At 29.7% G+C, this 144,179-nt stretch overlaps 8 protein-coding genes across 11 annotated transcripts; 2 read left to right on the plus strand and 6 right to left on the minus strand.

Annotated features, from left to right (window-relative positions):
• The first annotated feature begins 8,110 nt into the window (after positions 1–8,110).
• LOC123293476 (spectrin beta chain) lies at positions 8,111–36,545 on the plus strand. Of its 3 annotated transcripts, XM_044874319.1 has the most exons (18): positions 8,111–8,292; positions 13,066–13,217; positions 13,283–13,456; positions 13,660–13,948; positions 14,368–16,760; positions 17,076–17,315; positions 17,622–19,445; positions 19,505–19,879; positions 20,637–20,881; positions 21,067–21,290; positions 21,605–21,801; positions 25,689–25,869; positions 31,729–31,836; positions 34,051–34,182; positions 34,933–35,026; positions 35,096–35,275; positions 35,431–35,613; positions 36,130–36,544. In XM_044874319.1, the coding sequence occupies exons 1-18, from the start codon at positions 8,163–8,165 to the stop codon at positions 36,131–36,133; spliced, it is 7,125 nt and encodes a 2,374-aa protein (XP_044730254.1). In that variant the 5' UTR covers positions 8,111–8,162; the 3' UTR covers positions 36,134–36,544. The 3 variants fall into 3 exon arrangements, with proteins under 3 accessions (XP_044730254.1, XP_044730255.1, XP_044730256.1); XM_044874320.1 differs by lacking the exons at positions 31,729–31,836; positions 34,051–34,182 and adding an exon at positions 28,166–28,213 and having other exon boundaries at positions 36,130–36,545; XM_044874321.1 differs by lacking the exons at positions 31,729–31,836; positions 34,051–34,182.
• A 7,504-nt stretch (positions 36,546–44,049) lies between these two features.
• On the plus strand, positions 44,050–48,553 carry LOC123292409 (transmembrane channel-like protein 7). Its single transcript, XM_044873056.1, has 6 exons — positions 44,050–44,232; positions 44,315–44,502; positions 44,575–44,715; positions 45,502–45,602; positions 46,356–46,812; positions 46,924–48,553. Exons 2-6 carry the CDS (start codon positions 44,328–44,330, stop codon positions 48,402–48,404), a joined length of 2,355 nt encoding a protein of 784 aa, XP_044728991.1. The 5' UTR covers positions 44,050–44,232; positions 44,315–44,327; the 3' UTR covers positions 48,405–48,553.
• A 10,605-nt stretch (positions 48,554–59,158) lies between these two features.
• LOC123292884 (fatty acyl-CoA reductase wat-like) lies at positions 59,159–67,630 on the minus strand. Its single transcript, XM_044873598.1, has 9 exons — positions 67,474–67,630; positions 64,701–64,949; positions 64,394–64,542; positions 63,060–63,169; positions 62,675–62,888; positions 61,481–61,708; positions 60,874–61,012; positions 60,461–60,594; positions 59,159–59,255 (listed from the first exon to the last, which is right to left on the minus strand). The coding sequence occupies exons 1-9, from the start codon at positions 67,597–67,599 to the stop codon at positions 59,159–59,161; spliced, it is 1,446 nt and encodes a 481-aa protein (XP_044729533.1). The 5' UTR covers positions 67,600–67,630.
• Positions 67,631–72,464: 4,834 nt separating this feature from the next.
• On the minus strand, positions 72,465–84,548 carry LOC123292307 (fatty acyl-CoA reductase 1-like). 2 transcript variants are annotated; one of them, XM_044872906.1, is made up of 9 exons: positions 84,310–84,548; positions 83,593–83,841; positions 79,613–79,758; positions 78,121–78,230; positions 77,837–78,050; positions 74,605–74,832; positions 74,381–74,519; positions 72,908–73,035; positions 72,465–72,838 (listed from the first exon to the last, which is right to left on the minus strand). In XM_044872906.1, the coding sequence occupies exons 1-9, from the start codon at positions 84,538–84,540 to the stop codon at positions 72,745–72,747; spliced, it is 1,539 nt and encodes a 512-aa protein (XP_044728841.1). In that variant the 5' UTR covers positions 84,541–84,548; the 3' UTR covers positions 72,465–72,744. The 2 variants fall into 2 exon arrangements, with proteins under 2 accessions (XP_044728841.1, XP_044728842.1); XM_044872907.1 differs by lacking the exon at positions 72,908–73,035.
• An 8,636-nt stretch (positions 84,549–93,184) lies between these two features.
• On the minus strand, positions 93,185–103,240 carry LOC123292885 (fatty acyl-CoA reductase 1-like). Its single transcript, XM_044873599.1, has 10 exons — positions 102,926–103,240; positions 102,181–102,429; positions 101,498–101,643; positions 101,049–101,158; positions 100,086–100,299; positions 98,779–99,006; positions 98,575–98,713; positions 97,575–97,702; positions 97,420–97,508; positions 93,185–93,312 (listed from the first exon to the last, which is right to left on the minus strand). The coding sequence occupies exons 1-10, from the start codon at positions 103,238–103,240 to the stop codon at positions 93,185–93,187; spliced, it is 1,746 nt and encodes a 581-aa protein (XP_044729534.1).
• A 3,674-nt stretch (positions 103,241–106,914) lies between these two features.
• On the minus strand, positions 106,915–111,881 carry LOC123292886 (fatty acyl-CoA reductase wat-like). The gene is made up of 9 exons (XM_044873600.1): positions 111,567–111,881; positions 110,876–111,124; positions 110,643–110,788; positions 109,626–109,735; positions 109,302–109,509; positions 108,830–109,057; positions 107,457–107,595; positions 106,999–107,126; positions 106,915–106,939 (listed from the first exon to the last, which is right to left on the minus strand). Exons 1-9 carry the CDS (start codon positions 111,879–111,881, stop codon positions 106,915–106,917), a joined length of 1,548 nt encoding a protein of 515 aa, XP_044729535.1.
• A 5,358-nt stretch (positions 111,882–117,239) lies between these two features.
• LOC123292887 (fatty acyl-CoA reductase 1-like) lies at positions 117,240–127,986 on the minus strand. Its single transcript, XM_044873601.1, has 9 exons — positions 127,542–127,986; positions 124,707–124,955; positions 123,338–123,483; positions 123,162–123,271; positions 121,307–121,520; positions 120,052–120,279; positions 119,181–119,319; positions 118,852–118,979; positions 117,240–117,351 (listed from the first exon to the last, which is right to left on the minus strand). Exons 1-9 carry the CDS (start codon positions 127,857–127,859, stop codon positions 117,240–117,242), a joined length of 1,644 nt encoding a protein of 547 aa, XP_044729536.1. The 5' UTR covers positions 127,860–127,986.
• A 4,724-nt stretch (positions 127,987–132,710) lies between these two features.
• Positions 132,711–139,134, minus strand: LOC123292888 (fatty acyl-CoA reductase 1-like). The gene is made up of 10 exons (XM_044873602.1): positions 138,879–139,134; positions 138,020–138,268; positions 136,980–137,125; positions 136,727–136,836; positions 136,446–136,659; positions 135,384–135,611; positions 134,363–134,501; positions 134,095–134,222; positions 132,802–132,914; positions 132,711–132,748 (listed from the first exon to the last, which is right to left on the minus strand). Exons 1-10 carry the CDS (start codon positions 139,002–139,004, stop codon positions 132,711–132,713), a joined length of 1,491 nt encoding a protein of 496 aa, XP_044729537.1. The 5' UTR covers positions 139,005–139,134.
• Positions 139,135–144,179: the final 5,045 nt, after the last annotated feature.

A 144,179-nucleotide genomic window follows, 5' to 3' on the forward strand; every position in this document is an offset into this window, starting at 1 on the left:
ATTTCTATGTCGAACACATTTTGTCGAAGAGTCTATTTATTTATAAACGGTAAAAAAAGAATGGCGTTTACTGCAAGGTTCACTTAATTTTAATAAATTTATGTAAATTCTTTGAAAAGGCATTTTGTATGAGCCTGACACCCATACTGCATTGACTCGTTCGCTTTGATAATAAATCAATTTTCAAAGATTCAGGGGAGGGATCATCGGTGTTTTTAATTAAATATTCAATGTTAAAGTTCGAGATTTAATGCATTGCTCTTACGAAGAAATCTCAAAAAACGACAAATTTTGAATGTTTTTGGTAATTTTCACTTCGGATAAAAAAGACGAATAAAAACAACTTTTTAATAGAAAGTAAACATATTAGCAATGACAGAAAAAAAACCAAGTGTCACCTACCATATAAGAGATGTACGAACAGAGTAGATTTAGCGTTAAAATTATTTTTAACTTTGATGATGAATTTGGTTATAACTTTTTAAATCTAGACGAAAAATAAGAATAAAATTTTTCGATATCTGCCTTGGTAAATCTCCCTTAAACAACTCTAATTTTTTTTTTTTTTGCTAGAACAACAACCAATCCTAATCAGGTTTGAGAATAACTTGAGGTTGTTTCGCCCCAAGTATTTTCAATCTTCTGCTTTAACAGATAAAGTTCTTTGTAAATGTCAAGAATTTAATTTTCAATGTCAATAATTTAAGCAGGGGTTTATTTGTCGGTCATTCGTAGTAATTTTTATTTAAGAACAGTACGTACTTGCTAAAAGCATTTTTCTCTTCACAAAGTCTAATAAAACCGGAAATTATTACTAGTCTTAGAATAGCCAGAAGAAATGCAAGAAATACCATCAAACCATTTTGATCGTTTCCCTTGCTATTTGTTACTCTCCATGTATTAATATAAAAATTGTCATGGATAAGTTCTTAACTTTTATGGTTGTTCGAAAAAAACTGTTTATTAACCGACTTCAAACAAAAAAGGAGGAGGTTATCAATTCGACTGTTTTTTTTTTTATGTATGTTACCTCAAAACTTTTGACTGGGTGAACCGATTTTGATGATCATTATCTATTTAAAAGCTGGTGCTACCCATGTGGTCCCATTTCAATTTGGTCCAGTTCTGACTACGGCATCCATGAGAAAACCATAAAAGTCTTAAATATGCATTAAGGATGCACGATAAGAGGACGAATAACTCAATATCACAACAACCGATTTCGATGATTCTTTTTTAGTGAAATTAGTTAGTGTACTTCAGGTTCATTAGAATCAAAAAATAAAAAACACTTTTAACAAAAAAAAACCGACTTCAAAAACTTTTCCAAAACAAATTAATATACACTAAAAAATAAAAAAATAACGAAAATATAATGTAGTTAAAATTATTGTTATTTTTGGAGTCGGTGTCAGCCAAGGTAATGTAGCAAACTGTTCTGTCAGAGTTGTTTCCTTAGCTGACACCGACTCCAAAAATAACAATAATTTTAACTACATTATATTATCGTTCTTTTTTACTTTTTAGTGCATATTAATTTGTTTTCGAAAAATTTTCCTTTTGAAGTCGGTTATCTTTTTGTTAAAAGTTTTTATTTATTTATGAATTTCAAGAGTTGGATAGACTTTGCTTTCAACCAAACTATTTGCATATTACATGATTAATTCTTATTGAAATCAGACAATAATAGCAATGTAACAATAGATGCTGAATGCTGACCACAGTAAGTTGTATGACATAATAGGCACTCATTTATATTCTTCATTGTCTGTCTATTATTTAGTTAAATAATAATTATTTGAAATAATTAGAAGTATTCATGTCAATGCATTTTTAATTGATTACATCATTATGTAGAACATAACATTATTTAGCTAAACAGCCGACGCGACACGACGTTACTCGATCTTTAACGCAAGGTCAATAAAAAATCTTCACAAAAATTTTAATTCTTCTTTTTGGTAGACTTGAAATGAGTATAGCTTGTTTCCAAAACAAGTTGAATTTTCAGCTTAGGGAGACACAAGCGTTAAAGATAGCGAATGTTGAGTCTCAATGGGATAGTTTGCTTTAAATATAGAGTTAGGTTAATACGAAAGAATATCTATCATGTCTAGTCCATATGTGATTGAGGCAATTTCATGAAGATTTTTGTTACCAGTTAACAGAGAGTTTGAAATAAAAATATTGATCATTTTTATAAGATTTACTATATTGTTTGACATTTATGTTACAAACATCGATAACGCAGTTGGTTAAGCTGTAGACTTAGACATATGTCGCTTATTCAAATCCGACTTGAAGGAATCTTTTTTTTAAATAAACGTATTAGCGGTTATAACCCTTTTTTTTTACCTGCTCGTGTAATTGTGACAATCACATCAGTATTTTGTTATAATATTAATATTATTCAAAATTTGAAAATTAAATTTTTTTTTTAAATTCGAGTGCCTAAAGAACCCTTTTTATTTTACCAGGGCTGAGTACATTTACCCCACTATTTTTATCTTCTTACACCACTCAAATTTACTAGCTGTTTAAATTTGATAAACAAGTTTTACTTATTAAACAATATGAATATAGTTTCAAATAAAATTCTCTACAATTATGAATTATCATAAAAATGTATGTTTTAAAATAGATTTTAAAGGATGAAACTAAAAGTGGTATGTTGAACAAACAATAAACATTATAATTTATGTAGTGTTATGTATGACGGTTCGATGATCATATATTATTAATCATACAGAATGAGTGGGATATAATTAACCAAACTATATCAAATGACTAAAATCCATTAAAATGCAAATAAGTTCGTAATGGGTATATTCATGGACTATTTTGTTTTCGAAACCCAGTAATACAAACCAGATCTATTATCTATTAACCCATGTCCAGAAATAAAACATTCTCTGCCAAGAAGTAACCTAGTAATTTTAAAAGTCGAAACAGTTTTTTCGATAAATGAAATAATACAAAAAGTTAAATTTGTGTTGTTTTACTGTATTAGTCAGAAGGCATATGTACTACAAAAAAAAACCACCACATATCAAAATTTAAGCTTAATACAATTGATCAATCATCATATTCACTATATTTTGGCTTGGCCAGCCCTCAAAATTCGTTGAAGGAATTATATTTCATTTTCTTTTACAGCAACTTGAGGTATTTCAATCGGAGTGAGGAAGAACTCGATATCTTGGAAAAAGAGAAAAAATACAGTTCTCTAAATAGTAGTTGTATTAGCGTAGTAAAATTGTCAGCGCAATTCACACAGACATAGGTAAATTGAATATCGTTGCCACTTGTATGATTCACTTTTGGATTGGACTAAATTTTCCTCAAAAATTAATTTTTTTTAAATTATTTTTTCGTAAACTAAACAGTCAAATTACATCCTTTATTGGGCTGAAATCATCCCTAATTTGTTTATTTATATATGTATTTTGGTTACAAAGTTACTTTCTATAAATAACGCGAGCTAAAAATGTTCGAAAATGCATGCTAAATAGAATGGATTCCTATCTTTGACGTGTTAAATAACGAAAATTATGAAAATTTATAGCAGCTAACAGCTTTTTTGTACTTTTTTTTTTTCAAAGCACTACATTCGTGTATATCGTACGAGCGTTTAAAGAAAAAAAAATTGATTTGTATTTCGCGGTAAGAGAAAAAAATAGATCCGAAAAAAATAGACTAAAAATTTTATAGACTCCTAGTATTGTTGTAATTACAGAGATTGAGTTGGTTGGGTTGAGTTTGTCGGCTATAGAGCAGTTGGCTGGATTCTGAAGGTTTAGCCCTTGCGATCAAAAATGAGACACTATTATAAAAGTTTTTCCCGGGTCTAATTTTTTCGGTCTATTTTTTCCTAAATCCATATTTCGCAACAGACGCATTGCTTAATTACGTCTCATATCCATATGTCATTTTCTAAAACTTATTTGTCCTCATATTTCCAAATATTATATTCTCGAAAATATTGAAAATATATTTCCCTTTCACTCTGTAACTTATTACAAAAATAACAGTTTAGTTTATAGATAATTCTCTTTCCTCACAGTCAGCTGAATGCATACAGAATTACAAAATAATAGCAAAAACACATATGTAACGCATTCTATCATTTTTATTATAATCATTATAATTTTATTTGTTTTGTTTATAATTATTATGTAAAAATTGTTGTTTATGTATTATTTTCCCCCATGTTTGTAAATAATTATGATCACGATAAACTGATGGCTACCATCGAAACAAAATTATTTTTATATTCTATCTATAAAATTAGTAAATTAACTATAAAAAGTGAAAACAAACAATTGACTGAGTTAATTGTTGAAATACCATTTGTAGACAGGGTTGATGACTTTATCATATTACACATATACCTATACATGTCACACATAAATAACTGATAATCCCATATTAATACATGCTATAAAATTTGCATCTAATGTGTGCCCTCGTCAGTAAACAGTGATGTTTACAAAAAAAAGTTTCAAACAAAAGTTGTTTATTTTTGATAAGGAACATTTTTTACATTTAAACTTTTGTTTTATCTCTACCGATTTAGAAGATGGGTGCTACGGACCCAAGACGCAAATGACCTATGTTGCTCATTTACGAACTCGATAGGCCAATTGGGTCTTGGGTCCGTAGGACCCATCTTGTATACCGTTAGAGATAGAACTAAAGTTTAAATGTAATAAATATTCCTTATAAAAAAATAACCAACTTTTGTTTAAAAATTTTTTTCGTAAACATCACTGTTTACTCGTGAGGGCGCGAATTAGGCGTAAATTGTATAGTATGTATTATATGGGAATATTAGTTATGTATGTGTGACATGTATGTATGTGTAATGTGATAGAGTAATTAATCAACACTGTCTTTGCATGGTATTTCAACAATTTACTCAGTCAATTGTTTGTTTTCGCTAAAATTTTCTCGTAATGAAACATCCCCGACCTTCTGGTTATAGAATTTAATAAAAAAAATACGAAGGTGTTCTCTATCTGTACAAGCCAAAGATAAAAGTAGGCTTTTGTGCTGTTGTCGATTTAAGTGTATCTTTCATTAAAATTTGAAAATGTGCGAGAATCAAAATTAAAATCGATTGATGAACATAAAAGATATAAGCAATTAAATAATTTGTTCTATCTTTTTCTTGCAAAACCAAAAAATCTATCAAAAAAAATTTTTGATAATTAGTTTCTATGGTAATTGTAGGCTATGACGTCACCAAGTGTTTTTTTCCTTTCTTTCTATTTGTACATTTAAATCCTTCATATTTTCGTAGTTATTGATGTTATCAAAAAATTGATTTCACACGATATTTTGGCTCAAACACGAACTTCTTTTAAAGCAATAAAAATATTTTTGGACAAAGCCCCTTTCAGCTTTGGTTTTGATAATAATCATACAAAAGTTGCTGTTTGAATTTTCTCTTGTTTTCATAAGACTATTTAAAATATTTTATCTGATTATTTGATAAACATTGACGTTAATATGTTTAAATGAAAGTTTTTTAAAATTGAAAAAAGATGTGTTAAATTGCATTTCCAAATGAAATGCATATCTGGAATGGGAAATGTTGCTATATTATCTTTTTTGATTTATATCATTGTATTGTCCGAATGCATTAATTATTGGACACCCTTTATAAAGAAAAACATTTTATTCAAAAAAAAAAATAAATTATTAAAATAATGTTTGCTTAAATATCCGGTTATAAAGGAAGTGTTATATACCTGGTGTAATTATATTTCTAATATAGACAATAAAAAAATATTAATCCATCCTTGTCGAATAGATTAACTTCCGATTAGATAAAACGACATATGATTCATAAATAATTTACGGCTCTAAGCTACTTATAGATTTCTTTCAAAATCTTAAAATTTGATAATTCAAAATTTATTTTGAATTTGTATCTACACCTGATATTTCACATTATAAGTATTTTGCAAAGATTGGTTTTAGTCAATATCTGTAGTATATTACAGTAACTTTATGTATTACAGTCTGCATAAAATCCGATAGTTCTGATTTTTCTGACTTGTTTATGATGTTATTCCAATGAATAATCCAAGTTTGTGACCTCGAGCGTTGAATGCAACCTTGTCAAAAATCGAAAAATCCGCGAAAATTTCGGAATTTGGCAATTATAACCCTAAAGGACTAGTTTTTTGATAAAACCTTTTCAGAACGTTTTTAAAGTGAAAGAAAAAAACGTGAAAATTTCTTTTTTTTCAGATTTTGGCGATTATAACCCTAAAGTGGTAGATTTGAAGTACCTTTTCAAAATGTTTTTAAGTAGTCTAAATTTGCTACAATATGAGACTAGAATCGTCACTGAAGAACCAATAGTCTCCGTGAAAAGGTTGTTCAAAATTCATTATTTTTTTAACTTCGCAATTATTTGCAATATTTCAGACGGCACTCGAACTACTCTAGCGGGATTTAGTTCCACTTAACTCCGACGTAGTGTGCTAGTGTTTTTCAGGGTCAAAATTCATTCAAAAATATTGCTAAAAATTGCGAAGTAAAAAATATGATAAACTTTGAAAGGATTTATTTATCTCGGAATCTATTGGGTCTACAGAGACGATTCTAGTCTCATATTGTAGCAAATTTAGTATACTTTAAAAACATCTTAAAAAGGTGCTTCAAAAATTACCCGTCTAGGGTTATAATAGCCAAAATCAGCCAAAAAAAAATGTTCACGGGATTTTTTGATTCTTGGCAAAGTTGCGTTCTACGCTCGAGGTCACAAACTTGGTTCATTCATTGGGACAACATCATAAACAAGTCTGCTAAAAGTCAAAACTACTGGATTTGATGCAGACTATCCCATACTTTCAAACGACAAGGTTACTGTATTAGTAATAAGTTCATCGGATATGCAAGAGCTGTGATTATAAAGTAATTAAACATTTCATTTGAAGTTTTATTGAATATTTCCCATAGAGTATTAAGGACGTTCATGTGCCACCAATAGTATAGTATAAGAAAACAGTATATAAATGTTTAATGAATAGAAATTGGAAAATAATTTGGAAATTCAGAAAAATCAGATAATAATTATTAACTGGTAAAAGTTTCAAGGATACTTACTTATTGATATTATTTTTGAGATATATAGATTTATATTGTCCCATGTTTAGTCCCCTGCAAAGAGTATAAGATATAGAAGAAGGCTCTCATTACCGACAATATTAAAAAAGAGTATACGAGTTTCAACGCCTCTAGAAATTGGGTCCAGTCATAAACGATATTTACCTCCATAATTTAAAAAAAAAATTCTGTAAGCAGAGCGTAGTTTCGATCTAAGGTCCTATGAGGTATGAGCCCCGCTGCTCTATGTAATAATATCGTAATAACATGTACTGATTCCGTTGTAAATGCAGTAGTATTTTTACAGGACCCAAATACTAGATGGTATTCGTGCCTGTATACGCAACCTTCTCTTCATTGGTCGCATTAGTGGATCTTATACTCATTGGTCGCATGTATAACTTTGCTTTTCGTCACTTTTAAAACTTAAAATTCAACGAAATGAATTCGATAATCATATATTTTTCCTTTCTTAAATTATTTAATCATCATTACAAGAGCAAAAGCAATAAGTATTTTCCTTTAAAGCAGTTGTACTTATCTTTACTATTTATCATTTTTATCAAAATATTCAACAAAATTCGATTTATGGAGACTTTCGACCTTAGAGATTTCTATTTTTAATCCACGAACCAAAAAAAGGGTTTTATAAGTTTGACCGCTATGTGTGCATGCCTGACTGTGGCATCGTAGCGCCTAAACGGATAAACCTATTTGAATTTTTTTATTTCGTTATTTAATAGAGAAAGGTTATTTAATGGAGAGTTTCTATTTCGTATTTTAAATGTCTATGATGTTTAATACATAGTTTTATGTGTATTAAACTTTCGAACAACGTTATTAAAATATCGTAACGTAACGTTAAAAACCGTTTTCAATAAGGAAATGATACAATCAACGTTTAATTTCCTCGGTCTTTATTGACGCACACGTGATTTATCAAAAATAAAAACACATTTGTCTTGATTTTCAAATTCAATGTTAATAAGTTGTATTCTTTTTTTTACAGATAGCTAGTGCCAGCCTTGAGCTGGACTGCAGTAATGACTACGGATATATCCCTCGTCCGATGGGACCCTACACAACAGCAAGAGATTATTGAAGACTATGAATACGATGGCGGAAATTCATCATCGCGACTTTTCGAACGATCCAGAATTAAAGCATTAGCTGGTAAGCATTTTTTTTAAACTTAATTCAATCTAGCATAAGAAAATTTCTCCAATGATGAAAATTGCTGAATTGATTTAAAATGATTTTTATCGATTAGTCTTTCTGAAGCCATTTTAAATTGAATATGAAGTGAAATATTTGTGAAATTGAATTTTCTATATTTTGAATTTTCCTATCAACTTTTGACTGTTAAATAATAGTATAGTTTGCAACAACGACCCCCAACGGTGTCAGCGTGTTCCACTTTTTCTTTTTTTCTCTTTTAGTCTTCGTAAATCTACCTGATGCTCTCGCCTAGGCGAACTTTACACGAGGCCTGTATCATTTCCTACTCTTGCCACATGACTTATCCGCCACTAACTGCAGAGTGTAATTGTCAATTCGCACACTCACTTTTCTTTCTCAAATGCGGGTTTCGCTCTATCTTTCTGCACGATTTTCCGTATAATAAGCTATTTGTCGCATGGAAACAGTCAAAAATAAGTGTAATTATTCTACACGAGTAAAGAAAAACTAATATTGGATTTATTACAATTTAATATCGTGTTTTATTTAATTAAACCATGTAGATAAAGAAATTAATTACCATGTTTAGGATTCCGTAGAGACACAAAACATTAGGCTACCGAATAGAGGCTGCGTTAAATTGTTTATTTAATATATTGTTTATTTTATTACTTTTTTGATGAAATACCATACTTCATTAAGAACCGAAATATTTAAAACTCAACTGTCTTAAAATCGACTTTTTCATGACGTTTCGAGCTCTTATACCAATTGTAAATAATACAATTTTATCTAAAAAGAATATTTATTTTGAAATTAAATTTAAATTATCAAACAAACACGATTTTTATCTCTTGATAAATAATCAATTTAGGTAGTATATTTAAAAATTTTATCTTTATTACAATTTTAACTACTAAGCCTCAAGGTCTCTCTAAGGCACAAACATTCTTACGTACAAAAATTTTGACCATTAAAAAATTACATTTTATCTAAACGGACACCCAGAGTTTTTATGTATGAATCATTCTAAAATATATAAAATATAAAAAGTAAACTAAAACGTTGTAGGTAGGTAGTTAATTTGATTGGGATTTGCATAAAAATAATTTACCTAAAACAGGCCTATGCGCAGGAATTATCCACGAGAGGAGTTCAAACTTTGTTCATCATGTTCATAAAGTCAATAAAAACAACAAACTTTTTTTCGAGTAAGATAACCTTTTATTATCAAAAACTCTGTCCACATTGACCTCTACATCGCCATGTATATTGAGCGAGGCTTAATTAGCCGATCTACAGACATTGTCGATGTAAATGTGTCAAAAAAAAAAAAAACGCATGCCCTTACACAAAGTATATATTCTATAGGGTGCGTTTTTTATGGCGCAGAGATAAGTTTTGAGATGACGTAAAGTTGAAGAGAATTATTCATTTGTCGCTTTTGTCACAAGCAAAACTGCCAGAATCCGGATATCACGGGAATCATCGTGCAAAATTGAATAGTTTAATTCCAAAATTTGAGCGCAAGAGTCTTCATCAAAATTTTTCATTTTGTTGAGAAAGAGCATTGAGTCTGTTATGAAGCGAACCTTGGCTTCCGTAATTCTATGTCGTATTCACCGCAGATATGGCTCACGATTTTGAAATTTTTTCTGAATTCTTTCTCCAGCGTTTTCTCTTCTTTCAATCAAAGTCTGTTACGTATCATTAACCAGTTCGATAATTTCGCCAAGATCCAGGTTTTCTGTTTGAAGTACTCGATCCAAAGACAAAGTCAAAGATTGTACCGAGCTCAAAATATGCATAGATATATATACTATATTGCTAATTTCAAATTTTTGTGGAGAGATTCTTAATGGGAGGGGTTAAAATCCCCCAAACCCCTGCCGTGCGCACGACCCTGCCTAAAGTCATTAAAAAAAATCATCCATCGCATTCAAAAAACGCTCAATCAAAAGCGGATTATCTCTCTTCCCCTCCGAATTCATCGAACTCCATTGTAATGCATGCATGTCGAAAAATTGCAAAAATCGCTTTTCGTTATATACTCAGTTTTTTGGAAAGACAAAAATATATTTTTTGTTTCAATCCTATTTCAATTCTATTGTCCGGAGAGCTATGTTTCGCAAACCGGAATAGCTCAAAACCGGATGGGTGGCATCTGTAGAAACATGTTTCCATAAACGGTATCAATGGCAGCCTGACCACATGAATCATTAGCTAACCTCCTTTTCAAAGAAAGTGAGCAATTTTTCTTCATTGATAATGAAATTTTACAAAAATTTCTTCGCACATTTCGAACATCCTATTAAGTAGATGTCGAAAATGACATTAGTTAAAATTTATTTTTATGGTCGTCCAAATAAAGAAAAACCATAGAAACTAAAGTTTGAAATAATTTGTCAATACTTTTAATTATTGAAAACATTTTTTTGATTGTTTTATACTAAAAACTATTTATTCTATTTTATTGCAAATATAATTTTAATTTTTAATAATAAAAATGTATGACTAACCACAAACAAACTTCCTGATGCCCTTATCAATATCTGATACCCTTCTTTTAGCTAAAGTTTGCTTGAATTAAACGAAACTGTTCTAGTTTCTATTTAAAGTTTGTCAATGTTATTTGTGTGTAATAATTGTGTAAAATGGGTGTTACCGATGGACTTGAAGGGCTTGAATTGTGGTATGATCGAATTGTCGTAGATCTTCGAGGTATAATTTAATCCAAACTTAATATAATTTTCTGTATTTGTGTTTGATATGTGATAAATTTGTTGAAAAAGCAAGTGAATTTCAATAATTAAAATGGATACCATGTTGGTAAATTTTTCAATAGTAATAAAATAATGTGAATACAAAAAATTCAAATGCCATAAATTGAACAAAAGTGGACTCTATTTCTGAGCTCTACTCAATCTCTTCTTTGTCTAACTGTAAATTCCCTAAAAGGTTTTTTTTCATAAAAACTTCCAAATTTAGGGAATTTAGGGAAAAAACAATTTCCCTTTATTTTTAAACAAACGAAATTAAAATTTGTATTTGTGCAACTTTAAGTTTTACCATATTCATATTTGTCTCATCTTTTCTTTGTCATTGAATGTGTTTGATCGATTCAGGTGTTCGGTAAATAAATTCGACGATCTGCAGGCAACCAGATGTTGTAATGCCGGTTTTCCACTAAACGGACAAACAAAAACAAAAGAGAAACTCGTGTCGAAAAAAACAAAACTACAACTTTTTACAAACTTTTTGAAGACTTTCAATTTAATAGCCATTACAGTTTCAATTTTGTTTTCCAACAAAAACTCAACTGCTCGTTTAGTGGAAAACAAGCATGAAGAGTGCTATTTGTATGAAAATCGTTTCTTTTGTTTACTAAGCACTCGATCGACCAAAAGGCAGCTATTTACCATTCCATTATTAAAGTTTCGAAGTTTTGTAGAGTTTGAATTGCTTAAGTAGCTACATTATTTAAAATTTCCAAAAAAGTACATTTCTATATGATCATCTTGAAAGATTTACCCAACCTGCAGTGATATGCTCCATAATAACCCCCTCTCTTCCCCATTTTTTGGTTAAAAAGAATTTTTGGACGAATGACACTGAGGGATGAAATGTTTAATTTTTTTTTTGAAGGATATCGTTAAATAAGTTTTATAAAAATCGTACATCAAATGAATATTTTGCCGGATGTAAGATCCCACAGGATTGTATTATTTAGTACTTTTGCACTATTATTGCACCTCTGATTATTGAATAATCAGGAATATGCTGAATCTCCAAAAATATTTGTTTAACGCAGTTTTATCCTTCTCAATTTTATATATTCATCTGATAAGTTATTTGAATAAATTATGCTGCGACCAGACTCGAACGCGGGCAATAAAAATAGGCAAAGATAAATGGTCAAATAAAATCTCATAATGAATTAATTATTTTCACTTTTTGATGTTATGTACTGCTTGATTTTTGCCTATTTTCGGTGTTGTTTGTTATTCGCACCGTATCTGGCCGTAACTTTCTTTAGATACAACAATTTTTATTTTGTTTTGTAATATTACAGACTTTTTATTAGAAATATTTTATAATATTAATTTAGATTTGTTTACATTAAATCCCATTAAAATTATTTATTACAAACATAACTTAAAATATTTATAATCGTAGACAGACGACCTATTTTTTTAAGTACAAAAAAAAGCTTAGGCATAATCCGAGATTTATTTTAATAGCGTTCTTGTTTTTTTCATTTTTCTATCCATTTTATTAGTTTAAAAAACTTCAAAATACTTTGGAATTCGATATAATAATCTAATAGATAGTAATTAAACTTTGGGTTTACTATCAAAAATTTATATAAATTTTAAACATATTAGTCAGTTAATGCTTGGAATAAGCATTTCAAAGAAATATTGAATTTATTTTGACTTAAATATGGCAATTGCTGGATTAAATACTACCCTTAACAATTATTCACTAAAATAAACACAGGAGGTAATTTATAAACAAGAAACTAACTTCTCACAAAATGAGTGTCGCAACTAAGTTTCTATCCTTTAAGTGAAATAAGTAAAATAGTACTTTTTTCTGTCAACTGAAATGAATTTTCCAATAATACTATCGTATTGTTAAAATAGTATTTAATTATCTAGAAATTCGAGCATCACAAACAATCACTTCAATTTGATTTATCTTAGTAAATTATTTATAAATGAAATTATTTAAAAAAATACCTATGAATAATTTGTTTTATTTCAGACGAACGAGAGAGCGTACAGAAAAAAACCTTCCAAAAATGGGTTAATTCACATTTAGTAAGAGTAAATACTCGAATCGGAGATTTATATGTCGATTTGCGTGATGGAAAAAATCTTATTAAATTATTAGAAGTTCTCTCAGGAGAACGATTAGTAAGTTAAAAAAAAAAATTTTATTATGTTTACAAAATTATTATTTGTTTGTTTATTAATTACAGCCACGTCCAACCAAAGGAAAAATGCGTATTCACTGCCTAGAAAATGTCGATAAAGCATTACAGTTTCTTCGAGAACAACGTGTACATTTAGAAAATATGGGTTCCCATGATATAGTTGATGGAAACCCACGATTATCATTAGGTCTTATTTGGACAATTATTTTACGGTTTCAAGTAAGTTTAAATTTTTTTTTTTTTAGAATGTTCCATTTTTAATTTTTATATTTTACATTATTTTGATTTCAAAATTTCCAAGTTATGTATAAACATAAAGCTAATCTGACATAAAATGAGTGTCGCAACTTTTTAAAACTCTCCAAAATCTAGAAAAACAAAATTGTAACAAGCAGGATTAATTTTCTTGTTTTTCTTTATAGATTCAAGATATTACAATTGAAGAAACTGTTAATCAAGAAACAAAATCAGCCAAAGATGCATTGCTTCTTTGGTGTCAAATGAAAACAGCTGGCTATCATAATGTAAATGTTCGTAATTTCACAACATCATGGCGAGATGGTCTTGCATTCAATGCAATCATACATAAACATCGACCTGATCTCATACAATTTGAAAAACTGTCCAAATCAAATGCCATCTATAATTTAAATAATGCATTTAATGTAGCAGAAGATAAATTAGGTTTAACTAAATTATTAGACGCAGAAGGTAAGCAATTGTTTTTATATACAATTTATCGATTACTACGTTTTTGGCTTAATACACATTTACTAAAAAACCTATTTTGAAAATAATTTCACAGTTTGAATGTTATCATGAAGCCCGAAACATGTCACAAAGTAAAGACAACTTTCTAGTTTATACGTAACTTTCTAGTTTATAGAAATTACATTATTCGCAGTGGTCCCGGATTCCAATTGAGACCAGACTACCCATAAAAGTTTAACCCTCTCGATGAAAATCTAATTTGACTAATTGAATTTTTGACCCAAGATATTCCCATAAAACTGAAAAATTCGAAATATCTCAACACTTTGGGACACTCTTTTCAAGAAATAAACTAAACGTAGTTTTTGATCTGGTTTTGGTTAATTAGTATACTAATTCCAATAATTTTTAAATTTTAGATATTTTTGTCGAACATCCAGACGAAAAATCAATAATCACATATGTAGTCACATATTATCATTACTTTAGTAAAATGAAACAAGAAACAGTCCAAGGAAAACGTATTGGAAAAGTGGTTGGAATTGCAATGGAAAATGATCGTATGATTCACGAATACGAAAGTCTTACCAGTGATTTATTACAATGGATTGAGGCAACCATCACTGCATTAGGTGATCGACGATTTGCTAACTCATTAGTCGGTGTCCAACAACAACTTGCACAATTTAGTAATTATCGAACAGTTGAAAAACCACCAAAATTCGTCGAAAAAGGAAACTTAGAAGTTTTACTCTTTACATTACAATCGAAAATGCGAGCAAACAATCAAAAACCATACACACCAAAAGAGGGTAAAATGATCTCTGATATTAATAAAGCATGGGATCGTTTGGAGAAAGCAGAACATGAACGTGAATTAGCTTTACGCGAAGAACTTATACGTCAAGAGAAATTAGAACAACTTGCAGCACGATTCAATCGTAAAGCAAGCATGCGAGAAACATGGTTATCAGAAAATCAAAGACTTGTATCACAAGATAACTTTGGATTTGATTTGGCTGCTGTTGAAGCAGCTGCTAAGAAACATGAAGCTATCGAAACAGACATTTTCGCTTATGAAGAGCGTGTCCAAGCTGTTGTAGCTGTTTCACAAGAATTAGAAGCTGAAAATTACCATGATATTGATCGAATAAATGCTCGTAAAGATAATGTTCTTCGCTTATGGCATTATTTATTAGAATTATTACGCGCAAGACGTATGCGATTAGAGCTTTCGCTAAATTTACAACAAAACTTCCAAGAAATGATCTATATATTAGATTCCATGGAGGAAATTAAACAACGATTGCTTACCGATGATTATGGCAAACATTTGATGGGTGTTGAAGATCTTTTACAAAAACACTCACTTGTTGAAGCTGATATTAACGTACTCGGGGAACGTGTTAAAGGCGTTGTTTCCCAATCACAACGTTTTCTCGAAGATGAATCAGTGGAAGGTTATCGTCCATGTGATCCTGCAATTATAATTGAACGTGTTCAACAACTAGAAGACGCATATGCAGAACTTGTACGATTGGCTGTCGAACGGCGAGGACGACTTGAGGAGAGCCGAAAATTATGGCAATTCTATTGGGATATGGCTGACGAAGAAAACTGGATTAAGGAAAAAGAGCAAATTGTTACAGCTGGTGATATTGGCCACGATTTAACAACAATCAATCTATTGTTATCAAAACATAAAGCTTTGGAGAATGAAATCAATAGTCATGAACCACAACTAATGGCAATTGCAGCTGATGGTGACGAATTAATTCGCCAACAACATTTTGGTTCAGATCGTATTCAAGAACGTTTACAAGAAATTTTGGATATGTGGAACCATTTGTTAGATTTATCTGCATTCCGTAGAAAAAGGCTAGAAGAAGCTGTAGATTATCATCAATTATTTGCCGATGCGGATGATATTGATATTTGGATGTTAGATACATTACGACTTGTTTCGAGTGAAGACGTTGGTCGTGATGAAGCTAATGTTCAATCATTACTTAAAAAACATAAGGATGTCACAGATGAACTTAAAAATTATGGTTCTACAATTGAAGCATTACATCAACAAGCATCCCAACTTGGTCCACAAGATACCAAATCACCTGAAGTTGTTGAACGATTGGCATCAATTGATAACAGATATAAGGAGTTGTTGGAATTAGCTAAACTTCGTAAACAACGTCTTCTCGACGCATTATCACTCTACAAACTATTCTCTGAAAGCGATGGCGTTGAACAATGGATTGGCGAAAAAGATCGTATGTTACAGACAATGGTACCAGCCAAGGATATTGAGGATGTTGAAATAATGAAACATCGTTACGATGGTTTCGAAAAGGAAATGAATTCAAATGCTTCACGTGTAGCGGTTGTCAACCAATTAGCCAGACAATTATTGCATGTTGAGCATCCAAATTCAGAACAAATTGTACAACGACAAAATCAATTGAATCAAAAATGGGCTGAATTACGTGAAAAAGCTGAAGCTAAACGTGATGAACTTAATTCTGCACATGGCGTACAAACCTTCCATATTGAATGTCGTGAAACAGTTTCATGGATTGAAGATAAGAAACGTATCTTACAATCTACAGATAGTTTGGAAATGGATTTAACTGGTATTATGACATTACAAAGAAGATTATCAGGAATGGAACGCGATCTTGCAGCTATTCAAGCTAAACTTGATGCACTTGAACAAGAAGCTGATAAAATTGAAAAGGATCATCCAGATGAAGCTGCAGTTATCCGTGAAAGAATCACACAAATTCAGATCATTTGGGAACAATTGACACAAATGGTAAGCTTTAATTTTTCATATTGTTTGGGCTCCGTAATTTTTCAATTTGGCCTAACCATTTAATAGCCAGACACAGACCCTCTTCCTTTGATTAAACATGTGGCGCACCAAGCCTTATGTTGATGGTCAAATTTAAACTCGTAGAGGTGCTTTGTAATCTTGCAGAGGAACTTCCCTCTTAAACTATAAAGCATTTAGTTATTACCGATAAATGAGACAATCTGGACCAATTCAATTTTTGAGAATTACGAAACTAAAACTTTTATTGATTCAATTGAGGAAATAAGTTAATAGTTATTTTTCCTTAAATTTCAGCTTAAAGAACGTGATTCTAAATTGGAAGAAGCTGGTGATTTACACAGATTCTTACGTGATTTGGATCATTTCCAAGCTTGGTTAACAAAAACACAAACAGATGTTGCATCAGAAGATACACCTGCTTCTTTGGCTGAAGCCGAAAAATTATTATCACAACATCAAACTATTCGAGAAGAAATTGATAATTATACTGATGATTATTCAAAGATGATGGAATACGGAGAACGTTTAACAGAGGTAAGAAACATTATTCCATGACCACTTCTTATCTAACTTGAATTTATTAAATACTCAATGATGAAATTTGCAAATTATTGATTTAAAATGATTTTTTGATTAGTCTTTCTGAGGGTATTTAATTTCAAAAATTCTAAAAATCATTAGATATCTAGTGAAATGCTAAGTGTTTTAAATTTTTTCCAAATACACAATTTTCTTCAAACTCGAAAGGTGAAATTCAAGTATTCTAAAAATAAATAAAAATTTGCACACAAACATTGCCATTATTAAATTAAAGATTAATAATTTTTTTTGAAATTTTAGGAACCTCCAACACAAGACGATCCACAATACATGTTCTTACGCGAACGTCTTAAGGCTTTAAAAGACGGATGGGCTGAATTACATCAAATGTGGGAAAATCGACAACAATTATTATCACAATCACTTAGCTTGCAAATGTTAGGTCGTGATGCACGACAAGCTGAAGTATTATTGTCCCAACAAGAACACGTCCTTAGCAAAGATGAAACTCCATCCAATCTTGAACAAGCTGAGAACTTAATCAAACGTCATGAAGCATTCTTAACCACAATGGAAGCAAATGACGATAAAGTAAATTCAGTCGTTCAATATGCACAACGATTAGTAAACGAAGGTCACTTTGATAGTGATAAGATTGCTAAACGTGCTGATAGTATAAACGATAGACGTAATGCTAATCGTGAAAAAGCCTTCCAACAATTAGACAAACTTAAGGATCTATTAGAATTGCATCAATTCTTACGTGATTGTGAAGAAATTGCTGAATGGGTACAAGAAAAACATATTATTGCACAAGATGAAACATATCGATCAGCTAAAACCGTACACTCGAAATGGACACGGCATCAAGCATTTGAAGCTGAAATTGCAGCGAACAAAGAACGATTACATAAATTACAGCAAGCCGCTGAAGAATTAATCAAAGAGAAACCTGAATTTGCTGATTTAATTTCACCAAAAGTATCCGAATTAGATGAAACATTTGATGATTTAGAGAAAACCACAAAAGATAAAGGTGAACGTTTGTTTGACGCCAACCGAGAAGTTCTTATTCATCAAACTTGTGACGATATTGACTCATGGATGACCGATCTTGAAAAGCAAATTGAAAATGAAGATACTGGTAACGATTTGGCATCAGTCAATATTCTAATGCAAAAACAACAAATGATCGAAACACAAATGGCAGTTAAGGCTCGTCAAGTATCCGAATTGGAGAATCAAGCTGAACATTTACAAAAAACTGTCCCAGAAGAAAAGATGGGTGATATTAAAGAAAAGAAGATTCGTGTCGAACAACGATTTGAGCAACTTAAAGCACCACTTTTGGATCGTCAAAAACAATTGGAAAAGAAAAAAGAAGCATTCCAATTCCGGCGTGACGTTGAAGATGAAAAACTATGGATTGATGAGAAATTACCACAAGCTAATAGCACTGAATATGGCAACAGTTTGTTTAACGTTCATATGCTTAGGAAAAAGAATCAATCATTACGTAACGAAATTGATAATCATGAACCAAGAATAATGCTTATTTGTAATAATGGCCAAAAATTAATTGATGAAGGTCATGAATCAGCACCCGAATTCCAAAAACTTATTAATGAACTTCTGGAAAAATGGCAACAATTGAAGGAAGCTGTTGAAAATCGAAGAAATAAATTATTACAATCAGAAAAAGCACAACAGTACTTCTTTGATGCAAATGAAGCGGAATCATGGATGAGTGAACAAGAATTGTATATGATGGTAGAGGATCGTGGCAAAGATGAAATATCTGCACAAAATTTAATGAAAAAACACGAAACATTAGAATTAGCGGTAGAAGACTATGCTGATACAATTAGACAATTAGGTGAAACTGCACAACAACTTATTGCTGAAAATCATCCACATAGTGATCAAATAGCTGTTAAACAATCACAAGTTGATAAATTATACGCTGGATTAAAAGATTTAGCTGGCGAACGACGTGCTAAATTAGATGAAGCATTACAATTATTTATGTTGAACCGTGAAGTTGGTGATTTAGAACAATGGATCGCAGAGCGGGAATTAGTTGCAGGATCACATGAACTTGGCCAAGATTACGATCATGTTACAGTAAGTTGAAATAAATCATATTAAATTTCCAAAGTTGTAATTTCTATTTTTTTTTGTAGTTATTATGGGAACGCTTCAAAGAGTTTGCACGCGACACTGAAACTATTGGCAGTGAACGAGTGGCCACCGTAAATGGAATTGCAGATCAATTAATCAGTGTTGGACATTCCGATTCAGCCACAATTGCTGAATGGAAAGATGGATTAAATGAAGCATGGCAAGATCTTTTAGAATTAATTGAAACACGAACACAAATGCTAGCCGCATCTCGTGAACTACATAAATTCTTCCATGATTGCAAAGATGTATTGTCTAGAATACTTGAAAAACAACATGCTATTTCTGATGAACTTGGACGTGATGCTGGCTCTGTTTCTGCCTTACAACGTAAACATCAAAACTTCTTGCAAGATTTAATGACTTTACAATCACAAGTAAGAATTATTATTGTTAATAATATAATAATAATATAAAATAGGAGCCATTCATCCCTTCAATTGGGCAAAGGCCTCCTCCAGAATACACCACTCATCCCTATCTAATATCCTTCTTGGTAGCCCTTCTCTGGGTACGGTTATACGGTGTCCATACGGTAGAACGTAATGTCCATCTATAGTCTCTTATTATCAGAAGATGTGTCTCACCCATCTCCACTTCAGAATTTTTACACTTACTACTACATCCTTTTCTTTTGTTTTTTTGTCTGATTTCGTATCAGCTTTTGTAATACCAGGATAGAGCGTTCCATGTTTCTTTGGCACGTTAGGAGTTTTTTGTAATTCTTATTTGTATAGGCGCCTGTTTGTGAGCCGTAAGTTAAAATGGGCGAGATACATGTATCCGAAACTTTAATTTTTAGGCTTAGCGGTAAAGAACCGGCGCTTCGGCCATATTTTCAAAAGATAGGATTTGTTCTAGGTATTTAAATCTTGATATTACAATTATTATTATTATGAAAACAAAATAGTGAATCTTATGAGCCTAGTTGGTATTGAGCTGGTTCGGCGCCCCAAAGATCCCTGGACTCGAAAAGTGCCACAGCGAGAGGAATTTCCCACGGCACCGGAATCAGGATTTGAGATGGGAAATGGTCACCATTTATCATAAACCCCTTGACGTTCTGCCAAAAACCATATTCCATAAAAATGTGTGCTTGAGGTATCCTTTTACTAAATTGAATAATTAATTTAGGTGCAACAAATTCAAGAAGAATCAGCTAAATTACAAGCATCGTATGCTGGCGACAAAGCTAAAGAAATTACAAATAGAGAAGGTGAAGTTGTAGCAGCTTGGGCACATCTACAAGCTATGTGCGATGCTAGAAAGCATAAATTAGCCGATACTGGTGATTTATTCAAATTCTTTAATTTAGTTCGTAATTTAATGTTATGGATGGACGATGTTGTACGACAGATGAACACTTCAGAAAAACCAAGGTAAAATAATTTAAAGCCAAACTCACGCGAACGTTTAAATTAACATCTGTTTAAACCTTTAAACGTGTACATTCTGCGCTAGACGCTTAATGTATTGCAAATCGCAAATTTAAACTGATATTGAATTTTTAAACGTCTCATCTAAATAAGGGTTAAATTTTAATGAGATGATATTTTGTTTACAGAGATGTTAGTGGGGTAGAACTATTAATGAATAATCATCAAAGTTTGAAGGCTGAAATAGATGCTCGTGAGGATAATTTTACAGCTTGTGTTTCTTTGGGTAAAGAATTACTAGCTCGTAATCATTATGCTAGTGCAGACATAAAAGAAAAATTGCTAGCCTTAACAAATCATCGCAACACAGTTTTACATCGTTGGGAAGAACGCTGGGAGAATTTACAACTCAGTAAGTACAACTATTATAAAGAATACAATGCGATGTCCTATTTAAATGGTTACCTAAATTAAGTATTTCACCTAAATCCTCTCTACCTAAAGTTCACTTTATTATCTGATGCCATTCTGACAAAAATGGAAATAGTTTTGGAATTCGATTCTTCCACGAATAATCCCAATCTGTTTACCTCCCGTATAAAATTGTTTGAGCCAACTCCAGAAAACTTTATTTTATAGCCCACAACCTCAAAGTGTTTGCAAAAAGACCTTTCAAAACTTGAATAAGTTTTGAATAATAAATAAAATATTTCATTTTTCCTTTAGTTTTGGAAGTATATCAATTCGCTCGAGATGCAGCTGTAGCAGAAGCATGGCTTATTGCCCAAGAACCATATTTAATGAGTCAAGAATTAGGTCACACAATCGATGAGGTTGAGAATTTAATAAAGAAACATGAAGCATTTGAAAAATCCGCTGCAGCTCAAGAAGACAGATTTAGTGCATTGGAGCGATTAACTACGGTATGTTTTCATTGTTTAATTTTTTTGTAATTATTTCTATTTATTTAAATAATTGCAGTATTTGTGCATGATAATTCGTTAATACGTGGTGTTGGGAATTGAAACTAAAATTTTTATTCATATATTTCAACTAATAAAATCATATTTGAAAATACTCAAAATAGTAGATTTGGGGTATTAATTTTTTAGTTTTTAATAGTAAATAATGAAGGTAATTAAAATCGTCAGAAAAAAATTCAAACAGAGTAGTAATTTAAAATTAATATTATCTCGAGTACTGAAAAAAGTATTTTTTTTTGAAAATTTAATCATTAATTATCAATAAAAAATTTAAGTGAAATTATGTTTGAATAATGATGCTATCTGACGAAAATTATGTGTGATCAGTGAAGGAGACTTACCGTTTAGATAAAAAAAAAACAAATATCTGGACGAACATTATATTTCGAATCATTAAAAGAAAAAACGAAATTATTCACCATTTAGTTTCCATAAAATAATAAATTAAATATTATATTTAGAGGATTATTTTTAATGGGGGGGAGTATGTTGTGCATTCATCGTAGTATATGTGTGAGACAGTATGTTTAGAAGTACAGTGACAGTAAAAAAGCTTGGTTTAAAACCTTAGTTATGTAGATATGTATAGCGTAGGTAATAAGCCAATAATTTTTGACTGGACTGTTGAGATAGAACTAAGTGATGATAATAACTACATAATAATTTAAATACGTATTTATAATATAAAAAATATATTGTAGTAAATTAAATAAATCTACTATTTTGATACTATTTTCAAATATGAACGTTATCAAAACAAAACAAACGATTCATGAACGATGAACAAAAACAAAAAGATTTATTAACGTAATATTTATTATGTTTATAATAAAAATGAATCAATGTATAAAATAAAATTCTTATAAAATATTTGTGTCAAATTACAAAATATTACATACACTTAACACTGTTTTATTAAACAATTCTATGTTTTATGTTGTGTAGTGATCGCATCGCATACACTTGTTAATTATTATAAATGTTTAATCTAAAAAAATTATTGTTTATAACTCTGTGGTTGTTTTTTCACACAGTAATACTAGAAGCCATTACACTAAGTCCTGCCTTATTGAATAATGAGATTTATGTACAATTGTTCGAAAACCGAAGTTAAATCGTGCTTTGTAGAATTATGCCTGTATACAAGTTTTTATTTTTAAACTTCCGTTATCAAATGGTGTTTAAAATTTCGTCATTACCGTCGAAATTACAATAAGCCTTGTAATTTCACCATTTTTCATTCGATTTTCATTAAAATTATCTTAGCAAGTTGCTTATGTGAATCGCTATGCAATTTTTGAATTAAGTTAAAAAATTTCAAGGTAGCTTTTCTCTATTCATAAAACCGAGGGATTAAATTTTGAAACCGTGTACGGTGAGATGAGTAATGAGATTTTTTTCATCCTTTATTTTATAGACTGATAGGAAGTAGACTCCTTTTTTCAACTCTAACGAAAATGTCTTCTTTAATGTTACTATTTATTACTCAACACATACATTGTAATCATAACTTTATACGCGAATGCGCTTAACCCATTTTTTATTTAAAAAAATAAAAAAAAAAAAAAAACCCGGTTCACCTCAAAACCTTATCTAATCTATTTAAAAATAGACTGGTCAGGATTTCCTTTGGTCGACTAATAATCTTATATTCACAGGCATTCTACAAAATACAGGGTGAAAGTGATATAGTATACCAAACTTAATTTTTCGTTTCATTTTCTTACGAATTATTGACAGGGAAGGGAACTAACGTTTAAACCAAAGAGCACGAATCTTCGTAAAGTAGGCTTGGAGACTTTCTCTAACAAACAAAATATCAATTTTGGTTCTTGGACTATTGCAATGTGTATTAAGCGGAAGCGATTTAAAAAATTACTTAACCACTTTAAAAATGGCTTTAGTCGTAATCTTACTTAGATATGTGGCTTACATTGAATACTCCAATGTGCAGCGCCCTTGCTCTCCTCATCATTAAAAAAATTCCCTAAGGTCTATCTACGTATCGTCTAAAATATAAATTTTCAACTAGGAGTATTTTAGAGTAGATGAGCTAGCAAAAAATTACATCAAGTTATCGGGAATGCTCAGATAAATTATGCTCCTAAACTGTTACATCGCAAAGCTTTGTATATTATTTTTCTTCCACTCTGTAGTTTTATAAAAATTATCTATTGTTATGGAAAGAGGCAGGGCTTAATGTGGTGACCTCTAGTATTATAATAATATTGCATTCAATATTAACTAATAAATGTACGGCATTTGACTTAAGTTCAAAAGTGTTGTGTCGTTTGTTCTAAATGTTGCATGAATTCTAGTGTAATTAAAAAATAAGTTATTAAAAAAAGTAATTTAATGTTGTCTTGTTTAATGTTAGCATGTGGTATTTACGCTTGTTTATATTAAATATTTCTATAGCTTGAAGAACAGCAAATGTCTTGTGGGCTTTGGAGACCTGTAGAACCACTGCATGAATCCATTCATTGTTATAATTTCAATGCACCAGATCCACCTCCTAATGATCCTCCTATACAATCCAAAAAAGTAAAACTACGTAAGAAACCACATCTGCAACAAAATGATCGCGATATTGGTGAAATTGTTGAATCGATAATATTGAATAGTGATCGATTTTATAATAAATCGCGTATACCATGTCGCCGAGAATTTACATTATCTGGTGTACGCCGTGTTGCTAGGTCTGTATGTCTTGAAAATAGTAATAATCGTCGCCATAAATCATTTTTATGGGACGATTGGAATCGTAAATCATTACCGAGTTCAGTATTAGATAATGACGATGATGTTGAAAAAATCGCGTTGCTAAATCAAAAAGCAAAATATTTAAGTGATAGTTTAATAAAACATGACGTAAATGGTCAGTTAATGTCAACGAATTCATTTGATTTAAAAAAAGTATGCGAAGATTTTATTTTAGCTGAAAAATATGCATATTTTATAACGGATAGCAAGGATAGTAATCATTATAGTCAAGATAGTGGCACAAAAACAACATTTTCATCGATGAAAACATTAGGTAGTGATAATGTATTTTATCCTCAGCATGACGATGCTGCACTAGCTCGTAAGACATTATCGAATTGTAGAGAACATAGATTTAGTAATTCCTCAACAAATTCCTCTCCTACCTTAAGTATAAATTTTGATAATATTCGCGTTGACGGATTCAATAACAAAGTGGTGAGTACTGAAAACTTATATGAAAATATGATGCATTTTGATGTACCTGCAAGAATGGTACAGGTAGATTTCATATAATCGAGTTAAAATTTTCAAAAAATACTCCTTATAATTTGAACCTTTTTGACAGTTCAAAGAATATTATATTGAGAAACGTAGTTGAGGAAATTTTTATCTTATATCGCGCTACTTGCTTTATATTACAAATGACTGTTTCCACAAAAAAATACCCCTGACTCTTATTTGTGGAAAATTGTTTCAGTTAAACTACTGAACATTGTCGAAAAAATCTAACGTTATTGAGATATTTGTATTTCCAAACATTTGACTCCTTGCAATTAATTGCGCCATACCTCTGGATCAATGAGAAACTTCCGACGATCATTTATTTTCATTATTTTTCTGAACATATTTTATACAATTTGGAGCAAGAATAATTTTGGAGTCTCTGCATTCGAAAATTACGGAATTTTATGAAATCTACCTAATGTTTCACACACGCTATGACCATAGCAAAACCATACTTCCATTTTACGTTGTAACATCATCGTCATTCTGCTTCTACATTTATATATTTTTTTTTAATTTTATTTCATTTTTAATAATTATATTCTATCTATTTATAGTTCGAACTACGCGAATTGAAACGACGTCAAGAACAACGAGAAGCTGAAGAACGAGCAAGGCTAGAAGCTGAAGAAGCTGCACGACAAGCAGCATTAAAAGCTGCTTCACCTAGTCCCGAACCAACTGATACAACTGACACCACACAAGCTGGTGCACAAGCGGTTGAAGAAGAAGGACAAGGTAATTTCTTTAAATATTTATTTTTTGGGATATTTGTTGATTTTGATTTTGATTTGGGGGAACATTTATTACATTTTTTGAAGGGGGAGCGGGTGTATATTTGGGGTTAAAAACATCAGGAAGTGTGTCTTGCACCCCTAAATCATCATGAACATATTATCATATTTGTTCGTAGATAGTATTTGTTTCCTCTGTAGAATAGAAATGCGGTTGTTCACCCTTAAACGTGTTAGAAATAAAAAAATTCGAGTACAAATTGATAAAGTGATTAAAAAGTCTCTATACCTTCTATTTTATTAAACATTGTGCTATTTTATTCAAAAATAATGCAAACTTAAGCCACTAATTTAGTGGCTTTAATATCGATATTTACGTCTCTCATTATTAGTTTTCATCAAAGGACAACATGCCACTGTTTTGCTTAAAGCAACCATGAAAATCTTGTTCAAAGTAATTTCTCTGCTGGTTTGCCTCTTAAACACTGTCTTTTAATTATTTTTTATTGCATTTAGAGTCCTTTGAAAATGAGAAAAACTGTAAACTTTACTGTACCCACACCTATTTCACAGTATCATACAAATACATTCCTGCCTCCACTATATGTTGACCTTTATTACAACAGGTTTCCTTCGAAACTTGTAGTCATATCGTTCAGAGAAGATTACTAGTTTTCTCTTCTTTATTTGTTATCACTTCCGCTTTGTCTGCAATGGTCCGACAGTTGAAATGATAAATTTGCATTGGGATTTTTATTAAATAAATCTCACGTTCCATTAAATTTTTTGCTGGGAATTGCTAGTAAAGAATATCGCACCCTTCGATCTGAACAAGTACCTAGAAAGTATACGTACCTAGAAAGTACACTTGTTTGAGAACTCGAAGAAAGTAGCCAACAGATCTCAAAAGTGTACACCGTCTAAATTTGAGCCTAGTCGTAAAAGTGATTCAATTAAATACACACTTCGTTAACCACTCACTAATCCTTATAAAGGCTAATTGACTAAAAATTCATAATAAACTCAAATTAGATCACCTAAAGCTTAGCTTCTGAAGATATTTATCTGTGAGCAACTTACGATGGGTGGTAAACTTTGAATCTTGCCTATTTCTTTTGAGATAGATTTCTCTTTCCAGGGTTGACCACTGTACCAGCGATTCGTATAGGTGAATAGCCATTGAACTTTTTTTTTGAGTTTTATGTTCCATTGTTTTTCAATTATCACGGAAGAATGCATTAAATTAATTTTTATTAAGCTTGCACGTTTTTGAAATAGCATATTTTGTTTAATAAAACTATTTGATTATACAAAGTATAGATATTTTATAATCACCACAAATTATGATATTAAGTTAATGAATTTTCAGGCTAAAATGGCTTTATAAAATAATATATTTTTACAAGCAGTAGAAATTAGATAAGATTTACTGTTCACCAGAAATCATCCTTGTGGGTTTTGACGTCATATTTCTATTTTCTAACCTATTTTTATAATTTTTAAAGCTATATAATTACCACAAGTTTGAATTGTTCTGAAAACTTATTACCATCACAATGATTATAGATTTGGTAAAAAAATTTAAAAACTTACATAAACACTGCTATAATATTTCTATTTTCACTTGGGTTTTAGTCTCATTATCAGATATTATATAACAGAGATAATAAATCTAAAATCGAACAATACTCTTATATCTAAGGTTAAAATTAAAAAAACAAAATTTTGTTAAAAATTTATAAAAATAAATAAAATATGCATATGTGCCATCTTGAAAGCTTCGCTTTTTGAAATAATTGCAAAATGATATAGGCCAGCAAAAAATTCTTGCTAAATAAATAACACATTTCTAGCACGTGTCTATTTTATTAATCACTAAAGATGTCAATTAAAAGTTGATATAGATTTCACTCTTCAAATTTTGGTTAGAGACAGATTTCTAATTAAAAGTGTGTCTCTTATTAATTTTAAATATGCCATGGGTTTTGTATGGCTTCGAAGGTCAATTATAGACACAATCACAGGAACGTCGGAACGTCAGATCTCGTTAGATCCTTATTTTACATTATATAATTGTGGCAAACGTTCGAGCGGTTAAATCGGCGCTCAAATGGCCAAAGCCATGTTAATATTGTTAAACAATAATAATGAAAGTTATGTAGAATTAATTCGTGAGTGAAATCTATAATTTGAATTGAATCTTTTTCACCCAAACTGTAAATTAATTGTCATCTTCGTGATAAATTTCATTCTATGTGTGTAATGAACTGTCCTTTGTTATCGCACGCTGCGCATTTTAGTGGCGGGTCGCAAGCCATCAACAAATCTTGCGTCACCAGCCCCTGAAGGTGAGTTCTAACAAGAATCAGCTATAAGCCTCCACTTAAATTTTTTTGTCTATTTGTTACATTATTCTACAAATTCGCATATAACATTTTTCCACAGTTTTTTCCCACACAATCAATATGTATTTATTTATTTTCTCCTTACATTTATTTTTTATTTAGTAATGGTGATGGTACGTTGTTGCTAGTAATAAAATAAATATTTTGTAAATATTATTTATTTAAAATCTAAAAATTTATAACAATGTGCATTATATAATAATAATTCTAACTTACATAATAATTATTCACAAGATATGTTGTATAAAAAAAAAAAATCAAATATGGATGCACCATAATTTGTTTTATACTACACAATTTTTTATACTTTTCTTAACAGATTAATACATTTTATTTATTATAAAGTAGCTATCTTCTAGCTAGCTGTGCTAGATTCAACAAACCCTTAATTCTTAAGGTTGAAGGTATTTACAATCTTTATTTCTAAATTATTTATATTTTAAGATCGATATCAATATTGAAATATCTAAAAATAATCATAAATACTACAAAACGTTTCAAACAAACGTTGTTAAAACATGTTTGTCCTTTAACTTTTTTTCTATCTCTTACGTTTTAAAGTGTACAGGATCCACATTTTAGTTCATTTTTAATATATATTTAATCAAAAAGTAAGAAGTACTTTCAAGTCATTATTACTATATTTTAGGAGCCCTATATCCGAGAAGGGGTAAATAAACGGGCTTTATTATTATTACTTTATTTTTTAGATTTAACCTTCAGGTTAAGAACGAAAAAGTAATTCATTTAAATGATTGCTTCGATTGGACATGTAGTAGCCCATTCTGACAACCCAATTTTCCGTATATTTTTAATGATTTGCTTCTGTTCCACTTAAGTCACTTTAATTATATTCTTAAAAACTTTAATTGTCTCGGGATAATTAGCATAACATTTGTCTTCGGTGGTTAGTAGGCGATCTAACACAAATAATTGTCCAAGGAATAATAACTTTTCAACATTTTGATAAGTGAAATTTTGACGATGTAAACATTGAATATTTCAGTACTTTCAATATTTTCGAATATTAATCGAGAGTTGATCGATTCATTTCGTTCAACCGGGGATACATTACTGAATTTCCGTCATTTGAAAGATGACCTTAGATTTCTTAGTCTCGAAATAATCACTAGATAAAAAACGAACCAAAATGTGGTGGGCTCTTTATATTACTATTCGTTTTAGAATATGTAGAGAGAGTAAATTATTGAAATCGATCATTAACATATGCTTATAAAATATGAATAAATTCATTTGAATCAAATGAATTATATTCAAATTTTAAAAACAAATCACTTTTTATAATTTTATTTTTCTGCAATAACATTGAGGTAAGCATTTAACTCTTAATTTCTATTCTGCATGGTGTGACTGGGGCCTGTAGTTGTAGATAATAATTTTACTAAGGGTTTCTTTTAAATATTTGCATATTTTCTTTGTAAAAATGTTAAATAATGTAAACTTTGTAAATATTTTTTTTTATAATGAGTATGGGAGTGATTTTCTCATCTTTTTAAATGATTTTTTAATTTTTGTTGATTCTTTTTAAAATTTTTCTAATGTAAATATTCAATATTTTAATATTTAATTATCTAGTCTCTTGAAGATTTTTCTTCGAAGAAAAAACTATATAAGAAATTTGGATTGGGCTATAAAAGAATGTTTCAGTTCTTAAGTTTATACATAGACATATTATTATTGGAGTGAGCGAGAGAACAGTGAGAGTGTTCACAGATAAGAAAGAGAACGCTGTCGAGCTTACCGTATCATTTTTTCTCTGCATCATATGATACATAGAGATACGGTAGTTCGGAAGTGTCCTCCTTCTTATCTGTGGACAATGATTGTCGCTAATGGCTAGCATAGGTACTCGCGCACTCTTTTCTTATAATAAATCTATGGGTTTATATTTTTGAATTTCCAAATTAAAAATTATATTTTCAGTTGAATCTTTGTAATACAATTCTTAATGATTATATTATTTATAATCGGATTTAATGAATGACTTAATAAGTTTCAAATTTCGTTAGATAATACCAGATTTGATAATCTATTTAAACTATCAAAATTGTAAATCGGAGAACTTATAATAAAGTTTAAAATTATTTTTTTTAACAAACAAATTATTTAATGGAATGGCGTGGTATGAAAAATAAACCCTTCCGGCTGGCCATCTTTCATACTACAATCATTACTCTTCTTTCAATCTCTGTTTACAACACGTTTTTAGGTTACATATGTTTACGTGTGGTAATACATTAATTCATAAGAAAGAAGAGTATATTAAATTTACTTACTTCGTATATTAAATATTCTGGCCACTTATAAAATATATTAAAATAATAATTAGTTATGAGTGTTATCACATTTCATTTATCTGTCATTGAAAACACAGTGTATCTACGGAGATATCCGAAGTATAACGAAGCCACCCGAATTGCGTTTTTTCTTTAAACGGACTGAAATAATGAGAAAAACTCACACAGCTGTTAATAAATCCTTTTTCTTTGATTTATATTTTGAGTTTACAAAAGAAAATTTCATTCACTACCCTGTAAAGCATGAAATTTAAAATAAAAATATTTTAAAATATGCGCGAAAAAATCTACGCAACCGTTCTGAAGGGTTCAATTTGAAGTGAAACTTGAATTACGCGCAGATTCATTTACTAAAACTATGTCATTTATTCAACGGTACAGTAGCTTAATGATTAGAATGATAGATTTTTAGTTTACAAAGCAGAATGCTGGAGTTCAATTTTACTACTCCTACTTCCGACGAAGACATCGATATTCTGTCAAACTTTGCGAGATATCAAGATTTAAATTAGATAAACTTGAACATTCCTGAAAAAGTCCATCATTTGAAATGTATTACAACGATTTAATTAAGGCAAAAGCTAGAAGTGCAACAATTTTCGCTAGGAAAAAGCAATAAAACGATACGTGTTAAATAAGTAACATCCTATTGGTAAATAGAAATACAAAATTGGGAGTACTCATTTACTACAAGTGAAATTTACAAAATTAAAAAAACCCCCTAGAAATTTTTCGGGTACGGAACCGTAAATTCATATTTGAAACGTATCTAAAAACACTTCCCATTAAAAAAAAATCCAAATCGGCTCATCCATTTAGGCGTTACGATGCCATAGACAGACACACGTAGCGATCAAATTTATAACACCCCTTTTTTGGTTCGGGGGTTAATAAAAGACGCAAAACTTCTCTTCCTAATACAAGACACGTTTCATTATATTGCTTTCTTCTTGCTATATTTGTCGTACATTTAGCTTTAGCCAAAATGAAAAAATAAAAGCATGAAAATATTTAAAATGAAAAAAAAAATAACAGCACATATTTTCAATTAGTGAATAATTAGTTTTGCACAAAAATATTTTAATTTTAATAAACAAATTGCTTGTTTTGAATGATTTTGTTTATGGTATTAATTATTAGTGCATGGAGCAACATTGTCACGTGGTGGCCCTTCTAGACCCCAATCATTGGGGCAACGAATCAGTTCTCCTACAACACCGCAATCACAAACATTACCACCAACTCCTTGTAAGTATTTATCATACAAATACAAACAACAGCATAAATTCACTGATAATATCGATATATTGATAAATCATAAGTGTCATATTAAATATTATACACGTAAAAATTCATATCATACCATTAACCACATTCAAATTTTGTTTAGTTTTGGAATGAGCGAATACCTAAATACGAATAGCAAAGTTATAAAAGTATTTTAATTTTGTTATCTTTTTATTTCCACTTCGAATAAGAAAGGAGGTAGTAGTGGCAAACAATAAAATCTAACCCTTCCTATGCGTCTTAAGCCCTACGGTAACAATTGCAACCTCTCACAAACAATGTTATCTTCGTTGCGACGCAAGGTACGCCCCACTATAAAAGGTAAATTTTCCTGTAAAAGAGTGTTTTGTCTATCCTCTACAACTTCTCATTATAAGCAACATGCGGCCACAATATCCTAAGTATACACCTCCGACATCTGTTAATAAACGTCTGAACGTCGGTTATGAATTTTTTGGTTGTTTTCCATATCTCACATCGAAAGATTTGAGTTTTAACAGTTTTAACATTTGGATCTCCAAGTTGACTGGAGCATCACGAACTCGTCTTGAAATCCCTAAAGTTTAATAATTTTACAATACTTTTGTTGCATGTTCTTGATCGTATTTACATTTGGTGGCTTGCTCCAAAAATAATATTCGTTAAATATAATACATTCAATTTAAGATGTTACACCATTTTTGAAATGATGAATAAATGAATACACTTAAAATGGACTAAGATAAAGCCGATTGCTTGTCCTTCATGATCTTTTGGATACCAAATGACGTATAATATATCTATTGCGGAACAGTAGGAATAATTATTCTGATTTACTATATATATCAAGGATTAAAACAAATAAATTCTATAAATAAAATGCTGCGGCCAGATTCGAAAAGGAACAATCAAGAATAAACATAGGGAAATATTAAATGGGTATATAACTTCGCATAATGAATGAACTTTGAGATGTTATATACTGTTTAGTACTTGCCTATTTTCGATGTTGTTTGGTGTTCGCCTTTGTGTCTGGCCACCGCTTAACACAGAATATGTTTTTAAAAGAACGACTGTTGGAGACCCATAATCGCTTACAGAAATCATTTAATTTATATGGGTTAGGTGAGCCATTGATGGATGAAGATCCCACCTTTCGATAAATGTGGTTGCGATTACACACTCGCGTAAACAAACTGGATATTATATTCGATAAATATTTTTTTACGGTCGTATCTTGAATTGTTAGATTTACTACGTAGATAACTAGAAATTTAAAATTAGCCTAAATTTAACTGCATTGCAACTTAACATATTAATTTTACTTAAAAAGCATGTTCTCTTAATTTTATATGAAATATTTCGACATAATAAAATTTTATTCTGATTAAATAAGGTTATTTTAATAATAAAACTATTTTCTAAATTTTCGATAAATAATCTTGTAAATTAATGGTAATTTAATCCAACGTGAATGTTCAAGCAAGATTTAGCTTTTGCAAATTGTAAATTTTTATAAAAATAAATCAATTAACACATTGCATGCAAGAAATTACACACAAACCAACATTATTTTATGAGTTCTACTAAAAGTTGCTCCATAATGATCCTTAAAAATTCCATTAAATTTAACAGATATAATAGTCGCAAGAAGGGTCCCAATTCTTGATAAATAATCTAGAATCTTTTACCCATAAACAAGGAACAAACCTGTTACAAAATAAATGAGATGAAATGAGACAAATTTACAAATTTCTTTCATTTTTATCAAATTTTATCTTAAAACGAAAATAATAACTCCATTAAACATATAATTAATTTAAAAAGTAATTTCAAACTACTATCTTTTTTCTGTAATCACGCAAAACCAAGGCCCACCTAGTTCAGGGTGGTGTTGGGATTGATTTTTCGCAAACTTTTAGTAAAAACTCATTTACATTCATTTACAATCAATTTGCATGAGATAAGAAAACAAAATTTGCATGCCTGCTTTATAAAAAAAAGTACACAGTACTACTCTCTACATCTCAATGGCTACTGGCTAATGCAGAGCACGACTCCTTCCATAACGATAACTTTATGTAAGTAACTTACTATTAAACAACATGGCGTCAGGTTAAATAGTTATCAATAATTTTTTTGAAATTATAATATAACTATTACTGACGATATTTTGAACAATATATATTATAATAGCATCGAGATCGGCAGAGAAGGAGAGCAGAAAGAAAGAACGATCACGCAGCAAATCACCATTCCGCAGTTTTCGGTGGAAGAAAAGTCCAAAAAGTCCCGGGTCTCAATCCGGTGCGGTTAGTGATGATGAAGGTAAAAATATGATGAATTATAGTGAATAATTTTTTTTTTCAGATATTACATATTACTTTAAGTTTTTTCCTACCCTTCCATCCTTTTTTCCTTCGTCATTCTTTGTTATCATTGTTAGATAGGATATTTGTAAAAATATATATTTACTAATGGAGAGATTGGCATACCTGAGATGAAAATATTACTTATTAAATGTGCTTCCATAAATAATGCAAAATGCAATTGCAAAACAGAGAAGTACCTATTGGCTATTTATAGAAAAAACCAATGAAATGGAAACAACAATATTATAAATTAAATAAATATACACATTGCCAAACCACGTTTTCTAGCTCAAAATAGAATAAAATCTTACCCGATCGAATAGATTCGATTTTCAAAATTCTTTTCTACACGCAAATTCATAAGTTAGCAAAAATAATTAATAATTAATCGAATTAAGTGCTATGAAATATTTATACATCTGAAACAAAAATTTTCCCTTCATTATTACAATTGTTTTAGTATAAACATTGGAAAAGTGGGGTAAGTATGAAGTTAAAGAAAAACTTCTTTCGGATCTTAAGAAGAATTTCGGATCCAATTTAGAAATGTTTCTAATTTTTCTTTAAACAGGTGTACCATCACAATTACTTTTTAATTTTTTTTTTGTAGTTTTGATGAATTATCAAATAAATTTTAATTTTAAGGATTTATTATTATATTCAATTTTAATTTTTATATTAAAATAAATTTAAACAAATTTTATAGAACGACCAAGTCCTACCGCCGATGATGAAGATTTTGAAGGCAATCTTGTTCGAAAACACGAATGGGAATCAACAACCAAAAAAGCATCAAATAGGTAAATCACAGTCTTAAAAAACTTTTTTAATTGTTTAAAAATGATATATTAATAATATATAAATTTCAGATCATGGGATAAAGTTTATAGCTGCCTTAAAGGTTCTATGTTAGGATTCTATAAAGACAGTAAGACTGCTAAATCATCACCAGAACAATTCTTCAAAGGTGAACAACCACTGGATCTAGTTGGTGCAACAGTAAAAGTAGCAGATGATTATACAAAGAAGAAGCATGTGTTTAGACTTAGGTAAGTAATGCAAAATAATCTGATTCAAGTGATTCGATTCGGTGAACCTTTGCCTCTATTCCTCAAGCCTATAATTTTCGACCAACCCTCCTTGAGCATCACGTTATACAATATATAATTATTCGACTGCGATAATAACTAAAATTTTATTACAGATTATCTAATGGAGCAGAATTTTTATTCCAAGCTCATGATGATGCTGAGATGAACACATGGGTTCAAAGAATTTCAGCCCATTGTGAAAGTAGCTTTGCTGGACCGTCTAGATCACAAACGTTACCTTCAAGTGGTCAAAAGGATGAGCCAAAACGTCGCAGCTTCTTTACTCTTAAGAAAAAGTAAGTATTATTATTATTCTGTAAAAAAAATATTGGGAATTTCAAAACCCTTTTTACCAAACTATACAAAGAATTCTTTTTATAAATTATCGATTCATAATCAGACACTGTGGTCGATTGAAACTGACTAGAATACAGTTGAGAAGTGAGTCGGGATTCTCGACAGAACACAGTTGATTGAATTATCACTGCAATAAAATCTCCACGGAGTCATATATATTGTTTGGGTCCGGGTCTGGAAATCTTGGACCTATCAGTGCTGGAAGCAATCCCGCTGAATAAGCTGCTGACTTTCTGCGCTACTTTTAGCCTGGATGAAATTATATTGTCTTCATCTGCTTAAAATAGCACCTCCTATCTGAAGACGTTTCGATTCCGGGTGACAGGCTGTTCTGATTTTTTTCATTATCGTGTATTTTTAAAGTTCCCGGTCATTTTTTCACAATGTATACTCACGTTTTATGATTCTTGTTACTAATTCCATACAATAACAAATTATTCTTTTTTTATTTACAGTTAAATACAGTTAATAAACGGATCCTAGCAACATAAAAATTTGAACGCAGGTACACTTAAGTTAAAAAAATTAAGAATATAATATATTCCATCGTTAATATTTAAAAAAAAATAATGTTGATGCATTTTAAGTTTAACTAATGTGTCCCTAAGTTTATAATTAAACTCTATTGTATAGATAAAAAAAAATGTCGCTATATATAAAAATTATTAATATGTATGTGATTTTAAAAACCAAACATTTTAAAGAATCACACATTTTCTTGCAATATTACAAACAAACAAAAAATGATGAAATGACACCTGAAAAAAAATATACTGAAAATGTTCAAACCATTTTCAATATGTGATTTTAATTTATTATTGGTGTCGAATGAAAGCTCTGTTATTACACACAAAAAAACTTCTTTTACTTTTTTTTTTTGTTAATTTTATAAAAAATTATTTATTAATAAGTATAATCTTCGCGCATATAGTACAATTTTTAATAAACTGAATATATTATTCTTAATTAATATAAATAAATGAAACAAATGTTTAATTCGTTTAAAATACACATCACAAAATATTAATTAGACTTTAGAGTTTAGAAACCAAACAACGTAAATATTGTATGAAACAAATGACGATACATTTCAATATACTGGACGTTATTTACAATTGATGTTGGTGGGGATATCACGAGAAGTCCCCCCCCCCTCCTTTGATTATTTTCGTATAAGAAAAACATGTTAGATTCGACCTTCACAACAGCTCTTCAAATTTTCATCCATTTTGAAATGACGGACCTAGACCTGTTATTATTGTGAATTATTTGAAATATTATACGCTGTTTGTTTTGACAACAGTTCAATAGATTAAAGCTGTACAAGTTAGAAAACTGCAGCTTTGTTTTTTTTTTTTTTTATAAATAATTAAATTAAATTAATTAATTACTCCTTAAAAAATCTATAATTTCTTACTTATATATAGAAATTTATAAAGTACCTTTAAGTGCTGCCTTATTTATTGGAGTGTATATATTAAAAGAAAAAAGGAATTTAAAAAAAATTATTCTATTTATTAATTAATGGTCTGATGATGTGTGTAATAACAAAAGAGAGATATTTAAAAAGAGAAAAAAAAGAAAGAAAATCGCTATTTTGCCTGCCATTTTTTAAACTGTTTATTCGTGAACTTGCATTTGTGTCATGCGCAATGTGTGTGTGAATGCTGATGCGTTTTTTTTTTTCGTTTTTTTTGTATATTTATTTAATTTTAATTTTATCCGAGAAAACCACATTGTAAGTCGATAATTTTAAGCAATAAATATATTTGTTTTTTTTTTCAAGTATTTTCCACTTAATTTTTGTAAATATGAAAAACATACTTCATATTCATTTTAATTTAATAGACTTGAAAATTTGTATTTCATAAATTTGTTAAGTTCAGTTTTAATAGAAGTGAAACTTTTAATACAATGTCATTTATTTTATTATAACGGAATAATCGTTTTTGAAACTCAATGTTTTCTTAATTGCATCCTTACGTAATCGAGTTGTGATGAAATTTTAGCAAAACAAAAGTGTTTGAATCATTTGGGAAAAAACCTACTCCACAAAATCAAACTAAACGCGGGAAACTGCTTAATTATAACAAATAAAAATTTCCTTAGTCATTCTAAAAAAAAAAAAATACTGTCTGCGCCTAGCATATGCATAGACATATTTCAGACGATCAGAATAAATATCAAGTAACCCCTCGAAACAAACTGTTTCAAATAATGACGTGTGAAAATATCTAAAAAAAGTTTCATTTATATTAAAAGGTAAAAATATTTGTTATTTTGTTAATAAAATGCACATTTTTTTACTATTTAAGTATTTTTAATTGTTTTTAAAAAATGTTAGTTCACGTTCAAACACAATAATTTTACTATCGAATAAAAAATAATTAATCATTTCTTAAATTTAAAATCGTTATTTTTTTTATCGTATTTGAAGTAAAAACAAAAAAAAAATGAATAGTGCATAAGTTTAAAAAAAATTTGCTTGTTATTTACTACTACACGACTTTGCTTTCTCTATAAAAAAACAATTGAAAATATAAAAAAAAAAGAAATTTAAATTTAAAAAAAACATGGGATGGATTCAGAACACAAATTATATAATTGCTGTCTGCTATTTTTAAATATATTATAGTTATTATAAAAATATATTTATTTTATTTTTTTTAATATAATATATATTTGTTCTCGTATATTAATTATATTATTATTCATAAGTAGTTTAGCCATTGAATATTTAAAAACGATATATAGGAGACGGCAGGAAATGATTTTAGGGCTTTGTTTCAATTAGCTAAATCGTAAGCTCCCAACCAACTCTTGAGTAATCGATATCACTTGTTATGATTATTCCTCCTTGAACGGTTGTTGTTTTTAACATAAAATTTGTGGTAACCCTGTTAAATTAAATAATTTAACTAGTCGCTGTAAACAAAAAAGGTAGTAAGATGGCGTTCATTTTAGCCATAGTAGTTAAGATCAGTGCTACTAAACTATGAGAAAATCATTATTGAAAATTTGGTGAATTGTATCTTATCTAGTTGACATAAAGCCCCAAAGCAAATTCTTGCCGTACCTACATTTCTGATTACAATCCATTCATTGACTGAACTATTTATTAAGTATATTTTACATAAAATGTGTGCTTTTCTTCTCCTGATAAGAACATCAAACAACCACAAATAAACAACAAAATTAAATAAAAAAATTAAAAAATCATAGAGTTTTATGTTCATATACGCAGCATATACATTTGCATATTATTTAACTTTATCATCGGGGTTTAGTTATTAAAAAAAATTGAAAAAATTGAAATAAAAAAAATAAAGAATTATTATTTAATATCGAAAAAACATTCTTATATTTAATTATTTTATTTATTTTTTATTGAAATAAATATTTCAATATTTCGAAGTGCAAAAGTTTTCTTCCTTTGTTTTAGTTTTTTACTAGCGGACCCGACAGACGTCCTGTAGAAACGTAACTTCAATTCATTAATATCTATACTATGTTTAGCTGCCCGCTATGCCCGCTAAGCCCACCCGTTAGCTCATCTCAACAGGCCAACTAAACCCAAATTTTACTCTTATCTATTACCTCTTGTCTATCCCGCTAAACCCCAACCCATCAGCCTTCGGCCTAGCTGGAGCCTTTAGTAATGGAGCTCGCTGCTAAAAATGCATAGTACATAGTTAGTTGTAATAAAAAAGTAATTTTAATATTAAACAACACCTCAATACTAATAAAAATGCATAGTATACAGTAAGTCGCAATAATAATGAAATAAGAACTCATTTATAGTGACTGACGTTTCATGTCAATTCACACGGGAATGCTGTCGAACGGGATAAAGTATCCTATGTCCTTCTCCTGGCTCTAAACTACCTCCCTGCCAATTTTCAGCTAAATCGGTTCAGCCGTTCTTGAGTTATAAGTGGAGTAACTAACACGACTTTTATATATATAGATTTATAAGTTGATAATAATGGTAAGTACAATTTATATAATCTTAACGAAATTATTTTTTATTTTAAGATTTTGATGTGTTTTGTAATAAAACTTTCGATGATTTTGATCAAATAACCATAAGTTAACACCCGATAAGTTCCAAAAGTTGTTAGAACAAAAACTTGATTAATATTATTGGGAAACATCATTTCCACATGAAAAACCAGTAAGAAAAATATATATTCAATTGCATAAGAATTAGAAATTCCTTAAAAAACTTTTCAAAACTAAAGCAATATTTATTTTAGCCAATAGATGTATATTTGCTTTGATCACAATCGAAATTCACTTATTATTAGAAATATTTCTAATTTAATAATAGTCAATTACATTAGGACCAGCCGTTTGTAAGCCATGGACAATTTCAACTTTATACACAAATATTATCGCACAAGATATTTGTACCTACGCGTTCATTGTTCTTCCTTAAAACTCGGCAGAGCCAAAAGTAGAGATGAAAGGCCCGAAGACAAATCAAACTTGGGGGCCCCATACAAAAATCACCTTATAATAATAATTGTTGTGGAATTGCGAAGTAAAAATAATAGTATCAAATCAACAAATTTCTCAAATTATAGCAGGAAAAAGTATTTCAAATTTTACCCATTGAATTTAAGACTAATACTAATACTCAGCGTCACAAAATGTGCACGTGTTTTACCATTCTAAGTGACGCAGACTTTGAAAATTCACTACGACGCAGAGTATACCTTGTTTATCCATGATACTCGTTCCCGATGTTTTCGATATCCACTCTGTCATTTTTGGGTACTTTTGGAAACGGAAAACGACTGAAGTGTGATTATAACCAAAATTGTATCAGAATTATTATTGAAAAAAAAGTTTATTTACTTAATAAAGGTACTTGGTAAAGATACCGAGTCCTCGGTGTGAGTATAGTTCACAATCGAGGTTATGTTAATAATACAAATATTTAACAAAATTTACTATATGGGTAACAACTTACTTATGTGCTTAGATTTAGATACATATTTCACATATATCAATTGAAGTGAAGATTGAAAGAATTATATAGCAAACGCTAGGAGCGTTAAATTTAAATTTAATCAACAGTATCGACAGTTTAAAAATTATTTTGATATTTTTTTTTCAAAATCCCCTGCTAGGAGGCTTTGATCCGGGAGTATTTTCGGTCCTGGAGCCCTCTGAATGACATTTCAATATATTTAATAAAAATTACCGATTTCATAAATGTATTATTACGTTGAATTATTGGTTTAACTCACATGCTTATATAACTATGATAAAATGCTTCTAATTGGTTGTGAATAATAAATATTATTTTTATATGTATCTATTTTGTAATTTTTGTCTTACATAATTTAATTGCATTGCCTACAGTGCTTTATATCATGCAAAAGACACCAAAAATGGAAGAGTTAAAAAAGGTAAGTCTGCCTATAACATTATTTTTCATTAACAAATACAAATTTATAGTCTATAGAAATCGTAAAACAGGTAAGGCCAGACAAGGCATAGAATGTTGTATTGGTTATTTTTATTTATAAGGCAGGCACTAATGCGGCGTGGCAATCTGGCGGCCTCATATTCACTCAATGCTTAAACTCACTGATCTCTATATAACTGAATAGGGATCTATATGGCGTAAAACAGCGCCTCAGTATGAGTGGCTGGGAACTAAATAAAAGCATTCAACGCATGCGAGATTATAATCGTCATAGAGATCTCTATATTTCATTTTAGTTCTAGCCACTCATTTGGTGGCACAATTTTAATAACCAATTACAAAACATGGGATCCTCTATCTACATTTTATACATACGTAAAATTTATTTGTTAACGAGATAATTAGAAATTCAATACTTAATGAAGAGTGTCTCTCACCAAGTATATACAGTGTTTAATAATTTTTAGTATAGATCAATATAATTAAAAAATTGAGAATTTTGTCATGAAAATCGGTATATGGGTATAAAAAAATAAATACTTGGCATGTTTTACTACTAATGTTTTTCAATAGCTTTAACCAAAGAATACAGAATACCCAAAGACTATAGGATAGACAAGAAGCAGAAGTATAATTATAAGTGACATCTGGAGTCTGAGGCGATCAACTATTAAGTTTGTAGGCCTTTGCGGGTATGGCTATTAAGTTTAACTACTTTGCGGGGGTGACTATTAACTATTAAGTTTGAAAGCCTGACTCGGTAGAGGCGCTGAAACTCGTATACTACGATTTTACATTAGCTCATATGGGCTGCTTCTCCTCTATCCTATGCTCTTTGAGAATACCTAATAGAACGTCATTTTTATATACATATCTGAACTCACCATTTTGGTAGTTTGAACTACTCCTACAGAGGGTTTAAGCGTTACATATTTATAAGGACTAGATATGCATTGGTTTGTTATATTCACCGATAGATGGCTCTACGGGCATAATAGGTATTTTATAATAAAAATACATGTTATGCGCATAGAATCATCTATCGGTAAATATCACATACCAACGTATGGAGGAGTAGTTCAACGCATGGAGGAGTAGTAGTAATCTGGAGGAGTAGTTCAAACTACCAAACATCGATTTGTACATACGTATTCGAAACTACCAGAGTTCGGATACGTATATACAAATGATGTTCTATTAGGTATTCTGTTTATTCTTCTTTACTCTAACGCAAAGTAAAATATTAAGAATAGGCTATATTTGTCAATTTATAGTAGGCAGCGTTGAAAGTTTAGTTCAGTTAATTATCTTAAAAAATGCCGATACCACTGTATATCACAGTCGCATATTCCATGATATACAGGCCGTTTTTGTACCATCTAGGCATATACATGTCTGTAGTATGACTGAATACATCCGTTTAGTAATGCATCTAAGCGAGATGTATTATATACATGTATTTAACATTAGTTGGGAGACGCTTGGAGAGTGGAAGTTTTTTAGATTATTAATAATATTTGTATGCAACAAAACTCCCACTCTCTGCATGCATACAACAAAAGTCTTGTGTATCGTATCTGTAGCCTTACAATATATGTATATAATACATCTCGCTTAGATGCATTACTAAACGGATGTATTCAGTCATACTACAGACATGTATATGCCTAGATGGTACAAAAACGGCCTGTATATACATCGACTATGATACAACGTATTGTTGTTACACAAATTTTATTAAATTCAAAAGACCACATTGGTACCCTAGACTTTTAATGAATTTTTTTTTTAATACGATTTTTTTTTCATACCATAACGCCAGTCAAATTCTTCATTAAAATCCCAAAACGCGATGTAAAGGGGCTTTTTGGTATGGTATACTTATATTACCTATATCCATGGTATTTTATATACCAAAAAAGCAGCTTTACATTGCGTTTTGCAATTGTAGTTTTTTTTTTTTGGGATTTTACTGGCGTAAATACGTTGATTTATTTCAACTATGATCTACTCTGCATAATAGGTTTGTAACGGACGCTGTCCTCCCATAATTTATAAACCCACAACCATTTTCTTATGGAAAAAGTATACCTCCGTGGCCCAAGCATCCGTTAACAATGAAATTTATTTGTTCATAATTAAAATAATTGCGCATGAACTCGGCATTTACCTGAATATGAAACAAATAATCAAAAAATATGTATTTTCCAAGGCGGTGCCGGTAATTGATACCAATGTTAAAATGTATTAATTAACCATAGAATATTATACATAGAGAACGCCATGGCCCAAAATTTGCGATATGATGAATGATAGAGAAGACTGTCAGTTGGTTCCTATGTGTCCTTGTCTAATCTATATGCCATTGGCTTCATATTGTTTTCACAAAATCTCTATGCATCATATGATCATGACATATGACTATGACAAGGACACATAGGAACTAATTGGCAGTTTTCTCTCTCATTCATCATATCGCATCCACTTACAGGCTAGTATATCCCTCGCGTTATCTATGTATAATGTCGACCTCAAAAAATCATACATTAGGGTCTTAGAATGCCGCGTTCATGCGTAATTATATTAATTATGAAACAATAAATTTTATTGATTACGGAGGTCAAAAGTGCACAGGTATTGAAACCCAGGCATACACAGGATGTTGAAATAATAACTCTGTTAGTTACTAAGCTAAAATGCCTATTTTGAATTCTCTAAACAGTTATGGCGTCTACAGTAGCGTCGTTCCTACGCCACCTAGTCAACTTTTCTTACGTAATATGCCGTATATTTGTACCAGTCTGTATTTTGATGTCTATGACGTTTGGCAGTAATGGCCATGTTATAATTTATGGGGGATTTTAATGTTATAATTTGCAATGTTCATCGTCTTGTAAGTGTAAGTTCATTGTCCTCGCCCACTTATTTATATGACAGTTTGTCAAAAATGATAAACTTTTTTAAAACATTTATTACAATCAATCATTTAGTTTAATTGTATCGTTTAACACAATTTAAAAAAAAAAAAACAATGAATTTATCAAAATTCATGATAGTGCCACTTTTTACTATCAAGATATACGTTTCCGTTTTTACTTAAAATGATTTTATAAATTCAGAGGTATTTAGATGTTCAATTTATTGTTTTAATTATCTATTATCACTGATAAGATTAATTATTCAATAAATCATTTTATTTGCAGTATAGTTGTAAACATGTCAGGCGGTGCAAGTAATAAAAAACGAGTGTCTGGCAAGACTCAAGGCTGGGAAGAAGCCGGTGGTGAATTTTATTCCGAACGTTATCCGACTGGTGACATCGAGTTAGATGTATTTCAAAGAGATCCATCACACATTGCAACTCTTTTACCGAGCAAACAATCACGATTTGGTAATTTATTTAATCTTGATTTGTTGTTGAGTTTGAATTCATTATTAATTATTGAATAAATTTTACGTGTAGCTACAACAAAACATGGTACTAGAAATACAGATACTCGAACAATGAGACGAAGAACTTCAACACGATCTCGACAATCAACTGCAAGGAGAACATCAACTGTCAATCAAGATGTTCATGTTTCTATGATGCCAGACTTATCAGGTACAATTTTTTTATTACGTACTGTTTTTGGAAGTTTAAAAATTGCCTTTGTTTATAATTATTGAGTACTTAATTCAACCTATTGTAAATTTAAAGAAGGGTAGGTAAGATTTAATTTTAACATTGTTCGCATTTTTTGTGAGAAGAACAAACAATATTTTTTGTTTGGTTGTTAACAAAATTATTTGGGCTTTTGTAACGACAGAGCTTCATATACGATTTCTGGTGATCCTATAGAAAATACTTAACCAATCGTAAAATGGGCCCTATTTTTTACTTTTTGAGAAAAAATTAAGTTTTGTCCAATTCAGTTTATAATGTAATTAATTAATGCGTAGTTTTTGAGATATCGTCTAAAATCACATAACGAATAAGATTGACGTAATATTCAAGAAACCATTTTTTTTTAGTCAAATGCATCAGATTTTTGCATGTTTAAGATCGAGAAAAAATTATTGTCACCAATTTCGATAAAATTTAATAAATATGATAATTTTGACTCAAAAATTACAATCATTGAATCCATTTGACTAAATTATTGTTGTCTTTGATTGGAGTCGTAGTTTGTAGGACATAGCTCGAAATCCTATACGAAGAGCAATTTCTCGGATTAATTTCAGGCAACTTCTTAGAAAATTTATCTCTTATATTTAAATGGACTGGATTTCGTTACTTTTGAGTCCTATCACCTAAAGTAAAAATACGAAAAACAAGTTTATTTGGCCAAAATGGTACCTTTTAATGACGTTAAACTTTAACATGAATCAACCTCTTGATTTTTTACAGAAAATTTATCCAATGAAGAACGAACATGGGAAGAAATAATGCAGATAAAAGCAATGCCTATACCTATGTATCAGAAAAAAGAAATGAAAGCCAAACTTCAGGTAATTTAAAACGTTTTCAATACTTTATTTTATTATTATGTTCGGAAAAATCACGTTCAGAATGCCGAATATCTGAAGATATTTTTCGACTTTTTCATTAAATTTTTATAGCAATAAGAATAATAAGTCGAATCGATTTTTTTTTTTTGGTATCGGTAGACTATTGTTCTGCGGATTTCAAACTATTTTCAATAACTCATCACTATTTTAAAATCCTTAATTGGTGGATGAAAATATTTGCAACTCAAAACTCACAAAAATAAGCTATTTACGCATGCTAAAATAAGCGGTTACTTTTTCTTCTTGTTCCTTAATTATATGACCATCATAAATTTTTATTTAGAATACAAATTATCTATTTTACTTTTACTATTTTGAATCCTAAAAAATGTATTTTAATGTTTAGTTTTATTCTTTTACATATTACATCAATATTTTTTTTATTCTTACTGTATCAATAAAAGCTTCCAAACAGTACTGAAGTTTTGAAAATTTAATAATGAGATCACGATCTGTGCGTCTTAAAATATTTTACGCCATACCTGGAAAACATACCAAGTGGTCAATTTTTCTATGCAGTTGACAACTTGACCCGAGTGAAAAAATTCTTCTAATTTAATTTCTTTTAAATATTTCTGAAGAAAAATTCATATAGCGAACATTTTTACAGAACCATAACTAGATTCTGAATGATTAGGCATTGAAATTTTGTATCACAAAAATTTGATAGTAATTTAATGATTCTTGTTTTAGAACGCAACATATTTGCGTTTACAAGGATATGAACAATTCAAGTGGAAACAACGAAAAGTATGGCAACAATTAGAATTACGATGGAATGAACTACTAACAAAAATAGAACTATGGAAATATAGTTTAAAGAAAATCGAAGGTAATTTTGGTACAGGCATTGTAGCATACTTCATTTTCTTAAAATGGTTAATGTTTTTAAATTTGTGTAATTTTATAATGATATTTATTTTTGTTATAATGCCAACACTATTATTCGATAACGAGGAAAATGCTATTTGTGATATCGAAAAAGATAACTCTTCAGTTCCATGCTGTTCTGATTTATATTTTAATGGTTCAGTAAATTTAAAACCATTTATTTATGATTTTATACAAGGTACAGGGTGGATTGAATATACACTCATGTTCTATGGTTATTACACAAATCAAATTTACGGAGTACATTCCGTATCAACATACGAAATAATTAATTCGACAACAACAAACCTTAATTTAACCGGATCGATGGACTATTTGAATCATAGTGTTTACAAATACGAAGATGTCGTGGTAAATAAAGGGTATTCGGTATTATATGATTTACCCCTTGCGTACATTTTAATAACAGTTATTTATTTTGTGATAAGTTTAATCGCAATCGTAAAATCCGCTGCACGTGGATTTAAAGAACGTTTAATTGAAGGCGAAGGGCAATTTTATCGATATTGTAATATCGTATTCGGTGGATGGGATTTTTGTATACATAATGAGAAAAGCGCGATTATTAAACATAAAGCATTGTATAATGAGTTGAAAGGAAATTTACAAGCTGAGAAAATGGAAGAGGAACGACAAAGTCGTACACGCGATGAAAAAACTCGACTATTTTGTTTGCGTTTCACAATTAATTTAATTGTTATATTTATATTAGGAAGTTGTAGTATTTTAATTTTTTTTGTAATCGAATTGTCTTGGGACAAAATATTATCTGGAACAGATTTAACCGAAAATTTTCTGAATGGAAATTTAGAAAATTTAATTTTACAATTTTTACCATCAATGTCGATAGTTGCATTAAATATAGTTATTCCAATATTGTTTCGATTTTTAATAAAATTTGAAAAATATACACCAGAATATGAAATTCGTTTATCGTTAGTACGTATTGTATTTTTACGATTGAGTTCGTTAAGTGTGTTGATGGCAACGATTTACTATTTAGTTTCATGTCAAGATAATGAAAATACGAATGAATGTACGAGTAATGGTGAAAAATGTAAAAGACCACTTTGTTGGGAAACGTATGTGGGACAACAAATTTATAAACTGTTAATCACTGATTTTGCGATACATTTATTAAAAACATTCTTAATAAATTTCCCCCGTGCGTTGTTGGCTAAACATATTGATAATAAATGTATGAAATTAATTGGTACTCAAGAATTTGAATTAACAGGTCATGTGTTGGATGTGGTTTATTCACAAACTCTATGTTGGCTTGGTACTTTCTTTTGCCCTCTTTTGCCAGCTATTGCTGCCATATGTTTCTTTTTTATGTTTTATATAAAAAAATTTGCATGTCTTGTGAATAGTACGCCATCTTCTACAGTATATCGTGCATCACGCTCTAATTCACTATTTATGTTTGTCCTTCTATTATCATTCGTGGTAACAGTGATACCAGTTGGATTCTCTATTGCTGAATTAACACCATCAAAATCGTGTGGTCCATTCCGAGAATATGAAACAGTTTGGGAGCTGGTTATAAAGACGTTTGGTAAATTTCCATTATGGATACAAAACATAATATTTTTCTTTGGAACTGCCGGTTTTGCCATTCCGTTATTTATATTTTTAGTATTATGTTTATATTATTATTATGCAGTAAATTCAGCTAATAAACACATGGTGTTGGTGTTAAAGAATCAGCTTGTTTTGGAGGGACATGACAAACAATTCTTACTGAACCGTTTGAGTGCATTTATTAAGCAACAACAGGAATATCAAAAGAAATTACGTAATGCCGAAATGCAAAGGGAACGGGAACGTATGAATAATTCGAGTAGTTAAAATATTTATGCACCTCATTTTGCTTTAATCATTTTAATAATTTTAAACTCGACTACATGATCTCATTCAATAATTTTTTATTCAAATTAACATACTTATCTGACTTAAGTAGACTGGCCGTCGTTTCATATACATTGATCTTTTGGTATAAAAACACCTGGTGAAGAAATTTTCCAAAACTTCTATTAGTACTTACAATAAAATTTTTATCAAAAATTCATTGCAAATTTCAATACGCATTGATTTTTACTATCAAAATTCCCATAAAAAGGATTCTAAAAGTTGAGTAATATCAATAATTATTGAAGATCAGGCGTAAAAAAGTTGAGAAAACAGAAAGTCGGTACCGATTTGATTAAAGAAAGTAAGATTTGGAAAATATCATATCCAGAATATTTCGCGTAGATGAATCTTAAATGCTCTGGATAAAAAAAACTATGTAAGAATTTTAAGATTGATATCAGGTGGCAAAGACGTGACTAATAAGCTACTGAATTGGAATTTTCAGAAAATTTAAGGAATCGTTTGTAGACTCTTTTATCTTATCATAAATAGATAGTGAATCATCTTTTAAAAATATTTCATTTACGTAAATTGAAGTTTCTTGAAATTGTTAAACAATAGCGACTTTCAAGTACCTTTTGACACCACTACACCAGTAACTTTCCGATATCGATTCACCACATTCGAGTATTAATTTAACAGGTTTTCTGGCGCCAAAATCCTATTTAAAAGTCGCTATTGTTTAACAATTTCAGAAATAATAGCGTGTGCTCTTCATAGGAAAAGCACATTTCCAAATTCTTTTGGTTGTTGTCCAAGGCTAGTGTCTCGACCATAGTCTTGGCCACCAAATTTCCGGAGTAGACTGGGAATTTATTACTTTTCCTACTACATACACAAACTACTATTTTGCTTTGTAATAATGGATCAAAATTTCGTTATTTGAAATCATTTTACGATAAAGGAAACTGTTTTTATCGATACTATAAATCAGTAATTTTAAATTTTACATTCCGCAATCCTTTTATTTTAAACGAAGGCAATTTTTTTTTATTACAATGAATACTGGACAAATCGCCAGTTTGTGTTAATAGTGTAAATAAAATATTACTGTAAATAATTTTTGTAATTAAATTTGGAAACTGTCATGACAAACTTTAAAATCACATTTTTTGTGTTCTTCATTTTTGGAGCTTTTAATAATAATTTTATAACTTTTTCTTAGTAACTACATTTTAATATTTTATGGACCTACAAATGTAAAATATTTTTTAGCAAAAATTATTTAATTAAAGCATTTTTTTCACCAATTTATTTTTAAACTTTGAGTTATTAAAAAATTTTCACAGGATTGTTAAGTTATGAAAAACATTTTGATGCCAGATTTTATATTAGCACCTATTTGAACAAGAATCATAAACTATTGTGTAATCTAATAAATCTAATAATTTTTAATAATTGTATCTATTTTAGGTTTCAACGAAAAAATACTTTTTGATATTCATTTTTTTTTTGTTTAGAAAAATTTTTGAACTCTTTATATACAGATATTTCTAGTCCAGATTGTAGAAGTTTTGATACTAAAATTTCTACTCCATGATAACTGATTTTTTGTACACTTGATGTACGCGTATGTCTTGTTGGTAGGGACAACGAGCTGTTAATATATTTAACCTTCTAAAATTCAATTAAGATCAAGATGTAATCATATGCTGGTAGAAAAATAAATGGAAATTGTTAATAAGTAGTCTACTTTTGCGTTTTATCTCTACCAACGATACATGCTCGTAATTTGTGTCGAACGAATTGCCAATTTTGTCTATATAACCATAATTAAATATAAATTTAAATTTTTGGACCTAAAACTTACGACTTTACACAAAATAATTTTACTGCCTATTTATTATACAAAATAGTTAAATATACAAATTTTATTACTCGTAAATCTATTATACGATCTAAACTGCATTTCTACTTGCTCAACGAAATACAAGCTTGTCGATAGACATATTGTTTCTTGCAATAGGCCAAAGGACGCATTATATATACGTTTTATTAAAAAGACGAAAAATAAAAACAGGATAATAATAAATGTGTCATAATCAATATGATTCAGGTAGTATGCAGTATGTGCGGCGCAAAATATCTCTGTTTTAAAATAAATTAATCTGTCTGATTTTTAACGAGATAATTAGGAGAAAAATAGTAGATTTTAAGAAAAAATACTTGGGAAAAAACCGGAGTGTGGGAAATTATTAAAAAATAAAAAGGAAAGGTGCGATAAACCGGTTTTTTTGCAAAAAACGAAAGAAAAGGCAATTTAAAAAAAAGGTATTGTAACGCTAAAAATAAAAGAAAAGAAAGTGACTACTGCTAATGCCAAATCCGTTCGAAAATATACTTAAAAATACGCGTTTGTCGCCATTTTATTTTCTTGGCTTATATGACTCGCAAAAAATACGGTTGTGGCTCAAATTGTAGCTTTTAATGCTCTATTGTAAAAAAATTTCGTCGCAAAATAATATAAGGTTTCCGCACAATTTGCGAAAATGAAAAATAGGGGCTTGGGAAAAGCCGTGCGCGATCGGTAACGAGATATCTTACGACAATTTAAAAAAAAACATTTTCTTCGTTAAAAGCTACCCTACATCTGCATAATTATTAATCTCGTGATGCATAACGAAACAGTGAAAACGTAAAGGAAAAGGAAAACGGGATTTTACAAACTATAACAGTTGATGGACATAAGACAGTTTATAGAATATTCACTATGCACTATAGTTTGTAAATTCCCGTTTTTAGCATATTTTCACGATTTTCATATAAAATATTTTCGATATTTTCACGATTTCACCGTGCATTTCTTAATAACTTCATACACTCCGATTTTTCTAAAGTATTTGAATTTTTGCTTAAAAATTACTACTTTGCTCCTAATTATCCGGTTGAAAAATGGGGCGAGTTATTTTAAATATGAAATTCCTCAGCTTGTACCAATATAGTCAGAACTGGATACATAAGTGGATATATTAGCATGCAAAACGACTGCTACGGAGGCATTATCATTGGGTCGTTATTTCTTAAGTATTATGTACTGCGAATTAACTGTCTCTTTTCTGTACCAGAGAGAAAATAACTTGATAAGCGGAGTACATGGCAGAACATGTATTTTTTTAGTATGCATTTCTTTGGCCTCTATGCAAGAACAAGCTCATTTCTCCATTCATCGGAACAATATGCTTATTAATAATTTATATTTTATTATCAAACTTTTTCTTCAAATGTATTTTAAAATCATTCTAAAAATATACAAAACAGCTCAATTAATAATTATCTAAATTTTTCGCACTAATCGAATGATATTTACTTGAAAAATCAAAAATTTATTGCTTCATTATTTATTTTTCATTAAAAAATGTAAATATTAAACTGCAATCGGATCTTATGTTTTTGAAGATCTTCAGATCTCCAATCATTGTATATTATGTTTGTTTTATTATTTTAAATTTGTGGATGCGGTGTACAAATACCACGCCACATTAGGTAGTGAACAAATTCATGGATTTGGCAGCCATTAAAACGCACAATATTGCATTCGAACCAAATTACAGACATAATACGAATATGTAGCTGCCTTCAATACGCAACTAGGCCTATTGTATGCTCTGAAACGATATTCCATCTTCATTGTCAAATATTCAAAAGTCAAAATTTTCAAATTTAGCATAATATACAAACAAAAGATTCGATTTAAGTGATTGTATATAAAATAAATAAAAAAGTAGAATTATTCTTTGCTTCCATTATATGACAAAACAAAATTTTTCCATTCCAAAAATTAATGGAATAATCAGTTTATAATTATTAGTAATATAATAGAATGTACTAAAATGTATTTATAGAATATCGTAGATACAGTGATTGAGAATATGAGTGAAAGTTACTTTAATACACAATAAATTGCACTGTGGCCAGTTTAACTCGGCGTCATTGTTGCGACCAAACAGAACATAGCTGTTGTGACCCGGTATATTTTACCCATATACATTATTGTACACTGAATCAATCTTATGTCGATAGTAGTTTTCTACTACTACGACCGCAGCTACTGTGAGCGGCAAATAACGCGCGTATTTGGTTTTAAAGATATTAGGGTTGCTGTAATAATTTCGTCGGGTAATTATGCAATTGTTACATACCTACACTTTATAGGTACTCTAGACCGAATAAAACAGACAAACAAGTTATATTCCACTTTCAGTAGATTTTTTTATTAAAATGTTGAAATTGTCGAAAATGCCGAAAAAATTTGAAATCAATTGTTTGAACTAAAGATGGCCATTGGAGATGCCCAAAGGTAGCGGAAAACAAGCCTCAAAAATAGTGTTTTGAAGATTATAAAACGGTTTTATAACCGTACCTCCATCTCCTCTGTTCTTCGAGTGCACAGTGCATAAGTCGTTCAGAGAAAACATGACTAAAAATGTATTAATTTTTCAAACCTTGGCAAGCAGTAATTTCCTCAGAGTAGCTATTTTGCTAGTGGCAATTTTGTATCGTGTAATCTAACGTAACATTCAATCATTTTTTCATAAATTTTATAAAAAAAGTATTAATGAATTAAACCAGTGCTGTCCAAAATGAATGCTGGATTTTAAGTTCAAAATAAGTAAATATGTAAATAAGTTCTAAAAAGGATAAAGTATATTTTGGTTAATTATATATTTTTTCTATTTGTCGTAAGATCGTGTGTAGAATATAAGGCTAGAATATGTAACGTATCAGTAAATACATATAAATTGTTATCTTGGTGAAGTGTAATATAAAAAATGCATGATCTCAAAATCCAGTAAAAATTATACAAAAAATTAAAAATCGCTCCACTAAAAAAATCTGTGAAAAAATACAAAGAATTTTTGGGACAGCATTGTGATTAGGGTTTTATACCCGATATTGTAAAATTATGGCCAATACGTATTATAACTTCCAAACTATTTTTTTAAGTTAATGAAAATGCACAAAAACTACAAGCTTTTTCTTTGACAAATATTAAGAAATATTACGATCGATAGTTTCTTTTATAATTTTCTATTAAGGTACTGATAGTACAGTAAAAGGTGTAACAAAAATCGACTAATGAAGGAAAATGAAATAAATCGATCAGTTTTTGCCAAGACTTCGTGGATTGTGTTTCTTAGGTGTAAAATATCATTTGTAAACCATAAGTTAGTAGCGAAAAATTTTCTATTTATTAATAAACAATAAATTGTTAATTAAATCAAACGGTCCATGTAAAAGTTGACTTAAAAAATTAATAGGCAACTTGTATTACATATATGTTATACATGTATAAGAGTTTTTCCATTATTTGACAGTCAGCCATGAAAAACACTAATCTTAAACATGTGTAATATGCACTTAATACAAGTTGCCTATTTATTCTTTTTTTAGGTTAACTTTAACATGGACCATTTCATTTAATTAACTATTTATTAACATTTAGAAACATTTACGCAACTAACTCATGGTTTACGAATGATATTTGACATATAAGAAATACATTCCACCCGGTTTTAGCCAAAAATGGGCGTTTTATTTCATTTTACTTTGTTTCCGTTGTAACATTTTAGAACTTTAACTCTACTATGATTTTAATTCACAAAATGATATCAGAATGACATAATTTTGAAAATAAATGGCCGTGTTTAAATTTACTAAGCCCTGCATCAAAGATAGCGTGTAGAAATTATTGATTTAAAATTTTAATTTTATCATCCTAATTTGTCTCAGTAAATATTAATCTACTGTTAGTAAACATTAATCATAATTAGTCTAAACTGGACATAATTTCCCAGTTTTAAACAGATTAGGTTGATTCTATTAACATTATTAAAATTAATGATTTATTGATAATTGATATACTTGCGATAAGAATGAGATAACCTTTTTTGTTGGATATTCAGGGTATATTTTCTGCCACCAAATCTAATGGGATTTATGTTATTGAAGTAATTAGCCATTAGCAATCCTCGCTATTATATCTGATGCACAATGGATAATCTAAGCACGGTCAATATTTCCATTCTTACCAATGACCATCGAACTTTGATAAACTTTAATCATCTAATGTTCGAAAATAGAAATAAAAGTCTGTTACCAACAAGTTACCAATTAAAATTATTTTCCATCGTTTTCATTTCAATTTATACAATAGTTCCATGAATAAATAATAATCTAAGAAGGTCGAAATTTATATTAGAAATTCATTCATTATGAGAAAGAATGTCAAAGAAGGATTATTTTTATAAACCTATTTCATGAGACAAGGTTTACTGCATAATTATATTTTTAGTCTAAGAAACGGTATAAGATCCATCTTCAACTATCTGATACCCAGATGAGATATATTTTTTATGAAATTTTATTGTTTGATAAACACTGATGATTGCTTGGCTATCGAAAAGTGTTCATAGCTATTTTAATTAAATCAATTTTAAATAAATTTTTTTCATAACGGTTTTTTGCAAGAACCTTATATTATCATTTTTGTAATTAAATTATCTTTCTTCTGATACCAATTTTGTTGATTGGTGAACAGATCGGTATAGTTACCAATGTTGACTTATCTATTCATATGGTACGATCTGTTAACCAATCGAAAGTGGTATTGGAAATAAGATAATTTTATTACGAAAATAATGGTAATTTAAAAATTAATTAAAATTAATTTAATTCAAAATAGCCATGAACACTTTTCAATATACTTTTTCATCATATCACAAGCACAGGCTCCTTTTCTTTGACTGACAGTAATAAGTTGGACTATGATAGAAGGTATTTGTTATTCATTTTATCACAATGATCATCAATCATTTAGTCCGAAGCAAAAGTGATATTTAAATATTTATTTAAAAAATGTATTTCATCTGGTTATCTGATGGGTGAAGATCGATCTAATACCGTACCCTGTACTATTTGAAAAAATTAGCTAAATCTCATTAATATTTACATGTTCGACATGTTCTAAGTAAATATTGCACAAGACTAACAAATTATAGGTTACATACTTCATTTGCAATATATAAATAATAAAAATTTTGTATATAGATATTTTTTACTCTACAATTTGAAATAATGAATGCCAATCAAATTAATTTGACTTCTCAAATCAAAGTTGGGTTTTTAAATTAATATATTCTTGAAACATGATAGATATTATTGTACGTTTCTCAGAAGTTTTAACAATAGAAACGTAAAAAATTATGAACCAGATGAATTGACCAAAATAGTATTGAAGTTAAAATCAAATTCAAGGCTTCTATAAGATATCATTCGAAAATAATAATTTTTATTCGGGCCACGTTTCTTCAAAATGCTTCGATGTAGAAATATTCAATTTATCTGTTTAAAGTTGGTTAAGCTGTTTAAAGTTGGTCCAGCTATTAACGATAAGTAAATAGTGATGATACTAACTACCACAAAAAAAGACTTTACATGCAAGAGAAAGGAAATCATTTGCTGGTTTAAAGAACGATTATAAACGCACATATTACTCGATTTTGATTTGAGAAAGAACTGAAATAGGTCAAAAAATTATTTGTTGGTCGATATTATTTAAAACTACATTTATACACCAAAGTATAATAGCAGCCATTTTCTATTAGCAACTATAATATTTACAAAAAAATAATAATTTTATAACATAGATATAATCTACACTGCTCATAGGCTCATTATATTGTGCCAAATCAGCCCCCCTTCCCCTCAAATAGACACTTTTTTTACAAATCTAGTCCATTTACATGTGATTTGTTTTTACATTTATATTGTAAATATAATTATAATAATAGCAGTAAGATCGGTATTACAGCGATTGAAGCGATTCGGTTTGTCTCAATTCGATGATTTTTATGCGTAGCTCAAATTACTAGGGAAAAGTGATATGTCAACTTAATTTATAAATAGAAACGAGAAAAGGTAGCATGTTTCTGTAATTACACTGAAAGAAGTTAGTGGTCGATTCGATATAAATCGTTTATGTATTATCGATCTTTACCCATTAAAAAACAAAAAATTAGTAATGTAATTTGAAGTGTTATTTAGTATAAATGTCCCCTTTTGTTAAACTGTCTTAATTTGAAATTGTAATTTAATTTTAAAATTTTACTAAAGTATGCATAATCCAGAGAGCTTGAATGACGACTCAATGATAAAGGCGTAAAGCGTGCTATCGAGAAGAAAAAAATTTGGCCGACTAGAAGAAAAAATTTTAAGAAAGATAATGTGTTTTGAATTTTTCCAGCTGATGCAGAACATAACCTAAAAAAATCGGAAAAGTCGAAAAAACGGTTTTTGGCATTTATAAAAAAACAATACAATCTACAAAAAATGTCAAATGAGAAAGTTGTACATAATAAAAAAACCTTTTGAATGGCATTGGCTAGATGTGATTTCGTTGTTGTTAACGCTACCATTTTTTAGAATTTTTTCTTCTTCAGACCAAATTTTTTTGCTTCTTGATTGTATGGATTGATTATGTTTTGTTTCATACATTCTCTGGGGTTACATGATTGTGGCATGTTTGGTGCATTTGATTATTATCAAACTGTTTGATAATCGTTAAAAGGTAATGGCTTTGACAAGGTGATGTTGTGTACGATTAATTCGCTCAATTTACTTGAGACTCTGTGAACAAGCATGAACAAGCAAACTTTTGGGACAATGGTAAATTGTGGAACAGTTAATAAGGGGTTCATAAATCTAATTTCTAGCACTGAAATTACAATTTTTTATTTATTATGTGTTTCTTGTCATTTTTTTACAGGTGATATTCGATATAATCTGTCAAAACGTCTAATTAAGCTAAAAATATTTAACATGTTCGATACAAGACACAGGTGTTGAACTTGAATATTCAATTTAAAATATTATTATAGTTAAAGAACAAATGTGATTCTCAATTCGTTTTCTAATTTGAGAATATTATTTATAATCGTTTTTTTTCAGGTGTAGTTAACTAAAAACTGAAACGATCTCAAAAATTTTACTGATTTAGGTATTTTTTTTAACCCCCGAACCAAAAAAAGGGGTGTTATAAGTTTGACCACTACGTGTGTTGTCTGTGGCATCATAGCGCCTAAACTAATGAATCGATTTGGATTTTTTGGGTTTCGTTTGAAAGGTAATTTATTGCTATGTTTCAAGGGTTCCATACCCGGAACAACTAAAAAATAGGCGATGATCCTTAAAATCGATTCAGTTTGGAGAAGGCTCTAAGGAAAAAGGCAATTTAATGGAGAATGTTCTTCGATACGTTTCAAGTGCGAGTTTTCCATACCCAAAAATTTGTCTGGAGTTTTTTAAATTGTGTAAATTTCACTTGTACATACATTGTTGCAATCTGAAACAATTTATTAAGATCGAAGTAGTTTTCAATTATAACTACACTTGAACAAAAAGAGTATTACATAAATTTTTTTTGACATCACCTGTACCGATATATATTTAAATGTACTTTTTTAAATAAATATTACATTTAAATGTAAATAATTTACCAAATTTTGTATTTTTATTTATTATTTATATATAAAAAATGTATACAATTTTTATTTAATATATCTTAATAAATTATATGTAAAAATATTTATTTATACAAATAAATACTTTTGTTTTATTTATAAAAAACCCACATTCATAATAATTTCCTTATTTTTAGTACATTACGTAAATATTATTTGCCGTTTTGAATTTTTAACAAGTCATGTAAGGTTCGATAGATTTTCTAACGAAAATTGAACTCGTAGGATGCGTGAAAGCTTGAACTAAAATTTTTTCCATATTCTGATAAGGCCAAAGTGAAATTGTTTTTAGCCGACAACGCGACGCAAGGGAGTGGTAATGTGTTTGTGTATGTAAGTATGTTTTTTTCGGGACGGGAGAATTGCATCTTGCATTATAGGGCATCATGTCCTACTCGTGTCGCAATTGCTAAATGGCACCTACCGACTAAAATCCTCTATCATTTTTTAAGAGTAATAAAAAGACGATTATAGTGATATTAGATTTCTTCTAAATTTAATTAATTAATTTACAGATGAAAATTTTTAATTTCTGTTAAAAACAATTTAGATTATACTGTAAAATTACAGTGTAGGTATTATAAATATTATCGAAGATAATAAATGAGAACTGTAGGATATTTCGAAATAAATTTCGATTTTTGCCCCAATTTCCTAGATCAGTTTTTTGTATTTTATAAATACGTAGTAGGTATACATTATTTTATAATACGTACTATAAATTGTAGGTACATGAAAGTATCATTGTACAGTCCGCCACCAAATTAGCAAAGAATAACATTCATAATAAGAGTAATCACGACTAGCTAATTCTTACTGATGATGACTACTTGGTAATCGAAATACGTATTTATAAAATACACAAAACTGATCCAGGAAATTGGGGGCAAAAATCGAAATTTATTTAGTGTAGGTATTGCCTGATCAACCTTGAGAAAAGATTGGAAAAACGTTATTATAATTTTAGATTCATCCATTCCTATTGAATTCTATTCAACATTTTGAAATTCGTTATAAACAAATTTTCTTTAATTTTCATAAAAAAAAACATTATCAAAGAAAATGGATATGGGTGAGCTTAAAACCAAAATACATGAATTAAAAAATATTTTAATATGTCTAGATAATAGTAAGTACAAAGATTTTATAATTTTCATTTATTCTAGTAAGATTTTACATCAGAATTTGGTATCTATTTCGACATATCCATAAAATGAGAATTATCGATAAAAATATTATACTTATTACAGCGCAATGTAAAATGAACAATCTGGAAAAAATTTGTTAAAAAAGTTATTGTATTTCTATTTTCAGGGCTGAATCTTCTTACATATATGTTTATTTTCCCAAGGGCGTAGGATAAGGTCGAACGCAAATTGAGACACAACTCGTTAAGGTGATCTGGTGCAGTTTTATGTATATGGAGACCTGTGCGTAACGCAGATTTATGTATGGTGGGTTCTTTATAGTATTCTTTATAGTGATGGCTATTACACATTAAACAACTGAAAACAAACAATCGATATTGGGTTAATTGTTGAAATATACTTATAGGAAGTATTGAATATCAGTGCTCGCATTGGAAGCTACTTGCCAATTTTTAACTTCTTTTATAGTTTTGGAGAAAACGGATATTAAATTTTGATCTAATTTGCACCCCCACGAGTAAACAGTGATGTTTACGAAAAAATGTTTCAAACAAAAGTTGTTTATTAAGAAACATTTTTTACATTTACATTTAAAATTTTGTTCTATCTATAACGGTTTACAAGATGGCTCCTACGGACCCAAGATTCAATTGCCCTTTGTTGCTCATTTAAGAACTCGACCTCACTTTTTACGTCCTGAGCACGCTATAAAAATTTCAGCTTGATATCTGTTTTCGTTTTTGAGTTTTCGTGTTAACAGACGGACAGACAGACAACCGGAAATGAACTCTTTAGGTGATTTCATGAACACCTAAACCAAACTTTGTTTGAAACATTTATATTTTAAGCATTACAAAGTTCGGATTAAACTGCGTATACCTTAATATTTATTATATATATACAATGTATAAAAACACATAGGACGTAAGCCAATAAACGTCAAGGTCTACCCAACCGTCAAAACGTAAGTCGTAGAGTACGTTCAAATCAAAGAAAAAATTCATTGGTTAGTTTTTATAATAATATAAGTAACCAAATAGAGTTTTCATGCTATGATAAATACATTTTCTGTTTAAGTAGTGTTTTATTATGTATAAGAGTAGGTTCATTATCTCGTAAATATGGCCCCAGATCCAAATTTGATAGCTTTTTTTCTACTTTTTTATTTTTATTTTATTATATATATAATCCACCATGCATAAATCTACGTTCACCGACTTTTATCTACATAAAACTCACCACGTCTTAATAAATCGGCGACTCAATTTGCGTTCGGCTTTTACTATAGTCTGTCGAATATAAAAAAATCAATTTAATTTGTACGCACCTTTGTAGATTTGTTCTAGCTTGTTGTATCTTTTTGGAATTTACTTCTTCTTTTAACAAATACTTTTTCATTCCAAATAAATCTACAACTATTTCTTTTATTGTCTTTTCATAAGATAATTGGTTCATCATTACCTAAAATAAAATATATTTTTTTAATGAAATTTCCATTATTGCTTATCTAAGGAAGAAAACTCCATTTCTTACACTCCATATATCGATGATTGATTTCTTAAAGGAAAAAATAAATCTTTGAAATATGGTATGCCAATTGTGTAGAGATCGCTCAGTTTCTTGAGAGCTTTATCGACCAAAACACAGTGATCATTTTTTTCGAATTTTATGATGACTTTTCAAACATCTTCTTATAAGTGAGAGGGTAAAAAAGATTTTTGTTGTAAAAGTTTGTCTTACCGGAAAAATCTTAAGATCCTCTTTGCTAATCACTTTGTCTAGGGATGAGAAATATCCATTTTTAAAACGCCATTCATTGAACATGAAATATGAAACTGCATTGTTGGCAAAATATGCTTTTCGGTAAATTTTCATTAAACTAAAAACAACAAATCTTTTTGTTTCAGTTTGACTAGTACTTTTAAAAATTAGATCAACAATTTAAGCACAAGCAAGGAACGTAACCTTTGTTGACTCGTCGTTAGGGGTGTAGAGTAGAGGGTAAAGAAGTGAACTTGAAAATATATTCTCTAAGTCTCGATGTGTTGTCATGGAAATTTAAGGCCATTTGAGACCACCACGTCCTATTTATGAAGATTATAATGTTCGATAAAAAATCCTATTTCCCCCTTATATACCCTTAAAATGAGCCCTGGTAGAGTTGAAAAAGATCAAGGATAACAAAGTTTCATGTCCCTAAGAAAGGGTACGTTTCTTTGTTTTGCTTAGTGTAAATAAGTATGGTTTATTTATATTTTCGAATACGACTTCAGTCGAGTTTGGAAAACTGGCGGAAAAGTTATGAGGAATTAAAAATTTTTTTAAAACTTAAAATATCTTATCTTACCTTAACTTTTCTCCTTTTAAACGTATTAGAATATCTAAAATTGCTCCAAATATAATATGAAATAGTAATACATTGATATTATAAATAAATTTGTTGCTAGTAATTAATACAAAAGGGTACCATATCATACGATAAAATGGAAAAATTTTTGCAACTTTCAGTGAATTTTCAAGCAAAGAGTGATATGATACTGGTGTCATGTTCGATGTACAGGCGTTTATAACCAAGCTAAAAGATACAGATTGATTAAATTTTTTTAGATATAGTGCACGTATTCCAAAAAAATGATCACGTGCAGTATATCGAAAGTAGAATGAGAAGAGATGAAGGTGTGTTATGGCGTTTTAGAAATGCTAGTAGGTATCAAGAAAGTGTCTTTTGGGAGTATTAAAGTCCCAGCCTTCCTCCCTCTTTTTTCTCCTCCCGACTTAAAAAAAGGGGTGTAATAAGTTTGACCGCTATGTGTGTGTGTGTTTGTCTGTGAATGATACGAATTTTATTTTTTTGGTTTCGTTTGAAAGTTAATTTAATGAAGAGTGTTCTTAGCTGTGTTTCAAGTGCGAGTCTTGGGTTCCGTAAACGAAAAAACTAAAAAACTGGCGATGATCTTCAAAATCAGCTTGGAAATGGCATTAAGCAAAAAGGTAATTTAATGGAGAGTGTTCTTAGTGCGAGTTTAGGTTTCCGTACCCAAAAATTTGTCGGGGGTTTTTAAATTTTGTAAATTTCACTTGTTGTAATAAAATACCATGAGTTGTAGCGGTTTTTGAGATTTTTGGCGCCTCCACGGCCTCTCCAAATTGAGTAAGAGGACTGCAAATCTGTATGTAGGTTAAAGGAAGTATCTTTTAGGCGTGTCACCTCCCAACTCCCGACACCCCATTTTGCTTTGCACTCCAAAGCTTTCAATGCTTTGCACTCCAAAGCTTCCCGAAACTGAGCTAGAGTAATGCTTTATCTGAGAAAACCAAAATATTAAAGAATAATAATAATTTAATGAGGGATTAATATGACCTTAGTACTGGATCTCTGCTGTAGGTACACGAGTTTTTTTTTATCATTGGGCAGCATACGAGTTTTTTTTATCATTGGGCGGCAATAATAAAATAATGTAAATATTAGTCTACTCAGACATAGCGTTTCTGCGTTGGGATAAAAATTTGATTGACTTCGTTTATACGAAGCATGGTTTACCTTTTTCTATCCTGTTCTCTAAAAGCTAAAGCTTGATACCATGAAGAAATTATCATCGCGTTTATTGCGGTGTCAACTGGAATAAAATCTGGGATTACATTCTCATCAACATATACAGTGTGCAGAATGCCAAGTCCGCCACCCAGCAACATTCCTGTAGGTCCATTAAAATTATCAATCCATCCTTCTATAGGTTCAGCATACGCACCAGTAACTTAAAAAATATATAATGTTGTTCATTTTTAAATTAGCGCATTCAGAACAACCTAAGTTTGTTAGATATAAGTTAGAAATTCAGTATATCTTAGGAATAAAATCTAATGAAAGTAAGGCCTGAGTTTATAATATGTATAATTAATAAATTGTATAAAAAATTAATAATTACCGATAGATGGTCGAAAAATAACTATTGGAAGATTTTCACTTTCTTCACTGACAATATCTTCAGATAGTGCTTTAGTAAATGTGTACGTATTTGGGTAGTTTTCTAAAATTCTAAAATTAGATTTTCTTACTTAAAATGTTAATTGATATTAGAATAATAACAGTTTGGTTAGCATCTACATATTGAAATATTTTTCAAAATATTTCAGAAATAACATTGATAAAATGGACATGTATCTTATACATACATATACGCATATTCGTTGTGTGCGTAGCCATGGTAGGGACAATAAAATCGATGCCAGCGCTTTCAGTGAAAAATTTTGGCGTTAAAGGAGGTTGTTATGACTAATTTGCAATTATTTACATGTTAATCTTATAGAAAATGTCAAATTAAAATTATTGAAAAACACTAATTAATAAAACTGAATGCATTAAAAATTGTGAAAATAAGAAATCAAATTGCACAAATATTATTTTTCAAATGTAAATTATCATAATTATTTATTTAAATTTGTAAGACAATAATATTACATTTTCAATGTAAGTGATAAATGCAATCCATACAATTCTATAATTAGTGTATCGTTACCATGGAAACGCCTCCAAAAAACTTACGCACGGTGCGAATAGTTTTTCACAATAATTTGATTTGTAAATCCAAACAAGTGAAAACAAACAAATGACTGAGCTAATTGTTGAAATACCATGTGTGGACAGTGATTACTCTGTCACATTGCATTTACATATATGTTATAATAGAGCGCATAATATGTGCTCCCACGGGTAAACAGTCATGTTTATGAAAAAATGTTTCAAACAAAAGTTTAATTTTTTTATTTTTGTATAAGGAACATTTTTTAAATTTAAACTTTTGTTCTATCTCTAAAGGTTTGCAAGATGGGTCCTACGGACCAAAGACCCAATTGACCTGTATGTTGCTCACTTACGAACTCGACCTCACTTTTTCCGTCCTCAGCACGATATAAAAATTTCAGCTTAATATCTCTTTTCGTTTTTGAGTAATCGTGATAACAGACGAACAGACGACAGACAGACAGACAGACAACCGGAAATGGACTAATTAGGTGTTTCTATGAACACCTATATCAAAATTTTGTTTTTAGTATAAATATTTTTAAGCGTTACAAACTTGGGGCTAAACTTACTATGTATATTTCATTTATACATGGTATAAAAACACTATAATATAAAAATTGTAGTAAATATGGAGGTTTGTCGGATTTTTCATTTTGTTTATTAATTTTATATTTTTAGCAAGAATTTGCAGGTAGTTTTGATATATAACCTAATTATTATGGTTTTTATGATTACTTTGGTTGAAGAATATTGATTGTAGAATCATCTAGATTTTCAGCCATTTTAATCATTAATCGCCAATCCACCCGGGATGGATAAGGAATTTCATCAATAATTTTTTTATGATACGTATTTGCGTAAGATGTGGAAACGTGAACTAAAACCTGCAATAAAAAATAATTTCATTTACTCACCCCGTAGAAAAATTGTTTAAGAGATTCTTTATAAATCATAACACCAGTACCTAGTTATTAAACCGTTTTAATATATTCGGCTTGAGAATCTTAATGACTGTTTTAAAAATACAAATAAAATAACTTACATCTAAATTAACCATTTTTTTGGCTAAATTCAACACTTCGCGAGTTGCTCTAGTATTCATTAAAATAGCTTTCTTAAGAGAATCGTCAAATCTTACGGACGCTGCTACATGAAATATAATATTAACGTTATTCTGGAGTATAAAACGATCTGTTTCGGATAATCCTAATCCTGGCGATTCACAATTTCCACAAATCATTTTTATTTTATTTAATATCTTAGGTGATTCTGCCCTTAATCTATCAAATACCTGTGGAAAAATATACTCTTATAGAAAAAGCAAATCTTAAAATTTTCTAATACCTACTTAGTGATTTTTTTTAGCCTACCCAACAAAAACGATGGGTACGATCGATCATGTTAATTATTCTCTCTGACGTATCTACATGAAAGGCGGCTTTTATCTAGTAAGTTAAGTTAGAAATGCGTTAAACCTCGTTATAGTAATCGTGCTAAATGTAGATTAAGAATATGATTTATTAACAAAATATATAAATTTTAGCTTCGTTAAATACTCGAAATATTCTACCATGATCTCATGGACTGCTTATTAATTTAAAACTTTTTATCTACGTCCGTGAGAAAAGAAGTACTTTTCTCAGTCAGTATACGCCGGAAAAATAGTTCATAACCGTACTAGGACGGTAATAACTGTTTTAATTTTCTATTTTTCTCAATAAGCCATGGCAAATTTTAAATAATAATTATCGTTTATTTCCACATTTTAGAAGCGTAGATAATTTTTTGATGATATACGTGTGATAACGCATTATTAACGTATTTCTGCGATTGTCCAATTCGTGCTACTCGTTGCAGTTGTGTAAATTTCGCAGGTGTACGTTAATAATGCTATTATCCCACTAGTATCGTAAATAACTATAATACCTATGATTTTTTGAAAAAATTAAAATATAATAGTAAGTATTAGTTGGATAAAGGAATACATAAAATAGCCAGCCATTCTTAGGGAGTCTTCAATAACAGCTTCGATTTTTATGATTTTTTTCTTCAAAATGATTATTTTGGATATTAAATGATTCTTTTTGTATCGACACCTATCCTAAATCGCTAATGATAAAAGTTTGAAATTTCGAGAGGATATTGATTTTATACTGTAAGTGTCTAAGAAAGCATTTTTCGAAATGCTTCGAAATTCACTCTAAAAAGGTGAAATAGGGGATGAAAGTATCTATAAAAATATATACAAACCGTCATTTTTGAGTTCACTACTTAACCGATTTAAAAAATCCTTTCACCTATGCTATAGAATATGCTACATTATCAGCAAATAACATGGGCTGTATTTAGCTGTTCCGCACCAAAAGTAAAAATTCATTAAAAAATGAGTAAACTATTTCATCGATTTTAATAATTCTTTCACCCATAGAATGTTACATTATCACCAATTAGCATAGGTTGTATTTTTTTTCAAAAAAGTTAGGATTTCCCATGCGTTAGCGATTTAGGCTGGGCATCGATATATCAGTCGCGATATTGCCTATTCAGCCTCCAGATTATTTCCTCCCTCTGAAATGTTTCTGATTTAAAATAATATATAAAAAGCATCATTTTGAAAAAAAAAAATCGAAATCGGAGCTGTTATTGAGGACTCCTGACTAAAAACTTTCATTGATGCGACTATACGTATGCCTACTTAACAAAAGATAATTAAAATTTCAAGAAGAATATAATTATGTTAAATTATACTTTTGCATAATGTAAATTTTAAATTTAAAAACGTCAATGTATGGATATAGGACAAAAAAAATAGTGTGAAGTTCATGTGAACGAATTGCTGCGGCATTGATAAAAACAGTGCATAAAAATTTGTTTATGACTATGCATTTATATACCGAGTGCACCAAAAAAGAACACTACACTAAAGCAATGTAAAAAAAATTCTGTTAATTAGCATGCCTATAAAACTTACTATTATCCTGGTGAAAAATAATAACACGATAGGCTAATTCAGTTTTTGTTGGGCAAAGCGTACCTAAGTTTAATTTCGATTTCGATTTCGATTGTTAGGTCTTCGAGGGAGAGCTATGGGGACAGAATGCTGAATTTTGGTAAATTTCATCATGTATAGTAAAAGAAAATGTTTATCATGGCAATGATAATATTCGTACTGTACTTACTACAAAATGCTCTTCGATTTTTCTGCCTGTTTTGAAGTAGTAATTGGGCACAGAGGCACAAAACACGCCCGATACATTTTTCATCGTCAATATTGTCCGATTTATTTGTCATTTCCGGCTTATTTCACTCGCAATTCGTATATTTATGATAATAAAAGTCAACTGACGAACTGACGTCACAGCGCCATTCGTATAACTTCGTGTGTTTCCGGATCGTTTTCGCCAATTTGAATTTTAATTAATTTATCATTTATTTAATATTTATCAAGACATTTACCTTCATTTAAAAAAAAAGAAAAAAAAATGTGAAAAAGGTCTATTTTCTTGGTAAAATAATAGTTATTTACTATACAAGTGGAACAAGAGCATTATTAGTAACAAGTACGCATGCGAAATTTGCATAACTATTGTGCAGTTGCACGTAACTTAAAATTTGTCATGAGTTATTTAGAAAACTAGAACAATAAAAAAGTTACTATAGTAACTTGTTATTAGTTTAGATTTTGACAGCAATTTGGCTAATTTGATTGGTTGAAAATGAGTGTGGTAATTAATGGATATTTATCCCGCGTAAAATGAATGGGATGGATAAGTAATTCTTACTCACGGGCGTAACTAAATATATTTATAGCATACCGGATTTTTCACCATTTCTTTTAAACGATCTGCTTCCGAAACACCCTTTTTTTCTCTCATCAACAAATAAATTGTACGAATTCCAGTACAACTTCTAAGTAATTTTTCAAGTAATACTTTACCCATAAAACCAGATCCACCGGTAATAAACACATTTTTTTCGTTATAAAAATTAACAACTGATGTTTCGTTATTGTTATTTTCGAGTATTTCTAAATTTTTATCATTTTGAACTGTTTGCTTTAATTTATCACAAATGTAATAATGGAAAAAATCTGATTGTATATCTTTTATGTCATCTAAATTATATGGTTTTTGTTCACACATTGTAATTGTGTAATGTAACTTCTTTTCTAATACAATGTAACTTCTAAAATGTAAAATTTATAATTCCTCGAATGCAATTTCATATATTACAACCGATGAATTTATTATCCTTGAATATGAATGGAATAGCTTTGTTAATTTTATTCATTTATGTTAATTTATAATCAAAATTTTGCAACGGGGAAATAAATATCTATTTAGACGATAACGTGCAAACAATAACAATATCGATAATGCTATTAAATGAGGCGATCATTTGTTTCCATTTTGTTTATGATAATTTGGTAATGGTAAGGTTTGTTGATAATTATCAAGTGATAGAGTTCTATTAAAACTAAGTGGCACTGAACAAGAGAGAGTATAGATACGAGTGCACATACATATACATCATACACTCTCTCTTGCTCGGTGCCACTTAGTTTTGATAGAACTCTAATCGCTTGCATACGTCATACAAAGAACACACCTTCTAATTTTCAGGTCTCAGCGATCTGCGGTTTATTGACTGACTGACTGACGGATCAACGCATAGCCTAGACACCCTTACACTTTCGTCATTTATAGGAATATCGATTTGAAAGTTTGCACAGTAATATTAGGGAGTGGGTTACATTTTTTAAGATAATTAACAAAAACCTGAATCTTAAACTCAGCCTACTACAAATTGACAAATAGAGCAAATTCTTAAAATTTTGCCTAGCGCCAGAAATAGTTAGAGATGTCGAAAAAAATAATTAGAAAAAGTTGCTTAGAATATATTTTTATGCCTATATACCGATTTTCATGACAAAATTCGAATTTTTAATTTTTCGTTATTTTGCTCTTTACTCAAAATTATTACAAGTTTATTTTTTAATTTTATAACTATGGACAAATTGATAATTTAATAGTGTTATGTATTTAAATTTTTCAATAGTATTTAAATTTTTCAATAAACTTGTAATAATTTTCAGTGCAGATCAAAATAATGAAAAAATTATAAATGCGAATTTTGTAATGAAAATCGGTATATGGGCATAAAAAAAATATTCCAAGGAACTTTTTCTAATAATTTTTGTTGACATCTCTAACCATCCCTGGCGCTAGGCAAAATTTTAAGAATTTTCCCTATTTGTCAATTTGAGTAGGCTGAGTTTAAGGTTCAGGTTTCGGTTAAATATTTTAAAAAATGTGACCCATTAATATATCCTATAAATGACGAAAGTGTGAGGGTGTCTTCACCTTAAATGCGACATTGTATAAATTATTGCCACCACTAATTACAAAAACATTTAATACAAATCTGGCTATTTTAATGATTATTAAAAATGATATAAAAAAATAAATGGACTCGCTAACAATTGTTTTTTATTAAGGTGAAGGTTTGATTTTAAATTATGAAGGTTGCTACGTTTAATTTAATGATTTTTTTAATTAGTGGAGAGCCGTAAGATTTATACCTCGGACTCCAAGAAAAGTCAAACAATATTTATAAAATTGGTGCAACTGCATTGTTTAAAACTTAAAGAAGTTAAAAACCTACCCTTTCTTGGAGGTGGAAAAATTTATGCTGAAAATGACAACGATATAGGAATGAAAAAGCAAAAAGTGTCATTGAAACATATGTCAAAAAGTCAATACATTCCGAGTTATTGGCGATTGAAGTTCGGAGTATTTAACGTTAAATAATAGACAATCGTACATATTTTTTTAAAGTACTATAGAAAATCATGAAATAAAAAAAAAGTTTCAAGTCATTTGCATGAAAATTGGCGGAGTTTTGATGAAAAAAAAGTTTATCGAACGTTTCTTTTTATGTTTTATTCAGCACAAAAACTGATAACAAAAAACAACCTGCTTAATTATGCACAAAGCCAGTATATAATCGGGATTTTTAGAAAATACTTCAGATTTATTACAAAAAAATCCCCCAAAAATTGGAACTCTCAATTTGACATGTTCCCATATGTTTAAAATAAATATCTGGTAAAAGGGATTGTACAAGGGGTTGGAATAAGGTTAGGAATAGGGATAGGGAAAGGGAAGGGATAAGGGTAGGGATAGGGATAGGGATTTTTTCCTAACTTGCCTGACAGTAATTGAAGAATTAACATCTGAGACATTTTTCAAGAAAAATAAAATTTTAAGCTTTTTTTCTTATTATTTTGTTCATTTTTTATTTTGGTTTTGAACCCTAATTTTTTTGAAAACAGAACATGTTACTAGCTGTAAATGAAGCTTTCAATTCGTGAAATAATTCAAATTATTTGTTTGATATCATGCTTAGGTATATTTGAATTAATGATAACGGTGTATTTCCGTAAACGTTCGAAATCCAATTTTACATGTCGAAGGTTCTTGCTCAGACGATGACGCGATTAATATGTCGGCAATGTATGCGAACGTAAAATCTAGCCCTTCTTACACTTCGTCACTGAATCGTTGGAATGGTTCAAAGGTCATATACATAAATGATGATCGAGAATATCGATTAACCGTGTAAAATGTGAGCGAAATCGTGTGAAACGATGATGCCCATTGACTCTCCGACAGTCTGCATATACCAATTTGCCCGGAGGAAGTCGGCGTGGTTTGTCTAATATGGGTGGTCCCAGTGTCACGACAATTTGATGACGCGTTGAGTGACGAATTTCTTCACTTTGCAATAAACCGGTTGGCCGTGTTACTGCTGAATAGTTTTGTAACAGTCGGTGATAAAAATCTGCTCCGATGATTGGCTTTGTCACGTCGGCAACTACGAAGTTTCACGAAAATTGGCGTCGTAAACCAAGATTTTGTGAAAGCGTTAATGTGCCGTAAGTTGAAAATCAATGCGAAAATTATTCTTGATCAATGATGGATTTTGCCGGGCCAAATAATCTGGAATGTGTGACCGCAGCATGGACAAAGTACTTTAATTTACTCGAAATAGGACTCAACTCTATTTGTGCTGCGTTTGGAGGTTTTGAACTGTAGGTAAATGATTCCCTGACCGGAATCTAATTGTCATCTGGTTGTTTCTGAAATATTCTGGTTACAGACAATGTTTTAATGAAATAACGTCTGTATCCTGCATGATTGAAGTTGGTCCTTGGAGGAGACGAACTTCTCGTGTTTAAGGAAGTTTTTTTTTTTTTTTTTTTTTGTCAGTGTACATTTTAAAAGTAAAATATATTGAAAAATACGTAACTTTTTGCTGAATTTATCACGGGAAAACTGAATTTACCACGGGAACTAAAATTCATGCTTGTCGATTTTTAGTACTGGTAACTTTATTTAGGTACTGGTAACAGGCTCAAGAAGTTCTAGCAGTTTCGGATAAATATTTTTTAAACGCAACTTAAATGGGAAATTTTTTTGTCGAAAAATACAAAAAATGTCTTTATCGTTAAATAATTCAATAAATAATAAAGTTACAGAAAAAAGTTTTAGGGTCAAAATTTAGCTTTTTTTCAGCAAAATATTTTATTTTCTAAAATTTTTTTTCTAACTTTATTTTTTTTCATAATTTATCAAGACGTGGCTTGACTTTTTCAAAGGACGCTGGAAAAAAATTTTTTAAATACGAGAAAATTTTGTCTTTGTTTTTTTAGTAAATTTACTAGAATAATTTAGACCCAAAAATAAGTCGATACCCTAAAAACTAATCGTTCAGACATGTGTCTATGGATTATTTAAGGTAAAAAAAATTTTATAAAAAATACTTTTTAAGGAACAAGCTTTTATTGTACTAAAAATTACAAAAAAATTTTTTCTATCTCATCAACTCCACATACCTACCTTGAGCCGAAACGCAAAAATGTTGTTGTTGAATGGTAACTATTACGACCTGGACAATATATTTTGTATTGAGACTGATAACATAATAATTTGTTTACAAACACATTTAAAAAAAATGAAAGTAGCCCAAAAATATCATTTGTGTATATTTCAGGTTTTTTTTATTTTTAGGAATAATCTTGATAAATTTTGAAGTCAATTATTAATAGTTAAAAATAAATTATCCTATTTAAAATAACATTTTAGTGATTTAAATGACTTTCGAAACATGGATAAAATTAATTTTAAGATAGGTATTAATTTTATAGTAGCAGAAACGACTAATTGAAATACATTGAAATTCGAAAATTTGAACAGTAAGAGAGGATTTGAATGCAGCTTTCTGTATTCGATTCGTTAGAACGTCAGGAAATTTTATGACCTAAATTGATTTATAAGGAATTAAAAATATTCAATTTGCATAAACAATATGCATATTATAATTGCATTTTAAATTAACCGTAAATACATACTAAATTCACAAATCGGTTCATAGTGATGAAAATGATACCAAACTTGTTACTCGGGGGTTTCTGGGGTCGCTGAGCACGAATATCGCGACAGAGTTGGTCACCGAGGTACCCCGGTACTCCGGTATCACGTACCTAGACATTTAATAGGATTTGATTAAAAGCTATATCAACGAAATTTTCATTCTTTATTGTGTTTATAAATATTGTATTAAAGTGATTCGGCTGTCACGTGGCTATCAACTAGTCAACTCGGAAATTTGTATGACGTAAATGTAAGAAAATGCTCTAAAAATATCGTAAACTAGGCAATTTGTAGGCAAAAATATCGAAAAAGCTTCAAAAACCAAAGTTTTATTATTATTTGATTTATTTTATTCTTTTTGGAAAGGGCCGTATTTTAATGTTTTTTTTACAGAATCTGTTATAAATTTTCTTCATGATGAAAACTTTTTTGAAGCTCATTCACTGATTAATTTTTGTACAATGAACATTATTGTGAGTACCTACTTCCATAAGGCACTTTGTTAAAAATCACAATTTTAAAATGAAATAATTCAAAATTTTGTTCAACAAGAAGCCCCAAAACTGTGATCAAGGGACTTTGTTCTATCATTAGCCACAAAAAAAAAAAAAAATGAACATTCACCCTACTTGCTCAAACAGCCGTTCCACTTTAAATATGAAACAAATTTGATAATATTTTACAAAATAATATAAATACTAGGAACAAAAATACAATAATCACCATGCGATGGGCCATCTGAAATCTGTAAAACATATAAACATTTAGAAATTAATGTTACTGAAATTTGTGGTAATTCAAATCTTAACTTTACTTTCTATATAAAGCTCTAGCTCTTAAAATAGCATCTTTATCATCTGCGGCTTCATTTAAGATATATTTCTTAAGACCATAAAGTCCATAAGCCATGACAGAAAATTTATTGGTATTCTTAATGTTTGCCTGGAAAAACATAGTTGAAGAGATTAAAAAACGGTTATGCAGATTTGAAGAGGAAATATTTTTAGTATTTTCTGACTCCGATAACTTCAATAGTTTTTCATTGTTCAGAATGAAGAATGACAATTTAAAATATGCTCTGTCTCTTCCACACATTCCTCTTTGTAGGGCTCTAGGGTTCTTTGTAGGGGTCTAGGCACCCATGTCGTATTCTGCTAAACGGTTTGAGCAACATAATCGGGAATAGAGCAATTAATTAGCACATAAATAGCACTAATTTCTCATATATTCTCTTTCTGGTTTTGTGCTGGCATTACGATTGGGGGCGAACAAAATCGGGAATAGAGCCAATTTGGTTTGTGATGGGGGGGGGGCTAGAGTGACATGGGTGGTTAATATTATAGAATTAAAAATTCAAAATGATTTAGAAAAAATCTCATTTGTTATCCTTGATCTTCGTCAACTTCGATTGAAGTAAAATTTGGCAAAATCTTCATATTAGTTTATTATATTTTCTAATTTCATAGGAACTCGATTCGACTCAGTAGGGGGCAGGTAAATTTTAAAGAATTATCTGAGATAATAGCTGGTAAAATTTTAAATACAGGATGCTTTTTTAAGTTGACATATGCTCGAAATTGATAAAAATGCTTGAAGAAAAAAATGTTGGATGTGTAGGCGCACATCTTACGCATACATTAAACTTGACCTATGTTTTCAAGCTCAATGAAAAGCTCACTCTACTCCATAACTGTTAATCGATAGATGGGCATTTTAAATTAGAAAGTTGTAATTGATTAAAAAAGTAACATTTTCTGTTTGAAACATTTTTCCGCAAACAGTAAAGTTTAGGTAAAAACGGACTGACAAGTTTTACCCAAAATTGTTTTTTCGCATCAAAATTGTTATTTCTATTGTTTCTGGCAAATCTAGGCATTCTATGAAAAAAATTTCCTATAAATCCAATTAAAGTGGTTTGTTTATTTTCTATAAAGACCATTCTTGTTCAAATTGAATGAACAAGCGCACAATAAGCTAGATTTTTGCTATCAATTTGCATTTCAAACTATTCGGTTTTCAAAAAAAGATTTCAAACAAAAATGTTTGCGTTTTTATAAAGAACAACTTTCTAATTTAAAGCATTCATCTAATGTTTTTCAGTTATGAGTAAGGTTTTAATTGAACCTAAAAACTTAGATCGAATTTGATGCCGGTATAAGATGCGTGCCTTTGAAACTAACATATTTTGTGCATTTGAAGCATTTTCCTCGATTCAATTTATTTATCGAAATTCAAGCATACGTAAATTTAAAAAAAAAGTATAATAGATATACGTATTTAAACTTACATAGAAATCTTCTTTGTCTTCCTCTTTTAACACGTTGCATAAAGATAAATAATTACCATTCATAAATGTCCATTCATTTGCCATGAACGGTCTTAAAGCAATATTCGCAATGTATATTTTTCTACATGTTTTTAGCACTCTTAAAATAAAAAATAAAAAAATAAAGTTACCTTAAAATTACGACGAAATATTTGATAGTAATTGATTGGAATAAAACAACTTACGCGAACTTTTGACCTGAAATGTTTATCATAATCTGTTTGAAAATACTGGGAATTATTTGAAGAAACGCGAATGCAAGGTTAAATCCAAGTTGATTATCGATGAAAAGAATAAATGGATACCAAATTCTTTGATTAAATGGATATAATTCGCATAATCGCTCACAACATTCAAGCATATAACGGTAAGTTAAATTCGTTATGTTCGACGTACAGGCGTTAATAACCAAACTAAAAATAAAGAATAATTAAAACTTAGATTTAAATAATTTCGAGACCGCATCTATTTATTTGAAGAATCAGATGAAATATATGCTATTTTTGAGGCTATTAATTTCTTAATAAAAAAAATTTGATAATAACATGTTGTAATATTATTATGTTGAAATACCATTCATAGACAGTGTTGATTATTCTATCATATTACACATACATACATGTCACACATACATAACTGATATTCCCATATAATACATACTAGACAATTTACGCCTAATTTGCGCCCTCACGGGTAAACAGTGATGTTTACGAAAAAATGTTTCAAACAAAAGTTGGCTATTTTTTTCTAAGAAATATTTTTTACATTTAAACTTTTGTTCTATCTCTAACGGTTTACAAGATGGGTCCTACGTACCCAATTGACCTATGTTGCTCATTTACGGAACTCGACCTCACTTATTACGTCCCGAGTACGCTGTAAAAATTGCAGTTTGATATCTTTTTTCGTTTTTGAGTTATCGTGTCCACAGACGGGCGGGCGGACAACCGAAAATGGACTAATTAGGTGATTTTATGAACACCTATACCAAAATTTTGTTCATAGCATCAATATTTTTAAGCGTTACAAACTTGGGATTAAATTTAGTATACCTTGCATATTACATATATGCATGATATAAAAAGATAAAATTGAGAATTAATCAAAAATTTTAAATTTTACTTTCCAATAACATGAATATTTAGAAAGCTTAATTATAGGTTGCTTGCATACTGGCATCGGTCATTACATACAGAGAATGTTTTGAATTTCGGTATCATCATTAGGTTTTTAAAAACACTTGTTGAATTAAAACCAGCATTTACTAACATTCCTTTACATGCATCTAAAGACTCTGTTTTGAAGAATGTACGAGCACCAAAACAATTTTTAATAAAAAGTTTGATGTTTTTTAAATGTTGAACTTGGTCTAAATCAATTCAGAAAATTTTAGGGGTGGTTGCCTGATAATTTAACTAAATTAATGACTTCAATATAGTATTCTGGTGGAAAAAATATTTGAAGAAAGAATAAGTCTTAAAAATTCTTAAAAAGTTTAAAAAAAGAAACTCTGAAAAAGTCTTAGGAACTCTGAAAAACTCTGAATTTCTAAACGATTTTGGACTGCCTAATTCAAACTGAATAAGTCGAAATAACTCTGAATTAGACAGCCCAAAAACGTTAGGAAATTTAGAGTTATTTAGAAACCCTAACACTTTTTCACAGTTTCTAATACTTTTTAAGACTTATTAAGACATATTCTTTCTACAAATATTTTTTCCACCAGAGTAGGCACATTTAACATTGGTTTTATGGTAAAATGGTAGACCGAATACATGTTTTCATAGATTTCTCCAACACTAGTCGGTAGAAATAAAAAAAAAAAAAAACTATTTAAATTAAAGTTAAAACCTTAATAAAATATTTGAAAAAAAAATTTGTTGTGCCCGACTAATTGAGGATGTATGAGCAAGGTAGTGGGGACACAAATTTAAAAAATATCTATTTTCAATTTTGAGACGAAATAATAAATTTGATATAAAACGAAAAGTAGTAATACAATTTTTCGAATATTGAAAATTTTATTCTCATTTTTCAAAAAGTTATAACAAAATTCATCATAAAAGTTGAAAATAAGGTAAAAATAATTTCAACCCTAACTCTAAAATTGCCTTGGTGCTCGTACTACTTTAAAATAGGTAATTTCTCTCAAGGCGTACAGAGAATCGACTTGAAATTATAACAAAAGACGCATTAATTAAGTAGTACTTATTAATTGATACACAAAATTTCATATTTTTGGTAATGATTTCATCTTTGTCTCGAAGCCCCTTAAAATTTATATGTCAACGAAAAATTTTAATTTCCGTCAGATTGTAAATGGTTTAGAAAAAACCATTCCAACTGAACACCTATTAACGTGTTATGTTTAGTTGCTCTGGGTCGAGGTAGTACGGGTTCGGGTAGTTTTCGGCCTTTTTTTGGAAGATTTTAAAATTTACTAGTTAGTTTGCAATCTAACGGAAACAACAATCTTACTTAGAAATATACAGTGAAACCTGGTTAAGTGAGACATCAAGGGACCTGCTTTGCCTCACTTATAGAAGTATTCCACTTAACCAGTGTCTCAGATATCCAGGTATAAATAAGTATTTGTCTCATTTACAGAGGATTCCATTAATAAAGGTCAGAATACAGGCTATTTCAGTTATAGAGGTGCGATTATTTAATAAACTAACGTATTATCAAATCAAAAAATGATAATAAAGGTGTTCAACTTCGGGATATTCTGACGTACACGTTTTAGCTTTCCTTATCCTTCAGAACATTGTGATTAAATTTTATCTTTATACTGAATTATTCTACAAAGAGTAGATTTTGGCACATTAAATTCGACACAGACTTTATCGCGTGTCCTTCTACTTTCATAAACGGATATTAACTTGAGTTTTTCACGTACTGATAACGATTTGAGCCTTCGTTTCGGCATTTTTCAAATGAGCATTCGAATTATAGTAAAGCGAAGTTTAAAAACTGAAGGTCATTGAGGCTCAAATTTAGTTAAGTGCGGAATTTGCGGATATAATAAGAATAAGTAAGTAAAGAAGCAAACAAACAAAACGATGTTATCTCAGTTCTCAGTTACAGAAGTTAATGCATATAAAATTCACTCGCTGTCTCAGTTATAGAGGTAACTATGACGGTAAAATCGAAAGAATGAATCCTAGATATAGAGGTTTGCTTCGTTCCACTAACAGAGGTAATTTTGTGCAAAGGTGTTGGGACCTCAGCATGAGTTCCAGTTATGGATGTTTCTCACTTATCCAGGCCTCACTTAACCAAGTTCCACTGTATAAGTAAAAAAAATGAGCTTAGAAAAATGTACCCTGAGCTATTAACTATCTATGGAATGGTAAGATTGTTTGGTTTTTTTATTTATTTCTTATTTTATTTCAAGCTAACTTCTCTTCCATTTACCTTTTTTTAATATTGCTATTAGTATTGTTTGCTTGATACCATGATGCAACTATCATATTTGTAATAGCGTTATCCACAGGTATACAATCGGAGACTACATCTCTATTATTCCAAGCTACATGTACTACTCCAGTGCCTATGCCTAAAAAAAAACTTAAGGGCCCATTTAAGTTGTCCAACCAACCAGGTATTGGTTCCTTTTCAGTTGAAAAAACTAAAATTAAAGTTTTCATGTTGCCGTAAAATTTCGATTAAATAATTTATAATATCTTGCAATTACCTACCGATCGATGGCCGATATATTACAGTTGGTATATTTTCACATTCATCATTTATTACATTCTCTGCTAATGATTTTGTAAATGTGTAAGTATTTGGAAATTTATTTAAAATTCTGAAAAATATTGGTATAGGTCATAAAGTGCATTTCAATAATCATAAATATTCCAAGACACTTATATCCCAGTAAAATCTTACAAAAAAAAAAAAAAAAACAGCTAAAAACGCGATGTAAAGATACATTTTTGACATGCTATTTGGATCCCTTAGGGGAGTGTGAAACAACGTTTTGCAAGCAAAAAAAAGTTGTGCTACCGGCGTAATACGTGAAAAACAATCTAAATAAAAAAAATTTTCTAACTTTTTTCAGTTTTTGCACTTCACTTCAAAAGCTATGAGCTTTTAGTATTAGTTGCTAATATCATTTTGAAAGTATATTGAATTTGGAACAATTGAAGCCGACACATAGTTCCGTATGTTTGAGTTATGCTTTTGCTAAACCGTTAGAGACAGAACAAAAGTTTAAAGGTAAAAAATGTTCCTTATGTCAAAATAAACAACTTTTGTTTGAAAAAAATTTTCGAAAACATCACTGTTTTCTCGTGCAGGGGAAAGTTACGGCAAAACTTTGGTGTGCCTTTTCTCCAAAAATATAAAAGATAGAGATATGAAAATTTGTAGGTAGCTTCAACTTGCGAAATTATGAAAAATTTTTGAAAGAAATCAAATTATTTTTCTTGAAAATACTTCGAAAAACTGAAAAAAACGCCATAAATAGCACGTTTTTCACGTATTACGCAGGTAGCACAATTATATGGCCTTCCAGCCTCCATTTCTAATAGTTATCGAAAATTTTGATAATTTTTCGAAAAATTTTCTAGAAAACTTTTTTTGATTTTTTAAGACTCGCAAGTTCAAGCTTCCTACAAATTTTCATCTCTCTATCTTTTATATTTTTGGAGAAAATAGACATCTAAATTTAGCCCTATCTTTCCCCTGCACGAAAAAACAATGATGATTACGAAAAATTTTTTCAAACAAAAGTTGTTTATTTCGTAATAAGGAACATTTTTACATTTAAACTTTTGTTCTATCTCTAACGATTTAACAAAAGCATAACTCGAAATTTTAGCATTTATGAAATAAAAAGACATTTATGAAAAAATACATTTATGAAAAAGACATGCGGAACTGTGTGTCGGCTTCAACTCTTTCAAATTTAGTATACTTCCACAATGATACTAGCAACTAATGCCAAAAGCTCATAGTTTTTGAATTGAAGTGTAAAAACTGAAAAAAATCAGAAAATTTTTCAGTTTTTCACGCATTGCGCCGGTAGTACAACTTTTTTTGCTTGCACAACGTGGTTTCACACTACCCTAAGGGGTCCTAATAGTATACCAAAAAAGTAGCTTTATATTGCTCTTTGCGATTTTAATGTAGGATTTGACTGGCGTGTTAGATGTTTTTGAATAAAATTTTATCATTTAAACTAACTTAGCTGTGAGTGAATTAATTATTTTGTCATCAAATGTTTCTGCCATTTGAATAAAATATTTCCAATTTGCTTGTGGTGGATAAACTTGTTCGTGAGTGATTTTTTTATCAATATTACAATAAGCTGTTGAAAGATGGATAAAAACCTGAAATAAGTAATGTTTGATTTTATTGCAATTTTCCAGATTAAGACCGAAGTATTAAATCAAATAAAAGGTCAGTTTTATGTCACGTTTATTTTAAATAAGTTTTTACATACACAGAGTGGACCATTTTATTCTAATATGAGCTATGGCTTCGTTTGTAGTTAGCTAATTAGTCCGCTCAAAATAATGTTTTTGCGTGAACTTATTCAAAGGCAAATATAAAACTAAGAAAAAGGAATGTTCCGGCATCTAGTTTAAGACCCTACTAACGAGCAGTCTCGAAAGTGCTGTGGTTGCAATAATTAACGCTATGTCTACATAAAAAAACGATTTTTGGCTAATATCTCGGAAACCATCAACTTGATGAAAAAAGTTTCAAACAAAAATTGACGGAAATTTTCTTTCCTAAATAAAGTGTAAAAAAAAAACTTTGATATCTTCAGCCATTTTTCCGAAATAAATATTTATGTTTATATGCTAATAAACAATATCTTGCAACTAATTGGATTTATAAAAAAAATTGTTAGAAATTTTTTTTTTTAAAAGTAATGTAGAGTAAACAATTTCGATATCTTTAGCCGATCAATTATACATATATTTTTCGTTAATTATCCAATAATTATCCTCGAATTATGTGTAAAAAGTCCTGAATTTTATTACTCGGGAGTTTTTGAGGTCCCTGATTCCGAATATAATGATAAAAAAGATCCAGAGCGCACCTGGAGGTATGTTGAAATGAAAGAAATCTCGTGAATGTTACCTTTATATATAAGGTATTTTTTGTAATTATCTTGAAGATGTGGCTGTCAAAAATTCGGTTTAAAATGTAAAAAGTTTTGTAAATATTGAAAAGGGTGCGATAGTTTAAATTCTGAGAAACCTAGTTTTGATGATGATCTTTATGATGACCAAACTGGTGATTTCAATTCCCAAAATTTTCATTAATAAAAACGCTCGAGATATTAATAACGGAGCCTAATTTAACTATTCTTCTTAGTAATGATTGTGTATAGATAGTGATGATTTATGTATACGTCTATGTAAAAGACGAAGATAATTTGTATTAAATTGTAGACAAATGTTTTAATTATAAATTTTAAATGTAAAAAAAAAAAATTGTGTTCTATAAAATTTATTCTGTAACCTTCCTTTCCAAAGTTATTAATGAAATTTAAAACTGTGGGAAATTTTAACAAGCCAATAAACTTGATGATATTTTAAATTATTATCAGAACATATGAGTGCTAGTGCTTCACGACGATGATGTAGATAACTAGGAGACGTCGATACCAGGGCGTACCGACCTACAGGTGCGCTCTGGATCTATTTTATCATTATATTCGGAATCAGGGACATCAAAAACTCCCGAGTAATAAAATTCAGGACTTTTTACACATAATTCAAGGATAATGATTGGATAATTAACGAAAAATATATATGTATAATTGATCGTTTTGAAAACGGCTAAGGATATCAAAATTTTTGATTCTACATTTTTTTTTAGGAAAAAAATTTCCAATAGTTTGTTTGAAACTTTTTTTCATAAAGTTGTAAAAAAATGACTTAAACAAAAGTTGCCTAGTTTCATAGAGGCCATCATGGTCTGACATCAGATTGGATCTAGTTTTCCGGGCTTGCTTTAATAGTGAATTTTAAATCCCAAAAGGTAGAATAACACTTTAAATTAGAAAGTTGATTAAAATACCAAAATTTTTTATTTAATACATTTTTTCGAAAATCGTTAGCTTTCGGAAGAAATACGATTTAAAAATATGTCATTATTGCATTTAATCGAAAGAAAAGCTAGCTACTAAAAATGCTATAGCCAAAAGCTGTCAATGGAAATAGAGGACATTCGCCTGTGTCCATGACTTTTACCTGAAATTCTAGTTTCAACTTGACTTTAATCTTCAAAATTTATCTGGACTTAAAAGTTATTAATACAGACGAATGACCGTTATTACCTTTGATAACTTATATCTAAAAATTTTTCTAAAGCTAGACTTTTTCTTTCGATTAAATGCATCAATGACATATTTTTAAGTCGAATTTCCTCCAAAAGATGACGATTTTCGAAATAATGATTAAAATAAAAAGTGCTAATTTAGGAGGATAAATTTTCTAATTTAAAGTGTCCTTCTTCTTTTTATTTAAATATGTGGCATTGCAATGCATTCCGGTTTCAGCTAGTGACTAAACAAAATTGGTATATCCACAAAAATCGCTAAATATTATTTATTAGATATAATAAAAGTATGGATGTAAATAAAGATTATTTGAATTTAATTAACAAAATAAATTTGATTTCCTAATTTTCAAACGGATCTATTTATTACAATCACCTTAAGAAGACGTCATCAATGCTTGTCAGTAAAGATCAATAGACGCCCAACAATTGACGTCTTATGGTAGGTATTTAGCATAAATTTTTTGTATATCTAAGGTTGTGCGAGCACCTTTAGGGTTGAAATTATTTGTTCCTTATTTTCAATTTTGTTGATGAATTTTGCTATAACTTCATGAATATAGACGATAAGTAAGAATAAAATTTATCGAAATCTGCCTTGGATTTTGAAATATGGGAAGTTTAATAACAGTTTTTAATTTTCGATATTTTGAAAATTACTTCAGATATCGAAAAACTTTATTCTTACTTTTCGTCTGCAGTTGAAAATATATAGACATTTTTCTTAAATTTGTGTTCCCATTATAGTACTCATATACATCCTTAACTAGTCGGACACAACGGGTTTTTTTTGTTTTCAATAATTTATTAAGGTTATAACTATCATTTAAATAGTTTTTTTTTTTTTTTTAAATTTCCACCGACTAGTTTTGGAGAAATCTATGAAAACGTATCACCCATCTATCGTTTTACCATAAAACCAATGTTTAAATATGTCTACTATGTCTACTGAAGTCATTTATTTGGGGTTGTCCGATTATTTATTTAAATAATCGGACAACCCCTCTAAAATTTTTTGAATTGATTTGTAAAATTGTCTTGATGCTCGTACATCCTTAAAAATAAACAACAAACAATTTAATTAGAAAATCAACAAGGAAAATTCTTAATATTTTATCGAAATAATTAAAAAAAAAATAAATACTCATTTTTCATAGGAAGCTTATTTACATTTTGTTACGTTTATATGACATACGAATTAAATTATACTTATAAGCAATAAACATAGCCTTGGACACCAGTACTGGATTAAAAAGGACCGGAAGTTAGTAAAAATTTGCCTTTGATTTTTTTTAGCCTTCGCAAATCTATCTACGGCTTTTAAACAATAGGGTGGAACTCAATGTAGTTATCGTGCAAATATTCGAATTTTTCGAACTATTGTAAATTTTTATTTATATTATAAATGCGAAAGTAACTCTGTCTTTCTGTATGTATGTATGTATGTATGTTATGCAATCACGGATAAACTACAGAACCGATTTAAATGAAATTTGGTACAGAGATAGTCTAGAGCTTGAAAAAGTACATATGCTACTTTTTAATGCGAAAAAGGGGCCTGGGGTTGAAATCTAGGTTGAAAGGGATGTGCTTCAAAAACTTAAAAAGTTCTGCATCGATTAAGCTCAAATTTTGACCCGATATACAACCAGCTTCAAAGATTGTTTTTATGTACTTTTAACCTTCGGGGAGGGGGTAGAAATATGGGGCGTGAAAGTAACCCGGACCCAAGGGGATATGGGTCAAAATAATAAAATCGACTAAATGGTGAACAAATGGAGGATAAATAACGGCATATAGACTTTTGTGTTACATACGACTGTCCATAGCAAAAATAGGATATATGACAGGAATAATTTAAAATTTACCTTTAGATTTTTAATTTCTTGAGCAATTGCAATTAAATCTCTTGCTGACCTTACATTCATTAACACAGCTTTCTTTAAAGGATCATCAAAACGCACGGATGCAGCTGCATGGAAAATAATGTTTACATTTTCTTTTAACATTTCTATGTCTTCGTCCGTCATGCCTAAATTCGCCTTCTCACAATCTCCTTGAATAATTACTAGTTTTGATATGCTGTTGGGATTTTTGTCCTTTAAGGGACCAAAGATCTTAAACAACCAAACAATCATAGTTAGAACATTGAACGCCAATAGTTTTGCAAATACTTATTAAACAAAAAATGGATAGATGATAAATTGTAATTAAATTTATTCCTAACAATTTTGACTATTATAAAAATTGCACTTTTACCAAATTAAGAAATTCACTAGATTAAATGAAGGCTTATTTCTTTAATACATCGAATCAAAAACTATCACTCTATTTTCCGAATGCGATGATTTGGAGAATATAGAAGTCTAGTACGAAAATTCTAAACAGAAAAGCATTTAAAATGTTTTTCCATTTGATGTAACCATATTTGAAAAAATAAGTTAAGTTTTTCTCCTTAGAATTTTTTTCTACACTGTAATTGCAGAGCACCACAGAGTTAAGCATGTGTTAATGCTCAGCCCTTTTCAAATAATTTTGTTTATTCATTTATTTTTAAACACTTGAAAGATTTTATGGACACTTACAGGATTTTCTATTAGATCAGCTAATCTTTTTTTTGGAGTTATTCCTTTCTTTTGTCGTAGCAATAAATAAATTTTGTTGATATCAGGACAGCTACGAAGTAATTTTTCAATAAGAACTTTTCCCATAAATCCATTACCTCCAGTTATAAACACATTTTGATTCTTATAAAAATCTTTGATGGTTGGTAATTTTGTATCCAATAATTTTGGTAATTCATAATTAATTTCCATGTGCTGTTTTCTTTTCCATTCTGTATCAGAGATTTTTTCAGCATATTTTTCTAATTTAAAATACCTTTGGTCAGAAAAATCCATGCTTATACAATTTGCGATGTGAATGATGAGTTAATTCGAACAACTAAATAGCGATATTCGAAAAGCGTGCTGTAATTTAATTAAACAATTTTTAATTAAATTACATTCTTAAATTAATTTATGCGATTAATAACAGTTGTATGGAAAAAATAAATAAATAAATTTAATTTAAAATTTCAGTTCACGGGACATAATGTTTTTAATCCATCAAGGTTGTCTATAGCCCGTGTGCCCTTGATATAAAAAGTGGAAACTGAATAATTACAGATAAACATTGTTGCAAAAAAAATCGCTTATCCTCAAATTACTTTCATACGGTACAAGATAGAGAGCTGAAATGTTTAAGATGACTATAGTTCAAGATGACTATAATACGGATCGTTTAAGTGGTTATATCCAGGTGCGAGCGCAAAACAACACGTTTTTTATCTTGGAAGATCCTTTATTCTAAATAAATATCAAAAATGTATTCATATTGGACATTTTTTTAATTTTAAGATCCCGTCGTCCGATTTAAAAAATTTGATATAGTATTGCTCCTGTAGACGATCTGTTGGAGGGCCTCCAAAAATGGTGTTCGGTGGTGAGCACCATATCTCTGGTTTAGATTATCTAAAAGGAAAAAATCCAGAAAATTTCTTTAGTCGATAGATTAGTACAGGTATTAATATAGATATTAAGAAGTTTGTGTAAAAATTAGAAACCGATCGACCGAGCCGATTCGGAGAAATCACGCTCATCGACTTTGAAAACGTTGTTTCGAGAAAAAAGTGCTTAAAGTTTCAAAAGACGTTTGCTCTCGTTTGCTTTTTTTATACGTTTATCTTCTTTAATATTTCACGGATCAACTTGAAATTTTCTGAGAATATAGGTAGATATTTACATATATGTACATTCCTTAAATGCAAAAAAAATCATATTTTTGAAAATTCTAGCTGGATATAGCCCCTTACAGTTTAATAAATTGGAACCGGACATCGAATGATGGCTTATCACAGAGTTTAATATTGATGCAAATTAGTTTATTGAAATAAAAAAACTGACTACATTTGTTTGTATATAAAAAGTGGCACATTATTTTACGACTTTTAGTTTTAACTTTTGAATGAAATTTATTGGAAATTTAATGATCTACAACTTTGTTTATTACCATTTTTAATATACCGTGAAACGTTATTTATATATTCAGCAGCAACTATATTGAGAAAAGTTTGGAGCGCTATAAATAAAATACGCGTTATACAGAAAAAAATTTTTAAATAAAGTTATAGAAAATGTTATTCTCTACGAAAATGATTCCTACTATTTTCGTTGTACGATGCTCGGTTCACGAGATATTTGATAAAATGTGTTTTCCAAGATGGCGGCTGAAGGTCACGCCCCTGCGTCCCACCAATTTGGATTTACACTCGGAGGAAGCCCCTAAACATATTTCAACATGAAAAAATTTCTGCAGTAAGTTGCATTAAGAGACTCTTTTTTTTGCTCTGGCTATTGGGGTACACGTACCAAAGAGGATTTAGAAGAAATAAATAACGTGCATTCACAACTCTGAGCGTTTAAACAGCTTCAACTGATATTTTTTATGACTCGGAATGAATTAGATTTCTTTTCTCCATTAATGATTCGCTTACCTATACTTCGCTTACATTAAAAACAAGAACATAATTGTAAAATTTATTGCACACATTTTATCATTTATCAGTGGAACATTTTGTTGTACATAATATTTAAAACTGGAAAACGATAAATCAAAACCATATTGACAAGCAAAACCAGTCTTCAGCCTACCTGAATTCTGTTAAAATGCCCTCATTTTAATACAAATAGTGTCAGTAAAGAGGAATATCCTGATCGTCTTAGTGAAAATAAGTGGTCAACCTCGGAATCTAACGGAATAAGCTGAATTTTTGTACAAACCTTTATTTTGATAGAACACTCTATTTTGATAGAACATCACTCAAAATTGCTTTACGCTTACGCGTATTTAAATATTCAAGGTCAACGATCTCGAAAATCAGTTTTTTTGTGAATTTCTCGTTTCTTATGCCTTTAATCTTATTAATATTTATTATAAAAGTTGTAGAAGATAAAATTTTCTACAAATTTTGCCTGAAACTTTGTTTTGTATGCTGAACCGTTTTTGAAATAGATGGTGCAGAAGATGATGTGTTTAGCATAACGTTCTTCAATGCTGGGTCAATATTTATAAATATATGATATTAAATAATTATTTAAGTAGTATTTAATAAATAATTATGGAAAATAACCGCACTGAAGTACGTTAAGCTAAGCTCCCTCTATTCCAAAAACGGTTCAACGTACAAAAAAAAGTTTCAGTCAAAATTTGTAAAAAATTGTATCTTCTATAACTTTTATAATAGATGTTAAAACGATTGAAGGCAAAAGAAACGAAATATTCACAAAAAACTGATTTTCGAGACTTTTGACCTTGAATATCTAAGGATACGCACGCGTGACCATATGTGACTTTTGAGACTTTTGAGAAATTTGTACTATCAAAATAAAGGTTTGTACAAAAATTCAGCTTATTCCGTTAGATTCCGCGATGAAACTCTAGGATGATTGTGTTATGGTCCCATGACATTCTTATATTATCACTCGGTAGTAAATCGCCGCGCTCTGTAGTAGTTTATAAATCAGTATATTGTTCTCGTGTATTTTGTATAAATTGCAGTTTTACGTATAATACACAATATTTTATAATATTGTGAGAATTTGCAGACTCAGCTTTCCGGTCTTAAAGCTTGTGGTACTTACACGTGTCACTTGAATTCATGGCCAAAGTTGAATACACGAGGATGATTATCTACAGACGTGATTGAAACGTTGCTTCCCCTCAGTCGCGTATATAAGTCAAAGTTTTCTGAAGATCCATTCGTTTTGCGAATCTATTAGTGAAATTCGTTAGCAACATTCGGTGTAGAACCATTCGTTTTTCGGTTCTACTAGTTAAACAAATTAATTAGTTAATTAATTTTCGGCTTTCGATTCATAATTTCATTGTAAATAATTCATCAAATAAAGAATACTTATACAATAGTGAGTTAACTTTTAATATTATACGCTTCCAAAAAGATATCCGCTCGTCCAATCCCTGATCCACAACAATTGGAATAAAACTACAAAAATATTCAAGGTACATTGAAATCAAGACACTACATCTAACCCTAATCAAAGAATACAGAATACCTAATAGAACATCATTTGTATACATATATATATCCGAACTCACCATTTTGGTAGTCTGAACTACTCCTACAGAGGGTTTAAGCGTTACATATTTATAACGACTAGATATGCGTTGGTTTGTTATATTCAGCGATAGATAGGCATATCTAGTCGTTATAAATATGTAACGCCTAAACCCTATGGAGGAGTAGTTCAAACTACCAACGGATACGGATACGTATATATACAAATGATGTTCTATTAAGTGTTCTGTATTCTTTGCCCTCATATAGGTTTCGAAATAATAAAAACAAAATAATATTTAGATGTTTTTAGCTATTTTAAAATTTATTATTGATTTAAAATTTTACAAAATAAAATAATTATAAGAATCCAAAATATAATAATCACTAAGCGATGAGCTATGTGAAATCTGTAAAATGTATAAAAATTTACAAATTAATATTTTTGCAAGTACCCAGCATATTTAATCTTGAACTTGGACTTGGCTTTTGATTAAAATTTCTTGAAAGTCTAAACGGTTCTTGGGTTTTGCCTATTTAGACATTTAATGAGGATAACAATAACGTCCTGTGTCTAAAGTTTCATGAAATTTTGATTAAAAGCAAAATCCACTGTTAAATGTGCGGGGTGCTTTAGTAAAATTTTTTTATTCTTTTTATATAAAGCTCTAGTTTTTAATAAAGTATCTTTGTCATCAACATTTTCTTAACATGTATTTCTTAAGTCCATATAGACCATATACCATACCAACAAACGGATTCGATTTCCTAACATCTGCCTAAAATGCAATATACGTTTATTGCAGTTTTAAGCTATAAAACAATTTTAAGCTATTAATTCGGTACGCAGAAATAAATAAATAAATACGTAGAGACATAGAGGTGTCTAAAAAATTCCCGCGAACGCGGGGATTGATTCATCTAGCCCAACCCTGATGATACGTAAAAGTATTTTCTACTCTGAACACAAAAAAAAATTTTTTTGTTTGATATATACAGTGTGTTCACAGTTTTTGGTAACACTAAAAATTTCGGGTGTTAGCCGTCGTATGAAATGCAGTTTTCGGGGCATGAAAGAGAGTATTGAAATGTACATAATCTGAAAATTTCAAGTTTATAACCCTTGAAATTTCAAATTTGAACTTGCTGTAGCTTTGCCAATTTTGTATCTAGATAAAAATTTTCTTAAAAAAAAAAATGTTTTGAAATTAATAATCTATTCAAATCTGTAAAAAAATAATAGGAGTGCCATTTAAAAAAAGGTAGGTTCATCAACTAGTAATTAGAAAAATCAACAATAAATTATATACTGGATACAAGTTAAATGTGGGACAAACAGTAGGACTGTATCAAAGAAATGGGTAATGTAAAAAAACTTATAGGTAGAAAAGTGCCCGTTTCTAGATATGTGATATTGATATTTTAAGAAAAACAGTATTTCGAAAAATTATATTTTTGTGAATATTGCCAAAACGCCAATTTCCAAGCATTGCGTGCCATATTTCAAAATTTTCTAAACAGCCTTTTTTTTTTTAATCTTTTTAATTATATCCTTTTTTAACTAAAATTTAAACGCCTTGTCCTAGTAGAAGACGTATTCCTGGCTCAAAGAGTATTAAGAAATTGTCATAATTTTAACATTATCTACTATTTGACGAGTGCTGTTATGACTTGAAACATCTTGTATTACAAATGAAACAGTTTAGGTAATTTAAATTATTTTATGCTGGAAATAGTATCTATCAACATTTGGTTTTAAATAGCTGATTTTTCAATTTTCCTATATTTCCTCGATGAAAAGTATTCATATAATAACTCACATAGAAATCTTCTTTGTCATCGTCTTTCAACACGTTGCACAAAGATAAATAACTACCATTCGAAAATGACCATTGATTCAACATAAAGGGTCTTAAAGCCATATTTGCAATATAGGCATTTCTACACATTTTAAGAACACTAAAAATTAACAAAATAATATTTAATTTGATGGCAAAAAATTTGTGATATAAAATTACTTATGCGAACTTTTGACCTGAAAAATTGACCATAATTTGTTTAAAGATACTTGGTGTTATTTGTAGAAACACGAACGCCATGTTAAATATAAATTGATTTGGGGTGGAAAATAAAACTGGGTCCCAAATTCTTTGATAAAATGGATATAATTCAAATAAATTCTTTACGCAGAAATACATATAACGGTAAGTAATTGCTGCTAGGTTTGATGTGCATGCATTAATAACTAAACTAAAAATAAATAATAGCAAATGAGAATAAAAACTGAGTTAATTGTTTAAATATACTAGAGGAGAGTGGCCATGCAAGAGTTATGTTTTGAAAAAGACGCTTTCATTTATAATAGGAGAGCTCAAGAAAGGATTTGTGCAATAACTCAAGCGTGTCAGATTACCATTTAAGGGGTTTCATGGACCTTCTTTTGTACCTTCACCAAATATTAGCCCTAAATATGGGCGAGGACAGACGATCAGATTAGTAAAAAAGAAATTGCTATAGGTGAATGAACTTGAGCATGTCGAGATTAAGATATGGCGAGTAAATTACATGCTAAAAAATGTACATTTCAATAATCTGAAAAAAATTTGATCGCGCTCAAGCTAATACGGGTAACGCAACTTTGCAAGCTTCCCATTTCCTTGCGTCACGCTTAAATCATCAGATTATTGAAATGTACATTTTTTAGCATGTAATTAACCAAATCTTAATCTGATGCGCTCGAGTTCATTCATCTATCGCAATTTTTTTTACTAATCTGACCATCTGCCCTACGTGCGTCCTCCTCATATCAAGGGCTAATATTTAGTAAAGGTACTAAGGAAGGTCCAAGGAACCCCTCATATGTAAATCTGACGCGTTCGAGTTACACAAATCCCCTCTTGGGCTTCCCTTTTATTATTTGAAAGTAGTTAAAGTTGAATAGCTGTTTCAGTTTTTCATACGTTCAGAAACTTTCAAAAAAATGAAAGTGTGACTTTCAAAATATGACTTTTTTATGCCAACCTTCCCCTTCATCTATTTGCGTATTAATAAAAATTATTTGGACTAATGCACACGGTACGATTTTGTCTGTGGTACATTTTTATTATTGTCTTCGTTATCACAGAAATGCATTAAAGTAAATATCAGAAGATAAATTTACCGTTAACGAAAAAAAAAACGTTTATGAATGTTTTCACTGTCTTGATTCGAAGATAATTTTATCTCGAACCACTCACAGTTATTCCTTGTAAATAAAGTAAAGCTTACACACATAACTTTTTTAATCGATTCGTCTTAATATCAATTTTCAACGTCTGTTTCTTCATTTATAATAACAATTCTTGATTGATTAATTTAAACAAATCATATGAATAATAAATACAATTACCTACATATTTTTTAATCCCTTAACTCGCCAGCACAACATAATTTTGGTAAAAATGATAAAAATGGCGTCAGTTTAATTAATCTTATTCAGTAGTCAAAATAAATTTATATGCATTTAAGGTGAATCTGTCAATAAAAAATATGCCAGCCAGTGCTAACTTATCCCATATTACTGAACCCGTTTTATGATTTGGCGAGTTTGCATCAATTGGCATTGACAATAATAATTTTGCTAAAAAAATTTGATAGTAGCTTGTATATTATAATACCTTCTCTTAATACTATCAATAGAGTTCGCTTGGTACCACGATGCGATTATCATGTTAATAATAGCATTATATACAGGTATACATAATCGGCGGCTACATTTTCGTCAAAGCAAAATACATGTTAGAAACCAATTCCAGTGCCTAAATAAAAGCTTAAAGGCCCATTTAAGTTATCAACCAGGTATCAGTTCTTTGACAGTTAAAAAAACTAAAACAAAAATTAATTCAGAAATGGAAAATTAATTTTCCCGTGGTAAACATCATTGGTAAGTGTTAGTTGGCCTAAATGCGTCCTTACATCATTTTTACTTTGATTGGTTATTTTAGATTTTTGTTGTGTATTTATGATAAAAATTCCATTACGAAACTAAAACAAAAAAACATATCAATAAAAGGAGCTGGTTCGTGTTCTAATGTTCCCTTAATTCAGCAAAAAGCCAAAGACGTTCGGATTAGATATTAGAGAACGTTCGGATTAAATTAACATGAGAAAATCGTATCAGATTAGTAAAAAAATTTTAATAGCAGACGCAATTTTTTTTAAATTGCTTACCGATTGATGGTCGAAATATTACAGTTGGTATATTTTCACTTTCATCATTTATTACATTCTCTGCAAGTGATTTTGTAAAAGTGTACGTATTTGGGAAACCATTCAAATCCTGAAAATTATTGGTATTATCTCTTGTAGATGATTCCATTATTGTTTCTCCAATATTTTGACGTATTATTTTGACGAAACAATGTATATTTTCTAAATAAAAATCAAATTTAATGGAATTAGTTTTTGAAGGGCTTTATTTTTTTCTTTAATCAGTTTTTAATTACAGTCTCGACAGAGTTAACCTTGCCTACTTTGCATCAGCAATAGCATTTAAATTTTTTGTAACTGTAATAGGGAATAATCCTGATGTCAAATTGGCCATATTACCCATAAAATTGTAAAACTAGACTTGATACTATGGCAAAATTTCAAAGTGAAATTAAAATTGATTAAAAAACGAACAAGTTATACGCAATCAAAGATTGCATTCAAAAATTTCCCATCCCCTCTTAGCAAAACAAAGTTTCATGTGTAATCTCTTTGGCGATACCCACGTATGACGTCACTAGCGGATATCTTCCTCTTTGTTTAATTGGGACTTTTAAACGTCCAAATCTTGCATACTAGTAAAGATTTTTAAACCAACTTTACTTTTCTATTCGTGAAGTGAGAATTCTTCACCTGAAGTGATAAAAAAATTTAGTCTGATCCCATATTATGCATCCTTTATATTTTTTTAAGCAAAATTAAAAACGACAGAGTAAAATGAAGCTTATCGAAGAAGAATTTTCATTAAAATTCTTTTTTATTTAGAATTAATGCATCATTGCATGCAAATGTGTATAAATTTGGCCCAGTTCTAATAGAATCTAACAATTAAAAAAAAAAAAATTTCCAATAAATGAGAGTGGCTATTAGCAAATGGGAAATATGTCGATCTTCTTTACGGCTTGAGTGAATTAAAGGTTCTAAAACGCTGAGTCCCGATTTTCCGAATTGGTTTTCCGAGTCTACACAATACACAGAAGCCTGTAAAAAGTGTCAATCGATTAGGGTAACAAGATTTCATTAATTAAGTCGTGGAGGAATGACCACTGGGTCCCTGGGGCCCCACATTTGTTAAAGAAAATATCATCACTGAAACCTTACTTGGCTGTGAGTAATTTGATTGTTTCATCATCAAATGTTTCTGCAATTTGAATTAAATGTTTCCAATTTGCTTGTTGTGGATAAACTTTTTCATAAATGATTTGTTTATAAAGATTACAATATGCTGTAAAAAGATGGAAAAAAATCTAAAATAAGTTAGAATACAATAGAAATAGGGGTGATCTGTAGAGGGATATTTTTATTAATTTATATTATAATTTGTGAGTTCTTGTTGTGTTTGTGAGTAGATAAGAAATAACGTAACGTAAAAATTACTTAAAGAAATTTAATAATTGTGTCCATAAAATAATAAGATCTTGGAATGAGAATATAATATTCAATTTAAATTCAAATTTCATTCAATTTAGATTCAAATTAAAAAAACTATTAAAAAAATTAGAAAAATGCCAATTCCTAAAAAATTTCATATGGAAAATTTTAACATTATATAATATATTTACCTTAAGATATTTCATCTGTTAAGCAATTGAAATTAGATCTCTTGACGATCTGACATTCATTAGCAATGCTCTCTTTAATGGATCATCAAAACATAATGTTCACATTTTCTTTTAATATTTCTATATCAACTGGTGACATCCCTAAATTTGGTTCTAGACAATCCCCGATAATAATCATCAATTTTGTTATACTGTTTGGGTTTTCATTTTTCAAACGATCAAAGACCTGAAAAAATTATCATACAAATACTCGAACTTCTTTTTATATTAAAAAAACATCTTTTTTGAAAAAATGCCCGTTCAAAAGATAACCCCCGATTAAAAACTTCAAAATTACTTGTTTTGAAGATTATATACGAAACCAGTAAAATTTACAAAAGTTAAAAAACCCCCGACAAAATTTTCGGTTACGGAACCCTAGACTCGCACTTGAAACAAAGTTAGAAACACCCCCCATTAAATTACCTTTTAAGCGAAACAAAAAAATCCAAATTGGTTCATCCGTTTAGAGGGTACGATGCCACAGACATACGCACAGACACACAGGCAGACACACACACATAGCGGTCAAACTTATAACACGCCCTTTTTTGGTTCGGGGATTAAAAGTGTTGAATTAAGAAATTTTTTTCTTCCTATCTTATACTTGGTAAGTATTAGGTTGTTATTTTTTTGTGTTGTTTCAAAAAATTTTGACATGTCTATTTGTGTTACTTACAGGATTTTCTAACATATCATTTAATCGTTTTTCTGGTAAATTCCTTTCTTTTGTCGTAGCAATAAATAAATTTTGTTGATATCAGGACAGCTGCGAAGTAATTTTCCAATAAGCACTTTGCCCATAAATCCATTACCTCCAGTTTTAAATACATTTTGATTCTTATAAAACTCTTTTATTGTTGGTAAGTTTTTGTCCGATAATTTTGGTAGCTCATAATTTATTTCTATGTGCGAATGCCTTTTCAATTCTTCTTCATAGAATTTTTCAGCTAATTTTTCTATTAGGAAATATCTTTCATCAGTAAAGTCCATGTTTGATTGGCTAACAATCGAATATTAATAAATGTATTTATATTTATTTATAAACTAAGTTTAATTTTGGCCATTAAAAAAACTTATTTAGTAAATAATTTCATTAGAAAAATACACCTACAGACAATTTTAAATGTATTTCATTAGCCTAGGCATATTAGGATTCTCAGAAAAAAGTTTTGATTTACATTTTTAATTATCGAACCATTTGTGTTTTAGAATTGTGGTAGATTTTTTGACAGAAAATGATTCCTATCATAATCGACTATGATATGTAGTCCCTTACTTTTCGTTTTTCGTGACCACGGAGGCTTTTGGCCCCAAATGATACTACTGCAATTACTGCCAGGTTAGTATAGGTAATATAAAAATTTGATATTTTGTAAATATTTAGTCATACATCGACCTGAGGGGGTTCATTTGGTCGTTAACCCACTTAATTGTCAGGGGCGGTCCGTCAATTTTCACAGGTATAATTCTGTTTCTACTATTAAAACAAATTCGTACAAAATATCATAAATAGTACATAAAAATGCTACCTATTCATACTATAAGAGAAAAATTATATTATTTATAGAAAAAAATTTGTCTATTTCAAAACTTCAATTGTTTCAACTAGAGAACGGATAAAGATACAGGGTCTAATCTTGGGTTTCTCAAAATACAAATTTTTGAATTATCTTCAACTTTTCCATTCATTGTTATCAGCGAAAATCCTTAGTTTTCCCAAAAAACGTCTTTTTTTTCGAAATTTTTCAAATCCGGCAAAAAATTACGTTTTGGGGCAAATTTTTGTGCTCTTTTTTATTTTTGTTTTTGATAACATTTCGAACCCATTCTCCATGGCCAGGAAGTGTGTATGTATCTCAAGAAAGTTTTTTTCCTAATAAGGGGCCTGAACTAGGTAATTTTTTAATGGCAACAAATAACAACAATTCCACGTGTCTGTGGGTATTAAGGGTCAAACATATATTAAATTAATCATTTGTAAATGATTGTTTTTGACGGCTTTTTTATTATTATAATAAAAATAGAATGGCTATTGTTTACTCATTACTCGTTGAAAATTCTCACGGATATTACAGCTTTCTGATTATTATTAATGTGGCGGTGTAATCAGGAGCGGCTCTTCAAGTTTGGCATAGCGTTTTCAAATTGTAAAATAATTTCAGTAAAATATTTTAACAGTCTAACATTTTTAGACGTTTCGTTATTTTCGTTGCAAATGCAATATAATTGGATAACTTAATAAAACTATTATGGATACCGGAGCTGTATTATAAGGTATTAGTCTGGTATTTAGCCCAAAAATGGATCTATATTCCTGTTTTTTGATTTCATACACGTATCCTTCCTTCTTAAAATAGCGATTTAAAAAAAAATTTATTTATATACATTTCCTTCTAAAAATAGCCATCGCGATTTAAAGAATAATTTTTTTATTATTCAAATCGCTATTTTGCGAAGGAAATATGTATAAATATTTAATCAAAATTGATTATTATTATTGATTACAGATTGGGGGGCCAGCACCGATTTTAATGAAACTTTTTGTAACGTGCTTATTAAGACTCCAGGAAACAAGCAGCTAACTGCCAAATTAATTATAGGGGATGCATATGTATCCCATTTTTTTTAAAGGCTTATTCTGACTTAAAATTGTCAACTCGTGAATATTTTTTGTCGCTGATCACGAATATGATATCAGATTACACGAGTTCTATCACGTAGTCGGTCAAACTAAGGCAAAATAAGTATTTATCGTCCAAATCGTGCTCTAGGAAAACACCCACACAATGTGAATTGTGAGATTGGCACAATTTTTGGAAGACGTCTTATAATCCGTGTAATCTGACATCTGATTTTCGTAATAGAAAACAAAAATAGCCCCTAGATCACAGTTTGGACGATAAATAATTAATTGGCCGTTTTTGTACCAAAAATGGAATTTCCAGTCAAAAATGGAAAGATTTTCGGAATAAGCGACAGAATCCTTGCACTATGATATCGGATTCGTTTCCAACGACCAAAATACCTACTAGGAAATAATTTTAAGGCAAAAAAGCATTAAACAAATTTTGGGAAACATACTCCCCCGCTAGAGCCTTATGCCCTCCTATAACTTGTTTAAGTTGGCTGTATATTCCTTGGGAACATATAAACACGTTACATAAAGTTTCATTAAAATTGGTGCTGTTTCCCAACTTTTCCACTATCGGCACTTTTTCCTGGGTTATTCACTGTATTAATATCGAGGATAAAGAAAACTGAAACCAATCGAGGTACGGATATGGATTTAAATATTTACGGCATAGTATATTTATTATAAAAACAAAAATCTATGTTAATTTAGATTCAGTTTTTAAAAACCCATTGTCATTATCCCTACTTAAGGTTGGTATTAAACCATACGCCGTTTATTAAACACATTTATTTTTGAATTAATATCATTGGAATTGGAGTTCATATCGAATTGGGTTGGAATTTTTGTTGAAGGAATTTCATTCATTGATCGCAACTCATTTTTGGGGTAAATATCTTCAAAGAAAAAAAGATTGAAAACTGTTTTTCAACTGGTTTATATTGTTCCTTAATGTTGTATTGTTTTACAAATTAAAATAAATATATTAGTCCACATATAATAATCAGATTGTTTACTCAAAATCATATTTGTAGGAATATAGAATATTAATAATCCATAAACGATCAAAAGTTATTAAAATTGAAATCTACTGCTTTTAAGTTTTTTAAAAGAAAACTTTTATAAAACACAAATAGGAAAATAATCCAAAATAAAAGAATCACCATGCGATGAGCCATACTAAATCTGAAAGTTGAAATTAAAAAGTTAACATTTTGAGAATTTGTTAAAATTAATAAGTTCCAATTTTACTTTTTATACAAAGCTTGAGCTTTCAAAAGAGCATTTTTATCATCAATATTTTCTTTTAACATATATTTCTTCAATCCGTATAGACCATAAGCTAAAACAGAAAATTTATCGGATTTCCGAACGTCTACCTAAAAATAAAATAACTTTAGAAACATGTACGTTAAACAAAGATAGTTAATTGCATATAAGTGGCAATCTCTATGCTATTGAGTAGGTATTCTTGTTTAGATATATCAATCAATCAATGAAGTGCTATGTTTGATTAACAAACGTTGGTGATAATGGCATTAAATATATAAATTTCACAAATAAGTAGCAATACCTCTTTGAATAAACCTGTATATTCATCGACCAGATATAATAATAATTATTTTTACTTATGACAAAAAAATTTTTTGATTGTGTTTTCAAGAAAATCTTGAACTGATTGAAACCAGACACAATAAAAAAGAATTTTGACTCGTCCCGCCTGTTATGAATATTAATGATAAATCATGTATGGACATAACTTGCTCTGCCTCTTGGAGAATTTCTTTGTGTCTTTTATTTCTGGCTCAAGTGCCGAAAATGTACGTCAAAAGAAAATCATTGATAATCTACAAGGTAATACATAAAAAAAAGTAAGAAGCGTTTGCAGTTTTCGAAAAGGGCGAATGAATTTCGTTTTTCAATCCCCTTAACAGTATTAAACTTTTTGTAGAATTTAACACCTTCGACTTTTTCTAAATAATATAATGATTTACAATTTTTGTCTGAGTTGAATTTTTGGATAAACGATTTCTAGAAAGATCCAAAAACCGAAAATTTTGCTCTTTGACCTTGAATAACTTTTTTAGCCTCCTTGGTATCGATAAGGACTAATGGCACTTTATTTCTCCAAGTGTATCCAATCTCTTTAGGAAATTCCAGCTGGGTTGGAGTTTTTGTTATTTGAAATGTTTATTTTGGAAGATGTATATAATGGATGAAATATTATGATGGATGAAATGTCATAACTTACACAGAAATCGTTTTTGTCATCACATTTCACTACTTTGTTCAATGACAAATAATTACCATTCAAAAATGACCATTGATTTGTCATGAACGGTTTTAAAGCCACATTTGCAATATATATTTTTCTACACATTTTAAGTACTCTAAAAATTAAACAGAATGACAAAAAAAACTTACAACGGAATAGCAAGTGTTTAATTTTACTTACGGGAACTTTTGACCTGATAGATTGACCATAATTTGTTTAAAAATACTAGGGATTATTTGTAGAAAAAGAAAAGCAATGTCAAATACAAGTTTATTTGTGATGAGAAGAATAAATGGATACCAAATTCTTCGATAAAATGGATATAATTCAAATAATTTCTTTGAGCAGAATTTCATATAACGGTATGTAATTAGTGCTACGTTTGATGTACAAGCGTTGATAACTAAGCTAAAAAATATAAAAATAGATCAATGGAATTATTTTCTTCATCAACGGTATGTCAATGACATCTTAAAGGATTTAAAAAAATTTATGTTAACATCAAAATTATTTTTTGATTGTGAAGTTTGATACAGATCCAAAACGGTGTGCTACCGAACTGCCATTGACCACATTATTATTGACTATTGATACATATGGTTTAAGAGCCAAAAGTTGGCAGATTTACAATATTTTAATACACTCCAGTTTGTTCTCTGTATATCGATCGCATTACAATTGTTTCTTTGCGGATAGGTTAGGTCAGGTTAGAGTGGCTGTCTTGGAGTGAGACACACTTAGATCATAGAGTCCGTTGTGATACCGAAAAGAGTTGGCCCATCCCTGGCCATTACTCTATTTGGAGCTGTTTAGGAACAGCAGGAGTGCATTGACGTGAACGGACTTTACGTCGGATGGGTCGTCAAAGAAAGACTGGCTCAAATGAGTCCACCTCTTTGTGGACTTAGCTGAGCAGTGACAAAGAAGACGAGGCATCAGGTAGTCAGGTCCAGGCGGTCAGCGTGTCTGCCAATGAGCCAGTGTGCTGCATTAGCCACAATAGTTTTGCTAATAGAGGCCCTTGGAAGTGATATTAGATTTTACGGAACAGCTACAATATGGTTACATATCTGTCTTGTAGTACCACAAAAACGGTCCTCCCTCCATCCAAGATTGGTCTTTCTTAGGTATCTCCTTTGAGCTGTAACTTGCAGTTCGCAAATGGAACTCCCGGATATCTATTGATGCTTATACCTGGCAACATTGTGTCATTTCTTTCAAGCTCCCTGTGTCCCTGTGTCCAGGTACCCATACCAGGTTTACATTCATTTGTTCTGCCAGCTCGTTTTAGGAAGTTCAAGAGTCCAGTGTGACCTTTGAGCCTTTGCGCATAGCAAAATCTGGTATTTGAATTAAAAATTCGATTGTTTTGAGATTTCTGATTTTTGCCTTTTTTTATAACATTTAACTAATCGATTCGCATCATTGCGTGCGAGTTGAGCGTAAAAATATGAGGCCTTCCTAACGGCGATGTGACTTAACTGTACCTTCTTTTAATATTGCTAATAGTGTTGTTCGCTTGGTACCATGATGCAACTATCATGTTAGCAATAGCATGGTCCACGGGTACATGATCGGGCGCTACGTTTTCATCTGCATAACACACATGTAACAAACCAGTTCCAAAGGCCAAGTAGAAACCTAAGGGTCCATTTAAGTTATCTAACCAGCCAGGTATTGGTTCTTTTTCACTAGAAAAAACTACAGAAAATAAATGTTTAATTTAAGAAGAGAGAATTTTCCCTTTTTTTTTTTATTAAATTTCACACAAGAAATAAAGACTGTGTTCGTTATTATAAATATTCATCTTTTAGCAATAAAATAAATCATTTATTTATTATTTTTTATGTAAGTATCTTAAAGGCCAAAAAACTGTTGAGAAATTTGGTATTTGCATATTAAAAGAAATTATTTAACAAGCTATTGCTTGCAAGTCATGAAGTTAAAGGCCAAAACGATCACAGACTAAATATATATTTCAAATTCCGTATCTTTTAGTATTGTAAGGGCTAGTATGAAGGCGAATTGAGATGAATAAATAACACAACCAAAATACGATGGAGTCTTGCCCTGAATCTGAGAGTTGTTAGCATAACCAAAGTAATGGTTCGATATGGTAACGACGGATCCAATTGATCTAGAAGATCAATAAGAAATATGAAACACCAGGTCCGCACAATCTCAATATGTGTGCGTGTGGTAAAAACCAAAAGCAAGAAGAAGAACGAAAAATCTTCCATATTTAGACTTGATCTAGAATCATGATTCTTGTATTTAGACTTTGAGAATGAGAAATAAATGAAGTTGTAAAGTATGAATGTCTAGTCTAATACTTTCATGTACATACGATCCAGTAAGTAGTGAGAAGATTGAACTGCCAAAAAATCGGTTCATGTAGTCCTCTTCCCTGGCTATCCTACAAACTAAAAAAATAATTTTTTATTACTTACCAATCGATGGTCGGTATATTACAGTTGGTATATTTTCACATTCATCATTTATTACATTCTCTGCAAGTGATTTTGTAAAGGTGTACGTATTTGGAAAATCATTTAAAATTCTAAAAATTATTATTATCATTTTTACTTCTAGGGGTAAGCTGGTAAAGTAAAGTGGCTAAGCCAGTAAGGTTGATTTTTTGTGGAGTTCATTTTTGAAGAATCGACTAGAAGTATATTGACGAGTCTTGTAGGCGAACATCCTTGAAGGATTTTAAAAACTTGCTTTCCTTTGCGGGAGCCACGTTATAGTTTTTAAATCAACATTTGAATGCTTCTATAAATAGCCAGAGTTTCGACATAGTTAATTTTCATAATATTTTCAATGCATTGCTAAGTACCTCGGCTTAATTAATCCAGAAATCAGGAATATTAAATTAAAAAAATACTAATAAACATACTTGGCTGTGAGTAATTTGATTGTTTCATCATCAAATGTTTCTGCCATGTGAATTATATGTTTCCAATTTGCTTGTTGTGGATAAACTTTTTCGTGAATAATTTGTTTGTCTATATTACAATATGCTGTAGAAAGGTGGACAAATACCTGAACAGTTAAAATATGTTTGAAATATTATTTACTTAATCGTAAATGTAAAATACTTTGCTTAATATTTAAACTTCAATCATTAAAATAGTTCAAAAAAAATTTGATATCAAGAAATTTTCATTGTTACCCCATCATGTTGGTAAAAATAAGAGAAATATTCCAAAATGTCTCCTTTTGGAGGCAGATATAGTTCATCCTTGATGTTAGTGTAATCCAAACTGAGGGTATATACATGGTTCAGGGTGGACCGTTTTAAACTATTATGGGTAACAGCTCGCTTTGTGTCCCACGACACCTCTCGTTTTTTTTTGTTTGATTAACTACAAACCAAGTTAAAAGTCATAATATACTTATTAAAATTGAATAGCTTAGTGACGGCAAAAGTATAAATCCGCCACTAATTGACCTCCCAGGATAAAAGACCTGTCCAATGTAATCAAGTTTCTTATAATACATCAGATGGACTCTAATGGTTTCGTGTTTGTCAGAAAAATAACATGAAATTCAATACAATAATTTAAACCAAAACGTTACCTTTAAATGTTTCATTTGTTTAGCAATTGAAATTAAATCTCTGGCTGACCTAGTATTCATTAGCACAGCTTTTTTTAAAGGATCATCAAAACGCACGGATGCAGCTGCATGGAATATAATGTTTACGTTTTCTTTTAATATTTCAATATCCTTATTCGACATCCCTATATTGGTCTGTTCACAATCTCCATGAATAATTATTAGTTTTGATACACTGTTGAGATTTTCATTTTTCAAACGATCAAAGATCTGAAATAATGAGGATACTAAAATACAAACTTGTTTCGAATTATCGAAGGACTGGAAAAAACCTTATATAGTTGAATTAATAAATAACTGTGCGACAATAAACCGTTATTATAAAATAATTTTAGACTTGAATCTTTAGGTACTAGTAGTATTAAAAACATGGACTTCCAAGTGTGACTCCCATTGGCTTCCAAAAATTTTCGATTTCAAAATGACCTATTGTTGGATTTTAAATGACAAATTTAGTAAAGACATTAATCTCTAAGTAAATTTGAAATTTTCTTAACATTTACTCTAATTTAACCCGGGATTCTTGAACAGTGCGAAATTTTATGTTTTGATGTGTACCTCTAGGAGAACACATCAAATTACTTTTTTGTATATCGGCCATATTTCAACGAGATGGTGTAACAGCAACAAATCTGTGCTGAATTTTCTTGTTGTTGCAACAATTGAGAGCTAGAAGCTGAAACGATAGCTAATTATAAATACTTACAGGAGATTCTAACATATCATTTAATCGTTTCTCTGGTGTAATTCCTTTCTTTTGTCGTAGTAATAAATAAATTTTGTTGATATCAGGACAGCTACGAAGTAATTTTTCAATAAGCACTTTTCCCATAAATCCATTACCTCCAGTTATAAACACATTTTGATTCTTATAAAACTCTTTTATTGTTGGTAAGTTTTTATCCGATAATTTCGGTAGTTCATAATTAATTTCTATATGTTGTCGTCTTTTCGAATCTTCATCTGATATTTTTTCAGCTAATTTTTCTATTTGGAAATATCTTTCATCAGTAAAATCCATTTTTATAAAAAATATAACGTTTATTTGTAACTTGGACAATGCGATTAGTTAAACTTAGGAATTAATTAAGAACAAATAATTTTAATGATAACAATAAATTAATTAGGTAATACCTACGCATTGAATGCATGTAATAAAAATGTTAATTAAAATTTTTGCAAATGATTCTACGAGATCTTTTGTTTTCATTTTGCATATTTTTTCCTTAGAAATTTTTTTTTGGAATGGAGTTTTAGTTAGAATTTGAAGTTTAGTTAGTTTTTTCCTCGAGATTTGACTTGTTTGACTTCCTAAATATTATTGGACGAGATTGGTATGAAATTAGGATCAATAATTAATCACTATTCGAAGCACGTAACAAATTTCCAGCATTTGATTTCCAAAGTTTCGGAAAAAATTGGTGAAAATTTTCTAATTGGGAAACAAATTTTCCGACGTATTTTCTCGGAAACTATGAAAGTATGGATAGTATTTCGGGATAGTATCGAGATGATAAGATTTTTTTCCTTTTTCAATCGGCTCATTTTTGAAAATAAGTAGGTATACCGGGTTGACTATTTTTACATATTAATAGCTAATAGCTCGTTTTGTATTTATCCAATCAGAATAGAATAGAATAACTCTTTAAATTTGAAAGTTGATCCTCATAAAAAATTACCATTTCTTATTTAAAACATTTTTTCGAAAACCGTTAACTTTCGGTGGAAATGTGATTTAAAAATATGCCATCATTGCATTTAATCGAAAGAAAATTCGCTAGCTTTAGACAAATTGTTTAGACAAAAGTTATCAAGGTCAATAAAGCCCATTCGTCTGTGTTAATTCCTCTTAAGCCCAGGTAAATTTTCAAGATCAAGATCAAATGGCCTTGAAACTAGAATATCCTCTATTGCCCTTGGCACTTTTTGGCTAAAGCATTTTTCTGTAATAAAATACAGTATGTAATAACCACATATTTTAAGACGTATTTCCTCCGGTAGCTAACGATTTTCGAAAAACATGTTAAAATAAAAAGTAAATTTTTTATGAGGATCTAGTTTTTGATTTAGTGTTATTCTTTTTCATACCTTTTTTAGGATCTCAATTACCTATTAAAGGTACCCGGAGAACTAGGCCCAACCTGATGTCAGAACCTGATGTCCCCCGTGAAAAAAAATGGTCTAGTCTGTATACAGTTAATATAGAAGTATATACGTGCCAAGATAAGAGGGCGTATACAAGACAAATTGTTGTGAATTTTCAAGTTCTTACTTTGAAACGAAAAATTTCAATTTTTGAGAATGGTCACGTTTAGCTAATTTTTATTGGATTAATAATTTTTTCCTATCATCAATTACAATAGCTTCTATTCTACCATTTTGATTACATGTATTGCATTACAAATGATTACATGTATTGTTGCATTACAACACATTTTTTTTCAAATAAATTAGCAATTTCATGGAAAGATTTCATGAAATCAGGATTGTGTAAAGTAAAATTATCATTTAATTGTTTGTTAAAAGTTTTGGCCAAACTATTTTGGGGCTTTAAATTTAATCATGGAAAGTTATTTTTTTTTCTTCCAGAGATTTGCAGTGAAAAGTTTCTGCGGCGACTAAATTTCTTAAAACATGAACCATGTCATATTTTCATATTTTGGATCATTATATCCAATCGTATAACATTATCGTTATCAAATCAAGGGCGAATTTCTTGCAGTTTTACGGCAAAAATACAATGCCGGTAAGGTATCGATACAGATACATATTGTATCTATGTTAGCATAAGTAATATTACATTATTGAATAGGGATATTCACAAGAAGTATCGTGGGTATCACCAACCAGTATAGGCTTGACTCCCAGACTGCATTGACTCGCCCGCCATAACTCTTGCTAAAGAATTATTGCATCAATACAGTATACAGTATGGCGTTCATCTTTATTGGTATAGTGAAATCCATAAAAAATTTCTGACTCTGAGTAGAGAAATTTTCTAATCTGACAGTATATTTGCCATCCCTGGTCTATAATTATTAATCCGTGCGTATATCGTTTATTTTTAATATAATTTAATTAAAATTTGAATGAGTGTCATTAGGAACACTTCCTCACATTTTGTCTATTTATTATCAAGGGCGTCATGAAGGGGAAGCAACCAACCCACCTTTTATTGTTATTTTTGGAGTCGGTGTCAGCCAAGGAAACAACTCTGACAGAACAGTTTGCTACATTAGCTTGGCTAACACCGACTCCAAAAATAACAATAATTTTAACTACATTATATTATCGTTATTTTTTTACTCTTTAGTGCATATTAAAATTGTTTTGGAAAAGTTTTTCTTTTGAAGTCGGTTTTCTTTTTGATGTTGTTTTGTTGAAGTTTTTTTTATTTTGTGATTTTTAGTGAATTTGAAGTACACTAATTTGTCACAAAAAAAAAGAATCATCGAAATCGGTTGGCGTGATATTGAGTTATTCGTCCTCTTGTGGTATACTTAATGCAAATTTAAGACTTTTGTGGTTTTCTCATGGATGCCGTTGTCAGAACTTTACTAAAATAAAATGGGACCACACGGGAAGCAGCAGCTTTCAAATAGATAAAGAATCACCAAAATCGGTTCACCCAGTCAAAAGTTCTGATGTAACAAACATAAAAAAAAAATACAGTCGAATTGATAACCTCCTCCGTTTTTGTTTGAAGTCGGTTAAAAAAGAGATAGGAGATTTAAGGGATCTTTGACTCGAAGTATATCAAAAACTTTTTACTGCTCAACTATGAGCTCAAAGATACTTTTAGTCGGATTGATAAGTACTATCTTCAATCATATTTTCAGCCAATTTAGTCGAAAGCTATTCCCCATTGGAATTATGCAGTCTCCTTTCTCACCGATTTGAAAATAGATATTGCGTAGATTTTCTGAAAAGACTTTCAAACACTTCGAGTTCAGAAACGATTGTCAAATACTACGTTTGACCCAAGACCTCAAACTTATTATAAATTACTAAAATAAATTAAAAAAACTAGTAATATACTAATTTCAAAAATATTTATTCAAATTAATTGTAATATAATCACTCAATCCAGTTATTTAAATTTGTGCTATCACGATATATATGTGAAGCTTTATAATAATGTCGTATTTATTTCAAAAGCAGCTTTACCGTGATTAACTAAACAAAATAATTTACTGCTCTCAAACCTGAGAACCTTTTGAAGAATAAGATAAAAACCAGCATCCAGAATACAACAATAACCACATAATGAGCTATACGAAATCTGAAAAATACGAAAATATTAAAAAAAAGAAATCATCAATGAAGTTTAAATTACACATCTCAAGTAAATTAATATTTTTTTAATATACAGGGTGAATCATTTGAACCGATAATACGAAAATTTTTGTATAGTAAGTAAAATACAGAAAAATCTCTCAAAGAAAAAATAGGGGACTCAAAGAGAATTTAACCTTTATTTTTAGGCAAGGCTTAAAAGATAGCAGTTTAAGTTTTCGAATGATAAGAAAAAAAGCACAAAGGGGCAAGTGGTGATGAAAATTTTTTAGCACTATAATCCAAACCTAGAATGTACAAGTTTCTTAATAAGCTTTTAAGGATCCAAATTCGACCATTTTTCGCAGAGATACAGCTGTTTCAAATTTAAGTAAAATTTAATGTAAAAATTTTGTTCTTTTAATACTTTGGAGAAGTTTTATATCTAAATTTGCAAGTGAAATATGATAAATTACAATCTATATACGCATATATTTGACTTACTTTCTACTTAAAGCTCTGGCTTTTAATAAACTGACTTTATCATCTGGATTTTCTTTCAGTACATATTTTTTTAGGCCATAAATTCCATTTGCAGCAACAGTAAAGGGTTCGGATTGTGTAATATCTGCCTAAATAACATATTAATATTTGTTTTAATTTCAATATCCAGAATTTTCAATAGGTAAATATAACAAATGTAAGGATGAGAGCTATTGGCGTACGGTAGCTCGCGGAAAATTTATTATTAGTTATTTGAACTTTTGACAGATTATATAATTAATGTTAAAAAATGTATTATCAATAAAATGTGATCTATTCTATTCTGCCAGATTATATAAATCTACGAAACTTGATCTCATATTAGATTTTGAAACAACAATTGTCGTCAATGCCATGCATTAACTGCTCGCAGACTGACAGTTGTTTTAATTTTGATAGTTTTAAAATTGTCTACTTACAATGAAGTCGTTTTTATCAGCTTCTTTCAGTACTTTACACAGCGATAAATAATTACCATTCTTAAATAACCATTCATTTTGCACAAACGGGCCTAGAGCAATATTTGCTATATATGACTTTCTGCATAATTTCATAATACTAAAAATTAAATTATATTTTTATTATTTTATTATTGTGAACAAATAAGCGTCTTATAAATTTTTGAGTCTAGTATCTAACAGCATAGAAAATAATATTCGTGTATTGATCAAAGATGATCAAATATTTTTTAGGAGTTAAATCTGGTCTAAAAATATATATTTACATTAAATAATACATCACTTAAAAAAATTGTAAATAACTCAAAAATAAGCAATTTTGGTGTTCAATAAGTCATGTAAACGGACGCCAATAGTCTAACGAGTATTCGCATTCGAGACTTTACATTACGCAGATTAAAAAGCCTACAAGTAGATGGGTTATGGAACATCGGAGAAGGTTTCTGTAAAAGTTATTTAAAATATTAAGATTTACGCTTGCTACATAGATTTTTTTTTGTTAAGTCATGTAATTTTGCATTGTCATCAGGATTTATAGTGTACTTTAATAGATTTAGCCATCAATGGGCATCGGTTACTCTATTTACTCAGTAAACTCTCCAGCTAGTTTACGTATCCTCCAATAAGAGTAAGCAAGAGAGTTATGTTCTGAGATGAGACTCACTCAGTGTAAGTACGGAGTATTCTACCAATTATTTTTTTAAAATTAAAATATTTATCTGGGAAATAATATAAAAATGTAATATAAATTTAATACTTTTCATAGACTGAAAAGGGCCTTTCAGGTCTTTTGAAAGAAATAGTCTTTTCCAATATTAAAATTACTTACAAAAACAAAAAAAAAACTATTTTTCAATTCAAAGTAACCCTCGAAGAAATTCCGAGACGAATGAACAACCAAAAAAAATTATCCCCAAAAACATTATTCTCACCCCCAAACCTTATCATTGGCATATGTATAGTAAATTAAAATTCCTCTTGTTATCCTTTTAACAACGGGAAGCTATTTTCTGTTTAGATTCTAAAACGGCAGCATTCTGTATTTAAACTATTTTTAACACTTCGGAAGCTATGGATTAAGTCATCAAAAACATTTGTGTCATATAATGTGATTATTATGGGATGGATATATTATGCCTGCTTGTAAATAAACAGTAAGTAGAATGAAAAAGCGGAAGCACATTGAGAACTACTACCTGCACAGTCTTCAGTCCTCCTGCATTTTGATAAAATATCATCATAGAGTGTATATTAATATTCGAACAGAAACTATGCTGTTATATGCTCAAAATTTTACGATAAGAGAAGAATATTATCGTTTTATAGTTACTTACGGAAAATTACGACCTGCAAGGCGTACCAATATTTGTGTAATAATACTTGGAATTATTTGACAAAATAAAAATATTATGTGGAACAGATATTTATTTTTAACAGCGATTTGAATAGGATACCACACTTGTCTTGTAAATGGATAGATTTCTACTAACTTCACTCCGCAGTAATTTGCATTTTGATAACTGAAGTAAGTGTAATTTGCCGTACAGGCATTTATTACTAAACTACAAAAAAGAAATATTTCGAACTTATTAGTTAATTGTTTTAATACACTAAATATTGAGATGTATGTAAATTAATGCTTTTATTGCTATTAGAAAAAAGTTTTTTTTTTTCAAAAAGGGAATATATGTTGCCTAGACAGTTTTCTTCTACTAGGTATTTCTAACATTGATTTTCATGGCTTTGTTCCCACAACCTTGATTGATTTAGTTAAGTCGATTAAAAACTTATTGACTACTTTTATACCTTTGTCTTTTTTTTGTATTATTCGCTTGATACCATGAAGCAACTATCATATTAATGATAGCGTTGTCCACGGGAATAAAATCGGAACTCAAATCCGGATTTAAAAAGAACACGCGTGATAATCCGGTTCCACAGCCTGCGATAAAAGTTAACGGTCCATTTAAATTATCTAACCAACCAGGTATGGGTTCTTTTTCTGATGCATAAACTGAAAAAATATTATGTTTTAAGCAAAAATATACAAATCCGCTTATTGGCTACGTTATTTTTGATACTGTCTATAAGTAAAGCATGGAAGTAAATGATATTTATTGTGGATATTACCAATTGATGGTCGAAATATAACTGTTGGTATATTCGAACATTCATCATTCACTATATTTTCTGCTAGTGATTTTGTAAAAGTGTACGTATTTGGAAATCCATTCAAAATTCTGAAAAGAATCTAATGTTTAGGAAAATAAAAAAATTGTTTTATAAATCTACTAGAATGGGTGGGAAATAAATGAGTCGGATATCTATTTTCATATCAAGAATGTGTGGGGTTTGGTTCTGGCAAAGGCCTTGAACTTAGAGCTAAGTCACCGATATCTAACTTTATATATACCTAAAATTCATAAAACCCGTAGATCTAATGCGTCATGATTAAACTTTTTTCCTTTCTTCCCCAAGCACATTCAATTAGTACATGAAAAACATTCTTTAGATTCCTTCTGTTGTCTATGGTCCGCCAAGAATTTTTCCGGACCTATTATATAATTCATGTTCTTATCCAAAATGTTTTTAATCCTTGTTAAGGTAGTATGAGCGTCAAGGCAATTTTAGACAAATTAAAACAAAAATTTCATATTTTTTAAACCTAATCCAGATATAATTGTATTCTTACTCCGTCTTATATTGTCAAGTTATAACATAATTCACTATTAAAATTGCTAATATAATTTTTTTTTATTTGGTCGGACACAACGGGTTTTTTTTGTTTTCAATAATTTATTCACTTTAATTTTAATATTTTTTTTTTTTTTTTTAAATTTACACCGATTAGTTTTCATCATAAAACCAATGTTAAATATGCTTACTTTTGAAGTCATTTATTTATTTCAATAATCGGGCAACAACCCCCGTCGCCTAAAATTTTCAAAATTGATGAACTTTTTATTAAAAATTGCCTTGGTGGTCGTACATCCTTAAGGGGTACAAAATCATTGGTCTTATTGATAATCGCTTTCTCAGTTGTGCATTACCAAAGTCGGTTTATGTGGTTAAAAAATTTTTTTACGAAAAATTAGTTGTTTTGGATTGTCTAATACTTACACGGGTTTATGATTTTCTAATACTTACACAGGTTTTAGAATTTCAATTGTATGTTGATCGAATTTTTCTGCCATTTGAATTAATTCTTCCCAATTAGCTTGACGTGGATAAACTTTTTCATCAATGGTTTCTTTATCAATATTGCAATAAGCAGTAGACAAGTGAACAAAAACCTAGCAATATTTTCAAGAAATTCAAATTAAAAAAATCCAATTTATGTTTTGTTTAATACTATGCATTCAATGTTCTTTGAGACTTACCTTCAGATTACGTATTTTCTTAGCAATTGACACTAAGTCTCTGGTTGATCTAGTGTTCATAAGTAGAGCTTTCTTTAAAGGATCATCAAAACGTACGGATGCAGCTGCGTGAAAAATAATGTTAACATTTTCTTTTAACTTTTCTATAATCTCATCTGACATCCCTAAATTTGGCTTCTCACAATCTCCATAAATAATTTCAAGTTTAGAAATACCGTTGGGATTTTCCTTTTTCATACGATCAAAGACCTGTGATAGGAACACATTAAATTTATGGTCAGTTGAGCTTATGAAGTAAAAAACTCTAAAAATCTTCTACTTTGATGCTGCTTTAAGCGGTGCAAATGTTTTGACTAAAGTGAGTAAGAAATTTATTTATTCAAAAACAATGTTTTGTTGGATTTGTTATGTTCATTGGATGAATTCTATGATATCCTTAGATTGCCAAACTTTCCATTTGTAAAAAGAAAAATTATACAATTTTTTATAGTCTTCCAATGATAGCATATATGCAGTCACAAGCAACAGAAAAATGTATTTTATAATTTTTTTTTGTGCTTGTGGCAGTATATATGCCCCCTATCATTGGCAGACTGTTTATTTTTTCCTGCCACTATCTGACAGACTATAAACCAAGTCTTCGCCCAAGCTTTTAATCAAATAATAACAGGCCATTCAATGGAAAACTTACAGGATTTTGTAGCATATCAGCTAATCTTTCTTCTGGTTTTATTCCTTTCTTTACTCGTATTAATAAATAAATTTTATTGAGATCAGGACAGCTACGAAGTAATTTTTCAATAAGCACTTTTCCCATAAACCCATTACCTCCAGTTATAAACACATTTTGATTCTTATAGAACTCTTTTATTGTTGGTAAGTTCTTATCCAATAATTTTGGCAATTTGTAATTTATTTCGACATGTTGTTTTGATTTCCAATCCTCGTACTGTAGTTTTGAAGCAAGTTTTCTCAGTTTGATGAATCTTTCGTCAGTAAAATCCATATTGTTGTTTTCGTTTGCCTGTTTGACTTAATTTTGATAAATAAATTTGATAATTTGGATTATTAAATATTTAATATTGAATAATTTATTTCTTGTGCAATGTGCAATGAAAAAAAAATTGTACAATTTTAAAAATCATGTGAATATCTAATTAATATTTATTGTGTATTTCCATTCATTATTCGTATGTTGAATGAAATTAGACCAAATAAAAACCAAAAACTGGTCAATAATGTCAGAATTTTTACATATTTTAAGATGAGACAGACTTTTAAAAAAAACTTGTGTACCTATGTATCGAAAATTATGGGTTCTTTTTCGAATCCGTTTTAATCTTAAGTTAAATAAGTAACCCATTTGCGACTTATAACTTTATGATAGGCTGGTAATGTTTTTTGGAGGGATTCTTACAATTGATGCTAGTGGCCTAAACTTCAGACGACAGAATGTAAAACGGGCATAAGAAAGAAAAATTCTTTAGATGTTTTAAAACACTCAAATGATCTCGTTACTGAATCGGAATCCTTCTTGATTCAGGTACCGACAGGATCGGCCTTAGCTTTCTAGGCACCCCAGGCGAGTCATGCATTTGGCAGCCTTTTAGGTATAAGTACTTATTGGAATATAATTAATTAAAACAAATTATTTCGAATTTTAAACATACCTTCTATTGTATTCATAGATAACTACAAATATGTATTTGTAATCATTAATAATAACATTTATGCTAATTGAATTTTAACCATTGATTCTCTAAACAATATACTATCTACCCATATTATCTCTCAGTTGCGTCACCAAATATTAAGAAAAGTAAAAATTAAAATCTTAATTTAATAGCTTATTTGTCAGCAAATTCTCTGATATGCCTGTTAAAATCTAGACTTTCTGCAATTTGATTTTCAATGGCCAAACTAGTTAATCTTGTTTGGGACATAGTAGACCGCGTACGATCAAGTAGGTTTTTCTCAATTGTAGATCAGGAAAACAGCGTTCTACTCTTATAACAGTCATTGGTATTGCTAGACAATACGCAGCGATATCCAGATGTTGGAATATAACTCTTGAATATTGTGCTTCTTGATAAAGTTTAATATTTCGATGAATGTTGCTTGTCTTCGAGAAAGTGTTGCATAAGTATCTGAAATTGCATCGCACAACAAATCTCAATATCTAATTTAAAATTGTCCGTTAACTTTTCTCACAGTACAGAGCAATGTCGCGTCGTCTTAGTTCTTCTTTATGTAAAGCAAATAATATATTCTATTTATTTTTAATGTAGCTCAAAAATGTAATTGTGAGCCCCGTTTTGCAGCTTTTAAAATGGTTTTTTTGTAGTTTCTCCAAACATTAAACTGTTAATATCTCGAAAACGAAGAAGTTTACGAAAAAATCACAAAGAGCCTTTTTGGCGTTAAATGAACCCATAGAACCTAGAGTAACTTTTACTTGATTCAAAAAAATGTCATTTAACGGTTTCTGTGGAGGGGAGAGGTATGCAAAAATTGGACCAATGGGGTTTCTGGCAAGATCCAGAATATTAATCTATAAGCTTTTCTGATCAAGAATCAATTGACAAAATGCGGTATTCATATTTTGCACACTCAACCCCATCCAGCGCCCGCTCTATAATACGTTGAGTTTCGTTTGCCTTTAGGTCGATGGAAATAGGTGTTCAAATCAGCGCCCTGTAAAACCGTGTGCATCAGACGGTGGCTACAATCGCCCACTCCTAAAGCCAGCACCGGATACTGGAATATACTCAATGTTATTAAAATTTTTTAATGATTAAATATTTATACGCACTTTATACATAAAAACCCTAGTCATGTAGAATTAATTAAAATATGTTTTAATATTCACAGTTTAAATTTTATTTTTAAAACTGTGAAATCGTTTATCCATGACTTCTCTTGAGCGTGATTATACGAGAAATGCGAGGAATAAAGAAATAGTTTTCAATAATAGTGAGTGGTAGAAGTAATTCATTAACACAGGCTGCAGACTATTGAAAATCTCCAGTAATTTTTTTACGTATTTGTTGTCAATAACTTTTTTTTTACATATTCGAACGATCGTGGAAATAAACAGGAAAAACGAAAGTCGATTTCATTAAATTGGATACTCGAACCTTAATTTAATTAAACCTTAATTAATCTTCAAAAACTCATCAGATAAAAAGAATAATAAAATTTTGTCGGGGCACACATTATAAACCTAAGATCAGATTAATTATTGTTAATTTTTTTACTTCATTTCAATTATTTCAATTGATATCGAAATATTCGTCAATCGGTGGAAATGCACAGTCACGGTTACACATTAGTGGAATATTTTAATCTATTGTGGCTAATAACTCGTTTATTAGTTAACCAATCAAAAAATAACTTATCCAAAAGTTGCAGATTTTGATGGTGGACATCATGTTCTGACATCAGATTGGACCTAGTTCTCCATATTGCTATATAGGCAATTTAGATTCTAAAAGATAACAGAAAATTGTTATAGCTTTCGGATGAAATGCGACTTAAAAATGTATGTCATTATTGCATTTAATAAAAAAAAAGCACATTACTCCAGAAAATTGGTATAGTCGTAGGTTTTTAGAGGCAATTCTACATTAAAATCGCAAAACGCGATGAAAAGTTCCTTTATTGGAATATTATTTGCACCCCTTAGTCAAAAATCAAAAAAAGTCGAAAAAAAGTAAAAAATTTGGAAAACATTACATTTAAACTTTTGTTCTATCTCTAACAGTTTACAAGAAGGGTCCTACGGACCCAATACCCCTAAGCACGCTATAAAAATTTCAGCTTGATATCTCTTTTCGTTTTTGAGTAATCGTGATGACAGACGACAGACGACAGACAGACATACAGTCAAACAACCGGAAATGGACTAATTAGGTGATTTGTTGAACTCATATACCAAAATTTTGTTCATAGTAAAAATATTTTTAAGCGTTACAAACTTGAGACTAAATTTAGTATACCTTGGTATATTTCATATACATGGTATCAAAAGTAGCTTTACATCGCGTTTTGCGATTTTAATGTAGAATTTGACTGGCGTATAAGTGCGTGTAGAGAGCATTAGGTACTATATGCGTAAAAAATTAATTTTTTGTCAATGTCCTTAAACTATTTGCTTTAAATAAATGGTACCTTGACATTAAGAATAATAATATTTGTTTAAATTGAATTAAATTTTTTGCATCAAAAGTTGAGGTATATTGTATATAAGTAGTATGTAAATATCCGGTTATTGTAAACAAAGCATATATTTAATTATTTAAATATTCATCGTAAATATATTGACTTTATGAAAAAATTTGGAAAGAACACGATAGTACTTTTATTTATGTAGCTTAATTAAATCTACTTTTATTAAAATAATAAAGATTAAAAAGGCCAAGGCGACAATTTTTGCATTGTGAAGGAAAAGTTTTACTAATGAAAGCTAAAATAGTATTTAAAAAGGTAGAAATTATAATGATAAATTTTCAAGGTTTCATATTTAATTTGATTATTAACATTAATTTATTATAAGTCACACTTTTTTTAAGGCAGATGATCTTTGGTAAATTTAGCACCGCCATAAAAAATTTTGTTCCCATATAATAAGTACATATTGAGTTCCACGTTTGCGTGGAATATTGGATAACAACGAGTTCGAAAAGGTAAAATCTAATAATTTTTACATTTGCGAAAGTCATAATTAAAAAGAAATACATTTCGTTCACTATTATTGCATTTATACAAGTTGAAAATGGTAATTACGTGCATCTGTTAATTCATTGACTCGCGTATCTAAATAAAGATTATTTTGTTACAAATACGATGGCATATGATTGGCTACGAAATATTGGTCAAAAATAAAGTTTACAAACTTTCCAAGTTTTGATATTTATATTAACAAGTGAAAACAAACAATTGATTGAGTTAATTGTTGAAATACCATGTATAGACAGTGTTACAGTGTCAGATTTCACACACATACATGCCACACATACATAACTGATATAATATTCCTATATAATACTTACTATACAATTTGCACCCTCACAGGCAAACAGAGATGTTTACGAAAAAATGTTTCAAACAAAAGTTGTTAATTTTTTTATAAGCAACATTTTTATATTTAAACTTTTGTTCTATCTCTAACGGTTAACAATATGGGTCCTACGGACCCAGGACCCAATTGACCTATGTTGCTCATTTACGAACTCGACCTCACTTTTTACGTCGTGAGTACGCTATAAAAATTTCATCTTGATATCTCTTTTCGTTTTTGAGTTATCGTGTTGGCAGACAGACGGACAGACGGGCAGACGGACACACGGACAGACAACCGTAAATAGACTAATTAGGTGATTCTATGAACACCTATACTAAATTTTTTCGTAGCATCAATATTTTTAAGCGTTACAAACATGGGACTAAACTTAGTATACCTTGCATATTACATGTATGCAAATAGTCTTGAATATATTTTTTAGGATATACAGGAATATTTGTTGATATATTACATTTCATAAAAAATAACTTTCATTCGGTGAAGATGGGTGAAGGTGGGCCCTAACTCGAATCTTGTACTATTAATAACTAAGGTTTCAGTATACATTCATATTTAGACCGTGAGAAACCACCGGTTTTCTTAAATGATAAATACATACTTGAAACTTCGTAAATGGCTTCTTTTTGACGAGTCTATCAAACTATTCTCTACCATTTTGTTCAAAATGGCTGCGTTTTCAAATGGGCATGATGACGTCATATTTGAGTTATCGTTCTGAAAAAACGCGGAAGGAAATTTGTCGGACACTATGACCACTTTATAACATTAATAATTATTGAACATTTTGTGCGAAAAAAATACTGCACCGATGACTTGTTTACTACCTCGAACATGCTGTACTCAAGTATTTTTGTTGTTAAATAAGGTTCCCTTCTTATTTATTGTTTATTTATTATTATTAATGTTACCAAGACATTTGGTAGACTCGTTAAAAAGAAGCGACTCACGAAGTTTCAATTATGTATTCATCATTTAAAAAACTGTGGTATCCCATGGTTTAATTAATTTTTTTATTTTATTTCTCTAAATATATTGAATAAGGATGACGAAGATTCAAACCAGAACACATTGAAATAAATCCTGTTTGTGAAGTAAATTTATTTATTTAAATACAGCTTTGTCTTATATTATATCTTAATTAATTATAATTTTTCGAATTCAATAATTGCGATTGGTACAACCATGGTAAATCTCGATATCTAGAAAATATTTATCTTCCACCTTGATATATCATATTAATAATATTCACAGTGAAATTATAAAGCAATAAATCCACAACAGTTAAAGAAATCCATTTAAACTTTTTGTGGAAAATGACGGTATTATATATAATAATACGAAGAAAAATGCTAGGCCGTATAAAAATCCAACAATACAATTTGCAATATAAAATCTGAAATGAAATAATTATATTGTACCAACTTGAAAAGTATATCATTAATCGATACTTCCTGGCGTACAAATTTACTAGCAGCTCAGTTTTGAGAATAAATACCTATACTCATGGTAGTGAGCTTTAATTTGTGGTATTCCATTTTTTATTAAATATGTTATGTGAATAAATAAATTTAAACTGCAGTTGAAAATGGAGTAAAATCCGAAATATGTCACAAAAATAAATTATAATAAAGTGGTTAAGCAAAAAATATGTGTTTAAATTTATTTATTCACATACCATATTTAATAAATACCTACTCATAAAAATTAATTCGTATGGATATTTTTTCTGATGTATTTTTTCCAATAAAAGCCTCTTAAGATTTTGAGAAAATTCGAACGTCACTATTTTGGAATGTACCTACATTCAGTGAATATTTGATCGTTAATATGGGAGTGTAGTCTTTTTCGTAACGGAAATTTAACGACTAATTCATAAAAAGAAGATAAACCGGCAATATAGCAAAAAAAAAGTAGTTTTATATGGCGATTAAATGGAAAAAATAAAGACGTTGAAAAATGAGGTAATGTTGTTAATGTTTTAATGTCTGATTTTTTTTTTTAATTTCTATATTTTTATAAAATTACGATCATTTTACTATTTGATAAGATCATATAATATTTTTAATTATTAAAAACTATATAAAAAGTTATATATAAAAAACTGTACCAAGTTTCCTAATTCGTAACCTTAGTAGGTCAGTTGGTTAATGTGTAACCAAATCCGTTTGCGGTATGCCTAGGGTAGTGGGTTTGATTCCCGCCGTCACAACAAACATTTTATTAACATTTGTGATGGGCTGGTGTAGTGCATGGTATATGCATGAAGGAGGTGCACTCAGCCTCTGAAAATAATTGAGGAGCTGATAAATGAAATTATCAGCGGAAAAGATGGTAATTCACATATATGGCATCACAATGGGCTCTACACCCTAAGTGCGTCCTTCGTGGACAGCCATTATAACCTAGCCTAAGAGAACCGTTCTAATTCGTACTGAATTGCTGGAAACGTACATTCAAATTTCAAGAATAATACATAAGAGGGCTACTGCAAATGAGTTCCTAGCAGGACGTCTTCGACTAAGAGGTGCTAGTTTAGGCAGATGAAGCTGTAGGATTATATCAGTTCACGCGTAACTCAGAAGTTCCACAACTTCTGCGCCGTAATTGCTGCCAGGATTGAGGAATCCATGGTTTTGGACCCAAACATTCTATACCTGAAATCGTTTCTACAGGTGCAAATGACAAGTAAGAAGATTTGTCCTCCATAAAGGTTCATTCTTGAAACAAGCTCTCCATGATCATTCTCCAACAAGGGAATATTTTCCAAAATGTTTTATGGCATTGTTACTTTCTCACAAATTGTTTTTGAAACAAGTAATAAAAATATTTCCTTAAAGGATGTCGTACTTTTGAGCTTTGGATAATTGGATAAAAAATTTAATAAAATACCTACCTTGAAAGTAGTTTTCTTGCTTTTGGTAATGTATCATGAAAATTTGTTGGCTCTTTTAACAAGTGAGTTTTAAACCCAAATATTCCTGTTTTCAAAGTATCAATAGCATGAACGTTGTATATGTCTACCTGAAAGAAGAATAAATTCTTTAGAGATATTTAGTGAATAGCATTATCGCTGTTTATAATTTTCGGCCACAAAGCCGTAAGTGTGTATCGTTACAGATTAACTGTTATGGACCAACTAAAAGTATTTACGGTTGCCTCATATATTTGAATAATCAATTAATTTAATTGGCCCTTTGTTAAATATAAATAAAAACCACTAACGTTAAACACTTTTTTATCCGAATCCAACATAATGTCATTTAGAGACACAAAATGTCCATTTTTAAAAGCCCATTGATTGATCATGAAAAATTTTAGTGCATTATTTGCTATGTATATTTTTCTATAAATTTTCATTAGCCTAAAAAAAATCAAAATTTTAATTAGATTTTTTATTCAATTTATAAAATTAGTGAAAGTTTTTTTCAATTAATATTGTCAGCGGTCTAGCTGTATGTATTCTATTTTGATGAATAATTTTTACTCCCGTTGTATAAATTAAATCTATTAATTTTTATCAATTATTTTTATTCCTAAATTAAATCTAACGCATCCAGAAACCCTCCCCCCCCGGCCCTTTGATACACTTGATGTACCTTGTTGGCATCCATAAATTCGACCAAGCCAACACGAATTGAATACAAAATTTTGGGGGAACCATAAAATTAAGGAATTTTTAATAATAATAATAATTATAATAATAATGGGATTTAGCCTTCGTTTTTCAGACATCCATCTATAACAAAGGGTGGCCTTTGTTATAAATCATTTTGAATCCATTTTTATTTTAAAATAAATTCGAATATACAATTAAATTTATGATGTGGGTGGAATCTAACCCGCAACCTACCAGTCTGGATTCGAACCCGCAACCTCTCAGTCATTAGCCAAAATATTAAAGGCGATGGTCTTTGTTTGCTAGGGCACTGAGCCAGGTTTGACTCACTAAAGTATGGAATTAATAATTTCTTATAAGATTTAGTTTCTCAATCTTTAATGTGGTTAATCTTTGCACGTAACAAAAATACAAAAAAAATTCATATTTGTTGTGGAGGTGTGATTTGTACCTCCAATTTATAAAATAATTACTTACTGTAAATCGTTACCCGTCAAACGTAACAGGAGCTCTAAGAATATTCCAGGTATTAAATGAAAAAATATAAAACAAAAATGAAATGTGATTGTATTCTTTGTATAAAATAAAAATGGATACCATATTCGTCTATTAAACGGATATATTTTATTTATTGCCATTAATAAGTCCAATATTGTATTGTTTGATACTGCAATGATATTTGACGTGCATGCGTTGATCACCAAACTGAAAAAATTTCAATTTAAAAATTATTTATTGGAATATATATAATCAGTGTTGCCAGAATTTTATTGTGTCCCGTAGAACATATAGTTCCTTACGAATCTATCGTTTTTTCATAATCTACCATTTTCTCAAGGGAATCTACAAGAGCTCCTATCATTTTTTTTAAATTTAAAGAGAATTTGATGTTGCGAAATATAAAAAAATTAACGTATAATAGTTTTACTAAATTTATTGTTTTTTACCGTCACCGGACACCGTTTTTCGAATGAAATGATCTGGCAACACTGGTTATGGTTAAGTTATGTTATATCTCTGTCTGAATTATTCATGTTCATACAAAAAATAATTAAACAAAATTTTCTCGAAATGAGAAAAAGCAAGTTTTAATGGCGCCATCAACACCTACAAGTTTTGAATATGATACAAAGCAGATGAATTTCATTCGAATTTAATAAATTTTGTATGCATTTCGTATGAAAATTAATGATTTTGATTTAAAAAAAAATACATATATATATATATATATATATATATATATATATATATATATATATATATATATATATATATATATATATATATATATGATTTATATAGAAATATATGATTTAAAATTTCTATTTCTTCCGGAAAATCACTAATGGCGTCATCAATATGGCAATCGTCAGCAGTCTTAAATCTTAAAAAAATCGTGGTCTAGGAAATGACTAGACCAATAAAAAACAAAATTATTTTTATAAGACAGTTCATTCATAGGTACATTTTCATAGATGTTGTTGAAAATTACTATGGTTTCTAATACAAATCTCTATTTACTCAACTGAAATCCAGCTACTTTACCTACTGAAACCTAGTTTAAGCCTGTTATCATAGTTATATTTTAATCATGACAAAATGATTATCCCAATAGCACTTGTGTCTAAATTTAATAAAAGTGTCTTTTAAACGGAATTGCCTAGCATGTCAAAAATTATCCCTGTTACCTATTCTCATAATTTAATTTAAATTTATTGTAAATGAAATTTACGTTTGCTGTTTTTTCGCCTTGGTATTATGGACTTGGTACCATGATGCAATGATGATAGAACTAATTGCTTTATCTACAGGAACATAGTCAGGTACAATATTACCATCACAGTAAAGATTATGTAAAACTCCAGAACCAGCACCCACAAAGAAACCAGCTGGTCCATTAAGATTATCTATCCATCCTGGAAATGGATCATTCATTGTTCCAACAACTAGTGTGAAAATGAATGAATTAGTTTCAATTGTTTATTTAGTTTAAATTTTATGAACCAAAATTTTCTTTTATATATTCATTAAAAATGATTTTTAGTCTTAAAATTTAATTATTTTCAAAATTATTAGTATTAAGCCTACATTTTGTTCCGCTTTGTTCAATTTATTGCATTTACTATTTAATAGTTCGAAACTAGTTACTTTTTAATTCAGTATAATACTGGAAAATTAAATTTTTTCCGAACGCTTCCCCCGAAAATCAATCCAATGTTTTCAGAAAAAGTCTAATTAGTAGTAGTAGTATTAATTTATGAGATCTTCACTTCGTAGATCACGCTTTCAAATTTTAGAAAGACGTTAGGTGGAATAAGTGAAATAGTGAAAATAGTCACTATTCACTAACACATACTGAATAGTCACAACAAAATAGTGATTTGTTATATATTTCACTTTTTTCGTTTGTATAGAGTGGTAGCAAAATAGCTTATGTTTTTCAGAAATGAAGAAAGTTGTCTATTAAGGAATCCCTCCTTATATCCAGCTTTCAAATTTGAGAATAGTGCTAGGTTGAACTAGTGACCTTGACAACAAAATCTCGAAAACAATATCAAAATAGTTTATGTTTTTCAGAAAAAAAGAAAGTTGTCTAGTAAAGAGTAGTGGTAATTTAGAAGGTCATCCCTTGTTAGACCCCGTTTGCAAATTCAATAATAACATTTTGTTGAGCTGATGACCTTCATAACTACCACAAATTTGTGCTTGATAAAATGAGGCGCTAAAATTTCGGAGCTGTATTATAATAAGGAAACATACTCAAGCTATTATTATATTTATATAAGTTATTTAAATACAATTTGATGAAGTAAATAATAACCACATAGTTCTTAAAAGATTGAAAATTGGGTTGACCTTCATACGAACTGGGACATTCAAACCACAATTTATTGTATAATACTTCAGGGTTAACTTATTTAACTTCATATTTAAAAATAAAACCAACCTAAACCTTTAATTATTCTTAAAGAAATTTATTGAAAAAATTCTGAGGCAAAAGTTCGTTTCAAAACTAGCTAAAACAAGTGAAAACAAACAACTGGCTAAGTTAGTTGTTGAAATACCATGTACAGACAGTATTGATTACTTTTTCACATTACACATGCATAGATGTCACACATATATAATTGATATTCCCATATAATACGTACTATACAATTTGCGCATAATTTACGCTCTCACGGGTAAACAGTGATGTTTACGAAAAAATGTTTCAAACAAAAGTTGTTAATTTTTTGCTTAGAAACATTTAAACTTTTATTCTACCTCTCACGGTTTACAACATGGTTCCTACGGAACCAAGACAAAATTGACCTATGCTGCTCATTTACGAACTAGACCTCACTTTTTAAGTTCTAAGCACGTTATAAAAATTTCAGCTTTATATCTCTTTTCGTTTTTGAGCTACCGTGATGACAGCCGGACAGACAGACAACCGGAAATGGACTAATTAGGTGATTTTATGAACACCTATACCAAAATTTTGTTCATAGCACCAATATTTTTAAGCGTTACAAACTTGAAACTAAACATAGTTTACCTTGGTATATTTTTCTGAAAACTGAATCGTAAATTAAATTAATTACCAATGGATGGTCGTAAGATAACCGTTGGTATATTTTCGCATTCATCATTCACCAAATTTTCAGCTAGTGATTTTGTAAATGTGTACGTATTTGGAAAATGATCTAAAATTCTTATAAATGATAGATAGTTATATTTCTGTTTTGAATTCATAGATTTTCGTATTATTAAGTCTTACTTGGGTTGTAATATACGAATTTTATCTTCATCAAAAGTTTCTGCCATTTCAATTATTTTACGCCAATCAGCTTGATATGGATACACAATTTCATCTATGATTTGTTTATCTGTGTTACAATAAGATGTTGAAACGTGAACAAGAACCTAAAAATTTTAATTTATCTTCAGCCATTTGTAATCCTCAAAAGTGTAGGCAGAAATATCGGGATAGAAGGTGTGGATAGAATTGATATCAGGATTTATTTGAAAAGTTCTCGAATTTAGAGTAAGTATACTGTTAAGTAAGAAAAATAGGAATAATTGATGTAAAGTTGTGTTATTGACTAATATTCACAGAAATGTCTCTGGGATATTTAATGGAGTATCAGTTGGAGTACTTGCATCAGACAAGTTGGTTCAAAGCCATGCAATGTTTGGTTCAAGTCGTTGTTGGATAAAAAATAATATTCAATTTTTGTATTTTATTTCAATTCTTTATCATAATATTGAAATTTGCCAAGGAAACTTGTTTAAAAGCTATGTATAATTAAATAAACATAAATAAATTAAAATGAATAACATTTCAAAAACTAATTCGCAGATTACAAACGTTATTTAGGCATGGTGTGCTATGTTCGTGACGTAGAAATGTTAAAATTAAAAGCCTAAATATAAATATATACATACATGATTAAATTTATTACTTCACACGATGTCTTACGAAAACTTTTTATTCGGGCGTTTTCGTTTCCCTTTTGAAAAGTAGTTCAAAATTGTGTTTAACTAAATTATCATGAAAAAAAAAGAAAAAAAAACCAGTTTTGTTATAAAAATTGTTTGCGATGACTCTAAAAGTTTCGCCAAAAAAGTTTTCAGAACGCTTTTCATTTCCCATGTACGCTCATACTGGTTTAAAAAAGATTTGAAGGCACCGTGAAATTTTTTTTGCTTATAGAGGTTTCTCACTAATTCGTTTCTAGCATTAGAGGTGCAGGAGAGGACTGTCTCAGGTTAGAGGTACAGGAGAGGCCAGTTTCACTTAGAGTTGTCTATTAATAATATTCAAAATATTTAGTTATAAACATAGTAAAGTATAATTTATTGTCATACATAGCAAATGACCTTGACGTTAGATTGAATTGTCGCTTATAGAGGTCAGGGTAGGAAAAACGACTGTCACTTATACAGGTTTTTGTTTCTCACTTAGAGAGGTTATAGAGAGGTCAAAGTCTGGGACATGAGAAATATTCGCACTCATATAGTTTTCTCGCTTACCCAGTTCTCTCTTACTCAGGTTGGACTGTATTAAGATTAAAAATTACCAAAAAAAGTAGCAAGCGAATGTGGCTTACTCTTGGGTGGAATCTCATTTCAGAATTGACACTTACCTTGAGATTTCTCATTTTCTTACACAATTCTACAACGTCCCTTGTTGCTCTTACATTCATCAAAACAGCCTTTTTTAATGGATCATCAAAACGTACTGAGGCTGCCACATGGTAAACCACATGAATATTTTCAATTAGTAAATTCATACTTTCTTCTGAAAGCCCTAAGTTTGGTTGCTCACAATTACCAGATATAATTTGAACTTTAGATATTGCATCTGGATTTTCTTTCCTTAAACAATCGTACAGCTGGAAAATAGAGTTGGGAAAGTTAAAAAAAATTGGTTTAATATTTTTTAGTAAATACTGTTTACTATTTACTAAATATAAGTCCAACCGACAAATGTACCCTTTTAATTTTTGAGTCATAATTACGCTAGTTGAAAAATTCCCATTGAAAATATTATAATTTTGAAACATGGATAAGGGATGTAAGTTATTATTCCAAACAGTATGCAATAACAGGTAAATGCTATTTTATTTTGGAAAATAGAACGCGCTAGACTTGAATCTTGTTATTAATATTCATAATTTTTTAAACATTATAAATAACCATATAAATAACTTTTTATACGTAAATACTATAAAAGTATGCAAAAGATGTGAATTTATGGTGTGAATGACACTGGAACTTATTGACCTCTATATGCAGAGTGCAATGCCATATTTTGTAGAATGGGACGCTTTCGTAGTTCATGTTGGGAAATTTTATTAAAAATACATTAAACATGACTACATAGAAGGTGGAAGTAAAGATAAAAAATTATAAAGTTTTAATATCGCAATTTTATATTAATTGTGATGTATCTGAGCTATTTTTTATTTAAGATATTCACCTTTCTTTATTAAACTTAGAGTCAATGAATTTTTTATCCAATTTTTATATATCTCCCCTCCACTTAAATCGTTAACTGTCAACTTTTTGAACCAAGTAAAGCTACCTTAGGTTTTTTGGATCATTTCACTTTAAAAAGGTGGCTTGTTATTTTATGGTAAAGATCACCGTTTTAAAGTTATTTCAATGCTGAAAACCTAGGGCAGTTTTTTATTGGTTCAAAAAATCGACATTTAACTATTCCCGTAGAGGGAGGAAGTTTACAAAAATTGGGCCAAAAGGGTTTCTGGCATCATCCGAAATATTATTCTATTTTATTTTCTGAACAAGAATCAATTGACAAAATATTTTCACACTCAATTCCATCCAGCGCGCGCCCGCACTATAGTGTGAAAATAACAGCTCAGTTCTCTGCATACAGTCATTATGGATAGTTGAAACAACAGTGCAGTATTATATGAACAGTATATGAACAGTAGTTGAATTATTTTTAAAAATACATTGTTTGTAAATAAATTTGGATTTTTGGAAATCAAGAATGTTAATTGATTTTGTGTTATATATTTATTGCAATTAACATTAAAATATAGCAAAGTTTCCCAAGGATTCACCAAGTAGTGTTTTTTTGTATCGAGTCGAGGGGGGAAGGGAGTAAAACGTTACAATATTATTTCCGGCCTTGGGCCTCGTAAAATGTTAGAAATAATCGAAAACTGATCTACATTAATACGAAAGCCTAATTCTATTCTCTTAAAAAAAATCAACATTGATTGCAAAATTTGGTCTATAATTTCATTGACATTGACATTCAATCATTGTGGAATCTATTTTGGTGGCGTCCATTAATTACGTGAGACATTTTTAAGGATTTGTTTTAAAAACTTCAAGAAATTTAAATACTTTAAAGTTAGGTAAAAGAAGAAAATGCAGAATCAAGCTGGATTTATTAGTATATACATCTTATTATTATCGTATGAAAAATGAAATTAACGTCTTAAAATACAATTGAAAATTATATAATATTTTTATCGTAAAAAAGCTTGGGGCGCTTGATTTGAATTATTGTAAATATTTTAATGGCAGGTATTGGTTAAGTCTAGCCATTATAAAATATTTTAAAATGCGTTTTTTTACGGTAAAATGATTTTTTTTAATTACTCTATTTTTTTAAACTTTCTACTTATATTTTTTATTACTTAATTTTTTTTCTACTTTTTGGTTCAGGTAGTTACAAAAGCGTGTTTTTTAGTTTTTTGTATCTTGTATATTTATTAATATTATTAAATGTTATCTGCGCTTCCACCATTTTTTAGTTAGTCGTTAACTTTGAAGATCTTGATCAGGATGATCGGACAAACCATTAAATTATTATATTGTCATCGGTATCAATGCACTCCGGCGTTTTGAAGTGAGTGAAAATCACGTTCAAAGATGCCTACCAAGCTATTAAAAGCGTGTTAAAAATCGTTTTAATTTTGTATCCTTGACATAATACGGGAGGTCTTTAAATCGCCGGACTAAACAAAACTATGAATTTCTATCGAATTTCTTAGAAGAAAAATTCTTAAGCGTTTTTCGATTTGACGCAACTTAACGATTGAGGCTTCGTTAAGTATTAATTAATATTAAGAAAACCTAATTTTTTTATAATAAGCAAATCATCAGGCTATTTTTTCGTTAAGTTTAATATTTAATAACAAATTAACGTACTAAAATAAAAATCTTTCAACGTAAATTTCTCTGTTAAATTATAGTATCCAAATTTTATATCCTAATATTATACAAATTTTGGTTTTCTTAACTTAGGTACTCGAGAAATTCGTAAAATTAAAAATAAAATTAATTAACTAGGTCTTAAATTAAACGGTGCATCAAGATGAAAACAGCAAATGACCTTTTCCTTTGAAAATTTCGGTAGGAACTCATTGTTTCATTTTGATCTGGTGATTTTGACACCTTGTATAAGAACCATTTTTTAAAATAATATTAAAAGTACTTACAGGAATCTTAAACATTTCATTTATTCTTGTTTGTTCATTACAGCCTTTTTTTGGTCTGAGTAATAGATAAATTTTATTAACTCCAGGACAACTACGAAGTATTTTTTCAATTAATACTTTTCCCATAAAACCAGTTCCACCGGTAATAAATACATTTAAATTTTCAAAAAATTGTGGTATCGTTGGTAAATTTTCTAGATTCGGTAATGGTTCTAATTTACGTTTATTTTTAACGGTTTTTAATCTTTTTATATCACGATCAAATAAGATTTCTGAATATTTTTCTAAATCATTATATTCATCCAAATACAAATCCATGATGTATGTGTTTTGGTGTCACTTCGCAGGTAATTGGATCACTCAGTTTTCACTTTTCCTGGTAATTGAGACAAAGTAATGATATTTTTATTGTAAATAGTTCTCGATTGTTTATTAAATGCGTAATGATTTTGCAATGTTCGTTTGTAGTAATTGTATTGTATTATTATTAAATATTCAATATTAAAAACTGTTTATTTTCAAGGCCAAAATTTATTTAAATGGGTCTGGAATTATTTTATTTCAAGCTCAGTTAATATTGGCAAAGATACTACCATATACTTGAAATTACTGATGAAAGTAGTAGGCACAAATTTTGCCAACGTAGATTATTTTTCACAACGTCTTTGGCGTACCCTAACCGCAACTGAACTTAGAGTTCTTACTCTTAAATTTTTTCGATAAATTTGGCTCTTAACATAAAAAATTAAAAATTATATTTTGCCTATATTTTCGAGGTCATTTTACACCCAGTAGGCATTTGATCCATCAGGTAATTTAAGCCATCAGAGAATCTTATTCATATCAATTCAAAAGCCTTTTCCAAAATATTTTCTTTTATCTTATTAATAATATAAGTAATATTCATTTCGTACAAAAAACCTGATTTGTATTTTAATTAAAATAAATAGCATGTAATATCTTTTTGTAGGAAAATTTAATACTTTGTTTCGATGGAAGAGAGAAGATGGACGATTTCCTTTTGCGAGAAAATTGCCAAGTAATATTACATACTTTCCAATTTCTCTTTGTGAGATTACCATATTTCAAAAACTTTGAGGGAATAGTAATTGACAAATTTTTCAAGTTGGCGGCCAACCAACTATTATTTTCTTAGTAATTGTTGAAAATCCATAGAAATGCAAATCCATTGTCCGACTTTCATAAATTAAAAAATTGCACAGGAGAAAATTTTGTTAATTTTGACCGGGAAATAACGTATAACATGTGAAGAATTAGTTAGAAAGATTAAGTAGAAGGGAAGATTAAAGTTAAAAAAGTATATGTTTTTATTGTTCTTCGCCGGTATATCCTGGATTAAAAAAGTCTTTTTAAATTATACATATCGTAGTTAATATTGTAAATTATAGTTATTTCTTATTTTAAAAAGGAAAGTTTCAAAAATAATCAAAATTATTTAACATTGTGTCATAATTCATTAACATTTATCATTCATAAAAATCACACGTATATATTTTTGAGGCTAAATTGTGCTATTGAAATTTGCCAGGCAGTAAACGTAACACTTTCACATATAAAAAAATGGTAGATGAATTGAGCGTTTTTTGTGTATTTTTGGGTCCTTTTATGGAAATTGTGTGAGTGTTTGAAGGATGATGCCTGATGTAAGGCCTGTACGAGGAGTTTTTCCCTTTACATTTTTAGCCAAATGACTTGCAAAGGGAAATATTGGAGACAATGGAACGTGCAAATAACAGAATTAAATTAATCATGAAAGTAAATTTGGTAGGTACTATAAATGAAACAAAATTTGTATGTTGCGAATTTGTTAATGTAAATTTTCTTGCATCAATAACAGGTGCGTTGCCAGCCAATGAACCAGAAGGAGCAACCTGAAAGATAGTTTAGACAAAAACAGACTGAAAAGTTTTATGCAAAATTGTTTTTTCGTATCTAAATTGTTATTTCGTATTGTTTCTGCGTTGCCTAGACACATTTTTTAATAATAATAATAATAATAATGGGGTTTGTTCTCCGTTTTTCTGACATATGCCTTATCACAGAGGCTTCATACATCATTATTTGTTAACCTTTATTTATTAAATTACATTTATTTTTAAAATTACATTTATGATGTGGGTGGAATCGGTTACTTCGTTCTTATCCAAGCGACGACAATGTGATCAATTCCACAGACCCAACTAAATATAATTGTTCACACTGCCGCTGCCTGGATTCGAACCCGCAACCTACTTCTAACTAGTCAATCGATAGGACTAGACCGCTCGGCCATTTAAGCTCTTTTTAATAACCCAATAAAATGGTTTATTTTCTACAAAGACCAGTTTTATTCAAATTGATTGATCAAACGCACAAAAAGCTTGATTTTTGCTATCAATTACTGTCTAAGCCATTCGGTTTACAAAAATATACTTCAAACATTAAATGTTTGCGTATTTATAAAGAACAACTTTGTAATTTGAAGGGTTCATCTAATATTTGTCAGTTATGATTATGAGTGAAGTTTTAATTGAACCTGAAAACTTAGATAGAATTCGATGCCGGTATAAGATGTGTGTCTTTGAAACTAACATTTTCCTCAATTAAATTTATTTATCGAATTTCAAGAATATGTCAATTACAAACGCAACCTGTAAACGGGGATATATAAGATTAGCTTAAAGTTTTGCTTAAACAAAATGCAGATAGTGCATTTTCAACAACCTAAAACAAAGCTTATTTACACCCAAAATATTGAATGAACAAGTAAAAAAAAACAATAGACTGAGTTTAATGTTGAAACACGATGCATAGACAGTGTTGATTACTCTATCACATTATACATGCATGCATGTCACACATACATTACCTTCATTCCTATATAAAACATACTATACAATTTACGCCTAATTTGCGCCCTCACGGGAAAACAGTAATGTTTTCGAAAAAATGTTTCAAACAAAAGTTGGTTATTTTTTTGTTAGGAATATTTTTGTTTAGGAACTTTTATTCTATCTCTAACCGTTAACAAGATGGGTCTTACGGACCCAAGACCCAATTGACCTATTTTGCTCATTTACGAACCGACCTCACTTTTTCCGTCCTGAGTACGCTGTAAAAATTTCAACTTGATATCTTTTTTCGTTTTTGATTTATCGAGTTGACAGACGGACGGGCGGACGGACAACCGGAAATGGACTAATTAGGTGATTTTATGAACACCTATACCAAAATTTTGTGCGTAGCATCAATATTTTTAAGCATTAAAAACTTGGGACAAAACTTAACATACTATAAGTATATTTCATATATACATGGTGTAAAAATCGGAACATTATAAATTAACATTTTATTCTCCATTCTACCCGAAATGTTATAATATTTAAAAAAATAAACAAGCAATTTTTTTGCAAATATTTAGGTAAATAGTGATGGGAAAAATAACCGAATACTTATGAATATATTCATAAGTTGGATAGGTCGTGAGTAAATGCACGATTTAATGACGTCTTTATTTTATTAAATCACAAATAATAAAAGACTTAACGCGAATAATTTTATATATAGTATAGGAGCTCGCAACGTTTTCGAGGGAGAATTTTATTATGGCTGATTTTATGATATGTTGTTCTTCTTGCTCTTTCAGATAGAGCTTGGCCCATCTGGCTGGCGGTAGCGGTTGCGCAGCCTAAATGTACAGATAATAACCCAAAATTTTAAAAGTATTTTAGTATGTCTGTAGTTTTAATATTATGTTATTTAAGTATACAAAAACCTAAAATTAATTTGCCAGACGTTAATTCGGTTGCTTAACCTTGAATAAAAGCGAAAAAGTTATGAAAACAAGTGAAAACAAACAATTGAAAATGTAAATACCATGTATAGACAGTGTTGATTACTCTGTCCCATTACACATACATACATGTAACACATATATATCTGAAATACCCTTATAATACATACTATACAATTTGCACTCTCACGGGTAAACAGTGATATTTACGAAAAAAGGTTGTTTATTTCTTTATAGGGAACATTTTTTACATTTAAACTTTTGTTCTGTCTCTAACGGTTTACCAGATGGGTCTTACGGACCCAAAACCCCATTGACCTTTGTTGCTCATTTACGAACTCGACCTCACTTTTTACATCCTAAGCACGCTATAAAAATTTCAGCTTGATATCTCTTTTCCTTTTGAGTAATCGTGATGACAGACGGATAGACGACAGATAGACGAAAGACGACAGACAGATAGACAGATAACCGGAAATGGAGTAATTAGGTGATTTTATGAACACCTATACCAAAATTTTGTTCATAGCATCAATATTTTTAAGCGTTACAAACTTGGGACTAAACTTAGTATACCTTGGTATATTTCATATGCATGGTATAAATATTGCAATGCCTATGACATTAGTATTATATAATCTTATGTTATGATTATTTCTATGTATGTTAGATGACCGCAGTTGTTAAGGCGCCAGTATTTTTTATATTATTTTAGTGATTAGTAGTTTCGAGTTCGAATCCAACAGCAGTTAGTATTTTTTTTATATTTTTATTATCTTATGTAATTCTATATAATTTTTTTTTAATTTTTTTTACTTTTAGGCTTTTGTATATTTAAATAACATACCTAATATTAAAATTACAGGCATACTAAAATACTTTTAAAATTTAGGATTATTACCTGCACATGGCCCAAGGTATAACTGAAAGCGCAAGAAGAAAGCGCAACATATCATAAAATCAGCCATAATAAAATTCTTGTTTTTCCGACGTTGCGAGGTTCTGTACAAATCTAGAGCAGTAATCTCCTATTATATTCTTAGAACGCTTTAAAAAACGTACAGAAATCTTCTATTTTCTTATCTTAATCCTTAAAAAATGAGCTTATGGAACGAGAACTACCATCAGATTTGTTATTACAATTCTTAGTTAAAAAAAAGTGTTTTAAAAAAAATTTTAATACAGAACTCCAAGACCCTAACTACGACGCTGGGAATTGTGGAAATGGTTGGAGAAGTGATGTGCTAAAAAAACCAGAAACTACTTTCTAATATTTTTTTTCGAATTTCTTTTTAATCAGAAATTTTTTTAAATCTTTAAATACATTTTAATAAATTAAAAATACTAATTTTTAAAGAAAATTACAAAATAATTTTTTATGACTGATGAATTAATTCCATTTCCAATATTAATTCTAGAAATATGATTACAAAATGAAAATTAAAAACAATTTTCATAATTCTTCTGTGTATTTTAAAAACTTTATAATTTGTTTATGTAGAAAACTATGATTACTCCAAAATAAAAATAGTACGAACACAATAACTCCAGTGAAAAGTGTACAATGTAAAATAAATAATCTGAAAATTACAATAAAATATTTTGAAAAAAATTTTACAAACAAGCTTTTAGTTTAATTTTATGAACTTAAAAGTATAATATAATGGTTAGTTTAAATAAAAATTTCCTTAAATATTATATGTTGAAAAATAATCTTAATAGTCACTGTAATTCATGAGGAGTTTAATGGGATTGAAATCATGTATTTGGAATTTTCACTTTATTCCAGTCGCTAGCAATAGATCTGTTTACATGAAGGTGTTGACAAGAAATGTTTTTTTAACTCGCAGACAATATTTTTTAAGTATCTCCCATTTCTTTTACTATTTAATTTATAATTCAGAAAACAACCTTCTAGAAAATTTTGATTTAACTAATAGAAAAGCTCATTCTACTCCATAACTACCATATAGATGAACACTTTAAATAAGAAGCAAACCGTATAGTTTATGCAAAAACGAAATGAGAAATTTGACCCAAACTGTTTTTTCGTATCGAAATTGTTATTTCATATAATTGTTTCTGCGAAATCTAGACACAATCGCAATAAATCCAATAATAGTGGTTCGTTTTATATAAAGACCAGTTTTGTATAAAGACCAAATTGAATCAACTGAAGTTGAAGTTTTTGCTATCAATTACTACTTTCTTATCTATTCGGTTTACAAAAAAATATTTTAGACAAAAAATGTTTGCGTATTTATAAAGAACAACTTTCTTATTTAAAGCGTTCATCTAATGTTTATCAGTTATGAATCAGAGTGCGATTTGAAACTAACAATGCTTCTGAAACTAACATCTTTCGTGTGAAGCATTTTCCTCGATTAAATTTATTTATCGAGTTTCAAGCATATTTCAACTTAAAAGAGACATTCTGTATATGCGAATTTTTAGGTGGACTAGATGATGAGTATTTTTGCAACCAAAAATCGATTATCCGGGCCAAAAAAAATTAAAGAAAATAAAATGCTGAGGTGAAACAATGTTTTGATTGAATTCACAGAGCCTTTGCTCCTATAGTATATATTTTTTTATCGACAAAGTGAGACAGACGGTTTTAATAGCATTCAGCTATTTGGTTATTAAGAAATATTATAGCCTTTTTTTTTAATGCTTCCTTGTGCTGTGATTACAAAAAAGTGAAATAGTCTGACTCAGTTTTCCTCCTATTTTTGAACATGGTATCGTTTTCAAACTTACTTTCGTAATTTGGATTTTGCCTTTGGTAGTGTACGTTCAAAATGCGGACTTTCTTTTAAAAGAAATTTTTTCGTTCCAAATAATGCTTCTTTAAGTGCGACCATAGGATCCCGATCTGAGAGGTCCAACTAAAAATTTTGGAAAAAAAAATATTAAAAAAAACGTCTGATAAAACTTTTGCTAAAATATTCAAAGAACGCTTTATTCATATTTCGATAAATATTTCGGAATTTTTATAATTGTATTTTCTACATTATTTACATGTTACCTGGAATGTTTCCTGATCTTCTTCTTTCATCACTTTAGATAAGGACATAAATTGCCCATTTTTAAAATGCCACTCGTTCGTCATAAAATATACTAGAGCCATATTAGCAAAATAAGCCTTACGATAAATACGCATCAAGCTGAAACAAAGATTTTAAAATACGTTAGTTTATATACCAGTCAATTGGGTAACCAAAAAGTTTGCAAAAGATGTAAGAAGTTAATTCAATAATATGTGGACTTCAAAGGTATACAGGATGGTACATTTTAATCCGTAATGACTAATATCTCGTTTTGTTATTAACCAATAAAAAAATAACAACATAAGTTGCAGAGTTTGGTGGGGACATCATGTTCTGACATCAGATTGAACCTAGTTCTTCGGGATTCTTTAATAGCCAATTAAGATCCTAAACGGTAAGACATAGAATAACACTTAGATGACAAATTAGAAAGTTGATCCTCATAAATTGGATTAGATTGAAAGAAAACACACCAGCTACGGAAAAATGCTTTAGGCATAAGTTGTCAAGGACTATTGAAAGCCTGTGTCCATGACTTTGACCTACAATGATCGATAAATGCAATAATGATCTATCTATTTTTTGAAGAAAAATTGTTAGTTTTTTTATGAGGATCAACTTTCTAATTTAAAGTGTTATTCTATCTCTTACCGTTTAGAATCTAAATTGACTATTAAAGCAACCCGATGAACTGGGTACAATCTGGTGTCAGAACATGATGTCCTCCGTTAAACTCTACAAAACAATTAACTACAAAACGAGCTATTAGCTGTTATGGATTAAAATAGCCCACCCTGTATGTTCCAAGGACACACGACTCAAATTGGATCATGTGTTAATTAAACAGCAACTTTTTGGAAAATATTAAGTTATTATCGAAAAACGAGAAAAACAAATTTTAATTTTATGAGCACAATCTCACGAAAAACAATATCATGAATTGCAACAATCAAATATCGATTTATAATTAGAGGAAAAATGTATAATTTGACTACTTACCTTAATTTTTCACCTTTCAATTTTAATAGAGCATCTAAAAATAGACCAGGCAGAATGTGAAACAGAAATACTTGCAATTGGTAACAGATATTATTCGTCGTCATATTCACAAAAGGATACCACATTACACGATTAAATGGATATATTTTTGTTAACTTCAGAGAGTTTGTTGTTACTGACTTGTAAGAAACGGGCTTTGTATTTGACGTGCACGCATTTATCACCAAACTAAATGCAAAAATTAAGATCTGATATTAGTATAGGTACCTGGGATGTGGTAAAAACAATTTTGAATATTTTCTGGCAAATTTTAGATATACACTAGAATATGCGTCTGCCTACGACTTATTCGACTGACTTTGCTGTGAAAGGAAGAGCACTGACACGAAATACGAAGGAAAAGACTCGGATACAAAACTCTTTCGAGAGTAGTTTTTGAGCTACGGGAGATCAAAGCTACAGATACATTATAGGTATATAGCCCGTTGCTCGAAAACTACCCGTTAAAAATTTTATGACTGTGAGAACTTGCGATTAGAACGATCTGAAGAACATTTTGTGGGTGATTTGAAAAAGTACCACAGAAAGCCATTTTTCTAGTCATATAGGTACTATAAATTTAATGTATGTGTAGCTTTGGTCCTCTGTAGATCGAAAACTACTAGTTTAAAATTTTTGTGAAAATTGAAAATTCAGAATGATACAAATTTATACTTTGAAACTCGAGCCGCCCGTGGAACAGACAAGCATTCTAGCACTGAACCAAGAATGCCATTCGGACTATCCTGGAATCCCTTGGAATTTTATATGTATATTACAGTTAGGTGATTCGTTATAAACGTTTAACTATCATTGACCGTCGGTAAACAAAATTGGCCAAAAAAGGCCGCCGTAGGACACGTAAGTGTCCTGCCTTGTCTTTCGATCCAGAGTCGATGAAATCTGTTAAAGGCAGTTTATCGTATATTTAACTGTATAGGTATCTAAAATCCTCCAGAAATCTCTCATCAAAGCATATTAATTAATAGGTATTAATTCCGACTAAGTTGGATTGGCACAAACCATTCTTTCTTTTTTAACTCGTTTGCACATCCCTGATACCATGCTGATGTTATAACTGCACTAATAGCAACATCAACTGGTACCCAATCAGCTACTACATCCTCATCGCAATACATTGTACGAATTATTCCTAATCCTACACCTAGGATAAGGCCAACTGGACCATTCATGTTATCAACCCAGCCTGGTATTGGATCCGAATAACTACTGATCACTGAAAATACATTCAAAGGATTAAATGATATTCATAAGAAACAAAGTGTCCGAGCTAGCCTACTTACCGATAGATGGTCGAAATATCACAGTTGGTATTTGATCACATTTTTCGTAAACAATATTTTCTGCTAAGGATTTTGTAAATGTATACGTATTTGGAAAGTGATCTAAAATTCTGAATAGATTTATCATTAGTTTTTTAATTTAATAAAATTTTGGTTTACTTTGATAGAAAATTTGATAGGAGAAAGTTCGCACTGAGCGTAAATCGACTAAGTTTACTGTTGATTTAAATGAGATAATACACAAAAATCTTACTTAGGTTGGATTATATGCAAAAGTTCATCATCCATACTTTCAGCCATTTTAATTATTTTACGCCAATCAGCTTGAGGTGGATAAACGATTTCATCAATAACTTTCTTGTCGGTATTACAATATGATGTTGAAATATGAACCAAGACCTGTTTTAAAAATTTTTATGAATATGGATCCTTCGATGATCGTTCTTTAAATTTAATAAAAGAAGGTTACTTTATGACATTATGTATGGGACTGCATAATTCAGTCTCAATGTCTGTGATGCGATTGGTTTCTATGAAAAATTGGTTTTTATGAAAAATCAATTTATTCAAGAAAATTTTAAGATGTGGAAACGAAACGAGATGATAACAAGCTATTAATTGAAGAAAAGAGACAAAATGTAACAACAGCATTTTTTTACAATTTAAGTCGAAGCAATACAAATACTCTAAACTTAAAACTCTTAAGAGACCACGTTTAAGCGTTCATCCTTTAAAAATTGGTTTTTAGGAAGGAATTCATGAACTGCCTACTATGTTTGAAATTTATAGCTGGGCTACTTTATTTGATATACCTATAGGTCTCTTAATTCAAGAACACAAGGCGGTCGCTTTATTTGTCCATATTCTAGGAGCTGGCCTTATCAATAACTTTTCGTTAAGTATAAAACATAATATACATAAAACTAGTACACGGTAAGAAATTCATGGCGTTTACTACAATGCTGATTTGGTATAAAGACAGAAACTGTAGTATCTATGTTAGCATAAGTAATATTACAGTATCCACCAGAAGTATTGTGGTTATCGATAACCAATACGCCTAGAGTGCATTGACTCGTCCGGCATAATTATTGCTAATATTACTATTCTCTCAATACCGCTCAAACCGATACAGTATTGTGTTCACACCGATACTGACATAGTATTAACAAAAAATGTCTTACCGTGTAGATAGATATAAAATTGCAATAAAATAATTAATTATAAATTCAATAAATTAAAGTTTAAAAATAATTCAAAGTAGGATTAGGGAGTATGATATAGTTTAGTTACCTTCAAATTTTTCATTTCCTTGGCTAAACTAATAACATCTCGTGTCCCACGTGCATTCATTAAAACGGCTTTCTTCAACGTGTCATCAAAACGTACGGAAGCAGCTACATGAAAAACAACTGTAACCGTTTTTCTTAATAATTCCGCATCTTTATCTGACAATCCCAAATTAATTTGTTCACAATCCCCACATATTATATGAATTTTGGATATGGTTTCTGGATAATTGGTTCGTAACAGTTCGAATAGCTAAAACAAATATATATAATTGATCTGGGTAATTACCACGTGAAAAATCAGCAAGTATATTAAATATTCAACTTCTTCAATAGCTTAAAATTATTGAATACTCTCTGAAAAATGCAGTTTGGATACATTCGCTTTATAGACACGCCGTTTTATCGAGGCCAAAATTTTTATTAATTGATTTTTGAACTAATCAATTATACAATCGATCCTTTGTTCTTAAAAAGTCGGCTAACTCAATAGCATCATTGCTAACCAATGGAGTCAGCGAAGAACTTCCGGTTCACAAAGGACCCCGCATGTTTAAATAGGAAAATGGATATCTTCGAAACTTCTTCAAACCATACCCAAAATATTCTTCGAATAGTTTTGATCAAAAACTCTCACACCCACAAAATTTGTTAGAGTTACGGGCGATTAAAGCTACACCTGTATTAGAGTTATTTTGGGGGGGGGGGTTTGTAAAAGTTCCACAGAAAGCCATTTTCTTATCAATCCGTGCGGGGTCCTTTTTGAAATATTGCATATATAATTTCAAAAAAGGTAACGATTCCACGTTTTCATCATCTCTTATACAGTTAGATATTTATTTATATTTTTATAAATTACTTACCGGCCCGTCAATAATAGACTTAATTCGTTCTTTTTGTTTAACATCCTTTTTTGGTCGCACTAACAAATACATTTTTTTTATACCAGGACACGTTCTTAATAATTTTTCCACTAGAACTTTGCCCATAAAACCAGTACCCCCAGTAATAAACACGTATCCATTATCAAAGAATTCCGGTATTGTTGGTAATTGTTCAAGATCATGCTTTGTTAAAAAACGATCATTTGGTACAAGTGGTTTAGTTAAATCACATTTATGAGCATACCATGGTATTTTTAATTTCATTAATTCATCAAATGATAAATTACTCATTTTTAATTGTTTTATTAATTTTTCAGCTAGCTTAATCAAATGTTTATTGATTAAATGTATTGATTGATTTATTAAAACACTACAAAACGTATTTATGTATTCGCCGTGTTGATTTGATTATTAATTATTCACAAGAGTTAATGGATTGATAAAAATAAATGTATTATATTCAAGTTTTAGTTTGCAATTAAGCAGAAAAATTATAAATAAATAAAATTTATACGAAATTTAACGTTAACGCCTCACAACCTCTATGTGGTGTTAAAAGATTTATATTTAGGTTTTATGGTATGAGCATCAATCTTTTTTTTATTACTCATACGCAGTAGTGCCGTAGATTGTTCCATTGAGAAAAATGGGCCAATTCCCTCGAAAGAACTGCTTAACTGCTAAACTTATTTATTTATAAAATGCAATATTTTCTCGATCTTTTTTACATTTCGTACAGCTATTTTGTACTTCTTCTTCGTATTTTCCCAAATCGCAGATTGCTTACGCTCTTGAGAGACACTGCTCATACGTTTACAATAATTTTGACCCAAAAAGAAGAGAATTGGGGGTTAAATATATACTAAGCCAAATAAAGCAATGGTAAGTTCAGGCCTTGGGGGAGTCAGCTGTCGTGATCAGCCTCCCGCTGAAGAAAAAAATTCAAAAAAAATTTGTGCTTGTATGAGTAATGACTTTCTTTGGACATATACCTCAAACAAAAACCACCATTAAAAAACTTAAAAGTTCTAATGTCCCTATTGATTTCCATTAATTTGACACTAGAGTCCAAGTTAAAGCTTCTTTTTTTTTTTTTTAGCAACATTACCTTTATGAATCCTTCGTTAGTCAGGCCAAAGAACTATAGAATATTTCCAGTTCATAATGGAGTTTATAAATTTGCCTTTAATATATTTATTATATGGGTCGGAATGTAGCACTTAATAATTTATGATTTCTAGAACACTCACAAAATAAATATTATAAATGGTACTTGGTTTGTCATCAAGGCCTCAATTTATTAACTTCCTCTGGGAAGCCGATTTTGAAAATTTCTAGTTTTACATATTTCCACGGTTTCAAGGCCGCAATATCCGAATCAAACTTTTTCAATGTGATGCCCGTGCCTGTATGTACGGTATGTGCGTATGTTCGTTCGGATTCTTTAGCCTCGATTATCTCGCGAACCAGTTATGGCATTAGCACGTGACGCTTATTCGCCTGGGCTTATTCGACGCGTAATCGCGAATTTAAGAACTGAAAGAGTTTTCGCCAGAATTAGTTGAGCCGTTTTTAATGGTAATCAAATCCATTAATCTCCATTTATCAATGGAGATAATGACCGTTCCAGCATAAGCTGCAGTACATGTTCGAAAAATAATCTATGAAGGCTAACAAGACCTTTTTTAATGTTTTCCCCCCTCTGGGAAGTTAGTCGTGTATTCTACAGGGGTCGCACTCACACGACTTCAGTACCACACCGACTATGTACTGCCAATTTTTTCGGAATAAACTTTATATATAATTTTTATTTCGAAAATTACCTTTAAACGAGAAACGCCTCAACTTCCTATATTTTTTTTATAGCTGATATATGGAGGTAATAACAAAATATAAAAATGGATTTATTCAATTACCAATATTGTTGTGTGGCTATAAATTGTCTATGCTATTTCCTGTATTAAATAATCTTTTTTTTTCTAATATATTTAAAATATTTATGTTGATATTTTACTATATAGGGTGTACCATTCAAAAATCATTCTCTAATACTATGAAAATACAACGGCATCATGATCATCCTTATCAGTAGGGTTATCTAAATATTAGTCTTAATGAACGGAATTAGATAAATATACATAAACCTTAGCTACTTATTCTTAAGGATGATTAATTGTTGTACTACTTTTGTTTTTGAACATCATATATAATGTTGCTATATATTTAGACTCTGTCTTGTGAAAATATTGCTGAAACTTTCAAATGAATTTCAAAAATTAAAATGTATCTATGCGTCTGAAAACAGATAAATGGCAGCATTTTAAATTTTATAGAATATAGTTGAGTGTTTTTTCTTAAGGCGTTTACAACTGCAAATTAAGGCATTCAACTTTATAAAATGCCACTGCAAGACATTATTTTGCATGGTTGCATTTTATGATCCCCAGATAGTTTAAAAAATGTGGTTCCCCCTACCCGGGGGGAATAATATATAATAATCGTAACGAGAGAAATTGTAACAATTTTTGAAGAACTAAAAATATGAATTTAAAAAACTGTAGAAAGGTTAAATAATATGAAGGTAGAAAAAAATATCAACCTCATTTACCATTTCAAAAGTAAGAGTTATTTATATTTTAAATCGATCAAGAGCAAAATGCTCACAATGCGAGTGACGGGTTAAATGGCCTTACTTCTCTCACACAGAAAAAAGTCCATTCATTTATAAAATCTTTAATATAAATGCCACTCTGTATTTTTTATTTAAATAAATAACAATTATTATTATTATTAGCATTTATTTGGGACTCTACTGTTTACTAAATTTAAGAAGAATAATTTTTTTATTAATTAAAAACTTTTATTGACAATTTACCGACCATAAATGTTTAACTTCCTTTTGTGTGTGTAAATGTTAAAACAAAAAAATTACTTTATCAAACGAATATGCAGTTTCTTACTCTTAAAATTTTTTTTAAATTTTAATTTTTTTTAATTGCAATTTGTGTAAAGAAATTTCGACACACTTGGTATTTAGTAATATAGTAAAGTTCCAACAAATGTGAAGAGTGATGAAATAAGAGTTATGCATTTTTTCAAATTCAAAACAAAACGGTTAAAGATATCAGTGTGATTTTTTTCAATTATGATGACATAAGATCATAACATTAAAAAAAAAAAAAAAGGATTTCATGTGAAAGATCGCTTCTCCTATTAAGCAGCGAGGAACTTCTCATTTTCAAATTAACGATTCAATTACACCTCAAAATATCACAATGATTAATTTAATTTAATCTCTTGAGAATGAGCAAAAGTTCGAAAAATTTTGAGATAATATAATAAAAATTGTAGTCATACACCTATAATAAAATTATTTTTTATTATTTTTTAATTATTTATTGTATTATAGTATGTACTACCAAAAACCTAATATAAATTCAATTATAATATCACAATAGGATTTAAGTTCAAGCATAGTCTCATCGAGAACCACTGCAATCTAATCTAAAGCAGTTTACAAAAAATGCAATTTTAAAAGAGAAAAGCCTAGCTGTAAAAGATGGAATGATTCATGATCGTTTATATGCAGGGTTTCTATTTAAGTTGGATCCGTAAGAAAAACTTTATATATCATGTATATGAAATATATCAAGGTATACTAACTTTAGTCCCAAGTTTGTAACGCTTCGACATTTGTCGACAAAAAGTATTTCATCTCTGCTCTTTGCTTGATGGCTTCATTAAATAAAGATTAATATAATAAAGATAAAGAATATAGTTAGAAAAAAATTTATGTTGCGTACCATAAGGAAAAGTCCTGAATAACAAAATTTGAATAACAAAGTAAAATTTTTGTGGTAAAAAAATATAGGTATATTTTGCATAATAAATAAATATGATATAAGGTCGAACTTTGGAGCATTGAACGATAATTAACAATTCATTCAATTACTGCATAAAATTTTTCAAGTCATTCTCTTCACGTATCTTCTGTCTTTATTTTTCTGAATGTTTTTTGTATTTTTATGTATGAATCATACATGCATTATTTATCTAAAACTTAATTTATAATTTGCATATTATACGAAATTAGAATGTTTCAACAAAAAGCCAAATTTTAATTTTGTTGTTGTTACCCGTAAATATAAATTTTCATAAAATAAAAAATGTAAGAAGATATTTTATTTTCGAGGATTTTTAAAAATTAAAAACGATCCATAACAGTAGTCTCGTTTATTGAATGTGTTACATAGAATTTTATCATTTTCTTCAAAGAACACCATACATTGTATTCCAACCAGAATTTTAAATATTTTAATGTGTCAAATAATTAAATCAAAAGGGAGACAAAAGTAATAATGGATATGGATCTCTGCATTATGAGCTTACGGTCTAAAATGTTAATATTAAAATTATGTTTAGATGAAAATTTAATTATAATATCTATGTTAAAATGTTGATAACACCTTTTTGGTGAAAGTTCATCCAACCAGAAATAACATTGTATTTTATTTTAAAATAATAAATAAACTTAATAGATTGGCATCCATTGTATTAATTTAGTTACAATGAATTAATGTGAATAATTTAATTGTACATTGACGTTATTATACAATATAATGTAAATAAATAGACTAAAAGCCGGGAATCATGTTGAAAAGATGTTCCTGTAGGTAAAAGTAAGTTAAAGACCCATGGTGTCAGTTTTGTACGGTACAGGTAGGTGCTGGTGAGAATATGAATGTCACACTCCATGGTTCTTCGGAAATTAACGGGTGATTAGCATTCCATAAATAAAATAATTTTTAAAATCGGCAAGTAGTGAACTCAAAACGGCGGTTTTTATATATTTTCATACAAACTTGTATCCCCTATTGCAGCTCTTTAGGGGATGAATTTCGAAAAATTTTTTCTTATATGACACCCACAGTATAAAATTCTCTCGAAATTTCAAACTTCTGCTATAAGTACATTTAGGCTGGGCGTCGATATATCAATCAGGACATTGCATTTCCCCTCTCCAAATTATTTCCTCCTCTGAGAGGATTCTGATTTTAAATAATATAAAAAAGGAAAATTTAAATAAATCATCAAAATCGGAGCTGCTATTGAAAGCATTCATTGATGCGACTATTCGTTTTAATTAAAAAAAAAAAAAAAAAAAAAAAAAAAATAATACTGAATAACAACACACTGAATATTTCGTTTAAATATTGAATATTTAAGCTCTAAACCCTTTTAACGAAACCTTCAATGTAACGAACAGATGTTATGATTGAT

This window comes from Chrysoperla carnea, chromosome 2 (genome assembly GCF_905475395.1).
Source record: "Chrysoperla carnea chromosome 2, inChrCarn1.1, whole genome shotgun sequence".
NCBI classification, from domain to species: domain Eukaryota; kingdom Metazoa; phylum Arthropoda; class Insecta; order Neuroptera; family Chrysopidae; genus Chrysoperla; species Chrysoperla carnea.

What these genes read in the sequence shown, in the direction of transcription:
- LOC123293476 (XM_044874319.1), top strand. Translation starts at nt 8,163, where the DNA reads ATGACTACGGATATATCCCTCGTCCGATGGGACCCTACACAACAGCAA. An exon ending in TAAATTATTAGACGCAGAAG is followed by an intron (nt 13,949 to 14,367) that starts GTAAGCAATTGT and finishes TTTAAATTTTAG; the next exon opens with ATATTTTTGTCGAACATCCA. An exon ending in GGTTGAAGAAGAAGGACAAG is followed by an intron (nt 25,870 to 31,728) that starts GTAATTTCTTTA and finishes ATTAATTATTAG; the next exon opens with TGCATGGAGCAACATTGTCA.
- LOC123292409 (XM_044873056.1), top strand. Translation starts at nt 44,328, where the DNA reads ATGTCAGGCGGTGCAAGTAATAAAAAACGAGTGTCTGGCAAGACTCAA. An exon ending in TATGATGCCAGACTTATCAG is followed by an intron (nt 44,716 to 45,501) that starts GTACAATTTTTT and finishes GATTTTTTACAG; the next exon opens with AAAATTTATCCAATGAAGAA. An exon ending in AGTACATTCCGTATCAACAT is followed by an intron (nt 46,813 to 46,923) that starts ACGAAATAATTA and finishes AAGGGTATTCGG; the next exon opens with TATTATATGATTTACCCCTT.
- LOC123292884 (XM_044873598.1), bottom strand. Translation starts at nt 67,599, where the DNA reads ATGGGTAAAGTATTACTTGAAAAATTACTTAGAAGTTGTACTGGAATT. An exon ending in TATTTTTCGACCATCTATCG is followed by an intron (nt 62,889 to 63,059) that starts GTAATTATTAAT and finishes ATATTTTTTAAG; the next exon opens with TTACTGGTGCGTATGCTGAA. An exon ending in TTAAAAGGAGAAAAGTTAAG is followed by an intron (nt 61,013 to 61,480) that starts GTAAGATAAGAT and finishes TGTTGTTTTTAG; the next exon opens with TTTAATGAAAATTTACCGAA.
- LOC123292307 (XM_044872906.1), bottom strand. Translation starts at nt 84,540, where the DNA reads ATGGAAATTAATTATGAATTACCAAAATTATTGGATACAAAATTACCA. An exon ending in AATATATCGGCCATCGATCG is followed by an intron (nt 78,051 to 78,120) that starts GTAGGTAATTGC and finishes CTTTAATTTTAG; the next exon opens with TTTTTTCAACTGAAAAGGAA. An exon ending in ATTTCAGGTCAAAAGTTCGC is followed by an intron (nt 74,520 to 74,604) that starts GTAAGTTGTTTT and finishes TTTTATTTTAAG; the next exon opens with AGTGCTAAAAACATGTAGAA.
- LOC123292885 (XM_044873599.1), bottom strand. Translation starts at nt 103,240, where the DNA reads ATGGATTTTACTGATGAAAGATATTTCCAAATAGAAAAATTAGCTGAA. An exon ending in ATGATATGTTAGAATCTCCT is followed by an intron (nt 102,430 to 102,925) that starts GTAAGTATTTAT and finishes TCATTATTTCAG; the next exon opens with ATCTTTGATCGTTTGAAAAA. An exon ending in ATGACAAAAACGATTTCTGT is followed by an intron (nt 97,703 to 98,574) that starts GTAAGTTATGAC and finishes TTTTATTTTTAG; the next exon opens with GTAGACGTTCGGAAATCCGA.
- LOC123292886 (XM_044873600.1), bottom strand. Translation starts at nt 111,881, where the DNA reads ATGGATTTTACTGACGAAAGATTCATCAAACTGAGAAAACTTGCTTCA. An exon ending in CTGATATGCTACAAAATCCT is followed by an intron (nt 111,125 to 111,566) that starts GTAAGTTTTCCA and finishes TTCCTATCACAG; the next exon opens with GTCTTTGATCGTATGAAAAA. An exon ending in ATTGAAATTCTAAAACCTGT is followed by an intron (nt 109,736 to 110,642) that starts GTAAGTATTAGA and finishes GATTCTTTTCAG; the next exon opens with AATTTTGAATGGATTTCCAA.
- LOC123292887 (XM_044873601.1), bottom strand. Translation starts at nt 127,859, where the DNA reads ATGGATTTGTATTTGGATGAATATAATGATTTAGAAAAATATTCAGAA. An exon ending in ATGAAATGTTTAAGATTCCT is followed by an intron (nt 124,956 to 127,541) that starts GTAAGTACTTTT and finishes TCTATTTTCCAG; the next exon opens with CTGTACGATTGTTTAAGGAA. An exon ending in TTGACGGGTAACGATTTACA is followed by an intron (nt 119,320 to 120,051) that starts GTAAGTAATTAT and finishes GATTTTTTTTAG; the next exon opens with GCTAATGAAAATTTATAGAA.
- LOC123292888 (XM_044873602.1), bottom strand. Translation starts at nt 139,004, where the DNA reads ATGGGCAAAGTTCTAGTGGAAAAATTATTAAGAACGTGTCCTGGTATA. An exon ending in GATATTTCGACCATCTATCG is followed by an intron (nt 136,660 to 136,726) that starts GTAAGTAGGCTA and finishes ATGTATTTTCAG; the next exon opens with TGATCAGTAGTTATTCGGAT. An exon ending in GCAAAATCCAAATTACGAAA is followed by an intron (nt 132,915 to 134,094) that starts GTAAGTTTGAAA and finishes TGTAATTTTCAG; the next exon opens with ATTATTTATTTTACATTGTA.